Raw genomic sequence first — 108,485 nt, 5'->3', positions numbered from 1 at the left:
GGTCGCACCGAGCCCAGGCGAGCCAGGCTTAACCGAACCGGGCCATACCGAGCCAGGCTTAACCGAACCGGGCCATACCGAACCGGGCCGCACCGAGCCGAACCGGACCGTGCTAGGCCGAGCCCAGCCGAGCCGCACCGCCGTGCCGAGCCGTGCCCGCCCCAGCCGAGCCGCCGGGAGCCCCCCGGGCCTGGCAGCGCTGCCCGGCGCCGCCCGCACGGGCAGGGCTCTCCGCCTGACGCAGTGAGGAGCTGCAGCCCTTCTCTTCTCGGTTCCAGCGCTGGGATTTGCTCGGCTCCGGCTGCGTTTTCCCTGCCCGCCTCCAGCCCCCGGCCCGCCCGCCTGGAAGGGCGCGGGGGAACCGCCGCCGCCCATCACCGCGCCTCGGGGCGCCGAGCGCCCGCAGCCGCCGCCGGAGCAAATGAGGTGAGTCCGGAGCCCCCGACCCTCGGGGCTGAGCCCCCCGCCCGCTGCCAGCTCGCCCCCGGTGTCTGCCCGCCCCGGGTGCCCGGCCAGCCCCGCACAGCCCGCGGTGGCCGCTCCGGGTCGCCAAACTTTTCGCGGCTGCACCCTGGGTTGGGACTTTGGGGGCGGGGGGACAGGGGAGGGGGGAGACCCGGGGTCAGCTGGAGCCGCCGCTCCGGCTCCCCTCTTCCCCCACCTGCGAGGAGGGGTCGGGCCCGGAGCGGGTCCCCCACGGCGGGTTCGGGGGCGCGGAGCTGGGGGAAGCCCGCCCGGCCCGTGTCCGGCCCTTCTGACCCACGGGGGATCCCCACTTTGGCGTCTCCCCCACCTCCTGTGGGGTGCCCCCGAGCCGGAGCATTCCCGGGGGAGCCCCTGCCACTGGTGCCTGCGGGAAGCCCCCGGGCTCCGGGGGAAGAGCCGGTCCCGCGGGCAGCATCCTCCCCCCGGAGGCAGGGGGCTTCCACCCGCTCCCTCTCCGCGCCGCACCGATCGCTGAAGGGGGGCGGGGGCTTTCACCTAACACCCCAAATAACCCCGGCAGCCCCGGGCCTTGGAGTGGGGGCTGTGGTAGAGCCGCTTCCCGGCTCTGCTCCCCCCAGCTGCAAAAAAAAATCCCTTCTGCATTCCCACGCCGGCGGTTCGGACCTGCCTGCCCACATGCGCTCCTTCAGCGGCTATTTCTGTCCTGGCGAAAGCACATAGAGCTTTAATTAAAGACAATTAATGGAGGAGGGCGGTGTTGGCTGAGGGGGGACAAGGGTGTCCGTGCTCCGGTATGGGGGACACACACACACTGCATCCAGGGACCGGTCCCCGGGACGGCTCCCGCCCCGTATCCTCGCCCGGTGCGGCTGCGGGCCGAGCGGGAGGGTCGACGGCTGCCGCTTGGGGAGGCGGGGGCAGGTGCCTGTCTGAGACTTTGAGCCTCTTGCGCTTCTTTTGCAAAAAAAAAAAAAAAAAAAAAAAAAGTAAAAAAAAAAGGTGAGGGGGACGGGAAGGAGCGTGTTCCCGGTGGGTGTGTTGTGGTTTTGATTATAATGACAGACGTTGCTGTAAAGTTCTGTCTCGGTTCCCAAATTCAGCCTGAGCCCGCAGGACCGGGGCACTCGCCCGTCCGCGGAGCCGGTGTTAAACCGCGGCCTGAGTTGCCAAAGAATTTTCTTGATTGCGTTTTAATGGACCTCGGCCGGGGCTGGGGGCTTGCGGTGGGGCGTGAAGGGGGGGCGGGGGAGGCCCGTCCACTCCCCAGCGTGGGGCTGGGACTCTCCACTCCTTCCCTGGGGGGTCCCTGGGCAGGACCCCCCCAGCCTGGGTCCCTCCTGACAGTGCCCAGGGATGCCAGGGTGGTGGGCTCAGCCCCCGTCCCTCCCCACGGGGCAGGACTCATCCAAGCACCCCATACCCCCGGGGGGTGCCAATCCCGCTCGATGCGGGACGGGACCCGGCCGGCAGCAGCATCCCAGTGCTGGGGACATGTTGGTGTTCTGTGTCCCGCCCCTTCCCCGCACCCTCCTCTCCTCCCCCAGCTCTTCCTGGCCAAAAAAACCCCCCGCATCCCCGCACATTCCTCTCTTCCCCGGGCCGAGCAGCCGGGGGGAACCGCGATGCTGCCCACGTCCAGGTTGTGATTTGCAGCCTCGGGAAAGCCCAGCGGAGGGAGGGGAAGTGGGGAGGGGGTACCGGTATCAACAGGCTGCCCCCGGGGCTGAGGCAGCCGGGGATTCGCCTCCTCCCGTCAGCTCCGTGCGTTCCGGTGCCGGTTTGGCACGGTATTAAATATTTAGAAGTTTGCGGCGGTGAGGAAAGCGATCGTTAATCGAAATCGATGGCAACGTTGCAAAAGGGGGGTGGGACGGGCCGTGCAGACGGCACGGCTCGAACAGGGGGCGGGCGAGGCCCTCCGGGAAGTATTTTTAAGGGGTTTCACCCGAAATTCACGATTTGTCGCTCTGAAGGCTCCGGCAGCGTCTAAACCTTCAAATTTCCGACGGTGTCTTTAAGGGGGAAAAAGCGTTTTTTTTTTTTTTTCCGCCCTGCCTGGCTGCGAAGAAAAACCCTGTGCAGAGAGGAGGCAAACCCCTGAAGTTCGGCAGCTAAAATAACACCCCCCGCACATCCCGCCGTGCTGCCCAGCACCTCGCAGGGCTTACAGCCCTGCGGTTAACGCCCCCCGGTTTTGCCCCACCAAGGCAGTGGGGCGCTGTCAGTGGGGGCCGGGAGCGTGTCCCCCTCAAAAAAAAAAAATGTAGCGGGAGGGACCCCCGTCCTGGGGAAGGCTGGGACAGGGATGAACTTGGAGGGGCGAGCAGCCCCCGGGATGCGGGGTGGGAGCGGGAAAGAGGGGAACCAGAGCACGTGAAGGGGGGAATCGGGCGGGTGGAGGGCTGGCTCCCTGCGCCGGGCTCAGCCGCTCCTCTCCGGGCTTGAGTCAGCGCTTTTGCGAGCTGCGTGGACGGGGCAGCGCTCGCGGAGCGGGATGCGGTCCTGCCGCGGGTGCGGAGGCAGCGGGAGAGGGGGAGGAAGGGCGGGCAGGGGTGGGCTGGGGGCAGCGGAGGGGGCGAGCAGAGAGGGGGTCAGGGAGCGAGCGGCGGTGGGCAGCGGCGTGGCGTGGGATGGGGCAGCGCGGAAAGCCGTGGGGGCGACCCGATGCCGCGATGGTGGGCTCCCGAAACCGCCTGTATCCTCCACCCCCCTACTCCCAGGGCGGGTCAGTGACGTGCCCACGCCCGCCCCCCCCGTCTCCCCCTCGTGCTGTGGGGATGCTCCCACGGCCCGTGGCTGCCCACGCGTGTCCCCAACCCATCCGCCCCTCCAGGCTGGGGCAGCGCCGCTGTGTGACAGCAGAAAGTGGCTGGAAAGGGGCGAGGCGTCACACGCTCTGCCTCCGGGAGGCAGGGAAAGGCTGAGGGACCGATGGGAAGAGATGAATGAATGAATGAATCTCCATAAAGAGCCCCAAGCAGCAGGGAGAGGGAGAGAGGAGGAGGAGGAGGAGGAAGAGCCAGAGCCAGAGCCAGAGCCAGAGCCAGAGCCAGAGCCAGAGCCAGAGCCAGAGCCGGAGCAGGAGCAGGAGCAGGGCAGGACAGGCAGCAGCAGCAGCAGCCGTGACGCCGGCAGGTAAGGAGGTGCCGGTGGGCACCCGGCCCCGCAGGTTTGGGGGACACAGCCCGACGTGAGGGTGACAGGAGCCGCCGGGATACCCGCGTGGGTTTGGGGTTTTATTTGGGGGGATGTTTCCCTGCAAAATGTGAGATTTCCTAAACTTCCCAGGACTCCCCCCTCCCTCGGTACTGCCGCCCGGCTTCGGGGGGGCTCGGGGACTGCAGAGCCCCTTTCCCGGGACAGCCCGCTCTGGGCAGGGGGGCAGCGGCCCGGCCGGGCTCTGCTCGGCGCTGCGCACCCCGCGGTGGCAACGCGACTGCCTCGGCCTGGCCTCCGGATTTACCCTACCTGGGGGGCATCCAGCCTCTGCTCCGACCTCCTTTGTTTTGGGAGGGGTTCAGTGGGGGGCTCCTGTCCCCCCGATCTTCATCCCCCTTTCTCCACTACATCCCTGCTGCCATTACGTAAGGCAGAGGAGCGCGTAGCTAGCGCTGGCGCGGGCCAAAGCATCGGGATCTCACCCAGGGATGCCCAGAGCTGAGCCCAGCCCTGTCCAGCTGCTCCCCATCCTCTGCCTCACCTGCCCCGCTGCCTGGGCTGAGCCACCCTGCTGCCTTCCCCCGCCTCTGTGGGGATTGTGCTTGTGTGGATCAGGCGGGTGGGCAGCTGAGGCGGGACTGGGACACAAACACACACACCCGCTTCCCTGCCCTGCAGCCGGTGCTTTGGCTGTCACACAGAGCTGCCCCACACAACTGCTGCCTAAGTGCGTGCAGCCCTTGCCGTGCACACACACGCAGGCACGCACCATGCGATGGAGCAGCCTTGCTCTCGCAGATGGGTCCACTCCAAAGCGATGCGCGCTGGAAGTGTTTGCACACAAACACACTCTGGTAGGTAGCACACAGAGCCACGCTCTTGCACACACGTGGGCTCCTGCACGCTGTAGGCTAGCACACGCCGCGGGTGCCGGCCAGTGCCGGCACAGGGGTGCTGTGTGCTCTCCCTGCCTACATCCACAGGCAGAGAACTCGTGCCGGATGGGGCTGGCTACCACTTCACGCCGGCTCCCAGCCCAGGCGAGCGCTGGGAAAGCTGCAGGCCTGGCAAGGCAGCTCTGCGGCTGCCCGCGGCTTTCCCCTCCCCGACCGAGGTGCTGGGAGCAGGGATCAATAATGCCTTTCTGATTGGCTTCAATTCCCCATTCAAAGTAGTCACTGCATTAGGACTTGATTTTTCTCCCCTTTGACTCCCGGCCAGATTAGATTGTGAATTTGGCTGATTTCAAGCAACTGGGAGAGGGAAGAGTCATACAGCGAGTGAGAGAGAACTGAAATATCCTACAGGATCCCCTGGAGGGGAGAGAAATCAGGTCTAGATAAGAGCTTGTTCTCCCTGTCTGGCTAATGCTTTCCTGTTTGATGATCAGAAAACACCAGAGCTAACCTCTCACCAGGACGGCTTAACTCTGAAAGGTCAGGCTTTTGACTTGTTCAAGGCGCAAGGTTTATTATTATTATGAGCTATGGATTATTTATTTTGGTTTTCCCATCGTATGCTAAATATAGGATTGCAGAAGGACGTGGCCAGGGTTTTGGAGGTCTCTGAGCTGAGCTCTGGATGTAGCGCTGAGGTTGGAGAAGCTGTGACGGGGACAGGAGGCGCGGTCCCTGCCCTGGAGAGCCCGGTGCTCTCCCAACTGTTTATAGAGTCTCAACCCCATCCTTGGGCAATTTTTATCCCGATGCTTATTTTCCCTGTGCATGTGCTGGGGACAAGCGAGCGGGTTATGTCAGTGAAGCCCCATGTCCCAGAGGGACACAGAGCAGCAGCCAGGTGCATCCGAGCCACGCTTGTCCGAGTGGAGTTTCCTTGCCCACTGCTCCAGGGCTGGGATTTCACACCGAGAAAAGCTACGGCAGCACAACGACGCCCGCAGCATCCCAGCTGCTGGCACTGGGCTGTGAATCGGTGTTAACTCCAGGTGTAGAAAAAGCCTGGGATGATGTGGTTTCTCAGCAAAGGGCATTGGGGAGCCTGGTGGAGCAGAGGGATTTAAGAAGGAGCTGCTGCAGGGCAGTGAGGAGTTTGGGGGGGGGGGGGGGGAGGGGGAAGGGAAAGAGGAAAGAGGAAAGAGGAAAGAGGATGTGGGGTTGGGTGCTTGCTGTGGGTGGGTTGTGCCTTTTTCAGTGGTCTGTGATGGGGGGCAGCTGGTGTGGAGTCATCAGCAAGGCTTTGAGGTGGAGGGGGGAAGCTACTGCAGGGGTTGTAAGGGGGGATGAGGTGGGAGCACAGCCCTGAGCAGTGTTCTGCATGATCTGGTATGGTTGCTGGGTTTTTTTTTTTTGGTTTATGAACCCAGAGCCTGGGGGAGGGTTTGAGTGAGCCTGATGGCAGGACAGCAGTGGGGCTGAGCATCTGAGTGTGGGGAGGGGGAGGTGTGATGGTCAGCAGGAAATTGGGCCCAGAGGAGGCTGGTGGGGAGGAGAGGACCTGAGTGGGGCTCAGTGGGATGGCTGTGGAGCTGTGCATAGCCCCAAACTGTGGGTGAGGAAGGCAGCAGGGCTGTGGGGACCTTGGGGTCAAGGGGTTGGAGTGCAGACCCCGAGCCTTGGTCCCATGTCTGCTGCACCCCAGGAGGGTGGTAGCAGGGGCTTGGTGAGGAGGAAGAGCAAGAAATGATATGTGAGGTGTTGTTTGGCTGCTGGAGTGGTGAATATACGTACAGCCTCTATCACAAGGGTTGTCTGGGTCCCTGAGACATCCCTGTAATAGAAGCAGATAATAATAAATATCTAAGAAAGGAGCTGTGGGAGTTGGCTCCAGGTGAGGGGGACCTGGAGCCTGTGTGCACCACGAGGAGCTGGGGCAGGAGGGTCTGGAGGAGGTGGCACTGAGGGCGCTGGGTGTGTGTCAGCCTGCGGAAGGGAGCTGGAGGGGCAGAGGAGGAGGCTGGGGAGGTGGGGGTGGGGGTGGGGGTTGGTGTGGTTATGACAGCAGCCGGAAAGAAAGGCATTTTTAAAAAAACCTCGACAAACAACTCCCCCCCCGCCCCCATCAATCAGGCGACAATTAAAATCTGTCATTCAGCCTCTGTATCACTTGACATAGTCCTGCATGCAATGTAAGGGTCAAGGTATAATCTGAGATGACCTGGTGGCCAGGGAACCACTGATCACGAGGAAAGCCCTCTGCGAACAAAAGGGAGCAAAGCATCCTGCATCCCTGCCCCGGCAGCCTGAGCACACCTATCTCTCTGGGGACCAGTGTGGGAGAAGTGGGTGTCCCAGGGCGGGGTCCAGACCCATGACCCTGCATGGGGTACTGCCCCGCTTGGGGACCAAACCGTCTAGCGTTTTGTTCAAACCCGCACGTCGTACGCGCTCAGGGCTCTCGGGGAGAAGCCAGATAAACGCAACACCGCTGGCTTCTCCCCTTTGTGCTTAGGGGGATCTGGAGGGGAAAACTCCAAGGTCTGGGTTTTTTTTTTTTTCCCCCCGTTTTGGCATTTCTTCAGGAGCTGGACAAGGGCAGTCTCTAGCTCACTCGTATTTTTAAATCAGCAGGAATAAGTTTTTGGAAATGCGTGTGTTCTCCTGTATCAGCTGCTATCAGCTTTTAGCTTTATTACAGTAAGTGCAGAGTTTTTGTGGGCCAAACTCATTCATTGGATTTAATGGAGTTAAACTGCAGGCAGATTTGGCAACCTGTTTGTGTACATCTTTGTAAAATGGACAGGCAGAGATAATAAAATTTCATACTTTATATGGCATCTTTTAGGGAAAAGTCTATTCAATATGTTTTATAAACAGCATGCATATTTTGTTACAGTGTCTGCTTACCTGAGTACAAGACACTTCAATGCTGCTTTCCCCCCCCCCCCGCCTTTCCTAGAGCGCTGTACGTGTGTCTGAACCTGGATTTGCCTGTGTTATTTTCTCACGCTGCTTTCCTTACAAGTGTCTTTAACCGTTTTAAACTGTTTAACTGGATTTCTTTCTTGCCTTTTGGTATATTTGTGTCTCTTCCTAGAAGCGCAGGTGTGGTAGGAGCCGTAAGCCTTGCTGCAAGGGCTTGGGAGGAGGGAGGAATAATGTGTGTAAAGTGTCTTGCTAAATACCCAAAGCACTGCTAACCTGTCTCAGCTGCAAATGCAGCATCTTGGGATCTTTCACAGGTAGAAATATTTGCTGTGAAACCTTTGAGGGCCTGACTTTTTCCCCTTTTTTTCCTGGGATGCTGTTTTCCTCCGTTTCCGGGGTACGATGACACCAGTTTCTCAACCTATTCTGGGCCAGGCTTAGATCCTGCTTTCCTTTCCCAGTGTAACACTTGACACTTGAAGCTGTAGAAAAAATGTATTTCTAGAAGATGAATTTGGTTTTATTATTGAGATATTTGATGTTTTTCCGGGCTCTAAACAAATTAGACCCAGACCTGTGGCTGGCCGTAGGGAGGGGAAGTGGTTGATGAGCCGAGCTGATTGATTACACAGCTTTGACTTATCAAATGGTCATCGCTGCCCCATGGAGCACTGGAGTGCGTGGGATTGAGGGGAGAGGATATAGATATATGGGATAAATGCAAAACTATGGTTAGTGACAAGGACATAAATAAATCTGGAGATTCTGGTGACGTTAAACTGTGGGTAATGAGGTGTGCGATATATGTGATGTCAAAGGAATTCTATAATGTATTTATATCCCCGTTCTGGATTTGCTGGGGTTTCTAAATAATGTGTTAATTAAATTACGCATTCTTTAATTACTGTTTGTTCAAATTGGAGCAACATCATTAATTTACTGTGAAATTTAATTTACTTTTATTTTTATTTTGCTGGCGTGGTGGGTTTCACTTTTTGACTCTGTCTCCTCTCTGCTTTGTGAGACTCGTAACACCCAGCTACGATGCTCACACCATGAACTGCAGCTTCATTGGCAATAAGTTTTCCATGTGATGAATATTTTTATGCTCGCAGGCTGCACAGCACTGACCTGACCCCGTAATTGGGGGAAAAGGGAGAAAAAGAGCCCAGATGTGAAGTGGTTCATCTCAGATGCTGAGCAGCATCCTTACTGGGTAGAGTGGAGCAATTGGCCGCATGCTGGAGCAGGGTCAGGCCCTTGGGGCTCCCACAGGCAGGGGGATTTTTTGTGTGTGTACTTAATTTATGTGTTTTCCTCACTGGAAACTCATCGTAGTTGCAGGGACGGATGCTCCCTCTCCATCTGTGGTCTCTGGGATGGATGTGAGCACACAGGGCTGCTGGCACCCGCAGCTGCCTGGGGCTGAGGAGGCACAGGGTGCTGTGTGTTGTCCCATGGGGCTCGGGTCTGTCTGGTCCTGCAGGGAAGGGCTGAGGGATAACACCTTCAATGTTGTGCCCTTTTTCTCTCTGTCCTGAGGGAAGACGTGCTCTTGAGAGCTGCTTCTGGGTGTTTCCTCTCCAGTTCCTTTCCCGGCAAGGAAAGCTGGGTCAGGGGCTGCGGATGCTGGTGGCCAGGGCTCCGGTCCTCTGCAGAAGGCAGGTTTGGGCTTAGCACTTATTTGTAATAAATGTATTAGCTAGTTTAACTTTAAGATATAGGATGGTAACAGATCAGGGAGACTAACGCAAGCCGAGACTGCTCCCTCCAAGCCATGCCTTCTAGGAGCGGATGAGCACTTGTCCCAAGTTTGCAGCGAACAGCTTGGGCTTTCCTACCTCCTGCCCCGTTTCTTTTGAATTCTTGTTTCTGGCTTTGCTTCTTTTCCCCACCCTCTGCCCATGCTCTCCTCTTGCTTGGAGGTGAGCGATGCCGCCTCGAAAGCCCCATTCATCACCGCCCGCTAGCGAGGCACTAGCAGCCGCTCCCATTGATTGACTGCAGCGGTGAGTGAATTTAAAATCATTACGCTCCTGAGACAGCTTTTAAATATGACGAGACGAAAATCAAACCTGTAAGAAGCCTTGTGAAAAGAGTGTCTCCGGCCAGGGAATCCCATGTGGCCACAGGTGCTGTTTGGGTCTAGGGGAGACCCCACCACCCCCGACCTCGTGGGTGTCCCTGGGTGAGCCTGGACCCCTCCACTCTGGTGAGATGGGAGCAGGCAGGCAGCTGCCAGCAGAGGATTAAGGAGAAATATTTTGCTGTAGAAAAGGCTATTGTGTAAAGCCATCCATCTGCTATCTATCTGATGCTTTGCATGAATTAATGAGCTGATTGATTAGGAAAACCGTGCAACAGCCGGGTGAGGTAGATGATTCTTGTTCTCATGTTACAGGTGGGGGGAGCTTGAAGGCACAGAGGTTAGGAATATGGTTTCCAAGGGTTGGTTTGTTGTTTTTTTTCCTGTTGGTAAATGCTATGATTAAAACCCTTGTCTGTGTCTTGTTTTCCTGATTGACGATCGATCTGATTTTGGATGCTTTTTGGCTTTAAGAGCGGCTGTGGGAGCTTGATATGGCTGCAACTCAGCCCTGGAGAGTCTCGGCTTGGGAACTGCTTTTCCAGTGTGTTTGTGGCGAAACAGCACAGCCTGCTACGGCTCTTGGCTCTGGGGTTTGTAACTGACAGCCTCTTCTCTTTCCACTGGATAAGACAAACTCGCCATTTATTACATTGTTGGCTGTTTAACACGCCTTCCGCTCGCCGCGCAGCCTTTACCAGGCAAGGCTTTCCGTGAGCGTCCCCGTATTCCTCAGTAACTCTCCTGGCCACCTGCAGCTTGCAGAGAGTCTGGGTACCGACGGCTGGATGCACGGAGCATCTCTCTCCTCTCCGCTACGATGAACACAGCTTTTCAAGAACGGTGCATTGAGCGAATGTCACTCCACAACCCCAAAATCTGTCAAAGAAAACGACAGCGGCTGTAAGCATTAATCATCCGGGATCATCAAAATAAATTTGTTGCAGTAGAGCATTGTCAAGGGATAAATGTCTCTACCTCAGCTCCGTGCTGGTTCCATTAATGCTGGCGGTTCACCAAGGTATTCTAGCAGGAGATGGTAATTGCATGGCCCAAGTGCTCGTCTTGTGACATTATTAATTAACCTTTCCCTCTCCAGGCTGGGCAGCTGGTCAGTTTGCTCACAAGGAAAAAGCCTGGGACAGCTGAGGAGTTGGAATAGTTTTTTTTCATCACAGTGCTGAGAAATTTGTGCCTGGCCCAGCTTGAGTGAAAGCAGAGATGTGCATGGAGCAGCACTGAAGGGGCACTTCCCACCCACCCTTCTGAGCTCTCATAGCAAAAAGAGTAAAGTTGTTAAAGCAATTAAAAAAAAAAAAGCAATTATGTTAATTGAAAAAAAAATATATTGAATATCTGATTTGAGGTATAAAGATACCTGCTTCTGCTCTATCCCTGCCCTAGGATGGATCTCTGGGAAGAAACCCCGTGACCATCATGCTGGCTCTGCCCCTGCTTCAGGTGCAGCAGGTACGGATGCTGCGGGTAGATGTAGAGAGGGTGAGGGACAGGGCACCCATCAGGGCCAGCACAACGAAGGGTGTGACTGCTGGTGTCACCCAGCCCATTGACTCCTGGGGCTGGAGGGAGGCACTGCAGCACTGTCATTCCCAGCTGCCTTCTCCTGGGGAGATGCTGCTGAGCAGTGAATTGCAAGGTCTGGCGCGTGGCCCGAGGGGATGGAGAGCTGCTGGATGTGGTTTTCTGTTTAAAATCCAGGAGTTCAAACCTCTCTCTTGTATTTTATGGCACCATTGAACTTTTATGTTGTCTGGGCTTGAGTCGCTGTCCCTAAAGGCTGCAGGGCCCTGGTCTGTGCTAGGAAAAGGCTCTTTGTGGGACACTGAGGTGGGCGTTGGACTGAGCTGTGCATGTGCCCCGCTCAGCTGTGCGGGCAGGTAGGATGGAAACTGTGGGGGTCAAACGGGCTGGATGGGGATGGACACCCAGCTGGGCCCACCCTGCGTTGCTCGCTCAGCCTGGCTCCTATTCACCTTGTCTAGAGAAATGCGTGGGCACAGGAATAACGCAACGGCTTCTGGACAACATCTACCACAGAGGAGTAAAAGGAAAGCTTCAATAAATCAACAGATTTCAACAGCTGTCACAATTCACAAAGTTGCAGAAATCATGATGTAGAGTTTGGGTAACTGCTTAATCTTTAAAGAAAGGAGGAGAAATAAATCTGTGGGATGCAATTCTGTGGGATGTCCCTTCCAGCCCTAACCATTCTATGATTCTTAGAGCTCCCCAGGAAGCGCTTACCGAATGAACACCACCATGCCAGTGAAGCTGGTCGCGTTGTTTACTGCATGGGTCAGTTTGCTAAACTTGAGCTTCACTAATGGTTTTGCAGAAACATCCTCTTCTGTATTAAAATCCTTTCCTGTTGTGAAATCAGTTCTAGGTTCTCGAAGTGCCACACTGACTATAAGAAAAAGCCCCAAACTTTCTGCATGGCTTTTCCCCCTCTCTCAATGAAGAATTGCTAGTTCCTGTTCTGTTTTTTTTTTCTTTTTTTTCTTTTTTTTTTTTTTTTTTTTTCTAGTCACTATCTTACTAACAAAACAGCCATAAAGCAGAATCCTGTTGTATAGCCCTTAGGACAACACACCCTTTTTTGCACTGAAACTCATGACGGTGAACAGAGTAACACACTTTTAATTTTAATTGGGCTGGGTTGGGAAATAAGTGTTTCATTTACTGATCTCGCTTTTCTCCCCGTTTATTTTGAAATGCTGTTGTCTTTATTTTCAGCAGACAGAATCTGAAGTGTTGTTGCAAATCCTGACTTTCTTCTGCGGCTTAGATTATAAGCAGCTCCTCGGAGCCAGGGCTTGTGGGGTTCCTTGGATCTGCTGAGTTACAGGTGACCTGCTCTTCTGCAAACAGTGCCTAAAGAGCCGGCCATGGGGACCACATGGGAAACAGCCTTCAAAACTGGTCAGGATTTCTGTGACCATCTGAGAGTCCCTTAGAGCAGTAAGGGGAATCGCGCCTGGAGAGCTGGCAGCTGCGTTCAGTGGGTAAACCTGGAGGTGAAGTGACATGCCCAGGGTTACCCAGGGCCTTGGTGCTGGGACCAAGTCCTCTGACACCTGCTTCTGCTCTAACCGCAGGACTTATTTCCTTTCTTTGTCCTTAGTTCTGCAACGCAAGGAAAATTTTGCTTAATTTTAAATGTTCTCCTAAATCTTGGTGATGGCAGATTGACGTAAGCATGTGCTGGATCAGGGCCTGTTCTCTTATGCATATGGATGCGTACGCAGCTGTAAGCGTTTTCCATCTTTAGGTTTCTGCAATTCAAGGGAGAGAACGTTCTTCCCTGCCTGCGGATGTGTCCTCTCTCCTCTTGCACCATGGGCAGCAACGTTGGGTCCCCTGGCCTCCAGGGTGAGAACACGGGGATGAATTTGGGTAGAATAGCTGGTTGCTTTGATCATTCATTGTCCATTGAGTTTGCTAATGAAGCTGGTGCAGGTGTGCAGCCTCCTGGGACACTCAGGAGCTGGGCATGGCAGTGAGGTGAAAGCCCTGAGCGTTGTGGTAGGATCTCCCTTGGACCACATGAGCTGGGAAATTCCTTCCAGCCTGCTGCTCTTGGAGGTTTTGGGTTATGTCAGCAGGAAATTAAGTGTTGGTTATCTCTTGTCTTCCAGAGCTTGCCCTGGGTCTTGCTCTTACTGATGTCACCAGTAGCTAAAATGTTGCTGCTGTCTTGGGGGTGAGAGCAGCAGCTCCCAAAAAGGATGATGCGAGCAGGTTGGGGTGGGTGGCAAGGCAGGTGGTGCTCGTCCCAGCCAGGCAGCTGCAAGTGGGAAAGTCCAGGCTTTGCATCCCTCTTGATATGTGGTGTATCTTCAGCCACATCGTAGCCCAGATGAGAGAGCAAAAGGTGCTTCCTCATCGCTGTGCAGCATCTGAGCTTTCCTACGAGTCTCCATCCATATACCAGTGTGGATTGTGTTCCTGAAGATCTAAGATCATGCTGGATGACAGTAGTGGGGACACCCAGCCCTGCTCAGGCCCATGCTCATGGTGGGAGGTGGCAGTGCCCCTCTCTGGCCCTGGGCTGGCCAGAGGGTTTTGCATAAAGAGTTTTATTTAAGCAGAGGATTCATTTTCCCCTCTAGTTGGTGAAAATGACTGGTGTCTTAACAGGTTGGATCTGACTGTCTGGAGGTGAGGGCCTCATCCTGCCCCTCTGCGCTGTCTGCCTGCTGGGTGCCTGGTGACTGGAGGATGCTCAAAATAGCCCCACATCAGAGCTGTGCCTGTGCAGCCTTGTGGGGGAGTCACAAGGTCACTGGTGTAACTGGGAGGAGAATTTGTCCTTCTGGCTTTAAAAATAGCTGTATTTTCTTTAATGGCATTTTCCTTGGGGCGGCCCAGGAGCTCGCAGCAGCGTGCAGCCCAGGCGAGGCGCTGCCGAGCGGGAAGCGCTGCCAGGACGCCCCAGTTAATCCTGTTCCTGAAACATGTTTGTCTCTAAAAATGAACCAAACCAAGCAAAACTCTGTGGGTTTCTTCTCCCTCCCAAAATATTTCATTTTCCTGGCTTCCTATAGCCAGGTTGAAGATGTTTCCTCTGCAGAAAATGCTCTCTGATATCGCCAAATAGGGTTCTGTAATCTCCAGCAGCTGAAGTGTTTAGTTAGGGTCCAGGGGGGAGATTGTGGGTTATTTATTTATTTATTTATTTTTTTTTATCCCAACTCTGTCCATCCTTACCAAGGCACGGGGTTTCTAGTGATGAGCGATTTGGGGCTTATCGCTGGGAAATGCCGCGAATGCCAGACCCGTGCTTACGCGAGGAGAGAAATGCATGAATTTTTCCACATCAGTGGGAGCTGAAGATTTCTGCTAAAGGTGTCTCCAGCTGCAGGTAGTGAGATATGGCTCTGCCGGAGAGCTCTGAAGAGGCAGAAACCTGTGTAGAACATTTAAATGTGGATTTCATGCCTGGGAAAGCCATCTATGAGGGAAGATGTAAGTGCTGGCCTGCTCTTGGCCGTGCAACAGGTAGCTCAGGCTCTCCGATAGCGAGGTTGCTGAAGCACAGACATTGTGGCTGTCTTTAATCTGATTTTTGGAGATGCTCATTAGGGAGCCCTGGGCTGGATGCTGGCTGGGTCTTCTCAAGGGTGCAGCACAGCCAGGTACGCGTGGGGATGCTTCAGCCCCTGGGGCTGGCGCTGTCACCGTGAGTGCCTCTCCGTGCACTCGTTGCATGGGGTCCTGCCTGGTCAGCAGTTCTCTTCATTTCTATGTGCGAAAGCTCCGCTAAAGGCTGTCACAGCCTGGGTTACAGATGGACTTGGACACACTGACCGCAGCCAGGGCAGGAGCGGTTGGGACAGAGTTACCTTCCCAATTGCAGCCTCTGGCAGTGCGTGCTGAAGGAAAAGAAAAAGCGTGTAAGTTAATCAAGCCTCTGTCTGCTGTCCTTCAGGTCTGTCTGTTAGCTAATGAGGCAGATGGCTGAACCTCTCATTTAATAATGCTACCTAGCACTTTTGTAGAGTTATAGGTGGTAACTTGGTTAAAGCCAAGCTCTGTATTGACAAGGGGCTGAGAACAGCACCTCCTTCTGCTGGTGATTTGATTTTGGCGTGGAGGCTGTGCTGGGTGTTCTGGTAACAAGGGCGGGTCCGCGCTGCTGTGAGCTCTGTGGAGCAAACGCACCTCGGGAGAGAGCATCACCTCTACCAGGCTCAGCCCTTCAGGCCTTGGGCACTGAAAGCACAGGGCTGAGCATCACCTGTGCTCACCCGACCATGCACAACCATCATGGCCATGGTAAATGTCTGCTATGAGCCCCTGGAGCAGCAATGCCCTGTTCGTGGGGTCCCCAGCAGCCCTCTGTGCCCCCAGCTCTGCCTGCTGCTGTGCTCCCCATGCAGCGTTGTCGGTTAACTGACCGCTCTGCCCTCCACCTTGCCCCCCTCCTCGCACCCCATGGAGCTGCCATGTGGTTTTGGTGCCCGGCAGGTAGCTCCTGTCTATTTGTAAGACAATACTTCAGCGTTACTGAGTGAAAACACAGGCAGCATTGTACAGCCGGTAGCAACATTGATTGAAGTGATATTTAATCCAAGGAAAATACATGATACATAGTCTAGGATTCCTCGCTTATCCATCATATAATGCAGTTCGTGAGGATTAAATATCCCTCCTGTAAAGTTGTTTGAGATCAGTGTTGTTATTTGTTTTGCAAATGATCCTGACAGGGATGCTGAGTGCTATTGATTACCAATGGTTCTTTAAAAATTACTATTATACTGCAAATTATGAACCTTGGGGGTATCCAGTTACATGATAATGGAAAGGTATTGGTGTGTAATGACACATGTATCATAATAAATTTGCTCTTCCTATATAATGGAGATTGAAAGGGACATGATTTATGACCGACAGCATTAGCTGCCTGCTGTGGTATGTCCAAGGTAAGATGATGGAATTGCCTGGTTGTTCATCGTGGCAAGAAGTACTAATGATTAGGAAAGCAATTTAGAAAAAAAACTGAAGGGAAAAAGCCCTTATTCTGAGCAAAATCTCCTCTATCTTCCTGTTAAAATATGTAAACCACTCTTCTAATTCATAAATAGCTAAAATCCCTCCATCACTCTCCCGTGCTCTGCTCCAGAAGTATCTACAAAGCGCTGCACAGATGAAAACCAATGCTGCCAGTCCTAGAGGAGATCCTGGCTTTGCTGGGAAAGCCTTCACAGAGCTCCTGGCCATGGCTGTGATGAAAGTGCAAATGAGAGCCCGGAATCAGCTGGGAATCTCAATGCGTTGGTGCCCTTGAAGCCAACGGAGGACACTCGTGTTGAGTTGTGTGCTCTCATTCCTGACGATGAACACATGATAATGCCACCACTTGTCTTTCAGGCTTTCCTGGTGTTTCCCAGCTCCGTAGCTGAGGACTGAACACTTAGGTTTGAGAGGAGCCAAAGGGCTGCTTTGGGCTATGGTGGCTTGAGCGGCGTCGCAGGAACCTTCCCCCTCCTTGGGGACAGCGCTGGGTGCCTTGCCCTGGCTCCGAGCAGTGCAGAGATGCTCTTGATTGCTTTTTTTCGTCATGTGATGGCATGGAGGGCAGTAGGGAGGACTCGGTGCCAGGTCTGCAATGGGTAACGCCTTCAGGAAGGTGCATGGTGCGAAGGTTAAATCGGATGCTTTTTACCGTGGCCGTTCTGTGCTCTTGGCATCCTGCTGCAAATACCAAATGACGGCAATGCAAATAAGCCTTTTCTTCATCACGCTGCTGATCTACAGGGGAGTCCACGGACAGCCTGGGTCTGTGCTTCTATATTATCATGCTCAGCAGTAGCTGAGCATAGAGAAATACATGTCCTGGAGCCAGTGCCAGCAGAAGCACGTGTAAATCAAAAGGAAGGGAAAAAAAACAGTTTCCCTTCTTCCTCCGGCACCTTCTCAGCATCTTTTGTCATGAAGCCACGTACAGTACTGAGAGTCACCAGGCTGCCAATGTGGAGAAATACCCATGGTCTCCCTGAAGTGCCCATGGGCAGGAGACCTCCTTGGTAGACACTGATTTATTTTCACCCTCTGTTTATTTGTTTTACTATGCTGCAGTAGGGACACTTGCAGAGTAATTTATTTAAGGAGACTCAGCGCTTGATAACGTGACACTTTGGATCAGGGAAGGAGGAGGTGTGTGCTTGTTTAAGTGTTATTCTGCGAGCTGTATGACATCTAAAGATCTAGCTCCAGCCTCCTATGAATCCCATGATCAGTGGAAATGCTGCCTCTTAAATAGCAATAAAATAATTATTTATTCCACCATTTTCTCAGCCCAAATCCTCTGCAGGTCACCGTGTGCTCTACCCCATCTTGTGACCTGTTAATGACCGTGCTGCTCTTCAGGAGTCATTGGCTGTTTGTCACTAGGGAAGGGCCATGCACAGAGGGGACTTTGCAGGGTGGATGTGGATGAAGGGATGGCTGCTCTGGTCCCTGCCTCCCTGGGGAAGCAGAGTACTTGAGAGTACAGGTGACAGATTTCATCCTGTCACTATGTGGGCCCAACATAAGGTCCTGTGGTATTCAGAAAGGCAGGGGAGGATCTCAGATGGGGAGGTTTTAACCAGGGACACAGCCCTTTCCTTCATCCCCTATTTATTAATCATCTTTATGATGCCCAGCTGCACCTGGGTCAATGTACAGAACTGGACAAGACATCCCTTATCAGGACATGAAAGCGTGCTTGACCTCTGCAGAGATGTGCACAGATGTGAATATGCTGGGGAAGGAGGTTTTTCCCACCGTTTGCCTTTGTAGATGGCCTAACCTGATGTCTCTGATCCAAACCCTCCCTGGAGAGAGAGCTCTCTTCCAAGAACTCTTTGAATAGCAAACACTTCACAGCGACCCAGGGGAGGCTGGAGTGGGAGGTAAAGAGCCCTTGTCTCTCAGCTGCACTGGGTTGGGTGGACCTAAAAGTAGCAGGTATGAATGCTATTGGCACTGTCATTACCTTAATGCTTTGTGTCACAGCTGTACTGGGATACTGTCACATGTATGGATTCTGGGAGGTCTTTTGATCCAGCATCACATTGCATTTTATGGTAAAAATCGAAGTAAAATGGTTGTAATTGGAGCTGTGTCCTTCAGCCCAGTGACTGGCTGCGTAAGTCGGTCATCAAGTCAGCTGGCACAGCAGCAGAGCAATGCATAGTTCAGGAGGGGTCTCTGAGTGACACAGGGGACAGGGCCTGCAGAGCTGTCACTGAATTGTGCAAAGCAAGTTGGTTGGGCTGAAGGTGGGGAGTCCTCTCTGTCCCCCTGAATGCCCTAGGCAGAACCTGACTGTCCTTAGAGGGACCAGCATCACTGGGGTTGTGCCTCATGAAGGTGAGCCACAGATTGGGGCAGGATTTGCCTCACTTTGGAAGAATTTATCTGGAAAATGTGGGAACATGAGCGTTTCTAGGGTACCTGCCATGACCCCTCCCCACCGGAACCATTTCCAGTCCTTACAGAAGTGCCTGTGTGTGTGTAAAGCAACACCTTCCCACCCCGATAGCATCCCCCCCTTGCTGGGGGAGAGCGAGGTGGGCAAGGGGGGCCTCAGGGGCAATGTGGCTGTAGCTTAGAGATGCTTGTAAGAGGTTTGATCCTAGCTTAGGAAAACTTTCTCCCTCTCTTGTGTGCTAGCACTGACTTTCAGTTTGTTATTTTCCCTGCTATTGTAAGGAGCAGCCAAGTGCTACACAACTGCAGAGATCCTGACATTGGAAAGCTGCGGCCAGCACGCACCGTTTCTCTGGAAAAAGGGATCCATCCAAACGGTTCCTTTATGTCACACTCTAATTTTGCCACTGTTGGTTTATTTTTGTTTTTGGCTTCTTTTTTTTCACTGTATTCTTAAAACTTCCCTTTCAGGGCTTAACAGCTTAACCATTTCAAAATCATGCCAAGCGGAAATGAAGCATATGATTTTCTCACTAAACATTGTGCTGATCGCTCAAATGTATTCTGGATTTGTAGAAAAGCTGCAAAAAACTGGGCTGAAAGAGGGTGAGAATTAGCATTTGGATGAGGAGCCAGGTCTTCGCATGCTTAGGAAGGATCTGGGTAAGCAAACAAAGTGTTCCTTGCTGCCTTCTTGCTCTGCAGCATCTCGTATCGGCGTGGCTCTCGGCAGTACTGGTGGGCAGGCGGGCGGGTAGACGTGTGCTGAAGCGCAGGTCTCAGTCCTGAGGTTCATTCAGTCTTTAAAGACGGGTCTTGGTCTTGGTTGTTGGTCCCTAGGGTCTGAGTTATGCTCCAGGCTGTGCTGCTGGATTCCTCTCTGGGTTTCAGCAGCTCCCCCAGTCTCTTGGGCCTCTCTCTCTTTTTCATGGGAAAGGAGTTAGAGTACCAAAATTAGCCTGTTTCCCAAGGGCCTCTTTGTGACTCTCCTCTGTAGAATACCTCTTTCTCCCTGTTTGTCCAAGTGAAGTACAAAGGAGATGTGATTCACCACCAATGCTGATGTACCAGAGCCGGCAGGAAAATGTTATTGCGTGCGTGCAAAGGATGCTTTATGCTTGCGCAGGTGCCCTTCTGACATCCGGGGGTTGGTGGCTCCCCACTCTGCTCATCCTGCTGAAGGATTCAGGGCAGAAATGGCCCTGCTGCAGGTCCGCCCTCGGTGCTGATGGATCACCTCTGATGGGAGCATATGCTGCTTTTGGGAGCAGAAATGAGCGCTATCTGATCACAGGGACATCCCTGTCCTATGAGAACTCCGTTGTGAAGGGTCTGTCTTGACGTTTGTTTGGCTCATGCTCCTGCAAGACTGGACAGAGCTGAATTTTCTCAGGGAGGAAGAGGGCAAGGAGCATTTCTGGAAATTCCCTTGGTGATAAAATGGGTTGTCACCATCCAGTGACTGCTGTGATACAGGTCACTGTGCAAACCTGGGCTCTTGGGGTGATGATACGGCTGCAGAGTAGAACACCTGAAGACAACTTGGTGTTGCAGAGCTGGGAGGTTGGTGCAAGTCCTCCTTTCCAAAGGCAAGCATAACAGAAAGTTATTTTTCTGCCATCACTGGCTTTTTATGGTTGTTTGCATTAGAAGACCTTTGAGGTTCCTCAATAGCTGCAGAAAACACCCATGGCCCTGAGTGGCAGAGCTGGGCTCTGGATCGTGGCCGCCTCTGTTAAAGATGCTTTGAGCTGGAATTTGCTCTTTCATTGTAGCTCTCGGGCTTGCAGGGTGAAGTGAGGGACAGCCGATGATTGTCTTGCTTTAAAATTAATAATGCTCTTTATAACATTTAATCTTTCATTAATAATAAATATAATACAGGCTGTGTTGTATCTAGACCAAGAAATGCTCGAGTTCCCACAGTGCTGCAGCCTGGGCAGCTGGGAGCCCCACATCGATGTGAACAAGGGGTTCTCCAAATCAGACCCATTGTTGGCTCAGCAGAGGATGCAGGGAAGGGCTTGGTTTGATTTCCATAACTCCTGCCTGTGCAAATCCTGGCGCAGGGGACAGGCCGGATTCCATGCCTGATCCCTCCTGGGGACGGTACACGCAGAACAGCTTGGCTTGGCGCTTCAGCGGATGGTCTTCTGCCAGTGAGAGGGTCTGCTCAGACCTGGGAGGTGGGGAGCACGAAGGAAGTTGGGGGGCAAAATGTCTTTCCGTGATCTTCAAGGAACAGTAATGAAGTGCACTCTCTGGTGTTGGTAGTATTGTAGGAAATTTCCCCTTCGCTTTTCAATTAATAACCGTTGGGAGAAGAGACTTTGAGAGACTTTCCAAAACTGAAGAAACCGGTTGCAGTCATGTTGTTGGAAAGTGTCCAGCTCCACTTGAGTTGTTTTTTCCACTATTTGGGTAAATAAGACAATGAGAAGGGCGGCTGAGATGGTTGGCAGTGAAATGAATCCCCCGGGAGATGGGGGCAATGTTGTTTATTGGTGGGGAGCTGCCTGTGCGTGAGGGGTCAGCCTTGCCGTTATGTAGAGAGAAGGGAAACAAATGGTCTCTGTTTTAGCGCTGAATCCATCGCAAGGATCATTAGTGCCACAGCCATCATTATCTTTTGCTCAGATTAGTTTTTCCATTTTTTTTCTTTCTTTCTTTCTTTTTTATTTTATTTTATTTTATTTTTTTTAAGGCAAAAGTAATGGCTGGTTCCCGTTAGATCAGATATGGACAAAATAATAGCAGTATCACAAAGATTGAGGTCTGCGAGATTAAATTTGAAAGGGAGGAGAAATGATAGCTTTGGCCCTGCTTGCTGTTACACCAGTCGTGCGGATAAATGACTCTGTATGCAGATAAGCAGGGCAAAAAGAGAAGGGATGCTTGGGAAGAGATGGCAAGAAAAATAGGAACTAATCAGCAGATTCAACCACTGTAATAATGCAGTAAACATGGAAGATTGCGTTATATTAGCTCCTCTGCTTCTCATTGTATATATTAGCCACAAAGTCATCGATAGGCAGTTCGCTGTAAAGATGCAGCGCTGCAGATACCGGAGCTCCCCCCGCCCAGGGAAAGGCATTTGTGATGCTAAAGGGGAAAATTGTCTTTCAAACTGCGTGAGGAAGAAGTGGCTCAAGTCAAGCTCGAGAAATGCTCGCAGCGCTCCGAGTTAAAAATGCGGGCTTGGGAAAAGGCTGGCTGGTCTGATTGTCCCCAGTGCCCAGGCAGCAGCAGTGGTATGTGCTGAGGCATGGCTTCATTGCAGATTAAAAAAAAAAAATTTAAAAAAAAAATATATATATATATTTTTTTTGCTAGTGAACTCTATTTCCATTTAATTTAATTTCTCACGAAGAATGACAAGTAGCCACTGCAGCCTTTTCCCTTGAGTTCAAGTACAACCAGCATGTAACATTATTTGAAAATTAGCTTCATCCCTCTGGCTCCCAGTTAAAGTAGGAGCTGCTCAGTCCGGGATCCTTCCCAAAATATCCATTTAGGCCATGTAATGACTCTGACACTCTCATGCATAGTAGATAAAAGAAGATCTGCGATTTATTTTAAAACTTTGAACCCCAAACATGGGCAATCATAGGGGAAGAAAAAAAGAAAAGAAGTAATGATAATACAAAACTGGGAAAAAAAGTAGCCCTACACCTCACAGTAAAATGCTTTTTTTTTTTTTCTTTTTGCACTTTTTTATTAACAGCTCCAACAATGATCAGCGCATAAACCTACCTGCAACACAGGATGCTGGAAAATTACCGAGAGACAATAATGTCCTCCCCGCTGCTTGGTGAGAAAGGAAGGATGCACCTTCAGGTATGGGCTGGTGCATGGTTTCATCCTTGGTTTCCTGCTTGCGTTGCACTAAACCTGCTTGTGGCATTGACTAGAGGGGGGAAATAAGGCGTTTGCAAGAGGGAAACTTCGGAAGTGATTCTCTAAGCTTGTCTCAAGCTCAGATTAGTTGTCTGCCTGGGACCTACTCTGCAGCTCTATCTGCTCTCCTTGACCGGGCAGAGGAGATTAACAGTGGTGTTTTGTCCTGCATTTGCTGTTGGTCTTAATCTCCCACTATGGAAGTTAGTTGTCCACCTCCTCTCGCTGGTAACGGGGCTCGAGTGGCGCTGAGAGCGAAGCAGCTCCACTCTCCTTCCTCCAGTGGCATCGGAAAGCGGAGCAGATGCTCGGCAGTTACCCTCTCCCTGGGTCAAGTCGAACGCCATGTATGAAACCGCTGCTTCCCCAGTGCTGTAGTAACACTGGGGAGCAGCTTCTCAGGGATTGCCCGAAGGGCTGAGCAGGACGAAGCTGCGTTGGCTGCTGCTGAGCGGCCTTTTTGGTGGAGGAGCAGAGCTGGACACTCCTCCTGGGCTTTCTTAATCCAACTTTAATCCATGCACTCCAAATAGGAGTCTGGTTTAGGGCTGTACCGAAGACTTGAGTCTCCCAACAAGCTGCTCTCATGCCCCTAAGAGCCTGAAAAGGCAAAAAGCCAGTTTTACTTTGCTTGGAAGAGGATGGGGATTGCTCCCCCTGAGCAGGGGAGGATGGAGAGGAGCAGTGGTTCCCGGGACAGGGAAAGGGAGGGCTGGTGACTTTCTAAAATGGTTTTTCTCAGAGTTATCTGACACTTTGGGCTCAACCCTGACAAGCCACTGTCCCTGAGACACTGTCCCAGCATGGCAGCTGCATTATAGCCATCACATCCATCTCCCTAGGGAGAAAAAAGGGATTTCCAGCCACAGAGGCCGGTTTAAAAGAAGCCAGCCTTCTCCTGCATGTGAGGTGATGTGCTTTCCTAAATCTGTGGTCCTGGAGCAAGCAAAGACCTGAGAACTACTTATTCTTAGCAACTGGTCAGCACTGCTGTGCCGCAGGTTGAGGTTTCTCATTTCTGAGTTGGCTGGTTGCTTGTTTTGTCTCCTGAGCAAGTGATTTGAGGTAATAACATGAAGTAGCCTATCTGCCATCTTGGTGTTTGCAAATGCACGTTCAGTGGGACTCACTGCTTCCAGGAAAGCCCTTTCTTTTCACAGCGTCCGTCACTCCAGTTTGCATTTCCCCATCTCTGCATTTGCTCCCTGCAGCGTCCGTTTGGGACTGGCAGTGGACGCATTGCTCTTGCTGGGGCTGGCTTTCACCTGGGGCCTCTTAGGAGGTGGCTGTGTGTGAGCATCGGATCCCCACCGTGTCATGTGGGGTGCACAGGAAACCCGTGGTGGGACCTGGTCTCCCAACATCTGTGTTGGAGTGTGGCCGTGCTGGTGGGTAAATGGGGTGGAGTGAGATGTGCTGAGGGTTGGAAAGGAGCTGCAGATCTTCTTATTTAAGTCTTTGTTTCATGGATGTGTTGGCCAGCACCAAGGTTTCCTCCTCTGAGGGATGCACTGGGTATCTTAGAGAAGCAGCTTAGGTCAAGTTGTGCCTGCTGAGGGCTCTTGAAGTGGTGTTGGGCACACCATGTGCCAAGAGATGCTGCAAAGGTGGGGTGCGCTCCTGCAACTTGACATTCCCACCCCGTGTTTTTTGGGAGAGCTCTGGCATCCCACCGGGGCCGTGGCTGAGTTCCTTTTTCACCCCTTCCCATTCTGTACGTGAGCCCTCATGTTGTGGCATATCCATGCGTGTGTCCCTCGCTCTGGGGAACCCCACGCTAGCATTGGTAATCGTTGGGTGCTGCTGCACGTTCAATAGCTCGCTCCTGAGGGCTGAGCGTAATGCCTTTTAATGTTCCTTCTCCTGATTATCCTCTTAATTACTCTATGAAATGCCCAATAAAACAAATCACTATATTTTCCGGTTTATTCTCTGCCTTTCGCGGTTTGCTTAAGAGCGCAGGATCCATTAAGGAAACGCTTTTCATGAGGGAATACTTTCCAATAGATCATACTTACAAAATGGTTTTATGTTCCTATCCTGTGTTTCATCTTTGTTTTCTGTGCCAGTTTGCTAATTACCGGAGATGCTGGTGGTTGGGAAGCGCTGCCTCCTTTGCTGCCCATCCCCGCTGCCATGAAGTCACAGCGCCGAGTTTGTGACATCCCCATGGCAACGGCCTGTGATGTCACTAGCGGGGATTACAACTTTGTGAAGCATCCAGGCGCAGGCAGCCGGGCTGGAACTCTTGGGCTCTCACATGTCTTTAAATAGAGAGGAATTAAAATGCAGGGAAGTCTTTAAGAATGCTTTAGATTTCCCTTTTTTTTTTTTTTTTTTTTTGCTGGTGACCACGGGGCTGCCACCAGCAGTCCCATCCCCTGGTCCACAGCAAGACCAGCTCCCTCGTGCAAATCCCTGGTGTGGGATCCTGTGGCCAAGGGCTGCTGCCTTGGGCACCTCCTCAATGTCCCTGGGGGCTGTGGTGTCCCCCACTCCGTGCCGCTCGGCGATGCAGTGACCCCAAAGCAAACCTGGGGGCCATAGACTCCTGCAGCCCCTCTGCCCCCCATCCAAATTGGTGTGTCCGCTGGCTTTCGCTGGTGCTTTTTGTCTAATACTCACAGTATTAGCATAATAAGATGCTGTTCATGCACAGACGGCGAGGGAGGAAGATTCATGTGCGTACATCTCTAGCAATGGGAAAATCACGTAATAACAACTTTATTTTGTACTTGGGGAGGAAATCCAGCTCGCACGGCCGATACCACAAACTGTGCAAGGCCTTTAAACTGACAGCCCCAAAACTTACACGGGGAAGCCGCCTGACTGATATTTATGTACCTTATTTAGCCAGCAGAAGCAAATCAAGCAGGCGGAAGAATCAATCTCTTTATTTTAGTTTTTCTAAGGTAGGAATAAAAATGATATTTCAAAGGCCGACGTGTCTCAGCTGAGCGGTGGTGGGGAAAAGCAGGCACCGCAGAACATACTGTCCTGTCTCCCAGTTTCTCAGATCATAACTTCTAAGCTGGATTCAATAGAAATAAATGTTTGGTAGTTCCAGTGGTGGCCTTTGGAAATGAAGCTAATGGAACAAGACAAAAAAAATTGTTAGAACATTTTGACAAGCGCTTAAATATTTAATGCTGTGCGTGGCGCGGCCCAATTGCGGGGAGCTGGTAGTGTACCTGCAGGATGCCGTGCCCTTCGTTAGCGAGAGACAGACCCCTCCTGCGGACGGAGGGGAAATTAAGCGAATGCTATATGAGCTGTGTGTTAGGAAACAAGCCAAGGGCAGCTACAGCTTCTGCAGCCCCATGCCTTGGGGCAGGCGAAGGGCTCAGTGGTGTTTCCCATGCTGGGGACCGGTGGAGGAAGAGGAGGGCGGCCATATCTTGGAGCGAACCGGCGGAGGAGAATGTGTAACGTTACCCTGAGCCGAGATGGGGGAGATGAAGAGGCTGCAATGATTAAATAGGATCTGCTGAAATCCTTCCAAAGCAGGCTTAAGAATTAAGAGCCATCAATGTCACATTGAGGGTCACTCGCTGCAGGACACCTCCGGCCGGCGCCTGGCGTCCCCCCGTGCCTCTGTTCAGCCTCATCCGAGCGTGAGGGAACGCATCCTTTGCTTTGGAGCCCATCCGGCCCTTCTCCTCTGCCACAGAACGGCAGATCTCAGCAAGGAGAGCCGCCAAAAAGCAAGCTTGTTCAGAGGGGAAGGATTGGACTGTGCATGCCGAGATTTGCTTTGGATTTGTGTGCCGTTAGGAAGTTAACAACGGGGGAAGGTGGTGGGGAAATAATGCAGTGAAGGTACTGGCTGCGTTCACATCACCTTCACGTGCGATGAAGCCGCCCTGGGAGTGCTGGCTGTGCTCTGCCTCTCCCCGACGCTGGGTCCCTCATCCAGCTCACCGCGGGGTCTCGTTCAGAGGAGCCAAGGCCTTGAGTGAAGCTCCGGCAGCGTGGCTGTGTTCTGGCAGCCTGCACACCCCTGCAACACCCCGGTCTCAGAGAATACCCCCACCCTCAACATCGGCATGGGAATGTTGGTGGGACCAGTCAGAGCCACGACAGAGCCCACCGTGAGACCTGTGGTGCTCCCTGCCTAGGAGTGAGCTTCCACCACGGCTTACCCGCTCGGCTCACGCTGACCTGCGATGGAGCGGGACCCCGGTTCATCTGCCACCACGGAGCAGAAAGCCACTGGTGTCACATACACACGCGTATCTCCGTTAGCACTGTGAGGCAGGGCTGCCTCTCCCAGCCACATGCAGGCAGCGAGCGGAGCCCCAGAGGGACTGTCCTGAGTGACAAACCTCTGATCTGGGACTCCCACTGGAGGCAGTTTTTTTCTTTTTTTTTCTTTTTTTTTTTGCCCTCCACCTTTCTCCTTATTTTCCATAGCCGGGATGACTGGTCACAACAGGGAGATTTTCACACATCATTAGAGCCAAGTGTCCAACTCCACGCAGCCATCAACCCAAATCAGAGCGATTCAAAAGGCAGTGCTTCCTTTAATCATCTGGGGATGCTCAGATTTGTTAGAGGGAACCGAGTGCTCCCATACACACGGGGGAAGCAGGGGGATGGAGTGATGGCACATGATGCTGAGATGAGACCTATGGTGTTAAAAACCAACGGCTCCTCACTTGTGCATGAGCCCCAGGGCGGACCTCGAGGATGAGGTCCTTCACTTACTGTCTCTTCTCATCTTCCTCCATGGATGACTGGAGGTAGCCACGGGTCCGTGTCCGCATGAGCAGGGCCTACCACAGTCCCACATGCTACGTGCATCACTCGTGGATAGGGGAAGGACAAAGACATGAGAAATGTCACAGAATTACCGACACACCTGACTGTTGGGAGATGAACGTCCTTCCCAAACGCTCTGGTACGCGCAGAGGTGCTTCCACAGTGCCCATGTCTTGGAGCTGTCAATGCTTATGATAGGTCCAAGGGCAACTTTGAAAAATGTCAATGTTTTTATCAAAATTCCCTGTGAGAGGCTTCAAGTTTAATTAAAAGGAACTTGGGTTTTTTTTTTTGTTTGGTTGGTTTTTTGCCCAAAAATGGATGCTAGTTTTTTTTTTTTTTTTTTTAAGAAAGCAAATGTTTTTTTCCAAGGAAAAAAAAAAAAAAAGCCTGTCCCTGTGTTTTTGCTACTCTGCCATGTCATTTTGGCTAACTTGCTTTCTAAGACAATCCCGTGAGCCACTCCATGAGCCCGGTGGCCCGGTCTCGCATGTTCCTCTGAGGGAGTGGCTCTAGCGAGCCTGGCCGAGGCAGCGTGCATGCAGTGCGGGGTCAGGATCCACACGTGCAAAGACACCTACAACCCTGCACAGACAATCAGCCGGCACTGCGGGTAAAGCCAGCGGCTTGCAGACGCAGTTCTGCCTACAAATCCCTGAGATGAGCGGCAATGCAGGCAAGGGCTGGGAAAAGTTTTGCCATTAACCTCTGAAAACCAGGAGATTTGTACTCGTGAAGCAATCAGGTTGGCGTTCTGCCCTGACTGCCGCTAATTAAGGAGTGCTAGGACTGAAGGCAATGGCGTAAGAGGCAGCCATGACATCCTTCTGGACTTTGATTTGATCTCTGCCTTTCACGGTCTTCCCTTTCGTTCTTGCTCATGGGTTTCAAAAGCAAGTTTTTGATGGGAGGTGGCAAAATCTGAAGCAGAGGGTTTTTTTGGCAACAAATATTTGCTTTTTGGAGCTGCCCTCATCTGTTGGGTAAACATGAAATTGCCATCTTTGACTGGAGCTGATCCTCTGGAGCCATGTTATTCCACTGAGGAGAGGTATTTTCACTGATTTTCAATGTGGATTATTTCTGTGACTGACTGTAATAGTTTCTTTGGCGGTATTAGGGCTTATTATGTCAGGATTTATTTCGGCATGAAGTGATTCGACATGCTGTAGTCCTGTAACTTTCCCCTGCCTGCTGAAATCCAAGAGGCACGATGGAAACAACCTCTCTGCCGCTGGACCTCTCTCCCGAGGTCAGCTTTCCCCAAGTGCTTTGTAACTGCTAAAGAAGCAGGTTTAAGGGAACACGTTTCCTGCAAAAGACATGCAAAAACTCATCTAGGTGAAAAATATATATAGAAAAGCCTACTAGAAAGCAGAGGAGAGGACCATAAAGCAGAGATTGTACCTTCAGAGGAGCAGTGCAGGCACCGGGATCTCCCTGGCATTAGCAGAGAGGTTAGCAGCAGAAAATGCAAGTGAGGATTAAATGTGGATTATACTGCAGCGATGCTGAAACATTGTCGGTGTTGAGACATCTAACAAAGGGATTTATTTCCTTAGAAAAAGATGTTCTGGGTCCAAAGTAGTCCTAGACATCGCTCTTCAGGTGTTTCTCGTGGTGAGGCAATGAGTATTTTGGCTAAGGCGATGCAAAATGGCGGACCTGCTCCTCAAAGCCATATGTAAAATGGGATTGTCCTGGCTCTGGCTTGGATAGAGTTAATTTTCACCTGAGCTGGGAGAGGGACTGGAGCTGGTGGCACCTGTGGCTGGGGGACACAGCTGGGACAGGTTACCCAAATTAGCCAGAGGGCTGTTCCATCCCATGTGACCCCATGGTCAGTATATAAGTGAGGAGGGTGCTGAGGGCTGGGTTCCTGCTATGTGGGTGGAAGCCGGGCATCAGGACCCACCATGAGCTGTGGTACTGTAAATTATGTGCTTAAGTGTTTTCTGTTATTGTTTTCTCTTTTTTTTTTTGTTTGTTTTGTTTTCCATCTCTGTTTTCTTTTCCTGTGTTGTTCTCTTAAACTGGTTTTATCTCAACCCACGAGTTTTGCCTTCTTTTCTTTCCTAATTCTCCCTGCCCCACTGCAGGGGGGTGGTGAGGGGGCAGTGAGTATCTGTGTGGTATTTTAGCTGCTGAGTGGGGCTAAACCACAACCGGGATTTTGGTAACAACTCCTCCATCAAACTATCCTCCTGCTCCATCAGATATCAGAAGAAAAGGTTTACTTACAACCCTTCGGTGCTGGTCAGTGCCAAGCAGAAATGAATTGGTAAAACTGGCGTTAAGCTGGTTGCTGTTCTCCCGGCTTCATTAACATCATTAAAATAATCCAGGACCTTTGGTTTATGGTACTCCTGTCTTGTTGGGATTGAGAAAGGATTCAGTTCATTATTTTTGGCCTGTTCTTAGCCAAAATGAAGGCTTATATATAGGAGCTCCTCTGGGCTATGCAGTCAGCCAGTCTTGAGGCTTTCTTGGTTTTGCGATCTGAGCTGAGCATCTCCACAGGGCAAGCAGCAGCTCAGATCAAACCTTCACACATCGAGGTGGATGATAGGGATGGGTTGACCAACTCACATTGATTGAGATGGCAGAGGCATGGAAATTAGGACTTTATGTGCCCCCAAATCCCACCATGCTCAACACAGGGTGGTGGGCAGCTCTGACCTCCTCACCCTGAAGTCTAGATCACTCTCTGCTTTGGCAAAAGGAGGCATTTGCAGACTGCTCCAGTTCCCCTCACACACTGAGACCCTGCGGGGGTGTGTGCAGGAAGGGGATGAGCCCTCTGCTCCCTAACACTGTAAGCAAGGCAGTACATCTGCGGCAACAGGGCACCCCAGGTCCCCTGGCCAGAGCCCTGGGGCTGGGAGGAGCAGGGGGCTGTCCGTCCATCTGCCCATCCTTTCCCACTGCACGAGTTAGCCTCAGCTACTTTTGGCAGCGCGATTCCCCGCTCCAGCAAGCGCTGGGCTGCTCGGGAGGCGGCGGGGAGAGGAACACTCTGTTCGGCAGCTGCACATTCCATTAATTTAATGAGGATTTCTTTAAATTTTTTTTTACAAGGCAGATGGTAAAATAGCTATTTTCTGTTGTCTAATAAATACCATCAGCAAGGCAGAAAATGCACAATCTCGCCAAGTCTTTTCTGATTCCTCGCCCTCCCGTACTGATGCGTTTCCCAGTTCTCTGCTGGCAGCCAGTGGAGCTGAGTGGTGGGATGGGAGGGAGAGATGGGACACCAAAGGCAAGTCCGAAATTGCTGGTGGGACCTGCACAATAAAACGGCAGCTTCCCCTGATTGGGTAGAGCCTCTGTGTCCTGCTGGGAGAGCTGCGCTCTGGCAGCCTTCTCCAATCCAATTCTCACTTCATCTGATTGCAGTAATAACAACTCGCACAAATTTCCTGCCTCAACCTGAAGTCTTCCAGCTCTGCAATGCAAATAATATAATGTGTGATGAGGAGCCCGATGACGGGGATAATAATAATAATAATAGTGATGATGCCTTTATTCAATGAATGACTGAATCAAGCAAGCAAAAATAAATGGTATTCAGAGCTTGGAAATCAATAGGAAGAGAAATCAGGAGGAAATGCAGGGGGAGTTGCATCTCTGGGGAAGTGCCGTCCTTAGGAATGGCACAAAGGAGAGATGAGCAAAGCCCTTTTGGGCTGGGCACTCCTTGGCAGCCCGTGTCGCTCCTGGGCTCGCTCCTCTGCTGTCATTATACTGCATTTGCTGAGCTCACCGCTGCTCTGTGCATGATCCCAGCTTCTCCGTGATCTCTTTGGCCCCCTTGGTTTATGGCTCTCGTGGGCTCTCTGAATATGTCTAAGCAGTTGGCATGCTACAGACCTGACCTGAGGTTGGGTAATAACTTGTCTTTTGTCCCGTGCCCAGGAGGTTGGCCATAAAAAAGCTTCAGACATCAATTTTCCTCTCCATCAGGGTGGAATTGCAAAATGATGAGTTGGTCTTTACCCTCATTTATCTCTTCTTTCCTTTTCTCCTCCTCTTTTTATCTTTCTCCTTTCTCCTTACCCTGCTGCTCATTGCTCTCTTCTTCACCCCCACTTCCACGATCTCTTCCATCATTTATCAGCCTCCCTCCCCTCTGCACATCACTGCCTCTCCTCTCTCCCCTTCTTGCCCTCTTCTGCCTCATTTTCTCCATGCGTTTCTTTTCCATCTCAAAACTTCCACGCTTTTTCTTGCTGTGCATGGCATTTTGATATCCTCACCCGTAACGGCCTGCAAATACAATAATTATGCAAGAGACCCTTTAAAAACCCAAAGCCAGGTAGGCAGTGAAACTCACCTTTTAACTTGGCTTCCTCTTTATCAGGGATTCATTTCAGACAGGATTTCCGTGTGCACAGCTCTGCTGCTCTCTGTTAGGAAAAAAAAAAAAAAAGGATTAATTCCTGCAACAGGTGAATACGTTTCCCAGCTCTGATGAGCAGGATATATTCCCCACTTCCCGCAAGTACATGGGGGATTTAACCATCTAACACTGTGCTTCTCTTTGTCGAGTGTGTGTTTAAAGGGTTGTGTTACATCCCTGTGTCTGTGCAGAGACCCCATGGGGAATGCCCTCGTTCACCCGTGGAGTATTCCCGTGAAACCTTTGCATTATCCAAGGGATTTTTCCTTTCTCTGGAGAGATGCCATGTAGCAAGTTTGGAGTTTACTCTCTCAGGTGGTACTGGCATGGGTTGAGGATACTAGATGCTCTACCCCAGCATCACCAGTGCCAGTCCCTGCCCTGAGCATCTCGGATGATTGGACCAAACTGCTGAAGCCTCCTGTGCCTCCTGCCTGTTCCCTCCAAGCAGTGCTTGCTCAGGTGAGGGTTTGGCACAGTTTCTGCCTGGCAGTGCCCCTTCTCTGAGCTCTCAGAGTGGGATCTTCCAATATCCTAAAGAAAAAAGACAAGCTTCTCCTGCCCTTTCCTCTCCAGCCTCTTTTGATGGTGTCTGCAGCTTTGCATTGTATTTAAATCTATGCAAATCTGTTAGTGGATAAAATATGAAGAAGGCAACACTGGGAAATGGAATATGACTTGCAACTGTGCTGGGAAGATGCACTTGGTAAACTGGATTGGATTTTTCTTCCCTTTACTCCAATACCTCCAGTGGGACCTGCTGTAGGGCAGTAAGGAAACATCAGTGTCCTGAAGTCCTCCATCTCCACTGCAATATGGGCTTGGGGATGGGAGGGATGAAGAAACCAGTACGTGCTCCTGTATTGTAAATATTGCAGAAGGACTGACCTCCCTTGGGCCCTACCAGTGTCACCCAGTCTCCCTACTGGCCCCCAGAAGCGGGTGGAATGGGCAGTGTTGGACGTGGCATGTGGTTTCTCTGCAGTAGCGGTGGTGGTGTCTTGGAGGGAACATTGAATGTGGTGGCAGTAGGCAGTGAGCAGCCCTCCGAGCTGGTCCCAGACCAGCAGGCAGTGAGTTACTGACTGCCGGTTCCTGATTTGGGGTTGCCAACTAATCCCAGGAGGGAGAGAACAAGTTCCGTCATCTCTAGTGAGTTACTGACCAATGGGGCAGGAGATGGCACTGAGTGGGAAGATGTGACTTGCAAATCTTCCTGCCAGGCTGTTTTCTGGACAGCAGAAACCTGGAATAATTCCCCTTGCCAGGCCGCCAGCTTTAGGCGCAGGAGATGAGGCAGGAGATAATACGGCACGTCTAGTGCCAGGTATTCAAGAATTTCTAAGTACATTGCAAACAGGGAGCTACAGGGCAGCATTGCTCTTTCCATTTCGCACACAGGAAGGTCCTTGAAAAGTGGTGAAGTTTTCCTGCCAAATCACCCCAGGGACCATCATCTCCATTTTATATTTACAAAGCTTTGGGACAATGATTCCCTGTGCTCCACTGGCAAAATGGTAGAAATTATTAGTCTTTTCTAGGGGAAGAGAGCCTGATCTAACAGCTTTCACTCTGGACTAGGCAAACCTCAACAAAATGGCATTTTTAAACAGCAGAAGCTGGCCAGCTCCACAGGAGACAGGGTCTTTGGCAAACAAGATGGCCAGAGCATGAGGAGGGATTCTGCAGGTAGAAAGGAAAGGTATCAAAAGATTGCCTTGCTAGCTGAGTTGTCAGGTGTCCTTCATGCACTGCTGCGTACAGAAGTGGCTGCCATCTGGTCCACCTTCATTGTCGTACTGATCCATACAAAAACAGTTGTGAAGGGTCAAGGAGCACTGCAAGAAGGACAAGTGCCTGGCCAGAAACTGGCCCAAGGAAGTCCGACTTGCTTTATAATTTAATGTGGTGCCAGTATTCCCTTCACCAGCAGTGTCAGACCGGTGTTTCAGGGCATCCAAAGAGTCTGCATGCTGATGGCCAGCAGAATCCAAGTTTGAAGGGCAGCATCAAATAACTACAGCTGCTTGGTCAGAACTTGCAAAGATGGTAGAGCCAAACTCTTCTCAATAGCAGCAGGCAGCCTAACAGGGGGGCAATGGGCATGAAAGCAGCTTGGGAGGTTCAGGTTCAGGATATTTGGAAACAGATGTGGGCTAAGAGTGTGGTGCAGCACCAGGACAGGTGGCCGGAGCGGTTGTGAGGTCTCCAGGACTCAGCCACACTAAGCCTTGGCTGGTCTGATGTTGCAGATAATCTTGGAGATAAATCGGGAAGGAACTCACTCCTTCATCCAAAGGATTCACTCGCTTTTGTCCTCCACGACTTGCCACCCTAAAACCATTGTGTACTTGTGTGTTGAGAAAACAGCCAGGCTTGAAATGTCACCTTATTAGAGCTGATAAGTGAGGTTTATTAAAGAAAAGGAGATCTATCAATCTCCTTTCTCCTGAGGGGACTAGCTCTTCAGCAGGAACGGCTGGGGGATTTTAATGGAGTTAACTGAAATTTCCACCAAGGAGCTAAGATGTTGGCATTTAGCTGAAGAGCAGAAAAGATCTAGTTTTCTTTTGGGATAAAATCTGTCAAAACCCAAGAAAATGGCATTTTCTCAGAGTGAAAGGAGGGAGCTTCTGCCACCTTGGATTCCTGCCTGAATGAAGGCTGCGTGCCTGGGAGGGTACGTGTGGTCTGTTGGGGTTACAGCAGATGGACTAGTGCTTTCCTTTTGTGGAGGGTGGTCTGGATAATTTGGGAAGGAGATATTTGTGTTTGTGTGGTGGAGGAGCAACTTTCCTTGTACAGGCCATGTAATATCAGTTCCCAGATAGAGAGTACGTCTCATTCCAGAGATTTTCAGGGCTGATGGTGGTGACTGGTCTGTGGTGGCTGGTGTTCCCAGAGAAATTGCAATGGGTGCATCTCAATAAATACATCTGGAGAGCCACGCTAGATGCTCTGTCAGAAACGACATTGCTTTTAACTCCCCGTTGGGAGCGGGACACACGTGTTTTGGTTAGTTGGCTGCAGCCCATTTTGTAAGCAGGGAGACACCAGGCATCACTAGCACAGCAAACCCCAATTAGTTCTGCAAGCGGCACGTGCAGGATTGAACTTGCTCCCTAAGGCGATGGCACAGAAACCAGGCTTGAAAAGCGGTTGTTTCCTGGGGCAGGAAGCATGCAGCCTTGCGCCCGGTGCCGGCACTTGCAGAGCCCCACGGCTTCCCTGTGAGGAGCCGAGGCTCCAGCCCGCCCCAGGAGGGTGTTTCTTTTCTAATAGCCGGTTCAAGAGACCGGAGCTGGCAGCGCTGGGGTGTGATAACTCCATGGCAGTGCTGGAGATGCCAGCGAGCTCTGTAGATTAAAATCCCAGCTAGGTCCCAAACCAGCTGTTAAAACCGTCTCCAGAAAGCTCTATCCTTCTTCAGATGCAGGCCAAAAGTCCCCACCTTTACCAGCTTGACCCTAGGTGGATCGATAGTGGCTTGCTAGCACATCCCTGGTGGCCAAACAGCCATTTTCAAGCAGATTTTGCCGCTGATAGCGTTGTGCACTGTCCTTGCTTCCTGCCCAGTTGTCCAAGGTTGCTGTGGGCCTGCCCACGAGAGCTGCAGTCACTGCCAGGACTGGTGTACTGACGCGCTTTTAGCCATCCATCTTCTCTTGCCTGGGCATGAAACCCTTCCTCCAAATCAGCTTCTGTCCTCTTGGCTGCAATGGGAAACTGGTGGAGCAGAGGGGATGCTTAGTTACAAAAGAAATCCTTTACTGAGAGGAAGGTTCAGGTGCAGGTGAGATTTCAGCAAGTAACACTGAACTTCTGTGTTAAACAGCATCACCCAACGGGGGTTGTTTTGTTGCAGATGCTCCTTCTCCGCAGCAGTGGTACCCGCCTGAGCCCCAACCCCAGTCCTGGCCCAGCAGCTGCTCTGCCCTCCGGCTCCCCACTCCGGGGGCTTCGCATCATTAACTTTCTGATAAGTTGAGAGTTCAGCACCAAGCCTTAAGAAATCAGCGCCAAGCCTTCATACAAGGGTAAAAATAACCCTAATAATTTAGGCAATTAGTTAATTAGCCTCATTTACTTGAAAGCATAGAGTGGCATGGGAAGACTTTTCCACTGTTTTTGTTATGCTTTCCCATTCACTTTGTTTGCTTTTCCTGTGCCATTTTCTCTGGTCCCTGACATAGATACAGGGACCCAAGGAACTTCAAACTGGTGTACACAGGGAAGTGGATCCAAGCCAGGACAGGATGGTGCACAAGCCAGTGCAGTGCTGCAGGGAACTGGTACCCAGTTTAATGTGTCATCACATTGTATTGGGAAGCAGGTAGCTTCTTTCCATGCTGTCCCTTCCTCGTCCCACTTCTGACCCTTCATCACAGGTGAAGGCTGTGGCACTTTCAGGATGACTATCAGCTATTTGACAAATATCTAAGGGGCCATACTCTGCTCCTCGCTGTTTGTAGCATCCCTTGTTTGTTCCCAGCTAGAGCACAGTCGGTGTTAGTCCTCATCTAGTCCTTAGATTAGAACTGACAGGTGAAAGGAGACAAGATAAAACAGGCATTTACTGGGGGCAACCGGGATGCTAGAGTAGCACAAGCTCAAGGCAAGGGGACTAGGTTGGTCCTTAATTCACTGGCAGAGCAGCATCCCGCTGTCGGCCTGCACCCGCCAGCCCCATGGTGACCGCATGCCTTGGTCCTCGCTGCTCCCACCCAGCCCCTGTGGACCATGCGTGGTCTCCAGGCAGAGCTGCTCAAAACCTTTGTCTTTGCCCCTCGTGTGGCTGTGCAAGCTCATTTACTTTGGGAGTGCTGGCGGTCGGATCCCCTCTGTCCTCCTCCGACTCACGCGAGTCCCATTCATTATTGACCTGGGGAACTGAATGAATTCTGTCTTCCTGAATTATTTCTTGAAGATATTAGATCTTCTCAAATTGTTCATCTTCCCCAGAAGTGACAGCTCACAAGCACCTGGGAATAAATGGTGCTTTGGAACAATTTCATTGTTTCTATTCCAGGCAACAGAAATTCCTCAGATCTTGACATCAGTCCCCAAACCCTGGCGTGTTAGCATAACCTCCAGACAGCTATGAGTTTCTTGACCCAGAAAAAGGACGGGATTTATTATGAACCCTGGGAGACCGCTGTCCTTGTGGCTTGTGTACCCTAATGGTGTGCAGCACATTGTATGGAATTTTCTTGTTGAAACAGCTCTCTGTCAGCAAATGCCACTTCCATGAAATGGGCTTTTGTGTGTGAAATCAAATCAATGTTGATTAATTTTCATTTTGGAAAAGAGAAAAAAAAACCTGTTAAAAATGTCAAGATGCCTTCTTTTTTAATTTTTGCAAGAAGGGCTTCAATTCTTTATCTCTTAATGACCTTTTGTTTAAAGCATTTGTGTTTTATGAGAAGTATTCAGAAGGGATGAAGCAAAATGAAGTGTTAAATATCTTTTGAAGCAAAATTTGTCCATTTCCATGAACTCTGTTTAATTATTATTTAAAGGGAGGCAGGAATCACACTTATTTTCTCTCTATTTTTTTTTTTTTTTGCTTTTTTGTCCTAAACCGAGCATTTTTCCAAGGCTCCCAGCTCTGCCCTGGCTGATGCATGCCAGCCGCTCCTACGATGCTGTGTGCTGTGGGGACAGCTGTGACTCCTGCCTTGACCCTGCTCACGTCCTCAAATCTCCCTCGAGGTGATGGTGCTGGAGCTGAGTGTAGGGGTCAACCCTTTCAGCCATGCTCGGGGCTGACACTGCTCTCTGCGGGGCTGGAGCCGCCGCAGTGACCTGAAGACGTGTCTCCTCTTGGCTCGTGGAGCTGCTACACGTGTTTTTGTCAGCTCAGGCTCCCTCGCTGCATCAAACTGGGATGACGGCATCCCAGAACTCCAGCTCGAGCCAATATGCAGGCGCAGACACGGTCATGCTGTCAAAGCCTGGCCGCATCCTGCTCCCCTTTGGTCAGCAAAGCGCTTGGCCGTCCTGAGGAGCTCTGACTCCCTCTGCCTGGCAGCCCATCTCCTCCCTACCTTCACAGGGACATTATCTCATGCTGAGTGCAGCATTCCCCAACAAGTCTACCTAATCAAAAAAGCTTAAAAAAATTGCCCTAGTTGTTCATTACTTTCTTTAATGAGTGTGTCTCATTTAAGTGGCTAAATTGGACCAGCTTCTAGCATGAAGGATTTCTTTTTTTTTTCTTCTTCCTGCAGGCCAGGGGTGATGTATCAGCATGTGGGTAGGACGAAGCTTGCTTACCCAGCCTGGGAGGTCTCCTGCCTTCTTTAAGAGCTGCAGGGCATCGGGATTGCATGGTGGGGGGATGTTCTCACAGAGAGAAGGTGTTTGTTCTTGTGCAAAGTGAGTGTGAATCCTCGTGGAGGGTGCTGGAAGCAGGAGAAGGTGACACCAAAGCGCAGTCAGTTGGGGCAAAGCTTTCACTGCTCTGGTAGCTTATTTTTAGAGCTGGTCTGCATTGTTTCATACACATTAAGGGTTTCTGTTTGGTTGGGTTTGGTTTTTTTCCATCATGGGAAAAAGGTTTTTTGACCTACATAAAAAGGTTTGCATAAAGCTTTTGCATCCTTCAAAATCACTCATGCAACTTTTTTTTAAAAAAAAAAAAAAAAAAAAGAAAAAGAGAAAGAAAAAAGTTGTTTCAAGTTATTTGAAACTAATGGAAAAAAGTTGTCTCTGATTTTGTTAGTTTTCCTTCCTCCTTCTTTTTTTTAACTCTAAGTAAAAAGCAGGGTAGTGGGAGAGAAAGGAGTCATTAAAGAAAACTGAACATTTCTACTTTCTACTTGAAAGAACTAGACTTGAACTGGAAAATGTTCTTTCAACTTAAAGAAAAAAAAAATCAGGAAAAAGTTTTGGCTGAAGGATAAATATAAGCGTTTCCAGTGAAAATGTTCTGAGGGGAGAATGATTATCTTGGAGCGTTTTTCTTCTGCAGCCCTGTGGGATGCCCTTAGTTGTACACTTAAAAACGTGAGCTGCGCAGATGAAAGCCAGCAAACGTTTGGGTTCCTCCTTGGGCCTCTGACTTCCCTGCTGTTGCTTGAGGAAACACCCTCCGGATGGGGGATGCAGAGTTAGCACAGCTTCACTAATGGACCCACGTGGACAGTTTTAACCTCCGGAGCTGGAATTTCACCCATCGGCAGGGCACGAGCACTCGCTTACATGGTTAATGAAATCTCCTGTCTTAACTGAGGCTATGAGGGACAATTTCAAAGTCATCGAGGCTTTATTAAATCTACATCTCTTTCCATTGCACGGAGCAGAGCTCTCCATGCACGCGTTGCTTTTAGTTTTCCTGGCACCGCATCCCTCTCTGCCTCCCGACACGTATGCCTCTCGCTGGAATTTCTTCTCCCAGCCTCCAGCGCTCGAGCGGCATTCGTGTGTCTCCAACAAGTAGCCGCTGAGCCTGAGAAACACATTAGCTGCCTGACCTGGTTCCAGCCAGGTGTGAAAAGATGCAGTGGCTCTGGCTCTGCTCCACCTTTTCCGACCATGTGAGGAGAAGCAGAAGGCTTCTTCTCTCTCCACCAGTTCGCATCATTCAAGTCTACTTAAAAAAAAAAAAAAGCCAACCTAAAAAATGAAGATAGGAGTGACGAAAGGATAGACAGAGCCAGTCACGGGAAAAGCTGGGCAGATTAAAAGGCATTTACTGGGATTTCTGTACTAGAAATGAAAGCAAACCCCTTCAATTAGCTGCCTGCCTGAGGAGCTGAGCAGGAAGGGATATAAGCTGAGATGCTTTTGCAGGAGCAAGGGGAAATAGCCAGCTGTGAGATGGCTTGTGGGCTCCGAGTCAGGTGTTGGCGTCAGAAGGGCATTCGGTGTTTGGCTGGTGTGGATGCGGTTGTGCTAAGGGGGGACCTTTCCTTGGAGGGCTGCCAAAAGGCTCTGTCCCGCTTCTCTGCCTTTTCTTGCTTTCTTCTACAGCTCTCCTGCTTCTTAGGGGATGACCTGCTTTTGCAGTCTTAAATTTGTGCTCGGAGCACAGGAGCTCCACCTTGGCAAGGGCTGGTGCTTGTGTCTGGAGCAGTAAGCTCGCTCGCAAGCTTGGGTGGGGGTTGATGCGGCTGCTGGGCAGTGTGGTTACATCTCATGATCCTTGTCCTCCAGAACCAAGGGTCTTCTGCCCCCATACCTGCACATCCTGTGTATCAGCACAGCCAAACCCCTGGCCAGTGCTTTGGGTCACTTGTCACCATTTTGTGGAGGAAATGGGGCACCTGGGAAGGGAAGAAGCAGCTGTTCTGCCTCCCTGGGCTTTGAGCATCTGCTCCTTGCACACACACACGCACAGGCTCCCTTTACCTAACAAACAATTATTTAACAAAGTATGCAAATAGTATAATTACTGTTATTTGTTTAGCTGTTATAAGTGTTTAAAATGTAAATGTCAACTTTGGGAATTTTGCAGGGTACGTGTGTGTTGTTGTTGGCTTTCTTTCTCTTGCGTGTGTTCTCCCTGGATTGCAATTTGATGAATTTCTCCTTGTCCTAGAAAAAAAAGCTAATGTGATTTCTCTGCGATTACAGCAGAAGAAGCCGAAGTGGGGATTACTCACAGTAACTCCTCTTACTTAGCAGATCTGAGTGGGAGGCAGGATTCATTACACCAAGCAGAGAAACAACGAGGAAATGTCTTTCAGCTGAGTGCTTGTGTCTGCCGAGGCAGCATCTTGTCGGGATCAGGGCTTCCCTCCCTGGAAGGCAGAGGGTCAGGCAGGGCAGTAACAGTGATGTTCGGGCCTTGGTAGCAGGGTCATGGGGACTTGTTCCCCGTATGCCACAGCTCCTCCATACACGGGAGTAGCGGCAGGTCTGAACTCTGGTTTTCTAAGAGGTAATTTTTTTCTCTGCAGGAGGCTGGAGAAATAGAAATCACATAACAGCCACCCCGGTATGGATCTGCCCCACCAGCATGCTCAAAGCAGAGCCCTGGTGCTCATACAGTGATGTTTTCCAAGGCTGTATCCCACCTCTGCCCATCCTGGCTGCCATTCGATATAAATTGAGCTCTGAGAAGATGGTCAGCGGTAGATCACAGCCTGTAGTTCAGGCAATCAATCCAAGGCTTGTACCATCACCCATGTAGGATGTAGGGAGTCAGTCTGTACTCTAGATGCTGTGGCATGGCTTGTGCGGTCCAGCCTGAGCAGCTGGCCCGTGCTGGGAAGGCTGTTACAGACAGGGCAGAGCCTCTATAACTGAAACCCTTCTGCTGATGTTTCAGAGCATCCCATACCCACTGAGGAGAACCCAACCGTGCCTGGGCTTCAGCTTTCTCAGATGCACAGCTCCAAGATGAATCCAATTGGATTCATCAGCTGGCAGCAAGCCTGACACCGGCTTTCCGTTCAGTTGGCTCAAAAGCCAGCCCAGGAGTTGGCATGAAAACAGAAAGGCTGCATCACTCCTGCATCCCACCCTCCAACCCCTTTGTGGCCCCTGTCCGCGCAGCATGCCGGGATGTGGAGCTTGTGGTTTTCATGTGAATCCTAGAGTGGGAGAGGGATAAGAGGTTTTCATCTCCAGTGTGAACCAGGGGAACTGGAAAGAGTGAGGTGCTAAACACAACTAACAGCTCGATTCCTGGAGGAGCATGGAGAGCTTCACGGCCAGCTCAGCACTGAGAGGTGAGCCCCAAAGCGTGGTGCACAGCCAAGGGACTCGCTGCTTGTGGCAGGAGAGGGTTCAAGACTTCTCCATGTGCAGATGCTGCCACTGAACCAGGTGGGTCCATGCCCAGCATGGATCCAAGTCTACTGAGATCAGTGGTTGCAGCTGAGGACAGGTTGGGGCATAAGCCTACAGAGGGTGGTGGTGAAACACAAGCTGAGCCCTGTGGCATGGCTGTGGTACGGCAGGAAGATGCTGAACCAGGCTTTCCTGCTGCTTGAGGTTTCCGCTCTGCTCTCTGGCAGGGCATGAGTTGCTGTCTCAGGAGCACTTTGGTGTGCTGGATAAACGCGAGGAGCTGGTGTGTGGCTCAGACACGTTCACCTCCTGAGTAGGGCCGTCCCTGCTCTCTGGACCAGCTTGTTAGCGCCCTGCTGTCGGTGCAGGTACCTACAGCCGAGAGCGATGCCGCTGATCCCTGGACGCCTGCACCAGACAGTTGGGCCATGGGGTGGAACCAGCAAAGCCACTTGTTTCTTAATTGCAAAGACAGGAATCTGGTGACCTTTGGCAGTTTTCATAGCCCAGCAGGCTTGTGTAATTGAAGCTGGTGGTGATTTGTCATGACTCTAGGCTCTCCCTATTTCATTCCTGTTCGCTCCCTCAGTCTCTCTTATTCCCTCTTTCTCTTTCCTCCTTCGTGATCTCATTATCTCAGTGCATCTCTCTTTTACTCTCTTCAACCGTAGCACTTCCCAGCATGAGGAGGTGCCTCAGAATCTATTTGTCTTCGAGGGATTTAGATTTTGTGGTATTTTCTCCACTTTGTATCCATTATCAAGGAAAACCTTTTTCTTCCCGTGACAAGGAAACCTGCCTCCACCAGAAAATTTCAACCCATTCCAAGAGTAACCATAAATAATGTGCTGCTGTGGTCGATAGCCCCAACGCAGCCATGAGCTCCAAATCCCATCTCCCCATCCCCATCAGGTGAAGGTTGAAGAGACATTATAATTTTTATTTAAATTCCCTCATAGGTGGCAGGTTCAATGCTATTAACATATTTCAATTCAAGCCATTCTTATTTTAATTAGCCTTAAGTAATTAGTTCTAATTCATCGCCATTTTTTGCTCTGCATATTTTGGGTTATTTACTTCCCTTGCTAAGTAACAATTTGATGTAATTATGTGCTACTCATTCTTTCTATTTACATATGCTCGCTCACTCAGATTTCCTCGTTGAAATTTCAACAGACCCTTTGAATTCCCTCTTGAATTGTTTTCTGAGCTGTCAGCGGTGTGGAAATTGTGGAGTGGAAAGAGAATTGATCCTCTTCTCTGGACATCCCTGGTGCCAAAGGCAGTGACAGTGCATGTGAGCACCTGGGCTGGCAGTGGGCTGCTCTTGGCAGGGAAGGTCCGTTGCCAAGCTTTGTTCCTGGGAGTCTGGATTCCCACATGAAAGGAGTTTGGGGACGGTATCCAGCTCTCTGTCTTCCTCTTGGGCTGCTTTAGCCTGGATGCCAAAGGCATCCGTCGCTGTTGCTGGTTCTCTTTATTTTCTTTGTGCAGCCAAGGATGCTTTAACTTTCTAGAATGGAATTGAACTGGCTTTCTGGAAGTGCAATGCCTCTGTTCTCCAAAAACTCTGCACCCTTTAAAATGCTGTGGGTTTTTTAGAGATTTTGAGTGTTTTGAGCAAATTTGCTACATTTATATATGGCAGTTTCTTAGCTGGAATGTACTTTTATCTCAGCAGCCATTTTCCTAAATCCTCTCAAGGACCATATTCTTGTCTTCATCGTCTTTCCTCAAGGATTGCCCTTCTCTTAGCACCTTCTCTGTAGCTGAGATTCTCAGAGGATTGTGGTTCATCCATCTGGGGCTATTTGCTGATCAGCTGCTCTGAATCCATCTTTTTCACTCCCTGAAAACTTGATTCTGAGAGGCCTTAACATGACTTCCTGCAAAAATGTGTATTTCATGCTCACATGGAGCATGTGCATACCTGTGTGTATATGCCTAGCAACTTCTAAGTGCATTATCCAGCTACAGCTGAATTTGATAGAGGGTAGCCATCTCAAAAATAGCAAGTTCCCTCAAGGTTTGAGCAGACAGGCAGAGGTAGAAGAGAGATGCCCTACTTCTACTGAGGAAAAAGCTGCCATGTTGCGCTGAGCCTTAATTTGATGCTGGCGAATCCATCTGGGAGAGAGCACGCATCTCTGCACTCCACCCACAGGAAGGACTTCAATCAGCATCCGCATCTTCTCGGGCACCCAAGTCGATCAAGCAGGATTTCATAGTTCTGATGCTCCTGGAACTACTTGGTTTTTTTTCAAGCAGCTTTTTCACTAAAATCTTGTCAGCCCTTTGAATCCATGTACCATTAGCAAATGCTGCTTGCTTCATGAATATGCACGTTCACAATGTGTAGCATTGGCTTAACCGCTCCCATTGAAGATGATAATGAAACTCCTACCGACTTCAAAGAGAACAGAGTCAGGCAATGCTGACTGCTTTGGAAAATCCCACCTCTGGTTATTATTTTATTTTTAATACATCTACTCAGGAGCTGTGGGATGGGACTAAATACTCAAGAATGAGTAAAAAGGAAAAAAAAAAAGATCAAACAGCCGAAAAAGAAAATCCAGATTCTGAAGTAAATATTTATTGACCTGTCCTTGGATCTAAGGCTCACAGTTGCAGCAGTTCTCCTTTTGTGTGAGGAAGGGTCACAAACTGGTACCTTGAGGCATGAGAGAGTCTCCGCACACCTCACACTGACCTCCATCCATGATCTTCTCATGGAGGCTGTTGGCAGAAGTTTAGATCTGAATGACATAAACTGTGGGGCGTTCAAACTGTGTCAAGGCTACACATGCTCATGGGTTGGAGTGGAATTGATTCCTTAAATTCTGCCCCTACATATGAGTTTTCCATGTCTAGGAGGGCCCAGAGAGGGACTGGTCCCCTCTGCAGGCACCAGGACAAGGCCAAGACCCAAAGAATCCTGTGGGTTATCAAGTCTGCAAGCTAGCAGACTACAAGCCTCTTCAATCCCATCTTAGATGGTCCACTCCTCCACTCTCCTTTTGCTGTGTGTTCTCAGGTCTCTGTTTTCCCCATACTTGGTACCATAGCTTCCAAACTGCCATGAGAAGGTAGGTGATGGATCCCTACTGCCACCCAATTTAGCAGAGCACTATGCATCCAACTGACTTCAAGGAGGCACAAACATGCTTAAAATCGTAACACGAGTGATTTAAACTGGGCAGAACTCCCTTAATGTAAGCACATATTTACCTGTTTTGCTGAATCAGGGCATGTTCTCCTTACAGGGACTTTGTGTTTTAGTGTTGGCTATTTTGGTATCTTCTTCTCTTAAGATTATTTCCAGTGGAAGGAACACAGTATTTTTCATTCCAGCAGTATTTTTGGTAACAGTTACTATTTCCTGACAATATGCCTGTATTTTAGGACAAAACCAAATTGCAAGTTGGAAGCTCCTTTCCCTGCTGCAGTTTCTCCAGCGTTGCTCACGAGCCAGTAACATCAAGACCATAATCTGGAAGAGGCACAATAGACGCTATATTAAGTTTTATACAGACTTGCCATCAAATTACATGCAATAGATTGCCGTAAGATGATCAAGCAGCTATTTTCCCCTGTCCATTTGAAAAGCAATTGATTTTATCTTGATGGCTTATTTTTTAATTCAGACCTTGCAAGGGTTTTACCTGTAGTTTTTGTCTGATGTCAGCAGAATTCTCCTGTTCGTCTGTTTTAGTACAATATGATTTTGTTGGTGCATAGTTGCATGATAAGGGGTGTAAGCAAAAAGGACCCTTTCTCTGTAACTAATTTTAATTGTTTTTCTGATTTTTGTCTTTTATTATCTGTTCCTTGAAGGGAAGTCTATAAAAATCTTGACAGCGTTTAGGACTTGATGCTGTAAAACAGTCATGCCAAAATCAGTGACAAATATTTTTTTTCTTTTACTCTGCTGCCTGCTGCTATGCGCCTGAAGACTGTAAATTTACCATCAAACTTCTACAGAGTTAAAACTTGTCTTTTCAGCTCAGTAGATCATAGGCAAACCCCTTCTTCCTGGCTACACCATCTAACCTTTATTACCATACAAATTGTAAGTACTTCATGTAATCTTCTAGGCTGTTTTCCTAATAATCAAGTGCTTTAGGAGAAGTCAGGAGGATCACATTTGTGTGAAACTGTTTTATGTTGCATCTTTTGCCCATTCCATGAAATCAAAAGGGTTCATTTTCCCTTGCTCTGTACCTTGGACAAACTTTGTATCAGTACAATTAACTCCATTTGATGCAGGTCAGCACGGAATAAGGTGTTCTCTTATGGTGTTTCTTGATGGTCAATTCCTTAAACTTGGTCATGAAAAGACCTACAGAGGTTGAAAGTGTCTTCAGTTTGGATTCAACACAAATTATTCATAACTTCCATCCCATATATCTGTTGTTTTTTCTGGTCTGTACTTTTACTTGAAGCTTAACATTAGTTTGCTCTAAAAACAATTGTGAAGAAATATACTTGACTCAAAAGGTTTTATTATATAAGAAAGCCTGTAAAGTCATGATTGCAATTTTTCCTAAGTGCCAAAGAGATCTTGGATGGTTGCAGAATGAGTAAAAATCGGGAAGAAATAAGTTCATACAAATGCTGCATGATCTGCCTGGTTGGAACCTGCATGCTTTGTTCGAGATTGCAGTTTCGTTCTGAAACTTATATAAAAGCACCTTATGGGATGAAACTTCTAGGTGTATTAAACCCATCCCATGGTGTCTATTTTTGTACATGGACAAAAGATTACAGCCTTTGTTTTGAGCTTCCAAAGTCATCATCAAAAGCGATCATTACTTTTTTGAACACTTACTTTGTAGTCTGGTTTCTGTCCTACACTAGTTAATTCTTATAAATTGAAAGAAATTATTGCAGGCAGGATGGCATCAGAAATATGGAAATGTTGCACCTGGGTAGAAAGGGTTGGTTTTTGCAACATTTACATTGAAATGATATTTTTCTACCAGATGAACAGATGCAGTGGAAACAGACAGTCTTATCTGCAGCCTTTCTTTTGGGGAGATTAAATGAGTGAATCATGTATCAAAACATTATTTCATTTGATTAAATAGAAGATATTTATAGAATTTCTAAATGTAAACCCAACTGAGAGAAAAAAGGAAGGTTCACAAGGAGTGGCCACTCTACAGAGTCAGATGCTTTTTCTGTACTCAAAAGTATTTTTCAACTCCTATTTCTTCACCTAGGCTGGGTGAATGCAGTTCACTGTGCACTGGGCATGTTTAATAGACTGCAGTCCTGATGCTCATATTTTAGTTTGATTCTGTGAGCTTGAAGATATATTTGCTTGTAGATTTCCCTTTGTTTCACATTAGAATAAGAAAAACATAACTCATGTTTTTCAAGAGTCTGCCTTTTTCTTATATATTGGTAGAAGTTCTGTAATAGATACCTGGAAAGCCTGAAAATTTAGCAATGAGATGGGAGAAGAATTTGTATCTTGCAGGAAATTTTAAGGTTTTGACATTTGTTTGCATTCTGAATAGAATATTAAGTTAAGTTTAAATATATATTTCAGGTTAATTTCAATGTCATTTAGATAGGATAAGATTTTATTATGTGATAAAAATAGCAATGAAAAATTCTCCTGAGATCTTGAAAATGAAAAGTTTGATTTATCAAAACATTTCTAATTCTTTAAAATTGTTATTTTACTAGAACTTATTCACGTCAGGAAAAATTTCAGTTTTGCTGAAATCATAGAATTGTAGAATGGTTTAGATTAGAAGGAACCTAGTTCATACAGATCCAACTCCCCTATGAGGAGCAGGGACACCTTCTAGTAGACCAGTTTGCTCAAAGCCCCATTCAGCCTGGCCTTGAACACTTCCAGGGATGGGGCATCCATAACTTCTCTGGGCAACCTGTTTCTGCACCTCACCACCCTCATAGTGAAGAATTTCTTCCTCATATCTAACCTAAACCTACCTTCTTTCTATTTAAAGCCACTACCTCTTGTCCTATCACTGTATGCTCTTCTCAAAAGTCCCTCCCACATTTTCTTGTAGGCCCCCTTTACATACTGGAAGGCCGCTTTAAGGTGCCTCTGGATCCTTTTCTTCTCCAGACTGAGCAGCCACAGCTCTCTCAGCCTGTCCTCATAGGAAAGGTGCTCCAGCTCTCTGATCATCTTTGTGGCCTCCTCTGGACCTGTTAAACAGGTCCACGTCCTTCTGATGTTGGGGGCTCCAGAGCTGGATGCAGTATTGCAAGTGTGAGGTCTCACGAGAATGGAGCAGAGGAGGAGAATCACCTTCCTTGACCTGCTGGCTACACTTCTTGTCAGGTGGCCCAGGATATGATTGGCTTTCTGGGCTGCAAGCACATGTTGCTGGCTTCTGTTGAGCTTCTCATCAGCCAACAGCCACAAGTCCTTCTCCTCAGAGCTGCTCTCAATTCACTCTCCACCCAGCCTGTGTTTGTGCTAGAAATTGCCTCAACCCAGGTGCAGGACCTTGCACTTGGCCTGGCTGAAGATGAGATTCTCACGGACCCACCTCTCCAGCCTGTCAAGGTCCCTCTGGATGGCATCCCTTCTCTGCAGCATGTTGACCACACCACACAGCTTGGTGTCTTCACTGAACTGGTTGAGAGTGCACTCTATACCAGTGTCCATGTCACCAACAAAGATGTTACACAGGCCCGATCCCAATATGGACCCCTGAGGAATGCCACTCATCACTGGTCTCCATTTGGACATCAAGGCATTTACCACAACTCTTTGAGTGCGATCATCCAGCCAAATGCTTATCCACGGAGTGGTTCTTCCATCAAATCCATATCTCCCCTTTAGAGACAAGGATGTCACATGGGACAGTGTCAAATGCTTTGCACAAATCCAGATAGATGATGTCAGTTGCCCTTCCCTTTTTCACCAATGCTGTAATCCAGTTGTAGAAGGCCACCAAATTTGTCTGGTGTGATTTGCCCTTAGTGAAGCCGTGCAGCTTTCTGGCGGGAAAGTGAGCTAACATCTGACCAGAACTGCCTGATTGCAGAGCTACATTGTCACAGCCTTTGCCAGGAATTAAATGGTTTTTTTAGCCCTTTGGCCATTGGTATGATATTTTCTTGACTGAGCTACATCATCTTATTAAAATAATTGTGTGTTTGTTCTGAAAAAATTCCGAATTTTGTACATTATATATGAACTTACTTGTAAGAAAGCAAGCCAAACTCTTTTATCTTACTATCCCTTTCATGGTGGTTTCCTTTGGCCTTTTTTATTTGTCATTTTTGCCTTTTCCCTTCATTATGTATTGAGATTTCTGTCAGACTTTTTAGGATTCTGTCTTCCTTTTGGTTTACACTGTTCACCTTTGGAGAACTTTGGAAAACAAATCTTTGTATTTCTTTGTCAAGGGAGAGAGTTTTTCAATAACTATATTTTCTTTACATTGTTAGCAATTCCAAGAATTTTCCTGAAATAAGAGCTTTCACTGCTTCTTGTAAGATATCATCGTGAGTAATTCTGAGTCATTTAATTTTACATATTCTAAAATATCTCTTTCTAAGATGGTCATACTGACATTTGTGTTCTCTGTCAACATAGTATTTAATACTGAGTCTAACCTTGTGTATTCCCTGATTTCCAGTGAACAATCTGAACCAGAAATATACCATTATCTGAATGTTTTCAATCAAACATTTACACGCCAGTATGGAAGATGATTATTGACTTTTCAGTTAAATTATGTAGTCTTCTGCAGAGATCAATTTTCCCTATATATTCACCAGCTGTATTTAAGAACTAGCATTTGGCTAGCACTTTTCAGGGTTTAAAATAGAAAAATCTCTCATATGGTCTTTCCTTAAGAGTTCTCCAACACTTCACAGTCACATTAGCCTGGTTTTAAATACAGGAAAAGTGAGACACGGCTGTAGAAATTTGTCTCAGGTAACTCAATGGCTGAAGCAGGCAGATAAAGAGAAACCAAGCTGGAAAGAAGAAACCAAGCCATCAGTGCTGTATCCATGCTGTTGGACTGTCATACTGTTAAGTAAATCTGTTAAATCCACAGAAATCTAATTTTTATCACTAGGCTCCAAGAAGCGCGTGTGTTGTGCATGCGTGTGTGTTCTTAGATAGACAGATAGATGCAAACTTCACATATCCACGTTACTTTTGGCATCGCACCGTGAACTGAAGGTCTTGCTCAACCCTGTCTTAAACACGTTCCCGTGAGCATTGTGAACATCTCCTTGAATAAGCATAATCCATCCTGATTTTCCAGATGAGTCAGTAAAAAACACTGGGGTTTTTTTTTGGTTTTTTTTTTTTTTTTCTGACAGGTGTAAGCCAATTGGTACAGAGAACTGAAGTCTCCAAGGCATTTCCCTGGCCCCTAAGGAACCCCTTGGCTTCCAGCCATCAGCTTTTTGTCGTCAGCTGTGTTCTGCTTCTGGCAGTAATATGCCCCAGGAAAGAGCACAAATCTTTCTCCTTGTGAATTAAAACTCACAAATCTGCGTAGTTAAAAATCCACCATTTTTGTCTTTAGCCTTATTAATTTTATTCCTGTGTGTTTACTGGCTTTGGAGAAGGGTCCTGCCCTGCTCAGAAGCCGTTGCAAACATTTCTTTTAGAAAGCTATTTATGGATGGCAGTCTGGCCTTCTGCTGGTAACTTCTTCCATTTATTTCCCTATTTCTATTTGATTTTCTCATATTGATCTTTGAAGCTGCAATATCTGGTTTTCTTGTAGAGTTTTTGGACCTCCAGTGCTGGGTTTTGCACAGATAACCTGGCCCATGGTATATTGCAGGAATAGAAGCTGGAGAGGTTTGGGCATGGTGGGTCTAAGAGGTGTACAGATCTTGCTTTTCTGAGAGGCCTGAAATTGTCCCCCAGTGAAGTCATGGCAGTAATAATCTCACTGGCTTCTGGAAGACTCATAGCAAGAAACCCCCTAGAAGATAGCACGATTATTTTTGCAGTGTAAGTTATTAGCATTGACCCTGGACTATGGCAAAACTGAGACCTGGAGCCTTTTGTATGCAAAATAGCTCTCAAGTTTGTAATGAAACTCTTAAAATTGCAAGACACGGCTGTTCAAAGCTGGGAAAATGGGTACAAGAACACAGCGAATTTTTCATAACTAAATGTCTGATTTTTGGAAGTTTGAGATTGCTAATCTCGGAAAACACCAAGCTCGGTAAAAAGCTTGATCTTTTGGAAAGGCTATACTGACTTGAGTGACCAGTCCCTGCTTTCCTCCCGAGACTGCAAAATTTCAACTTTCAGGCCACACTTTGGAAGGGATTGGATGTGATCTGTACCTTTTGCATGACATAAATGAATTAGATGAGATGATCAGGCACCGCAGTGTCCTCAGGTCTTAGTTAAATATTGAGATCATCACAGTGTGTGCTTATGATGAGGAGAGAGGATTTCTCCTCATCCATCTCCTGCCTGCAGGGACAATGGCTTCTCTTGTGTCTGTTCACTGTAGGTGTTGGCCAATTGCTCCCAACCTACCATTGCTATGATGCTATATTGCCATAACTTGGGTTGCTCTCACCAGTCAAGCACCGCCTGTTTTAGCAATATAAAAGTTAAGTGTCTAGGCTAAGTTCATCATCTAGACTCCTCCATAGTCGATGGAGAAAGTTCAACACCTCCAGAATGTAATTCATCCCAACTAAAAATAGATGTCTAAGACAGGAAGAATGAATCACTCTCTGGGGGTTGGTGCACATCTCTCTGTTCACTGATGATAAAAGAAGTCTAGACAATTACCTTAACCTAGACATCCAGCTGTAAGACACCTTCAGCTGTGTGAGATCTAGCTATGCTTTCAGGTCCCTAAAGACAGATTTTGAAACTCCTGTTCAAATGCGAGGTAGCTTTCTGATTTCCCTGCAGCTTTCAAGCTGAAGTCACTTTTGACAATCAGACGACTTCTGTCTCAGTGAGACACATATGGCAGTTTTACCATAACTGAATAGCTTTTTAATGAAAGGGTTTTACCCCCAGTCCCATCTGGGGAATATCTGTGAGAAGCTGATGATGGTTTGAGGAATATTTCTTTCTATTACTTGCTGAATCATTGCCACCATTAAATATTGCTGCATAATTTCCTCACAGGGAGTCTGTTCCATGTAGATAATATTCAAAACGTGGCCCCCATTGATTGCTTTTGATTGAACACATGCCACACAGCATGTCATCCATGAGCAGGAGCACAACCCTTCAGCTGGTAGTTGCAAACACTCACATTTGCGAGTTTCTGTCTCATGGTCTGAAATTCATCTCTCATCCTCACTCTTGCCTTCCTATGAGCTTATTTGTTAACGTGTTTGGGGAAAGGCAGTGCATGACAGCAGAAGGAAAGGGAGAAGGCAGTAGAGTAACAAGACCGTAAGGAGTTGCAGTGCATCCATGGAGCCCTGGAGAAGGAAGCTGCAGCAGAGGCAGCTGAGAGAAGGTAAATCCTCTGACAATGGACAAGCAAAGAGCTACCCTATCCACCATTACAGTTCCTCACTGCCCACCTTGCCCCATGGAGATGACTGTTGCAGAAGCAAAACTGGCAGAGCAGCCCCAGGTTGAACATTGGCTGCTCCCCTTTCCAGGCCACGTCTTAGAGCAAAGCTACCTTCAGCTGGTATTTCCATGAAGAGAGAACGCAGTGAGTGGAGGTAAGTACGGCCCAACTCCAGCCCCAAGTGATTGTCCTTGCTCCCAGGGTGGTGACATCTGTTTCTGTTTGATGGTAGAGCAGATAGGTGAGGACAGTGATGTCTCCAATGGGACAACATGGTTCACCAGCAGAGGTGGGCATAAGTGTTGCTCCGCAGGCAGGGTGGACTGTTGGAGGGAGGACTTCAGGGTGCCAGTTTGTGTGTCTAAAGCTTCTATCTCAGGCAAGTTAGAGGGAGGAGAGACTACTCATCTTTGGTGGTTCTGCACAGAACATCTCGGTTCACCTTGAAATAAATGAGGACTTAATTCCTTTGATTTTTACTTTTAGATTATTTTTTCCCCTTGCCTTTTTTAAAAAAAAAATTAATTTAACATGAAAGAATAGTCTTCAAGGAAAATACTGAAATGTTTTGACCGTTGTAGTTAACAGAAAACATGCCTTTTTTCAAGATGCTTTTTGTCCCTCTTTATTGGGAGAGGGCAGTAAGTTTGGATGAATCCTGAAATCTTTCTGTTTGTTTTTTTTTCTCGCATATGGATGTGAATTTTCTAGTTGCCAGAAAAAATAATTTGCCCAGTGATGTTACAGGTGTCTCTGTGCCTCCCCTGCCAAGACATCTGCCCACTGCTGCCTGCAGGAGCCCTCGGTGGAGTCCGAGCCGAAGCGATGGATGTGTTTCTCTCTGGGAGCTCCCTGCTTCAGTCCTTGCTGTGTCAGCTCTGAACGCAGCCTGCCACGATTCAAGCAGATATTCAGGAAAAGGCTGAGGTATTCACCGAGCTCGAACTATTGTACAAGAAATACCCTGAAGCGAAAACGGAGCTATGAGACACCATCACACAGAGTCGCTTCCCCCACCCGGCAGGCACCATGCCGTACCAGACAAACTCCTCCAGATAGGATCCAGGCAGAGATGTTTGCTTAACACAGCAGCTCTTTGAAAAGGCAAATAAATGGACAGTGAAGCTACACAGACATGTCACTGTGCAGCAATTTCCGTTTAGCATTTACGTTTAGTGCCAGGAAACCCTGACTCATGAATATGAAATCAGAAGGAAAGGAAGAAAGCAGTTGTTCATTATTAGAGCTTCGAAGGGGGCATGTGGTGGGAATTAGCATTAGAAAACACGTAGGTTAAAAAGAGAGGGGCTGGCTCTGATGGTTCAGGAGGCTCGAAGACGCCCGCTCTGCAACCAGGGGATGTACTTCTGTGGGACGCTCTCTGCTTGCTTGCAGACTTTACCCTCGGAGTGCTGCTGCTGGAGAACTCTGAAGCTCAGGGTAGAGGCAGGGGAAAGCAGATCCTAAATTTTATTGGAAATCCTCCAAATTTACCCTGAGGCAATGGTAAGCAAAGGCAAGGAAGAAGAGACACTTAATAATTATCAGCAATAATAGAAATAACCAAGAGCAACCTCCAAGGGAAAGGAACAACCTCGGATAGAAATCCTGAGGTCCAGAAAAGAAAGTTCACATTTAATTGGGACTCAGTGGGGTCAAAATGAAGGAGCCCACAGCCTCGATCGTTCTGCAGGTGGGAAGCCCATCTCTGCCCCACACCTGCCCTCCAGAACTGAGAATAGCCTCAGTGAGCCTGCTGCAAGCCTCCCTTTAACACAAGCTGTCTTTCTTCCAGCTGTGAAGGTGGGACACCATCCTCCCTTCTGCACCTGCTTGCTCTTGCAGAAGGTGAGCTTGTTCTGCCTTGAACCCCTAGTGCCAGGCCCTGGGGAAGGGTGTGGGTCAGAAGAGTGGATGATATCGCAGCAAGTATTTTTGATGGTACTGGGGAGGCAGAAGTAAGTAGAGACATTGCTGCAGGGTGGTAAGAGTTTGATTTCCAAAGCAGCTCTTTGCGTATAACCCTGGGAGCAGCTCAAGGCAGCAAGGAAGCATGCAGTCCCTGCTATTGTCTTTGTCTGAAGCCACCCAGCTGTGCTGTATGAGTACCTCTCAGTTTCCTTGCATCTTGGTAATTCCAGCACCCTTAAAATATTATGAGAGCTGATCTATCAGTGTGGGGCACAGCAGCTTGCAGCAATAGCAGAACAGTCCGCAGATACTCCAGGCCTGGAGCATGTGAGGTGCTGTGATGGTGGCTGTAGGGTTGGCTGGGCAGGTGGTTGGATGATGGTTTGGGTGGGCAAGCAAGTGTGTGGGAGACCAGGCAGATCTGCCAGGGTCCTCCTCACCCAAATGTCCCCATACCACCTCTGCCCTCGGTGACACCACCTGATTGTGGCTGTTTTTGAAGACCCACGATTTGCCCCAAGGCCAGGTTATAGGAAGCTGCCTGGCAGGGCTCTTCTCCACCCCACGCTGACTATGACAGCATCAGAGAGTTGTTAGCAAGCAAGGCGCGCTTGAAGTGAATAATTAAAATACGTGCTGTGCTTTTAAAATAGTACAGAGCCAGCCTTGGAGCTGCGTGTGTGAGCGATGGCTGCTGTCTTTGGAGGAGGCCTGAGAAAAGAGGAGGGAGGAGGGCTAATATCCAGTGGGAAATTAAGGGCTCGATGCTTCTTCTGGCAGGAGGAGGGATGGTGCTGGCAGCTCCCATAGGGATGTGGCAGTCCCTACCACCGAGCGGGGACGGGAGGCTGACACAGCTCTCCTTGCTGATGAACGGGCATCTCTGGGTGCAAAACTCTCAAAGTCTGCTCCCTGCCAAAAGTTCGAGAGGCAGCTGAAGTCAGCACCCACCCTTCCAGCCACCCCAGGGTGCTCGCACTGGTTCAGCTCGCCAAACCCGCAAGCTGAGGATGTGGGGCAGGGGGATGGGGACAGCAGTGCAGCGGCAGGTCACACCATCAACGCAGGCAGCGTGGGGCACCTCGCCTGAGCACGCACAGGCAGAGCCTGGGGATGATGCGCTGTCTTTTCCAAAGAAACCATTTCCCCAAGATATCAATTAGACACCGAAATGAAAACAGTTTCTACGTGAAGAATTAACAAAGAGTTTCCCCGCAGTCTCTTGGCGGCCGGGCTCCCTCTGTTCCTGCGATACTGTCGCTACCCTCAGCTGCCTCTGAGTTTTTATCACAATAGCACTGAAGGGCCCCGTTCCCCACCGCTGAGGAGCTTCATGTGACGGGGGAAGATATCAAACACCACATCGATGTCAGTGCTGCTGGAGCGTGGAGCTGGGAAGCTGTAAATCATCTCTTCTTGTGAAAAAATGGGTTTCTAGGCAGGGGATAGAGGGGAAAAATGACATTCTCCATGAGTTAGTTTCAGATCGAATTAAACAATTGGTTGACCAGAGATATACTTTTTTACTATATATATATTTTGTTGTGGAGAGCATGGACAATTCCAATTTGGGGTCACTGCACAGCAATTTTTTTTTTCCTCCATTTTTTTCACTTCAGCCAATGATCCAAAAAATCAGTTATTTTCACAGCTTTTCCATAAATACCTCCAGGGCAAGTGAAAGCAGAGTTTCTAGTAGAGGCAGGAAAAAAAGGCCGTTTGGGGTCTGGGGTACGGCACGGCGAGGAGGGAGGAGAGGTGTGCGCCAGCAGCTTTGTGACAGGGAGCGAAAGACATCTCAACGTTTGGTCCTTTCCTCAGTCCTGCGTGGGGAGTGGGAGCTGCTGCCACCCTCACCTGGGGCCCTTCACTCATGAAATGTGAGGGCTCCTGAACTGGAGATCGACAAATTAGTCGTCTTCTCCCCCTATTGCAGAATGCTATCTATTTAAAGATTTCCTTTAATTTAGAGCCTTGTAGAGTTTGAAAAGCCCTTCAAGTTCACTTGGGCTGATGAATTGGTAATTGAGTGTACCTGGATGTTGGTGCCGTTTGTGCCTCTCTCTGCATTTGTATCAGTCCATGTTTGTTTTCCCGAGCTGTAAATCACTTGGAGCTTGGAGAGGCTTTTATCAAATCCTGCTAGGAGCCAGTTGCTTTCCCTTTCACAAACACATTGCTAATGCCACGTGGAACCCACTGGCTTTGCTGCTCATTTAAAAACAATGAGGATGTTATTAAATCGAAAAAAAAAAATCCTTAGCAACGAGGGGAAGGAGGAGGAACAGAATTGCTCCTGTCTCTCCAGCGCTTGCTTCTTCGGTCTAATATCTGTCCCATTGATCTCCTAATATGCTCTGCTTTGAAAGTCTGATTTATTGCCCCGTGCTCTCCTATCTCCCTGCGTGTCTCAGTCTGTTAGAGCACACATTGTTCTCAGCTTCATTAGCAGCCAGGCGGATCAGCCTTGGTCCAGCTTCACGCGAGCAACGTGCCACCTCCTGGGCTGCAAACTGGTGCCCCTTTCTCTGCGGGATATGACTCGGCCCCTGCCACCACTGGACATGGAGAGTTAAGCAAGCGGTGTAAGGGAGTCAGGCTCTTCGTCTTAAGGACTTCAGGTTCTCCAACATGTCCTTTGTGTCCATCTCTCCAGTGGCTTCTAAAGATACCTGGCCCTTTCCATCAGCTGCAGAGGGACCGCAGCTGGCTCTGTTCCCACGTTACCCGTATCCATGGCTGATATTTGGCCCAATGAACGTGCTCTAATGCTGACAGATTTGGCAAAAGGGAATTTCAAATGAGAGAGGTAACAGTCCTGATTTGCAATTCTTGGAGCTGCTCTGGTCTCTCACCCAATGGGAGAACTGGAACAGTGCCACATGGCAAGCATAACCCATCAGCACAGCCTATGTTTTGAATATAGATCGTTTTCAATGAACTGTTGCGGTGCTATTTGCTTAGGGGAAAAAAATGGCAAGTTATTTCCATGAACAAAGAAATGTGAGAACTTTGCAATCTGAGTGTGAACATTTCGTCAGTGTAAAATGAGGTTAAATTTGCCAAACAGGTTATTCATTACAAGTTGTTCCTTCAGCTCTAATTGCTTGGGTCTAACTGTTGGTAGAAGGACTGTGTGATGCCTTAGTAGTACATAGCTAAGGTCAGAAAAGTGTTGGTAGAAATGTTTTTGTGTTAAGTCAAGCTTTTCCTTAGGTGTAATGGTACTCTAGCTGCTTAGCATAGCAGGCGAAGTAAATGATGCTACCTGAATTCTTCTTGTCACTGTGCAGCCCAGACAGCTAGTGGAGAGTGAGTTGTGCTTTATTGACTCCCGCTTTCCCTACAGAAACAATAATTAAATTCACCTGCAGAATCTCCATCTTCTCATGAATGGCCGCATGCAACTTCACTGCATCTTAGCTAACTAGATTAGAGATTACTCATGCCAGGATCACTGATGAGAAAGCACAAGCTAAAAAGGATCTGGCTTGGCTTTCAGATCCCAGACGGTATTTGCAGGACTTAGGCTTAGGAAAAACATCACTTTTTTTTGTTTCTGACCTGACAAACTCTGTCTGGAAACCTGGCAGAACAAGCAACAGGGAGCCTCACTGTCTTTCAACAGCTTTTTCTGAAATGGAGCTGCACTTTAAAGTCTTGTCCGTTCAGCTTTTCACTTTGCAGAATATGTGTCCGTCTCTAAAATACCAGGTTATTTTTTCTTACCCCTGTAATATTCTCATCCAAAACTCACTCTTCTGGAAATCACCAATCCAACACTCGCCTACCTGCATTCGAATACCTGTCATGGTTCTTGTGCTATGGTCCTTCTCCTTCCAATTTAGAGATTATATTTCATAACTGACCTCCAACTACCTGTTGCCTGCCTGTGACACTTCTCACCCTTGTCTACCTGATTGATTAGTCTATTATGTTCTCCACTCTCCTGATGACTACAGATTGCCCAGTGTCTGTCACGGGCTTGCTTTTGTTCCATAATATTTATTCTTGGAGTTTTGCAATGCCCTCCGGCTGCCATTCTCTCTCCCTGCTCGCTGTCCTCCACCTGCCTGTCTTGTGAATGTCTGGTTTGGAAAAAGGAGAAATCTTTTGCAAAAAAAAACCATCCTACCTGCTGTGAATTCACACGTATGCTGGTTAAAAACCACGTTTAAGATGCTGTCATTTTCAATGGGGCTCTTTATTTTCTTTGCACCATTTGGAGGTAATAAAATGTCACCAGATCAGACTGCGATCGGTGACACGGCTGGGAAGGCAGCTTTCTCTAGAAAATTTCCTCACCTGCATAAGTCAATGAAACAGCGACAAAGCCGGGAGCAATGTTGTGTTTAAAGATGCGTGTAGGGAGGGGGGCTCTGCCTCCGCCGGGGGAGAGGTCTGGGACGTGTCCCAGATCCATCCATCTCCCTGCGCTTGTCAGAGGTTGTCCAGCTCTCTGATATTGTTCCAGGCTTGTCCCAGCTCTGTCCATCACTCTGGTGTTTAATTAACTGCCCTGCTCTCCTGGATCTTGCACTGGATTTGTGTTGTCTTTCTAAAATACCTCTTAGGTCATGTCTGAATATTACTAACAGGAGGAATAATAAAGTGGTTGTCACTAATGTTGCTATTGTTGTTATTATGTTGATGATAATAAAACAAGACATTGACTATCACAAAGATGAGTACTGTTACGATCAGTGTCACTTCTTCTCCCTGTACTGGTTGTCTCGCGTCACAGGTGAGCAGGAGCCTGACGGCAGTGGAAGCATAGAGCCCTGGCCAGCCAGGTGTCCAAAACTAAAAGAACAGCGAGGGGGTTGGAAGTGACCAATGAGCACAATAAAATCACGCTTAAGATTTAAAAACACATTTATGAGACCAATCCCCAGGTGTAAGGATGATTATTAAGTTTATTAAATCTGTTCGTGCTGGGTGGCTGGTGGTGGCAGTGGCTCCTCACTTCTCCAGGAGCTCTGCGTTGATGTCTGTCCTGTACCATCTGCCCTGTGCATGCCCAGAGCTATCCGTCTTCCCTGCATCTCTTTCAGTCCCTGTCTGGCATTTGTCCCGTTCTTCTTACTTCAGTCCCAAGTCCTCTTCCAGCATTTCTCACAGTCCCTCCTCTGCTGGCAGGTGGATTTCTTTTCCCTTTTAGTTACTGTATTGAGCAGCTGATCTCATTTGGACCTCTCCTTGGTCCTCTTGCCGTTCACATCTGGTCCCTGCATCTCTCTGTCTGATCCAAGACTTGAGTAGCTGTGCTGTCCCTGGGATGGCATCGTGTTAATTAAGCCGTCAATCAATCTTATATACCCCCTGATGAAACTCCCTCTTATGTTCTCTTTTTCTTCCTCGCAGTTCAAATACTGGGCTTGGTGACTGTTTTGCGGGATCCCGAATGCTGCGTCCAGTGTGCCTCCCAGCCCCTGCAGACAACAACTAGGAGACGTTCATGACTGTAGCCGGAACCAGCAGCGACACACAGGTGCAGAGGTAAGGGTTGACCTTTTCGGTTGTATCTCCAGAGTGAGAGAAGTAGTAGGTGTGAGACAGCTGGCCGTGGGAGAGAGCCAACGGGGATCGCGTGGATGGAGCACGTCTCTCTGGGGAGGGTTCACGCACCTGGAAATCCTCCCCAGGAGTGGAGCAGGAAAGGAAGCCTGTCAGCATTCATTTCCAAGAGGGAAGAGGCTGGTGCACACATGGACAACGATCTTGGGTTATGTTTCTCATATTGTTCTTCCTGGGGTGATTTCTGGTGGGCTTCTTCTTTGAGCCCTGGCTAAGCGTGGACCTTCCCTGAACCCTGAACGGCTGAGCTACGACTCCTGTGCTCCCGAAAGTGTGATAATGGTGGAAGTTATCATAGTTATAATTTTTATTTTTTAAGATTGAATTAACATCCTTCTCTTAAGATTTAATGAATATGGAAAAAAATATACTTTTTTCCACACATGAGAAGTGCAATATGTGCCTCCATCCCAACTTCCACAAAATTGTGTTTTACAAAGCAGAAAGAGAACAACAGGTTCATCTTGGTGCTGTAATTTAGTTTTCTAAGCCCAGAGTTTGCCATGTGTTTCCTGTTGAAACGACTAGCTGTTCTGGGCACTCAGAAATTTTCTCCCTTTCTCATCTCCACCTTGACATTGTGAAAAGAGTTTTCATCAATCCGTGGAAAGAAAGAGATAACTTTTGTATAAAAGTGCACAGTCGACAGGGTTGAGTTTTTTGGGTAGTGTATAATTTTTTTTTTTACACTGTTATTATTTAAAATACGCTTTTTAAGAGGACAAAAGGGAATAGTCTAATGGAAACAAATTTCTATAGCAAAATGTGCAGCTGGATAAAAAAAGATTATTTCTGTTATTACTTGGGTAGACAGGTGAATTTGGAATTTGAGTACAAAAGGTGTTAAAAAGTGTGCTTAAACTTCTCTTCAGTGTGCTGTTGAGATTGAAAAGAGTAATTTTCGGAGAAAAACTTTTCTCCAAGCCTCCATTTCCAGCATTGTCAAGTCTATAGCAGCAGGTTTTTCCCACAGCTATTATCATGTTTTCACCTTTTCTTCTTCCACATCATTTGTCCTTTTTTGAAGAAAATGTAGTGCTGGTGAAAGACACGCAGGTCCGCGGGCTGGAACTGGTCTGGAAGGGAGGAACGGTGGTACTGGAGGTGCACAGGCATCTCAGAAGGCCAAATGAGAGCGAGAGGACATAGTCCCTGATGGGAGGGACGGAAAGATGGACAGCCTGGCCTAGGGGTAGTCATTTTGCAAGCATCTACAAGTCTACAGCTCTTATGACCCCCTTTCCAAAGTGACTTTTAACCAATTAGGAACCTAAGCATCACTGAAGATAAGCAGAGCTTAGGTGCTCAGGTGCCTCCGGGCAGAGGCAGATATCTCAGCAATGCAGACAGATAGACAGTGTTGCCTATCCTGATGGATCCAGACCCACAGCCAGGCAATGAATTAGAAATATAAGTGCCAAAACAACAGGCTTGGGACACAAAGGATAAAACACAATTGTGTTATTTGAGCTGATAAGCTCTGCCTCTCAAAGAAGCTTCCATCAAAGGCTCCTGCAGGGTTTTCACAATTGTTATACCGTCCAGCACGGAGTTACCCAAGATGTAAAATGAGACTTGCAGAGAAAGCTTCATTCCTGCCACAGAGGAGCAGAGTAAGAGTTTGTTTTGAGAACTATTAGGCTGAATAATTTGGGATTGGTCACAGTGGACACTGTGAGATATTGCTCCCCGCAGAACACTGATTGCCATTAATATCTGAGCTCCCTGCCTCCTTCCTCCTTCTTGTCCTCAGCCTCTGCAAGGGCTGGGTCAAACGCTGTGCAACCAGCATGAACAATGTTTCCCCCTTCTTTGGTAATTATTGTCCCTTCTATTCATTTCTCAGAACCCTTTTCACAAGTGAGAAGTATTTTCAAGGGTTGCAAGCATTCATCTCAATGTACATTTTCATGGCTATTCTTCTTGGAAGAGCTGGAGAACTAATTTACTTTATTAGACCAAATGAAAAGAGCTTATGAAGGTAGCCTGTGCAGCATTGTGCAGGGGGTCAGAGAGCTAGAGAGAAGAGCCCTCTGAGGTCACCACTGAATTTCTTGCAGAAGTCGAAAAGTAGATGTTGCTGTTTAGTCTGGTGCTGTTCTTCTCTTTCAAACAGCCAATGCCGAGGTCTTCGGCATGGTTCCATCACTGGTCTAGCCACGAAGGCTTAAGAGCTGTCACATTTGTAGGGAAGCGTAACATCTTTGGATTGACAAGTCTGGAGGCAGTCATGCTCGCAGCAGTGGATTGGTCATTCGGGGAGCAGGTGCCCAGGTGACTCTGGTGAAGATCCACGTGACGGAGAGCCCCGGCCAACCCATCCTTGATGTGGGCAGGTAGCTGGCGACACCCAGCTGCGTAGACCCTTCTCAAAGAGGCTTCATGCAATGAGCAGATGACTCAAAACCGTCTCCTGGGCAATTCACTTCATTCATCAATTAAATTGTTTGCTGTGAACAGTTTGGCCCCATCCAGCTGCAGGATTTCAGCCTTGTAATTTAGCTGGCAGAGGACAACAGCGCGGTGTCCGTGAAATCTGCCTGCCAACTGCTTCCCCTGCTAAGCATTTTCTAGGCTAACGATCTCAAAAACCTTGCCAGCAGCCTCAGCTCTGTCCCTTTCAGGGCAAGCCACTCATTTAAACATGAGCACCTCTAAATGACTCCATCTGCTAAGTGACGTTAGTAAGGAAAAGATTATAGCAGGAGTTATTGCCGTGTCCTCGGGTTATAACCCCGTTATAAAATGGGCTGGAAGAACAAGGGGAGTGTGAAGAGCTGAGGCTCAAAACCACCTGGGTGACTGTCAGCTTGATTTATCTTCTTGTTCATTAGATAAATTAGAAAACTGGCAAAAGAAATCGTTGCCCTCCCTCAGCTGCTTGGTAACCTGCTGCGCGACACGAAATGCCGGCCGCAGGGAAACTCAGCTCCTTCTCACCTCCCCTGGCCACCCCAGTTCTGGGGCAGGAGGGCAGGCACATGGGATGGGATTTGTGGCTGCTGGTACCACACATCTCCTTGGCGGTCCTGTCATCCTAAACCATCTCATCACCCATCTGGCTGAGCATCGGCACCCACCAGAGTTGTGTTTTTCTGTTGACTTTTGAACAGCAGCCCTTTTCTAGGTGAAAACAGCGCTACCAGTATTGCTTTTGAACACTAGCCTTAAGCTCAAAATCATTTGTGGCCTCCATTTCACAAATCAAGCAAACTAAAGCAAAATAAGCTGGTTTGTGACAGTATCATCAGCCAGGACCTGCTGCCCTGCTGATCAACTTTTTGGTCTTTGGTATTCGGGTGACTTGTGATCAGTCTGCCTCCAGTAGCCGCCCCTCTTGCTTATGAACCGGGCTAATTTTTGTCTGTCAGAGGGATGGAACTTAATGGTCAGGCTTGCTTTAAATCCCCGGGTAAAATTAACTATCCAGGAGGTCAGACTACAGTTATGGCGCCTTCTAACCTAAAACCTGAATGAAATTTTCAGGCTACATAACCAAATGTTAAATTTGGATCACTTAAGTCATCTTCAGTATGTTTAGCTGCATCTGATGCACTTCCATAGTATGAAATGAGGCCACTGTTATACACAGAGTGTTTACATACAAGGAAAATCTTCCAACTAGGATGAGCTGTTAAGAGACTTCAACGCGTTTGTCAGCCGGTGAGGAGGAATCCCCGCTGCAGATGCTGAAACCGAGGGAGAAACAGGGCAGGGACCTTCTGGGGAAGGACATCTCGGGGGTCCCAGCATCGCCGTGCCTGTGCAAGGAGGTAGCATGACACCTGCCCTGTGGATGATGGTCAGAGCAGAATTTCTTTGCTCTCCATGCCCGTTCTTCTGCCAACGGGACTTCTGCACTGCCTGCACAGGGTCCTTGTCACCCAGTCTTGGACAAGCGTTGGGACGTGCATGTCCCCACGGCTCAGCCTCCCACCAGGTGTGCGCCCATGTGTGCAAATGCTGCCGGGCAGCGCGTGGCGGAGGAGATGGGGCTAATTCCTTCCTGAGACCCGCAAGGAATCGGCTTATGGCCCGAAGCTGCGATTACTTTTATCTTAGCCTGCATGATGGTAACCACATCCTGAAATTACCCGGCTTTTCTCAAAATCCAGGGGCTGGTTTGGACTCACCTGACCGACGTGAGCAAATTCCAGCCCCGCTTTCACCCCTAGTGGGTTTGAGGGGCTGTGAGCCAGCGCACATCCAAGGCTGAACCTGGGGGGAGAGGCTTGAACCCCTAAATGCATTTGGTGGGCAGTGTCTGGGAGTGACGCCTGATCCCACCTGCCAGACCCGATGGAGCCCAGGGCAGAGGGGCACCGTCAGCCCTGTTCCAGCCGCCACGCTGGAGCTGAGCGCTCAGGCCTGCTGGGATGCTGGCAGCTAACGTGCCTCTGAAACGGTGGGCAAGGGATAGGTGTTGTCGAGTAAAACATGGAGTGAAATGTTTGGTTGATAGGATTAAACTGTGAATCCCACCTGTTTGCGGCACCACACGGTCCCACCCGTCACCGCTCCTGTCTACCTCGCTTGGAAATTAAAGTGAGGAAATCAAAGTCCTTCTCCCCCCCACTCCTGCTGTGCCTCTCAGCCACTGACATTAACGCTGAAACGGCTGACATTAGCTTTGAATGGATTTTTAATAACCCCCTTGTGAGCCTGAATTACCCAGGCAGCATGAGGGCCGGTGTGTGTTTGGAGACCTGGTGATGAGCGGTGCGTGGGGGGCTGGATCAGCTCGCCGGGCTGTGGACACAGGACCGGACCCGCTCGAGGAGCTGTGGTGGTTCCTGCCAATGCAGCCCCTGGCACGGGACCCTGGCACTGCCTGGCTTCTGGAAAGCTGCTGCTCCAGCATCTGCGTCCTGCCACCAGCGGGTCTGTGAGGGGCTTGTGAGCTTCCCAGCACTGAGGATGCTGGTCCAGGTGGCCGTCTCCACGGGATGTTTTCCTCTCTGGGGCAGGATATGGGCTACTTGCGGGGTGGTGGGAACCTCCCAGTGCCGTGAGAGAGGCCCCAGCCCCTACCAGCACATGGCATAAAATAGCAGTCTTGGTTTAGCAGAGCCCTGCGGATGAAATGCTAAATAAGATCGTGCTTGGCCCAGCTGATACTCCGGACTAGTGTATGAAAATCTAGCAAGAAGATTAAAAGGTGTCTCAAGGCAGAAGAGGGTATTTGTTGCTTTATTTTCGTCTGAGATGCGCGTGGCGTGGGAGTCACAGGGCCAGTGACCTCCGCTGAGCACCTGCACGTGGGCAGTGCCATGTCCCCGCGGGGGCTGATCTTGGGGACAAGGCCCTGGCCAGAAAAGCTTCTTCTGAGATGTGGGCGGACATGTCCAGTTCTCCCTCCTGCGCCAGGGAAGGGCATCCTGGTTGGATTGCAGGCTCGGCATCTTCACCATGAGCCCTGCAGCTCTTCCACAAAGGGAAAACATCACATTTTCCTCCTCTTTTACAAGAGGGAAAGCTAAGAAAGAGTGTCAGGTGGTTCTCACTTCTTCTGGAAGATGAAGAGCCTGGATATATGCTCTAAAGTCACTTTTCCTCAATCAAAAGTCCCAAGATCTGAGTGAGCGATGCAGCTTCCTTGGCCAGTCACAAAATCTCAGCACGGTTTGGGAGAAGAGTGATGGTTTCTAACTGCTGTTGAAATCCACATGTGTTTCCAGTATGGAAACAGGAATATCCGTAGGGATATGAGAGAGTTGGGGCTGTTCAGCCCGGAGAAGAGAAGGCTCCAGGGAAACCATATAGCAGCCTTTCAGTAGCTAAAGGGGGGTTATAAGAGAGATGGGGAGAAACTCTTTAGCAGGGCCTGTTGTGATAGGACAAGGGATAATGGTTTGAAAATAGAAGTAGATTCAGACTGGACATAAGGAAAAATTTTTTTTACAATGAGGGTGGTAGAACACTGGCACAGGTTACCCAGAGAGGTGGTGGATGCCCCATCCCTGGAAACGTTCAAGGCCAGGTTGGCCGGGGCTCTAAGCAACTTGATCTGGTTGGAGATGTCCCTGCTCATTGTAGAGGGGTTGAACTGGATGGCCTTTAAAGGTCCCTTCCCACCCAAACTATTCGTGATTCTCTGAAATGGACACTGAATCACAGCTGGAGTGGGCCAGCAGCTTCTCCAAGCCAGGCTCAGCAGGAGCTGTGAAATCATCAGGCACTTTAAAGAACCGAGAACTGAAACCAACCCCTTAAAACAAGTCCACAATAATGATTGAATTGTATTTAAGAGGCTCATTCGTACTCAGTAAATGCAAATAGTTTACACAGAAAATATTTCCCATTAAGCTCATTTCTACATAAAATGCTAACAGATTGAAATTATGACTCTAATGATTATTTTTATTGCTGGTTTGCATTTAAATGGCATAAATTTCCCCCTACTGTTCTCTCTTTGGGTTAAATCAATAAAACCTATTAAGAAGGTTCTTCTTCCTCTAAGATTCCTCCCTCTCTTCTTTCTGTCTCATCTCCACTGGTGCCCTTTTTATCCACCCACCACCAGAGATTTTTCAGAGCTGCCTCCACGATATTGATGCCGAAGATTTGAAAATCCCCTTTGGCAGAGCAGAGTGATCTAGCGTTTGCCGAGATGGAGGACTACAGAGGAACTGAAGTGCTGTTTGCTTTACTCAGCTTGGGCCATATTGCTAGGAGATGTGGTTGGAGCCAGCTCTTCTCTCCTCCTAGCCTCTCCCCTCCTGTTTTAACGGAGAAGCTGTACCTATCTGTATACCTACACCTCCTCAGCTGTGGATGCTCTTGTGCTCCTTCAAACAGTGGCTGTCTCTTCACCAAGCAGGCGCTGGATTTCTGTTTGGAGAGGAGTTGTCCTGGTATATACACAGTGAAAGCCATTAAGATGCTGACCTTTAAATTGGGCTTCTTCCTGCTCGTGTAGGGAGGAGGTGGGTTGAGTGCCCAAATCTTATTCATTTTAATGACAAATCCCTCGCATGGAGGCTTTGAAATGCTCGGCTTTAATGCAATTTGCCTCCCTCTGCCGCAGCTTGGCTTTACTGTGCAGGGGATGGCTCTGCTTCCTCTGCAGAGTGACAGACCCTGTAGATTTGCTGCATAACTACTGTGCCCAGGTACCATCGTGTATGGATTTACGAGCTTAGGGCAGTGCTATCGCAGGGATCTCTGTGCTCCTTAATCAGTATCGCTGACCTTTCTTCCCTCTGTTACTCTCAGCATCACTTTTTTTTTTACTGGCTTAATTTGCATAGGTTTTGTGTTATCTATGTTTTTACTTTGTCCCTGTTATCCCATTACCCTGGATAATCAAAGCTGGCTGTAACAGAAACAGCAGAAACAATTTGCTTACCCTCCTGTTACAAGATAGTCCCTCTACTAAGTCTGAGAATACCTGTAGTTCTGTGGTGATGCTAATTAACTGTGTGTACATATAGACAGTAAAGCAAATGGCACCGGCATCCTTTGGGATAGTAGGAATTAAAGAAAGACAAGATATTATTCTCCTCTTTCTCTGTGCTTTGGTGTCCCTACCCTCAATGGAAGTTGTGTTGTTGCTTATAGAATAAGATGCTATACATGGTGGGGGAAGTCACTGACTCTGCAGAGAGGTGGAGTTGGAAGGAGCAGATTTCCCTGCTAGTAAACCCACTATGGAAGTAATGAACTACCCCATGTCTTGCTCCCTGTTCCTGTTCCCAGAGCAGGAGTAGGATGGGGCAATCTTTACCCCGTGCTGGTCCCCAGGCCTCAGAGCTTGGTAGTGCTGAGTAGAGTTGTACATAGACAGTGATTCCTTGGGGCTGCAGCTATCCCCCAGAGCTGGGCTCCAGCGTCATACAGCTGGAAAAGCTCCTGTCCAGCCTCAAGGACTGGTTGGAATAATGGTTGTAAATGTGAATGTCCGTTGCAATGGAGGGTACCTGCTGTTGCCTGTTGCATCCATTAGGATGCTCCTGTATCCTTCCTGCACGTTGGGCAGCTGACACAGCAGCAGTTTCAAAGCAGGCCAAAGTCCTGGGGAAAATAAGGAAGATGGTAATGAGAGAAGGATAATCATCCAGAGATGGGAGATGAGCGGCAGGATGGGTTGCTGGCACTGTCCTAGCCACCCCTCTTCATTTTGCCACTTCGTAGTGTCATGGGCTCACGGTCCCCACAGCCCATCTGTCAGGATACGTGGGGCAGCCTCCCACCATTTGCACGCAACATCCTCTAAAAGTCTCCTATGGGGTTTTCTTCTGAGTGTCAGCCAAACGATGAGTGACTTATGTAGCCAGGCGTGCGTGGAGGACTGCAAGAGCTCTCCATGCAGGAGAAATCCCACTCTCCACCCACCAGCTCCTTGCCGAGCTCCCCAGCTCCTCTGCCAGCAGCATGGACAGACACCCTCAACGCATCCCAAGAGAGCATCTGGGGCCAGCCCTGGAGCCATGAGCGCAGACATCCTGTGTCCCTGGGTCTGTACCCCACGCTCCTGCCGTCCCCCAGGATGAAAGCTCTGGAAGGATGGTTAGACAGCCCCAGCTCTCCCCGTTGCCTCCAAAATTGTGAGGAAGCTGCTATTTATCTGCACTCTGATAATCAGTGTACCTTTGATGCAATACTCATGTTTGGGATTTTACCACGTCTCTCATCCTCCAGGTCTGTCAAGGAGCTTTACGCAGCCATGACTCACAGAGGCGTCAGTGGAGAGAGTTTGCAGATACAGCCAGCAGCTGTCATGTGGAGGGTATAAATAATGTATATGCACGTATATATGCACGACCTACGAGTTCAGGACCTTCCTTTCCTGAATGGTATCAACTCCTTTAAAGGATCGCTGCATCATGCCATGGCTCTGGCCATGCCAGAGGGCTTAGATACACAGACATCCCCTGTATCTGTCCCAGGTATACGGGGAAGGACACTAAAACAACTGATGGGGATGAAGGCTCAGTGCTGCTGGTCCCTCCTGGCCTTCTTGGAGCAATGTAATAACTCCTTCCTTGTCACAGAAACCTTCACTGCTTATTGCTTGCCATCCTTTCTGTGTGTAGTTTCAAGAATACAGGTACTGAAGTGTCTTCCTCTGCTGCTTTATGGTCAGCAAGATGCTTTGAAACTGTGCCCATGGTATTCATCCTTTAAAGCAACCCAGGTGCAGGTTGTTGGTGCAGGGAGCTGCAAAAGGCTTTTAAGGTGCTTGTGTGCTAGCCAAAGAGATTTGCTGGTGTGGTCAGGGCCCAACTGGCTGCTCACAGAGGGGCCGAACAGAGCCATGCTGCACCTTGCGCTGCCAAAATGCAAGTGCATCATCCCAGCAGAGAGCTCAGTCCTGAAATACCTGAACCTCGACAGACATAGGGAGACTCAGATTTGAGTGCTGGCTGATGTCAGCCCCGAAATCAAGCCCTTTGTCTTATTGCCAGTTGTCAGAGACATTTTGGTTTTGATCAGGTGGCATAAGCTTCAATTTTAAGAGTGGGTTTAAAATGGAAAATATAACATGGGTTTGACTCGTAGGAAGGGATGCTCAGGATTGGAGATGGGACAGTGTGTCACTGCAGGCAGCTGGGAATTTCTTGTTGATTTTACATAGCTGAGGCGAAGGTAAACTTCCTATTAACTTCCCTGAGAGAGTCCATAATGATTTGACCCTCAAAATTAAAGATCTGGAGCTAAGCAGCTGGGCTACTGACTCCGTCGCAGCCTCCGCCGGTGGAGATCAAGCAGCGTGCTGAAACTGCCAGCAGCTTTCGGTAGCAATTGCGCTCCACGCTGTTCTGTCTCTTCGACTCCTGACATCATTTGTGGGGAAAAAAAAAAAAAAAAAAAGGCAAAGGTTGTATTCACAGGCTTTGTTTCTCTGCAGTTCAAAGAATACAGCAGCCTGGATTTTAATTGGCACTGAGTTCTCCGACCTGTACCCGGGGCAGTCCTGAAGAGTGACACCAGCCGGGCAGGTGGAGCGGCGGCCGAGGTGGGGAGGCCGTTTGAAGTGCCGGGTGCCTGCCACCCGTCCGCGGGTACTCAGAGGTCTCCTGGCCAGCGTAGCACTGATCCAGGGGCAGAGGAGCGTTGCTTCATTTCTGATCATTAATGCATTGGTCTCTTCTGTGTTTTCCTTCCACTGATCTTCTCTGTGCGCAGTCCGGGGGGAGCCACGTATTGAGTGGTTTGTGCTGGAGATCACAGTGCAGAGATAATGAAGCTGATTTCTTAGCCTTTGCAGCTCCTGACGGCACGGCTCAGCCTGCTTTCATGCCTCTGCCCAGCGCCGGGTCCAGAGCCCGTGGGAGGTGGTGGGAGGCAGATGCTCTGCAAGCTTCCGGCAGCGTGGGCTGCGTACCCCAATGGAGAGGAACAGGAATAGCTCAGGCTGTGGTCACTCTCCACTTAACCCCAGCACTTTGGCCAAATAGAAGTCATCAGTGCTGACATGCAAACCTGCTCCGGTCTGGGGAGAGCAGGAAGCTCCTGGGATGGAGGGGCTGCCAGCCAGGGCTGTGAGCTTCTCCAGCAGCCGAGGGGTGGGCTTTGCTGTGGGAGCCCTGGGAGGCCAGCTCCCAGCCAACGACAGCCCCCACCCTCTGACAAGGGTCACAGGGACCCTGTGGCACCATGCGGTGATGTGGAAACACAGGCTTATTTCAAGCGCAGGTGGGGTGGGGAGCAGAGGGACCCACTTCAATAAGCACAGCCATCTTCCACCCCAGCGGGGCCTAGGACTTTCAAATTCCTCTTGATTGAGACCTAGCAACAGTATTGTTCCTGGCTCCCTTCTTCTCTACCTGGGAGCAGGAAGGCTCTCTGGACAGCAGTTCCAGCTGACAATTTTGTTAATGCTTAGCACGGGGTCCCACCTGCTCCTCTCTGCAGGTTCAGCAATACTCCCACCTTTCTAGTTGTCTGCTTTCCTTGACCTCACCTCTCCTTCTTGTGCTGGCTCATGGCTTTGCAACCTGCAGGCTTCCTTGTCCCTCTGTCTTTCCTGTTCAGCTACAATGTGATCCCAGGAAAGCGCTTTCACACAGGCCCTCAGCTCTGTGCCTGTTGTGCTCCATGCAGATACCTGTTTTGCCCCAGGAGCCTTTTATCGTTGCCACCCGCCCACTCTCAGTAAGTCCCACGCAACACAAAGACCTCAGCAAAGCATTGTCAGCCTGCCTGTCCCAAGCCGTAGCTATCAGTCCCAAAAGCCCGGTGGGGGTGGATATAGTTATTGCCAGGAACCTTTATATTTACCATGACCTTTCTGACATTACAGTAAATGCATTGCAGAGCCCAAGAAGTGTAAAAATAAACTGCAAGGAAATCAAGACAGCTAATTAGCCAAAGGTTACCGCTGGGCTCTGTGACTGTCAGCCTGTTTGAAGTTCTCCTTCACACAGGCAGATATGTGTGCAATGCTGCTGCTCCTTTGAATAAATGTCTTGGTTTGCAGAGTGACTTCATAGCTGGATGTGACTAAACACGTGAGGCCTGTCACAGCAAGGCCGGGCAGGATGCTCATGTCCTTTAACCTTGCACTTCTCCAGCACTGAACAGCAGCATCTCATCTCCTGGAGTGGCTGATCAGGATTGTGCTACCGCCCAGCACCTCGTGAGCAGGGGGAGCTGGGAGGTGAGGAGAGGTCAGATAGCCTCTCTGCACAGTCAACCCTCCATCCTGGGGATGCTCCTTCCCCTCTGGTGTCCTTGTCCACTGTACTGTGGTCACAGCAGAGGAGATTGCTCTGGCTGGGCTGAGGGCTGCACTGGTTGTCCACGGTTTGGATGATGCCATTGGGGTGGTTCTACTGGGGATGAGGATCCCCAGCACATCATGGTCTCACCCCACGTGGCCACCATTCCTCAGTATCCAGTATTTTCCTGAGGATAAGCATCTCATGGAGTTGCAGGTACACCAGACATCACAAGAGGAAGAGAGCAGTTGTCCTAGCCGAGGTGAGGGCTGAGAGGGGCGTACGATTGCTATGCCAAGAGAGGCTGTGCAGGTCATGACAGAGACCTAGGTAGACTAGGGTACTGTGTCCAGAAGGGCGTTTTGTTCATTTTTGGGCAGGAGAGCTCTGGAGCAGCGAAGGACCCCATGGACTTTGAGCCGTGTCCCTTCAGCCTAGCCATCCCCTGGCCTTGAGCTGTGGGAGCTTTCTCTTCCCGTGCTCTGAGCTGCTCCGCACAAGGATCAGGGAGAGTTTGGGCACAGTGATGTTACAGGTAACACCTGCATCATCTGTGCTGCCCTCTCCCTTCTCCTCTTGGGTTTTCATCCTTCCCTTGTTCTGCTTCTTTTGAGCTCCGTTTCCTCTTGGGAAACATTCTTGCAGCTCCCTCTTCCCTCTCTGCAGGTTTCTGCTCTTTTCCCCTTTCCTCCTGCTGCTTCACTCCCTCCTGCTTACGGCTTGTGCCGAGTGTCATGTGTTTGCTCAGCATCGCTCCTCCCAGAATGTTAATTTGCTGCTCATTTCCTTACAGACTTTACACCGTGAGTTGGGGCTTTGTGTGCATGTGTGTGTGTGATTCAATTAAACAAAACACAATAAAATCAGGGAAAACAGAGAGAAACGCAGACAGACAGCAATTCCCCGCTCTCTGAGGGGTAAGCCTGTCTGCCTGTGAGCTCGGCCCCAGCATGGCTTTCTCATGTCGCCACGTGGGTTTGCTTGTAGCAACCCTCCGGATCTCATGCTTGGGGTTTCCATCCCTCCTCCGGGATGCTAGGATAGCAGCTGCTTCTGCTCCGCTGTCAGGAGTACCCTTTCCAAGCCAGCAACTTCCCTGCTCCCCGCGCTGCCCTACCCACATGCCTGGCAGCGGATTTCCCCCTCACTAGGACCAAGCTTTCTCCCAGATCACACATTTTCCTTGCAGTGCGACCTGAGGAACAGCAGCCGTGCTGTGGTGGGGTTCGTTTCCTTGGCTGGCTGCTGGGCTTCCCTCCCGCTGCCCCGTGCCCCTCTCTGCCATTCCCTTCCCTCTCTCCCTGCCTTCCTGCCTTTTCTTTTCCCTTTTCCCCTCTAATCCATTCATACCGTGAACATGTGCTTACTTAGCATCCTTTGCTCCCAGTCATCTCCCTGGCAGGTTTCTCACCTCTCCCCATGCGCGCGGGCGTGGGTGTTTCTCTCCTGGAGAGGCTGTTTCTGCTCGCTCATCCCCGGCTCGCTCTCTGGCTCTGCAAATTTATCCTGTGAATCCAGCCTCTTCCTCCCGGGAGAGGCGCCCGGCTGTAAATCTGATGGGTAAAGTGGGTCAGTGTGAGGGGAAGAAAGTGGTCCCAGTAAGGGCAGGGAGGGAGCAGGCACAAGAGGCCACCAATGCCAGACTGTGGGGTGGGTGGGAGAGGAGAAGGCGAGGGTGATGTTCTTAAAAAATGAAGATTGCAAGGGTTTTTAAAATGCACATGAAATGTGATTAGTGAAATCCTGGCACTCAATACCCTCCCCTTAGCAAAAAATACCAACAGGAGAAGTGTCCCCCTCCCCGACAGCAGCCCCCGCCACGCAGAGCCCTCCTGGGGATGTGAAATGTTGTGCGGTGTCATCTCCAATGACTTTAATGTCCCTCTGAAATCCTGAAAGGGACCTGGTGCTGCTGAAAGGGGAACATCCCGAGGAGGGCAGAACCCGATTAGTCCATTTAGCTTGTGCCTGTGCAATGGGGCAATTGCCTCTTGCCCAGATACTGCCCAGCCACCCTCAGGGTGGGCTCCAGAAATGCTGTAGAGAGATGTCTGTGCTTGGAGCCCCTGTCCTCTGTCCCTTCCATGGAACATCAGAGCTCTTTCACATTTGGAAGGCTCTTTCTAGTACCAAGGCGCTGTCCTTGTCTCCGGCTGATCTGATGCTCATTTAAACAGCGGGAAGTGGTGCTGCTCGCCATCCTCTGGGTCACGGCAATCGTGGTGGCTGTGAGATAACACCGTCCCTGACTCCTGTCTCTGGTGACTGCGTGCCTGGCAGAGGCAGGACAGATGTAACAGCATGGCCCACCTTAGTCTTGGCTTCTGGCTTTCACAGGCTGAGATTGTCCTGTCGCTTAGTCCCCGTGGACCTTTTTGTTTAGCAAAGTAAAAAGATGGGGCCAGCTTTCCTGGTGTGCAAGCCTAGCCCCCGGAGAAAAGATCTGCCTGTGGAGCAGAGAACCAAGGGACCATCAGCATTCCTCCTGAGCTTGACCAATGCCTGCACATAGGGACCCAGGGTCCCCATGCTTTTGTCCTTGTGGACCACATGTGTCCAGAGCACAGGAATGCATTTTAGCTGACAATGGTTTTGCAGAGTTTTCTGTGCATGCAGCCAATGCACCTGGAGCCGTTCCCAGATGTCTCTCCTCATTAATGCCCCCTTAGAAATTTTTTGAGGACCAGCCTCCATCTCCAGCATTAAAAACAGTCCCTTCCTCTTTGATTTATGGATATTAATCCATGCCAGCAGGCAAGAAGCATGAAATGTCTACATAATATATTCCTTACTAAATTTTTTTTGTTCCTTTCCTTTCTCCTCCACCTCCAAGGCTGCACCTTTCTTATCTCTCTGTAACATTTGAACCTGCATGCTGCACTCAGAAAGACAACTTCCAGCATGGAGAAATCATTATCACTTGGTAGGTCAACCTTACAAGTCCATGCTTGCTCCCCGGAGGCCACCTCAGACTCCGGCAGAGAGAAGACCCTCTTAGCCGCATCTCCAAGGGCATGGCTGCTCTCGTGCTGTGGCTGGTGTGGCCAGGGCTGTGGGATGCTGTCAGTCCCCCATCACTTCTTCTGATTGTAACACAGGACAGGCCAACTGCATGAGCCTGCTGGCAGCCGTGCCTGAAACGGTGCCCAGGCAGGGATCCAGAGAGTGTGAGTTTCTTCTGTAGTCATCCAGACGCTGGCTTTGGATCAGTAGTGGCTAATGCTCTCCAGCCCTCTGATTCAGGGACCAAAACCCAGATAAAATAGTGTTAGCTCCACCGGCTCCAGTCTCCCAGCTGCTCAAGCCATGCTCCTGGCTCTGGGTTGGCGGCCACCTTCGCAGCACGTTGCCGACTTCTGTGGTGCCGTGCTGTTCCCACAGTACGTGGCAGATTAGATTTAGCAGCCAGTACTTGGCTCCTAGTGATCTCACTGTACTTATGGCCTGGGAAGAGAGGAAAGTGAGATCTCAGGACCTTTTCATAGGGCTGCTTTCATTTTCCTTTCCCACGTCTGTGCTCTGTGAGAAGTCAGCCAGCTCTGCACCCGCTGGACAGCCCTCGGACGCCTTGTGGTGCCCAGGGTGATGTTCCTGTGGGGCATAAATCTCAGCCCTCCCTCTCTAAGTGCAACCTGCCTCAAGAGCAGCACCCTGCAGAGGTGATGGTTATCCCCATCCGTGCTCTGCTGCTATGCTCTCTCCCAGCCCTGGTGCCTGGTGGCAATGCTCTTCATCCCGCTGAGATGCACCCTGCTCCACATGGCAATTTCCACAGACCTACCTCCCTCCTCCAGTCACTTGTTCTGTAAAGAAGTGGAGGGCAGGCAGTTCGGGGGATCCCATCCCTCTGCTTCCAGGCCCCTCAGCACATTCCTTGTGCATCTCTGGACCTTGCTATTGGCAGCATGACAGCTCTGATGGGGCAGTGGAGTTATCCCAGCTGTCCCCCTTGATAACCCAAATCCAAGAATTCCCTGCAGCTCATATGCCTGCCTGCCAACCTGCTGTGGACCATACCTCTCAGCACAGTACCTTCACAGTGGCAGGTGCCCAGTGTGTGCTTGTAGGCTTTGTGCACACCAGGTCTTCTGTGGAAGTTGTGCTTTTCTCTATTGCTTGATAGGAATCGAAAGACAAGCTTACTTTGTCTTGTTGCAAGCTGTGCCCCTTGCAACGCAACCTGTCCCACCTGTCCTCACTTCCCAGGTCCACCCAGGCTAAGCCACTGGTTTTTCCAGACCTCCTATCACCGTGCCCTAAAAGAGCAGTTAGAGGCAAAGAGTGTAACTAAAAACCAACAGCATCTCTCTCTTTTTGCAGCCTGGCTTAGCCGAGCATCCTCCAAAGTACCTCCCTCCCTCTTGCCCACAGCCGAAGGGATTGTCCCCGTTTTGTACTGCCCACACGACTCTCCTCATCCGCATCCCCGCCGCGGCTCTGTGCTTCCCACGGCTTCCCAGGACAGAGATGAGGGGAAGCAGCAGGACGTTAGCAACTTCAGGAGCTCAAGAGCAGCTTGAAAAATATTTGTGTTCTTTTGGTAAGAATGAATCTGTCCCAGTGGTAATAAGGCTACTTTTGTTCAGCAGGCTCTTAGCAGTGATTATTGTTGTTTTTCAATTTAAAAACCAGATGGCCTATTTATAACGTATAGAATGTGGACTGAGATTTTTTTTTTTCTTTAACCAAGCTTTTAAAACGTGCTCTCAGTTCCACTACTGACAATCCAAGGAAGCAAAGGGGGAATCTGTCACCTGCAGACCCCACGAGTGAAATGATAAAGCAAAATATTGGTAACAGAACAAGGCTGTGGTGGTCCTTTGGGGAACCAGTGGAAGATGCCAGGTTGGACAGGTCTAGGGCTGTAGCTGGGAGGTGCTTTCAGTGGTGTTGGAAGGGCTGTGGACACAGGTGCAGAGTACTTGGAGTATCTACAGCCACGCTGCTGTCTATCTTTTTCTCTCTTGTCCAAAGCGGAGGTTGATCAGAGCTGACATCGGCACCATCCGCAGTGCTCTCAGCATGGAGACCAGGGGAAAAGCCAAACTCCAGTCTTTGGCCTGGCACTGTCTCTGAGTTGGCAAAGATGCCTGAAAAGCAGCTAATACCCGTGGGTGATGAGGTGATGGTGAGATGGACAGTGGTCCAAGGGGTGCAATAAGGGATCCAGCAGAGCACTGCTGTAGGTCCTGGCCTGGGCTGATGAGCTCTTGTGTACATAATATGACCATATCTACATGCTTTGAGCAGTGGCCAGCATGGCCCCTTCCAGTCTAACAGCGTGGATTACTCTGGCATGCCAGCCATGAGTGCTAGTCAGCTAGCAGTGCTTGCTTTCTTTTGCCAATGCAAGACATTTGGAGCATCCTGGCCAAGGATGCTTCAGCACAGAAATGTTGTAAGATGCAGGCACCAAACAGCTTGTTGTAGCAGCGTCAAAGGTGCTGCTTTGGATGCTGTTGACTGCTCCCATATAGAGCATGGGCTGAACAGGAGGGAAAATTCACACTTGCATGTGAATGACCCAGTCCCTGTTGACACAAGAAGCTGCCTGTGGCAGACTTTGCTGTGGACAAGTTTTATGCAGGCCAGGTTGCCTTGAGTTCATGGCCAAGCTGGAGGCCAGGGCTCTGCTGCCTCTGCCATGCTGCTTCTTACTGCAGCTTATCTGCCAGTGTTTCTGTCTCCGTTTCCCCACACAGCCCCTTTGACTCCCACAGTTTAGTTATTTTCTTAATTACATCTAGATTATGGCACTGGGAATAAGGGATTATTACTTATTCATAAGGTACTTAGATTTTAAAGTGTGTGCAGAGCAGGGCTTATCACACGCCTGCGTCTGCATCATTACCATGCCAAGGGCCAGGGTGAGCTCCTGTGGCTGCTGGGGCTTCACCCGAACCTTGGTCCTCTTCCCTTTCCCTGTTCTCCACACCCGGAGGAGCTCTCCCATCTCTCCCTTGCTGTCCCTTTTCCAGTTGAGGCTTGCCAGCCTTTTCCCCAGGAAACCATTTTCACTGCTGTCTCCCAAGCTGTTCCAGCCCCTCCATTACGCCTCTGCTTTGCCCCCTCCCCAGGTTTGTTTGCATCTTTCTTCAGGCGCTTTCCCCAGCTTCCCCACCGTGCCTGCAGCTGAAGCTCAGCTGTTTCTCCTGCCCCTTATCAGGAGGCAGCTCCGCAGGAGGTGCTTTTTTGCAAAGTTTTATAGGAAATTCCTTCCAGTACCTGGGTAATTGTTGCCTGAACTTCATCTCACCCTAAGGGGGAGGAGAAGGAGGCAGGGAAGGTGCTGTTGGCAGGCTGAAGCAGAGGCAGGAAAGTGGGGCGGGAAGGTGGGTGCTGCTGTAGGTCCATAATTCTCTCCCAAAGCCTTGTGCTTCTTCAGTGCGCCCAAGCAGAAGGGTCAGGAGCTGCTCCCTCCACCACGGAACAAGCAGCAGCTTCCCAAGCCACTTTCTCTGCCTTAAACAGTGGAGCACTCCAACCTCTGGGCAGCAATAATAAAAGCAATAAAAACCTCTGGCCTGGTTTGTGCACACCAGGGTGGACTCCTGTCTCCATCGTAGTCCAGTTCTTGCTGTCCCCAAGTACTGCAATTAACGCTCAGTGCTGCAGGGCTTCTCCTGGTCCACCCATGAACCCTGGAGGGGGGGGACAGGGCAGCACATCACATCCTGACCTGAAAAGAAAAAGGGAGCATTAAATCCCAGCGCTCATCTCCCCTCCATCCTGCCGGCTCCAGAGCTGTCCCCGGGGCCGCAGTGGGATCCCAGCAGTTTGCAGCAGGCAGCCCCACTCCCATCCTTGGAGACCTCTTAGCGTTTCCATCACCCTCATCTCATCTCCTCCTGTTGCTTCCACACCTTGCCTGACTCAGGTGGCAGTGTGAGGCTGTTTCTGCCTGAGCCAGCCTGACACCTCCGTCCTCTGCTGTCCCAGTGCCTCCCATGTGGTTCCTTATGACTATTTTAAGGCTAACGCAAAGTCCTAGCTTCATAGCCCTGAGGACTAAAGACCTTTTGTCAACAGAGCAGACACAAGACAAGTTGCTGCGAGATTCCTCAGAGCAAAAAATGATCTTGATAAATTGGAGAAATGGCCTGAAATCAATACACTGAAATTCAATAAAGTCGAGTGCAAAGTGCTTCACTTAGGAAGGCGATATCACAATCGTAGATATAAGATGGGGAAGACTGGTGAGCCTGCAGGAGAGTGGCTGAGGCTTGAGCTGCGGAGTAGCCCTCAAACTGAGCAGCAGACAATAATCTGATGCTTTAGGAAGGGAAAGAAAAGGCACATCTTGCTCAGAGATGTATTAATAGCTTCAGATCGAAGGCAGCGAGCTAAATTATTTGGCTCTATTTAGTGCTAGTGAGGCATCATCTGGAGACATATATCTCCAGGTTTGGGCATCATAACTTTAAGAGAGATTTCAGACAAATTGAGGGAGTTCAGACAGTTTGGAAAACATGCCCCAGGAAGATGGACTGAAGGAGCTGGGTTTGTGCTCCAGGACAGGGACTGCTGAAAGCGGGAGGATGTGTGACACTCATCCAGCGTGGAAAAGACAGTTATAAAAATGATGGTGATCAATTGGTCGGGGGTTGGACAAGCTGTAATAGGCTTAAATTGCAGCCAAGAGGCCTTGGGTTAGATGTTCAGGAAAAGCTTCCTAAGAGCAAGGCTGGCCGTGAGCCGGTGCAGGCTGTAAAGGGTGTGCGGGAGCCCTGTCCCTGCAGGGCCTCACCAACCAGCTGCATGGAGGTGCCCTCCACACCAGTCCCACTCTCTCTTCCACCACAGGGACGAGGTTTTGCCAGCACCCCAAGCAGGATTAGCCATGTGCTTAGGGTTACCAGGCTGAGGCAAGCAATTCTCTTCCTGCTGTCTCGTGTCCTCTTACCAGCCATACCAGGTCATGGCTAACCTCCCAGTGTCTGCAGGAGTAATGTTGCTGGTGTGCCAAATTCATCCCACCCACCCAGGGTTCTGCCGTCTGTATCCCTCACACGCCTGGGCAAGATGCTCCCGGTCACACTTCTGCTCCAGGTTTCTTCTCCTGTCAGACCACAATTTCATTTCTGTCCATTGTGGAGCCAGAAAGAGGCTATTTGGGGTCTAAGACTGGGGAAGAAGATGGAGACAAGCATGTCTGTGCAGTGAGGAAAACAGCAGGTTGAGTTGTTCCTGTGCCTCACAGTACTATCTGAGAAGGGTCTGCACCACCCATCCCTCTTGATGTGGCCGCAGTGACTCCATACCTGATCATGCTGAAACCTTTAGGATCTGGCTGTCATGACCAGGGGCACCTAGATATATCTACAAACACATTAGATTCATTCACTCCTCTGACTTACAATGCAGGCTGGAAAAGCCAAAGAAACTAGAGACTACAATGGTCAAGCCAGGCTGTATCCAAGGATGCTTTGCTGTTTGGACCGGCCACACATCCTGATGGCCTCAGCCCCACTGACTTGGTTGTTGGTAATTTGGTGCTTAGCTGCAGCCCTGCTCCAGATCAATCCCTCTCAGTTGCATTTTTTGATCATAATTAATGTTTGCTGTGCAATTACATTGATTTTTTAATGTACTCTGAGAAATGAGGGGAATTCATAGCCTGAACGTGAGGGAGGGGGTGTGGCATTGAAGCTCACTGAGCCGAAGGGGAGAGCAGCGGGGGCTGCACTGGGGATGTGCAAGGGGAGGATCTACTCAGATACCCCCGTGTTACACGGGAGCTTCACCGAGCTGCAGCAATAAAGGGCTGGGCATGGAAATCTTTGCACTGCTGCTCCTTTTTAACCTGGCCAAACCGCTCCACCAGCCCCTGGTTCCACTATTGAGCTCAGCAGGGAATGGGATTTTATTTATTTACCCAGTCACAGTGGGAAGAGGGATTTCAGGGCAGCCTGAGCTTCTCAGAACTGTGAGGGGTGGATAAAACCTCCTCCAACTCTGTGCAGGGAGGCTCCTGCACGTAAGAAACCTCAGCCTGGGCACAGCCAGGGCTGTTTCTCTCCCTGCTCCTGGCTCATCCATGCTAACCAGCAGCTTTGTCATGAGCATGTATAAATTTAAGAGGCACCTGTAAGCCTCCCAGGCTGCCTTGTGCCTTCTGAACATCCAAACTGCCTATAGCCAGCACCTGCACAGGAGATGCTGCAAGGAGGCAGCTTTGGGTAGGAGTTGCCTCAGCACTTGAGGCTGTCAAAACCATGAGGATTTGGCTGGTAACAGCAGCAAAAAGCTTAAGGATCCTCTAACTCATGGTAAAATCTACCTGGGGGGTGCTGGGGCTCCAGACCTTGTGATGAAGGAGAAGGATTCTGGGCTTTTGGCCATCTGGGGGTGTCTGTTGCCTTCTGCATTTGCCATGGCAAGGTTCACAGCTGGCAGGCTTGCAGTGCAGCGGCTCCCGGTGCTTCATGCGGCGGCACAGGCGGTGCACACCAGGGTGGACGTGTGGACATCTCCCAGCCCGCATCTGGGATGCTGCAAATGTTTGTTAGAGCGCAGATGCACGTGGTGAGTCCCCGCAGCTATCGCAGAGCTGTAAATGGCAGAAGGGCAGTTTGTGCTTGCGTTGCTGATGGCCCCCTCTGGCTCGGCAAATACCGGGGTAGTAGTCACTGCCGGTGGCACATGCTGCTGTACGGCGCCGGTGTAGAGCAGGGATGAGCCTTGCCCGTGCCCTTGTTAGGGAACAAGCAGCTCTTGGGCAGGAGCTGGGGGCAGCTACAAGGTGGGTGCCCAGCAAGGACCAGGGTGCAAACGCTGCCCACAGCGCTGATGGAAAGGCCACATCCCAACTGCACCTCCCCTGACCACACCACCAGAGCTGGGTTGGCAGCTCGGTTCCCTCACATGAGTGCCAGCCAGTGTTTCTTTGGAAGAAGCATCACAAACCTGCTAATCTCCAAGCTTTCTCCTTGTTAGAAGGGATATCTTCTATATCTTTTTTCACGGCATCTTGTTTTGCATCGCCTGTTAATTGCGTGCCCTCCAAGGATCATTCCTGCCTGAGCAGTTCAGATGAGGCCACATAGCACTGGCTCAGCATTGCCCAGATGAGAATGCTGTGACAATAGCTGCTGAAAAGCAGCCTTGTTGCACACAGGTGTTATTAAGCAGCCACAGATGTTATACATTTTTTTCAATTAAAAACCCATAAATTAAAAAAAATAATGAGGCAAGCGCTATGCTGAGCAGAGACAAAGGAGCAAGCCGTCAGCGGCATTGTGCTGGGCACGCTCGCAACTCTGGGCGGCAAAATGCTCAGCTGGTCAAACAATGCGGCGGCCAAACATCTGTGGGGACTTTGTGTTACAGCGCTGGTGCGAGGAACATTTAAGTTCTGCGTTGGCGAGGTGCCTTCGGTCCCACTGTGCCCCACTCTGCCTGGCTGGCGCTGGGGAGAGGTGGGACCAGTCCTGGAGCTGTGGCTGTTGGCGGCCACTCCTCACATTTGGGTGGATGTTGTAGGAATTGGAAATTAGCCCTTTAAGTAGGCTGTGAGCCCATTGGTATAACAAAAGTGTTGTCTTCAGGGTTTGAGAGCTGTGGTGCATGGAGGTGGCTCTCCCTTCTGTGTTGTGTGCCTGCCCTAAATGCAATTATTTGGCTCCTACCATGTCTGATATTATTATTGTTCTTGCTATCTTTGGTACTTTTATGGCCCCATCACCATAGTAACTGAGCATCTGAAAACCCTGTGAGGAGGGAATAATATTATTCCCATTGTAGAGTTGGGGGAAGTGAACAACTGCAAGGCACAGAGCTGGAGATGCAGGAGGACTTGGACAAGTCTGTCCATAGGTGGGGGTCATACTCCTGCTACTTCCAATTTTAAGCAGTTACCTTAACTTTTCCTGGGCAGTCCTGGGTTACGTTTCCATCCCACTTCTCTTCCTCCTGTCTGGAGTTAGCTAAATAACAATCTCCCGCCCAGAGCTGCCCCTCCCTGGGCTCTCTCTTGCTGCCCCCCTGCCCATGGACCACCAGCCAACAGGCACTGCCCAAGGCAGGGAAAGCGTTGGTTTGCTCTGCTGAAGACCTTTCATTTTGCAGGCTATTTGAATGCATCTCAGGCCAGCCCATGTAAAAGCATCTTTAAATATTGAATGAAAAACAGAGTAGCATCAGAGCAAGACATGTCAGATATTCTTCATCCCTGACCTATTCCAGACTAATTTCCACCCTGGGGGTTTATCCCTTTTTTTTTTTTTTCTTTCCTGAGAGACAGCTGATAGAGAGTCAGGAAGAGGGATTTGAAACAAAGTCTTCTGCAGCATAAGCAAATGATTCAACAGGTAAGGGTAAAGCCAATGTGGTGGCCAAAATCCTGACCTGGATCTCCACCTACCTGCCTCTGGCCAGGCTGTTCTCCCCTTCCCTGGACATCTCCTGGCGGGATGAGGCTGCTCCGTCCTCCGCTTCCCGTACCACCAGCTCCCAGCGTTGCCATCACGTTCCCCGACACGCTGGCTCCACGCTGCCTTCTCTGCCTCAGGTCATTCTGGAATAAAACAATCTTCAATTATTCCTCTCCCCTTTTTTCCCTTTTGTGCAATATATCATTTTTTAATTAAAAAAATGCCTCGTGGAAGTGTAACGGGCTATTAAATGTTTTGGTCCATAATTAACATCAAACCCCTGACTTAAAATCTTTATGGATTGAGTGAGCTCCATTAGCTTCTACATGAATAACGCTGCGCAACTCTTGAAGGCCCACAGGGTTCAAATCACCCCGTTTCCCCTGCAAAGGGGAAAAAAAATCCGGAAGGTCCTCACCGGGGACTCACTGCTCCTCTCCCTGCAGCCACCACATCGTGGCCACCCTGGGCTGAGCGAATTTCCCTTGCATCCAGCGCTTCCTCCCAGGAAGGACAGCAGAGCCCCGTGACAGCCGGGACTCCCATCACTTTGCCTGGGGAGAGGCAGGATGTGACCCTGGAGGAAAGTTATCTCCCCTCACAAATCGCTCCCTGGTAAATACAGCAGCAGCGGCGCGAGCAGCATGGCGAAGATAACACTGCGCGATCTCTCGGGGGGATTGGCGCGGTGGCAGCAAACCCCCATCGGCGATGACAGGCGCAGCTGACGGGGTGCTCTTGTAAGCAGGTGGGAGTGTGCATGAGTTATTGGGGAACTGCAGCACATTTTCCATCCCTTCCTGGCTCCCAAGGGAAGGATGGGAGCTGACAGGTTGCCCTGTGTATTTACACTGATGCTGGCAGGTTGGAGACAACCCTGTGCGTGGAGGAGAAGACAGCAAGGTCCTGTGCGTTTTCCCTGCAGCACAAACCCAACGCGCATCATGTTCCGGCTTGTGCTAGAGCTGGCCCCAAGTTACTGCCCAGGGCAAGCTGGTCCCTGCCTCCAGCCTGGGTGTAGAGTGCCCAAAATATAGGTTTGGGGCCACCCAGCTTCAACAGGTTATTGATCATCATTACTGACGCATGTCCCAGGCACGCTCACCTGCTTCTCTAAAGGACTTGGGGGTTGAGGAGCTTTGAATCCCCATGATTCAAATGATGATTCTCAGCATTTTCCTGTAATTAATTAATTGCACTCCATACCCCTGGATTGCCATCCGGTGTTGGCTGTCGGCAGCAGTGACACATCTGTTGGGGCTACTTGCAAATTTCAAGCATTCCCACGCACACTTTAAGATGGAAATAACATTGGAGCTGAAGTACTGGTCTTTGATACGGCTGGATTATGGATGACCGCCTCTTGTTTGAGCTGATGAATGCAGCTGCCACCTTGCCAATTTATGGTATTATTCCTTCTGAGCATCTCCACTGACATATTCATTATGGCCATTGGACACAAATTGACTCACTTCTGTATTCTTGGCTTTCTGAACGAAGCTGGAGTTAGGAGATACTGGTGTTCCCATCAGGTTTTTTTTTTTCTGTGTACTTAGCTATTAGCCTGCTCTTGCTAAGCGGCTCTGGACTGTCTTTCGGGCTTTGCTTGTACATGGAATGAACGGCCAAAATCCTTGGCCATATTTCATAGTCTGGCTGTCACTCTGGCTGTCACATATGCTGCTGATATCCTCATAACACCGAGGACATCAGAAGCAGACACTCTCCAAGATATGAGAAGATGCTTGACTTTCAGCACTCTTCTGTTTTCCCCTTGAGCCTAAAATGAATTTTTCCTTGAAGTAAAAGAAACTTCGTCCACGTGGGAGAGGATCCCACTGCCATCCTTAGTGCTACATTGGTGTGGCAGCTTGCCCCGCCCCCCCCCCTCCCCCCCCACGCCAATGACCCATCTTCTTCCAGCTCCAGGTCTTTGATGAGGAGGAGAGCCTGAGGATGAATGTCAGGCTGTGGAGGAGACACTCATCTCCCAAGCAAGAGCTGCCTGGGACAGCATCACCCCATAAACATGAACAAGCAAGACGTGCTCCCACTGTGCCCAGAAGCCAGACTGCACCACAGGCACAACTAAGGCAACTGCAACGTGAGAAAAGAAAGGCAGAAGCAGGCTTTGCACCATGGGCTATGTTAAAATTAGTCCAAGTCCTGGCGTGCCTCCATTGTGGTGTGGGAGTGAGCTGGAACCATCTTCCCCTGGGCAGGGCTTGCCTGTTCCAGAGCATCCTGGAGGGAGTCATAGTGATATTTTAATAAGCTAAGTATTAGTTGCATCCCCAGTCCTCCTTGAGACTGATGCTGGGCAGTGAGGCTGAAAATTAATCGCTTACAGGGTTTTATTTTTTTTTCTTTTTTTTTCTTTTTTTTTTTTTTTTGATTCTCATCTCAGCTGTACTAAGCTTTAAGTCAACAGAATATGGGATACACAGCAGGGAGTGTCCAGCTCCCTTCTGCTCTCCTCCACTTCACCAGCTCCAGCCCTGCAAGTCAGCAACAAGGGTTGCTGCACATAGCCAAGAGCCTGTGGAGAAAACAAAGCCCAGGGAGAGCCCAGTTTCTTTGTTTTCCACCCTGCCCAGGAGCGCTACACTCAAATAGATGCTGCTTCAATCAAGCTAGCTTCTGCTGAGTCAGCTCCATTTAAAACTTGGCCTTTCCAAAAGATCGCAGCTCTCAGAAACCTCGGCCAAGATTTTATGGGTAAATACAAAATGAATTAGGAGGCAGGTTTGAAAATAAAGGATTGCTCTTGGAATCCAGAGGTAATAATAATTTCTCCCGAGAACGCAGAATCTCTTAATCTTTAGCCCAAAGGTGCATGCTCAGCAGCATGGCGGAGGTGCTGCAGAGTGAAAGTGGATCGACATGCTCTTGGGCACCTCGGTGGATCCCCTGTGCTGGCCACTGGCACATTGGCTACTGCCCAGCGTGGGCACACCTGGGTAGGAAAGAGCCCCTTTTTGTTTTCTTTTTGCTTCTCTGGTGGCAAAAATCCTCCAAGCTGGTTGAAAAAACGTCGCAAGGCAAGTCTCAGAAACCAGTGACTGAACTCCACCTAATTGTTTGGAGGGGAGAGATTTCTTTCATTGATGTTTTCAGCAAGGGCATTATCAAACAGATTTCATTTGGATGGTGTCACTTCAGCTTGCCCATGCAGTGTGGCCGAGGTGCTCTGCTTTGTGTTGCAAGAGAGCGACTGAAAGAGATGTGTGCGAGGGGGAAAATCCACTTTGAAGTATTGCTTTACCGCAAGAAAAATAACCCAAAATGGGGACTTGTGCCCCTAATCTGCCACAAAATCAAATTTTGCTCTCTTTAAAGTTTTCACCGGTTGAAATGTCTGGGATTTGTCCACCTAGCTGTAGCGACTGCTGCAGGACAGCCTTGCTTCAGACGATCCAGGAGCACCAGACCTCACATTGAAGGCACTGCAGGGATATGGAGACAGTGCATTCCTGCCCCAGATGTCCCCTCTCGCTGTGGAAAGCCTGAGAGATGTTTGCCAGCCTGTCCCCAAGCAGTGTGTGTGTGTTTGTAGTGACAGAGCCCCTCCACCCCCCCGGTAACCCACTGCCATGCTCCATCAGCTGTTTCTGTCCTAATGTCTAACCTGATTTCTCTTGCTGTAATTTAAGCCGATCATTTCTTGTCCTGTCCACCATGGACATAAAGAACAGATTATTCTCTTCCTCTTGGCAGCATCCTTTTAAGCACTTGAAGACTGTTATCACATCTCTTCTTCCATCATCTCTTTTAGGCTAAATAACCCAGTTCTTTCAATCTTTCTTTGTAGGTCATGTCTTGTAGACCTCTGATCATTCTGTTTCTTCCCTGCCGCCTGCAGCAGTGCCACCTCCTTTTTTGATTCAAGCTGCCAATACCACAATCTACTCCAGCATCAACCTCACCAGCCCTGAATGGATAAGAAAGATGATTTTTATGAGTCTTGTATGCCATGTTGCAGCTCGTATATCCCAGGGCGCTGTCTGCCTCTTGATGCGACGCTGATACCTCGTGTTCAGCTCATGACCCACTATAATTCGTAGACCTTTTTCTGGGGAACGGCTGCTGACTTGGTGTTTCTCACAGGGTTTTGAGGCAAATAGCAAAAGGCAGGAATGGATGTTGTTTGTACTTGTCAGTCTCCTCCAGGTCCTGATTTTGATGTTTTAGTGTATTCAAAGTACACCTTGGGTCAGGCTTTTGACTCAGCTGTGTGATACCTGGGTTGGATGCCATTTGGTCCGTGCCGAACAGGCTTTATCAATGATCCTTTAAGTTGTTGGCTCCCATTGCTGCATAATTTCTAGTGTTTTATCTCTTTCACGCATGTCCTTTCACAGTCTAAGACATGCTTGTGTTTAACACTGGATAATCAGCATTTTACGCAAAAAAAAAAAAAAGAGATTTGTAATTTTTCTGCAGTCCATAGGGCACCGAAAAGCAGACCAGAATGGCCTGGCACCGTCCCCCAGGAGCTATGTTTAGAGTGAGCTGGGTGTTTTTCCATGACTTGATTTATTTTCCTTAGAAATTGGAGGTTTCTGCTCAGAAGGACTCACTGGTGGAAAGCTGAAGACTGGTCCCCATGGCTCAGAGCTAAAGGGACACAATGTGGGGACTCCAGACAGTCCCAGGGGAAGGACTTCCACCACCCAGACATGGAATCAGTCTCTTGCTCCCAATGAGCATTTAAATAATTTACACAATGTGGAAGAGACACAGCCTTAGAGATGGGGCAGGACCAATGCTGCTCCTCAGTGAGACAAGGGGAGAAGGAGGGGAAGGAAACCCCCCATGCTCCAGGTGAGGCTGGGCCAGCGCTGACCTGTCAGCAGATCCATCTGATTGCCTGTCCTCCTCTCCTAGGGCTATCCTGGCATCAGTTTTGTTCTCCTGCAGAAATCCCAGCCATGGGAAAGAAATGCAGGTCACTCCTGGGACAGGTTCTCCAGGCAAGAGAGTGCATGCAAAGGTACTTGGGTTATGATAGTAATTGATGTGGACATTGCTGGTAATGGTAGAGCCAGTGCTTTAAGAAAGTGCATGGAGGTTGCATGATGAACCACATCAATTTTTAAGATGTCAGCTGTTTCACGGGGCACCTGCAGAGATGGGAACGGCCGGACCTTGGTTTGTTAGGCAGCCCCTGCCCACAGCTGGCAAACTTCTCATGTGGTGGAAGAACCCCTTTTTGGCTAAGGACTACGGGGCATTTCCAATATTTGGGAAATTGCCCTGTTCCCACTGAAAACCAGGCGTCTTTTGTCTCCAGTTCCCACAGAGTCAGGACAGAGACTGTCGCAGAGTGGGTGTTTTTATAGACTGGCTGCTCTCTCCCTTCATGCTTCTAATTAACATTGTATATTTTGGAAATAAAAATGTCCCTTTTGATGATATCGGTCAGGAAAGTTCTCCAGCATTTCCAAGTACAGAGGGGGGAGAGGCAAGTGATAAAAGGCAGGCTGTAATGAGCTATCAGAGGCAGGCCCAAGGTCACTGAGGGCAGAAGGGCCGTCGTCATGCTGGCTTGCGATGCTCAGCTGGCTCCTCGCTCCCGCACGCTCCCATCTCATCACTGTAGATGAGCATTTGGGTCTGCACACCCTAAACAGACACTGGTGGAGAGGGACAGGCCCTGCCGTGTGGGCACCATGGTGTAAATGCACATGGTGGAGGAGAGCGATGCTTACCTCACTTTACGTCAAGAGCAAGGCCCTGCTCCCCACAGGGGTGAAAGCATCCAGATGCTCTGGAAGAGCTGGAAGCACTGCAGGAGTCATCTGCTGGGAGAGGCACGGGCTTTGCAGCAGGCGGAGATCTAGGGCACTGATGAGCAGAAATCTAGGGCATCAAAAAACAGAGATCTGGATAATCAAGGAGAAGAGATCTAGGGCATGGAGGAGCAGGGATGTAGGTAATCAAGGAGCAGGGATCTAGGGCATGGAGAAGCAGAAATCTAGGTAATCAAGGTGTAACGATCTAAGGCATCAAGTAGGGTTGCTCTAGGGCATCAAGCAGTGGAGATCTGGGGCACTGAGGAGTGAGACATGATCTACCTCACAGGAATGCTCCCAGAGCACTGGCAGCACTCCCAGGTTCACAGCCTGATGCGGAGTGTCATGCGGGAATGTGGAAATGGGACTGATGCCCGGCTCTGGGTGCAGCCCTGATCAACCTTTCATAGTCCAAGGGAGAAGGGGACAAACTGCCACAAGAAACTCCATGCAGCATAGCAAGCTCACAGGGTTGTTCAAGACAGCTGAGCCTCGACTGGCAACCACAGGCTCCTACAAGGGGGAACCACAGAGTTACTTCAGCCAGCGGGAAGGAGCCTGCCTCCACATCACCAGGAGCAGTAAACATGATCTGTCTGAAAAACAGAGTCACGTTAACAGTTATTGATCTATAACTTTTAACCAATTTCTTTTTTACAATGTTGGCTTGCATCCTAATTTTAGCTTTTTATGTTTGGCACTAGGCAAACTCCACTCCGTCAGCAAAAAAACAGCCCCCGTGGGCCAATCTGCGCCTTGCATTGAGCTGAATGATAGAGGACTGGAACAATATTTTTCAACAGATCAGTTCCTGTTCAGGGTAGTGGTGGCCTTTATGCAAATCAAGCTGTAAGAAGTTTAAAAGTCTGGAACCATTATATTTCTTTATTTCATTAACGTCAACATGAGTGGGCGAGTTAATACAACAGAGTGATCCCATTCCAGGGCTTACACAAAAGGGTCACCCCATCATTTAACAAGACTGGTGCTTTCCCCTAACAGGTGCTCCCAGCAGCCATACTGGGGCACTGATGCATTTTTTTACAGCATGCAGCTCAGCAAGGGGTGGGTGACAAACGTCTCTGAGCAGATTAGCACGCAGGAATCCTCTGCCCGAGCTGGCAGATGGCTGGGAGGGCCCTGCTCGTCACAGCATGCAGACGTCCAGGAGGATGGGGGGACAAGTAGGGGATCGATTAGAAGGGTCCTATTTCCCAGTGGTTCCTTGGGGATTTTGCTCCCTCTCAGAGCACCTGCACAAAATCTCTTATGTGGTGTCCTCACCCCTAATTCACCACACGGGCCAGGAGAAGTTGCTCAGGCAGAAATGCTCTGGTGTGCACAGAGGCATAGGCACGAAGGGTTCAGATTTACAGGGCAAGGCAGGAAGCACAAAGAGCATCATTACTCCCATTTCCTCCTGCTCTGGTGCTGGGCGCACGCATTTTCCCAGCACAAAAATACGAGGAGCTGAGGACTGATATAATACAGGCTTGATGTTATAGGGCTGAGATTTGTGCTCCAGCACATACCCCAGTGGTGGCCATCCCTCCTCCATGATATCAGCATTGTATCAGGACCATCACAAACGCATGCCTTCACAGTCACCTCTATCCTCCCACATATCCCCCACCCCACCTTGGCACAGATACATTCACTAAGAACAGCAATGCAGAAAGACACACATCCCTCTTTTTTTGAGTCTTAGCAGCCAGCCCCTCTCTACAAGTACAAGACTAATGCACGGCACTGTCATGCCAGCAAGGAAATTATGGGGTCCTGGGACTCAACTCTTGCATTAGTGTCTTAATGCAAGGAGTGGGTGATACCTGGTCATCCGCAAAAGCCAGCCCAACCTATGTGGTCCAGCAACCCTGCGAGAAACCGACTCTCTTTTCTATACCATCCACCCTCTCCCAGCCACTAACTCACACAAAAGAGACGCAGACATACGCACGCTCACACCTATGTCTGTATTTGCATAGATCTGGAAAATAAAGATCGCAGCGTGCCACGCTAATGGATCCCAGCACTGTAACAGCTTCATTATAAAGGGCCATGTCTCGCAGCATTACTGCTGAAGAGTCTACCTTTTCATGTTCAAACTTTTAATTGATTTTAAAATACACAATCAATCACAGTTAATCAAGGAATCATGAAGAAGCTATCGTACACAAATACACAACGACAGCCTGTAAACTACAATTAATGACCACTTAAACAAGGGTAGGAGTGAAAATAGGATTATTTATTAGTGTTTATGAACAGTAATGGATGAAGTAATGAAGCAGTAGCACAGAGGTGTGTTAGAAGCCAAAGTTTGGGATATTTAACACCAAGTGGCTGTAAGTGACTTTTCAGTGAATTTGTCAATGATGCAATTTAGCGCAATCTTTCCAAGGGAAGGAGATACCATTTCTCCCTCCTCCAACCACCACCATTGCCCCCCAGTTGCTGGTGCAGGTGATCCATCCCAAAGGAAGGTGGGGACCAAGCCGAGAGCAATTCCTGGGTTTGCACCACAAACCCATCCTGTCCTAGGGCCGAGCTGCAAACCTGTCAGGCCCAGCCTTGCTCTGTGGCAGGGGAACTTGTATCCCCCTGCCAAAAAAATTGCCTCCACGCTGCCTTTAGCCAAATGTCCATCCATAACTTGCTGGGGAGGCTGTCTCTGCTCCCGAGGGCTGTCTCACTGTACACCATACCATACACAGCTGCACAGCTCTGTCTTTAATATTAAAAAGAGTGATTAAAATGCAGCTGAGTGCCCTGTCGCAGCCTTGGAGAGCCAATTCCTCATATTTTAGGGTGGCACACAGCCTGTCAGGCCAGAAATGAGTGAGCAAAGCAAGGGCTGGGGGTTATTAAGCCTGTGCCCAAGCCAAGGACGGTGAGCCTGAGCAGGGCAAAGAAGGTAAATTCCATGGAGGTAGCTTGGAGGCCCCTAAGGTCTGTCCTTGACCACAGTTCCAGGTGGTCTGTCCAGGACTTAGTACAAAAGACTATTTTGCCTAAGCTGGCTTTATTCACACCCATGTAGCAAGCCTAGAGCCACACACTACTGAAGCACACACCAATATGATCTTACCTATGCTGCCTGCTACCCATTCTGCTCTTTGCTATACCAGATCAAGACCTTCCCATGCCTCATCGCAATGCCCCATAACCACACCTTCCCCGGGGTTTTTGTCTGGGGCTGAGGATTCTGCAGCCCTCCACTTCCAGTTCTGCCCACCAGCAGCCTCCCTCCCACCATGCTTGAGCTCGCTCGCACAAATCAACGCCTTCCTCTCCTTCACCGTCTCTTTTATTGCCTTGCAAGTTGGCCCCAGGATATTTTATCACACCATAGCACATAATACAAATGAAAAACAAAGGGAAAAAGTTTGAACCATTTTTTTAATACATTCATCCCTGAGCAGGGGAACAATGATCCATCTGATTAAATCTGCATGCTAGAGTTTTAATAAACCAGGTTGGCCTCTCACTTTCTCTCTCCTTTAGGCAGGGACAAGCTCATTAAAATGAACATGCTCTGCTCCCTCCCCATTGCAATCCTGCTTCACACCATCTCCGTGCTGCGGCTGTTTCGTAGGCATCGCTGGGAGTTGATGAATAGGGCTCTGCAATTTGGTTTTTTTTCTGGCAGCAGCACAGCAGCCAAGCCTTGGTGTGGCTTTTTGGCAAAGGGTGGGAGATGCCTTCAGCCTGCCAGCGCCTCATGGCTGCCGTGAACATGCATCTGAGAGGATGTAAGAAAAAGTCCGTTAAAATTGGAGAGAGCTAGGGGGGCAGGGACCTCACTCCAGCCCTGCCCCAGCACCTGATGTGTCATTACCTCCTCATGGGCTCTGTCTCTCATCTGTAAAATGAGTTTGATGGTCACTGCTTCCCCATTAGGATAATTAATGGCTATAAAGCGCTTTGCATCTTGTACTAAGAATAAACCCATCAGTAATGTCAAGGTGATGAGTGAGCATCTAAGACCGTCTCTCCCCTGGGACCAGGTCCCTGCATAGGCTTCCAAGTCTGCTGGCAGCTGCCCACCCTGCAGCCCCTGCTCTCCTTGGACTACCCCAGGAGGGTCCCCAGCCCACCCAGCCACCCTCACTGGGGAGGCATTTCCAGCGGCCCAGTATTTGCTGCAGCTCCTCTTCCTCCTTGGCAGCCTTTCAGATGCAACCTAAGTCTGTTACACTCTGGCAATAACAGTGGCTTAGGCCATATAATCCCTCCTTTACTTGACTTTGGGTTATTTTGAGCAGGAGATTAAAGGAGATTATCTGCATCACCTGAGATGCTGCACTTTCTATCTCTACCCCCTTCCCTTCATCCCTGAGCCTCACCCAGTCCCAGGCAAAGCTCCTCCCTCCTTCCTCTGTCACACTCTTGTCTTGGGGCAGCCACCTGGCTGCAGGGTACTGCCATGTGGTGGTCCATCATCAGCCTTGTTTCCCAGACCCAGTTTCTCACCTGTCCACTCATCTAGGAGGGTACTTTGGGTACTGGGAGCTTGTGGCAGGGTGTGCAGGGTTCAACAGCAGCCACTTCTCTCCATGGCCAAAGGATGGAGAGCTGGAGGCTGTTTGAAGCATTCTACTCTACTAAAAAAAAAAGTCACAATAACACAGGAAAAGCACTGAAAAATCTGTTTCATGTCCGAGAAGGAATCCCCATCACCTGGCAACACCCAGTCACAGGCATCACCCAGACAGGGCAGGGAGCTCCTTCCCATGTTCTGGAGACCACGTGCTGCTCTCCAGCTCACTTCAGCTTGGATTTAGCAAAGCGCTTAAGTGCTGGTTTGAATTCCTCCCAAAGCCTTGCTGAAATCAGCAGCTTTGTTGAATCAAGATCTAAACAGGCAGAGCTACTAGCAGTGACCAGGAAAGTTAATTCTCCTTCTTATCTAGGGGAGAGATGCTCAAACATCCCAGGGGTGGGGAGCAGCTACTGAGAAGCAATAGTTCCCCTGGAAAGCAAACACCCACACATGGCATCCCACCAGCACGTGTGACCTGTGCACACGTTCACAGCAAGCTCACACCTTGATGGGCTGTTTTTCCTCATTCCAGACTATACCAGGCTAGAATCCATCTGCCACCCTGGAAATTAATAGCAATCATTAAACAAAAAGAGCTAGCAAAAAGAAGCCTGAGGTGAAAAGCAGCTATTCCTGTCAGAAAAAAAATTAAAACTATTTAGACATACAGAAAGTCATTTATTACTGTGAAGTCCTCCCTCCACCTGGGGTTTAAATCTCATTACAGTTTGTCCAAAACAGATGTTACCCTTTTAGCAGTAGATTATTAATGATAAACTCATTTCTCCAGAGAGGGTGGGTGTTCTGAGTTCACTTGCTTTTTCAGCTTGGGTAACCTCCACATGAAATGTTTATGAAGAGGATGGGCAATCCATATCTTGGCATAGCTCCATGCTTCTATTGTCTTGGACACCAGAGTTTCTTTCCACTTTTCGTATCTTTTGGAGGTCTCTGGACAAGCAGGGAAATAGTGGCCCAGATAGTGGCCACAGACCCTGCTGAGGAGCAGATATGATGTTGAGAAAGGGCTTTCGTTTGCTGCAAGGCCACACTAACACACCAATAGCTCCTACTGCTGCTTTTCCACCAGCAGTTTGGCATTAACCATGTGTCAAGACAAAACCAGTTTCTCTTAGATGGCACGTGGCATGTGACCCATTTTTTCCAAGCTTCTCTGCCTCTACCCGCACGTTTTTGGGTAGAAGGCCATTTGGTTGGGTTTTAGGCTTGCTGGCACCATGGAGGAGATCCAACAGTTCTTCATACCTGTGGCTGAGCATCTGTGGGCAAAGATGGGCTTTGCTTATTCCCACAAGTCCATGGGCATACTCCAGTGGGAAATCAGCTAGCCCTGAGAGAAACACTGACTGGCACCTAGTTTAACCAGCCAAGCCCACAGCAGAACCGTATATTTGTTCTATTTAGATTTAACATAATAAAGATACCAGCTCAGGAATCTAGAAGCCATATTAACCATGCTGTAAACACAATCAAATGAGACACTAATATCAGCTCCACACAAATACGGTCATCTGGCTGTCCAGCCATCTCCCTGACCATTTCAGGTAGGAGGAAGCACAACCCCAGCACTCCCCAGAGACCCTACTATAAATAGATATTCCCACGATGCCTCTTGGAACACGCCTGGGAAGCCAGCAAATACCAGCTGTTTGGGAGCTTTTGATGGTGGAGCCAGTACCAGCATCTCTGGGCTTTCTCAGAAAACACTTTTTGCTATCAGTACAACTTTTTCCACACCTGAGGGAAGCAGCAAGAACTCTGTTGCTGGCCATGTATGTTTGTGAGTACTCATTGCCAGAGGGGAGTAATTCCCTTACAGCACAGCATGTCTCAGGCCTTCAGGTTTTATGGCTCATAACCAAACCCTTCATGGAGCCCTGAGGAACCCAAGGGGAGCCCCAAATAAGCAATGTACTCACCTCCCTACAGGTGCAGATTATCCTTGGAATGAGTCCATTGCATATCCATTGGTGTTGTGTCAAAGGCATGGCAGAATAACTGCAGGGGCTGCACTGGTGGGAGGAAAAGGCTGAAAGTTCATGGCTGAAATTACACTGTTAAACAGCAGCTGAGGTCAATAAACACACACAACCATCTTACAGGCTCTGCCCTCTGCCACATGGTACAGTCACTGCTACCTCATATCCATCCACAACCTCATGTGCTAATCTGCACCAGCCCTTCATCTTCTTGCACCCATCCCAGACCCAGCTGGAACACAGACCTGCAACATCCAGGCCCACCAAGCCACCACCGCTACCAGGCTGAGACCACTGTGCTACATCCCTCATCTCCTCCTAGCACCACAGGGACCTGGCGGGAGCAGTGGAGCTGAACACCCTCCCTTCATAGGAGCCAACAAACTGAGGTGCTTGTGGCATGGATACTGCTTTGTAGCATGAGTGTTTGACCCATAAGGAGTGTCCTACAACATTTCAGCAGGAAAAGTGAGTGCATATTTCTGTTGCTGAAACAACAGAGCCACAGGCTGTTAAAGTGCTTTTCTGGAGAAACACAGCATCTGTTTGGGTTAAGGAGTAAGGACACAGGCAGGGTTGGAAATGTTGCCGAGGACCTGTCTTGACCTAGGGAGAAGAGGGTTCCTCCTCCAAGAGCTGACCAACCTGAGCTCCTCCAGCAGAGCCAAGTGCAGGAGCAGGGCGGTGCCAGGTAAGCTGTGCATGGAAGGTGGTCATGCTTGGTTTCCTCTGCAATGCTGTTGTCCTGAATAAACATTAGATTGGCTTTGGAGAGCTGCCTGGATGATCATTAACCTTCTCCTGGCCCGTGACTGGAAGCCAGTCTGCAGCACTGAGCTGAAATTAGGCCTGTAGGGCACTGGGGCTTGACAGATATTGCTATATCTGGGCAGAAATCCCCCTCAGAAAGTGGACAGCCAGAGGGTTCAGCCTTAAGCTGGGCTCCTCAGCTCCAGAGAAGAAGAGTTAGACCATTAAAAGCACAAAATTTAGGTTGGAAGAGACATCTGAATGTCTTCTCCGACCAGGGAGCCAAGACCAACTTCAAAGGTGAAGTCAGTAAGAAGTTAGCAGAGCTGTTTGCCTACAGCACAGCCATCACAATTCCTGTGTGCAGGACACTTGCTGATGAAAAGGTAAATTCCTGTTTGCCTACCTGGAGATCACAGCAGACCATTTCCACGTGCTGTATGTTTTCTTGTCTGTCTGCCAACTCTTAGCAGTGCAGTCCACCTAGAAACTGCAGCTGAGGTAGGCACCGGCCAGACACCCACACTTTCTGGCCTGAGACTCCTTCACAGAGGAAGAGTCCTTTTGAAAATGTGACCATTAAAAAAATCAGAGCAAACAAAACACGCCTCAAAGTAATTTCTATCAAAGCTAACCAATTCATGGATCCACCACCAGATTTCATCTTATATAAAAGTGGATTTTCCTGTCTGGGATGCAAAGAGTTATGCAGGCCTCCTGCAAAAACAAATGAATGAATTAAAGCAGTAAACCCCTCTTCTAAACAGCAGCAAAGATCTGAGCAAGGATGACAATGCAGCAGAGGCAAGGCATGGTTCAGATCGTCAGTGCTGAGGAACACCAGTGGTTTGCTTCCCAGCACAAGGCTGGCTCCCTCCATTGTACTAGTGCTGGAAAAACATGCTTTAATCTTCATCACTATTTATGGGGGGAAAACAGGAGTCCTGCTTCCACACCAGGCCTTTGCTTTCCCCCAGCCTAAGGCCAGCATAACCACCCCATAATGGAGCTGTGATTCAGACTGATTATTTTAAGAACACCATCAAGTAAATACTAGAGAGGCTTTCTCCCATGGAAACACACTTTTATTACTACTCTCATATCTGATCAGAGCAATTAGTTCTCTACATCCCCTAAAAATCTTTTTCCTCTTCACCTTCTCACTTTGCCCCTCTAATTGCACTCATTGGCTCTTTCGAGGGCTCCACTGCACTGACATGGACTGGAGCTGACATTTCTTATCTGCCTGCGCTGGTTTTTCAAAAGGCTGGTTTCATGCACAGGTAACCCAGCTGGGCTTAAGAGGCTGGTCACCAGGAAGATCATTTGTGCATTTACTTAAATGCAGTGGAGAATTTTGCTCAGTGGCCCACAACAGCATGCGACAGGGTTGTCATCTCCATAGTCCCTGGGAGCTAAGCAGCATGAGATGGATGTAAACGACTTCAGACTGCAGCTGAGTGAAAAGCAGAATACTGGGATTTTGAGAAATCCCAAGAGCTAACCTGTCTTGAAAATACTGTCATTTTAACCCAGAATTTAACTTATCATATAACAAAAAGGTTCTTAACAATGTTTGTGCAAACAGGCTTTGGCCATTCCCAGATTGCAACCTCAGCCTGGCTGGTGGAAGCACGATGGCTTTGAACTGCAGCTCCCCTCAGACACTACTGCACCCACAAGTTTACATCTAAATTGGCCTGATTCTCAACTTCCAAAAAAGACCATAGCTTTTCAGTCAAAGGTTTAATTTAGCAGAAAGTGCATTTTACACCAGGAAACAATTGCACTGGAGAATTCCCCCTGCAACCAGCTGCAGAGTAAGCTGTCTCCTGTGGAAATCTGTGTCAGGCAGCAGCGAGGGCTGGCTGTCCAAAGGAAAAGCAAGGCAGGAGCCAGGGGTGACCCCAGCACAGGGGGTCTCCTCCCCACCCAAAGTGGCATCTCAGCACATAAACACAGCCAGCAAGGTGCTGGCAGCAGGGTCCTTTGACCGCCCCAGGCAAGACAAGAGATGAACCCGGGAGTCCAGTCAGGAGCAAAAGGAGATGGGGCCAGTGGCTGCACGGGACACAAGCGACAGCAGATGTCTGTGGGGTCCACCCAGGAGATAAGCACCTACCACACAGGCCTGCGGTCTATCCTGGAGGCAGGACTGGAGACAGGCACACCAACAGCAGAGCTCAGAAAAGGGTAGAAGCCCATGGCTGAGTTTATATGGAGCTCCTGGGCCCATGGGCAGAGGGTGTGGGTGGAGGCCCCAGGTGAGGCTGGTCAGGGTTATTAGTGTCTTCAGGGCCTCCACAGCCAGATGCATCTCAGGCTCCTCAAACTGACGTTCATTCGGCCACTGCTCTGCGGAAATTATCCCATGCCTCCTGCAAAGAGACTGCAAAATGATCCAGCAGCCAGAGTCTCTATTGACTTGTGTTCCCCTTGATGGGAACAACCCAAGGAGAGAAACATTGGCCCTAGCACCAGATAGACCCCACAAGTGTTGATAGACCGGTAATAGTAATGCCCAAGTGTGTAATTTCTGTTTGTTTCTCCCAATCTACCCCCAAAAAAGTGATCTCTTCCCCATCTCTCCCACCTGGCTACTTGTCATCTAGTCTGTGACCTCCCAAAGTCTTTACCTCTCTGCTTCATTCCTTCTTCATCTCTCTTCAAACCTCAGTGGAAACTGTATCTCTTTTCCCTTGCCTATTTTTCTTACATAATAAATAATAGCGGGAGAGAGGGTAGAATTGACTAGAGAACTCTATTATCTAACACTGCACTTGGGAATGAGGTTGCGATGCACAAAATGCTGCCTAAACCCTGTGTGTGGAGGCAGTATTAATGCCAGGACCTCTGGATATAAACTGAACTTGAATTTTACAGGCCTGGGCATCTTTATTATTCAGCATGGTTGCGATTCTGACCAACATCACCCGGCAGGAGGCATGTAGCAAACACCAGGAATAAGAATGAGCAGAAAAACCTGCCTGCAAGCCTCCTTTCCCCACTTGACATATACGGGATGGATGTCAAACCATTTAGGAGAGGCTTCATCACTAATAAATATTTTCTCTGCCATCTTGAAGCTGCCTCCTCGGATTATTTTATGCATAATGAGGAGCTAAGGTTCATTTTAAAATTTGGTGGCTGCTAGCCGAATTTTCCCTCCCCACCTTTTTGGGTGACTAAACGTTTATTTTTTGTAATGTACCGCTCCCATTTTGCTATGGCTTTTTTTTTCTAGTGGGGCTTCTTCATGTCTTGATAAGGTGGCCCGAGTGGCTGTGATAGAGGGTCCAAGAGCAGCTGAAGCACGGCCAGCTGGAGATGGAGCAGCTAGGGAGAGCGACGTGGCGCTGATGCAGAGCTGCCAAGGAGAGGAGCGCTGGTGTCTGCGTGTGTGTATACGCACGCAGACACGCGCACGCGTGTTAACCTGGCTCCTTGCCTTCACTCAGTAAATCTAATCCACAGTTTGAAATAACTCATTCAGTAGAGTAACAAAATTAGGAATTGAGTGCCAGGACAGCGTATTATTATATGTGCTGCCCAGCCTGCTCTGCCTCTACCTACCCAGCCCCCACGGCTGCTTTGTTTTCTTCCTTGCAGCTGCTGCTCTGGTTTAATTTACTGAGATGCCATTAGTCGGGAGATGGAAGCAAAAACTTACAGCCGGCCTGCACTAGTTTTTTGGAGCCCCAGCTTTGCCTCTTCCTTTCCATCCCCCACGCTGGGGGTTTTCAGCCAGGACGGGATTGCTGCTGCCCATTTGGTGCAGGCTGAGCCTCCTGGATATCACAAAATGACAGCGGTCCCGCTTTGTCGCTGGGTTGTTTATGGGGACGGGGGCTGGAGAAGCAGGGACAGGTAGGAGGGGAGGGCATCGTGGGTCAGGGCTGAGGATCAGCAGGGCGAAGCGTGGATCCAGGCCCCAGCAGGGATACTGGAGATCAGAGGCAACGTGTAGGAGCAGCCAGGAGCCAGGGAGTTGTCGTTGCCCCTTTTGCTAGCCTCTGTAAGCCACATTAGCCCAACGTCTTAGCTAGACAAATCATGCTGCCTCGTGAAAGCAGAAGGAAAGGGAAATACAGCAGTATTCACAATGCACAGGTAACTCTGGGCAGCACTGGTATTTCCTGCAAGGTACTGGGTGGGTACCATGGCCTCCCCATGGACATGGACCATTGCCATCATCCGCATGGTGCCAGTGTTCAGATGATCTCTAGTTTAGATTAAATTAATCATTTTCAAATCATTGCTACTGCTATTCCACATCACCTTCATTCCTCTCTTTTGCTTCTTTCTCGATCAGTGGAGAACCCCAAATCCCCGCTTTCCTGGTTGTTTTTGACATTAGAGGTGTAGGTGGTTCGTTCGCAGGTTCTCCGAGGCAGCTCTGTGGAGGGTCAGAGGACCAGGAGAAGTGGTGTGCAGTTGGCTTACCAGGAGAATAACACCAGGACAGCTGGGCCAAGATAAATCAGCCGGGCAGGAGGGTTAAATCACCAGGTCTTCTTACAGATTTGTGTCCAGTCTGTGGGGAAGAGGCAGGGGATCTCTCCCCTGCTCTCCAGAGCCACGTCCCGGCTGCAGGAGGTCAGGGGCAGCAAAGGCTCCTCAGCCAGCTGGCTGCTCTATTTCTAACCCTCAAGAATCCAGCCTGGGATTTCAAAAGCAGAAATGAACAGAAAAGGAAGACTAGAGGAAAAGTGAAAGGTAGAAAAGGGAAGGAGAAACCTCCTGGATGTCTGTTATCTGCTGTTACAGGGAGATGAGTCGGGAACCACTGCGAGTGCCCCTGCTCCCGCCCTGCCTTGCGGGATGCTCAGCGCTCGGCTGATGTGGCAGCGCGCACATGCAGGCGCACACCCACGCACACCCGCGTCGGCGTGATGCTGGGAAGGCGGCTCTCAGAAGCCAACAAGATGAACAATTATGCCTTCCGTGCAAAGCAACAAGACCCACTTCTCCACTCCCCAGTCATGTCCCAGCAATCTAATAAAAAGGGAGATTAGCCCCTTTTTCCTCTCTTACATCTCCTTAATGCTGTCATTTTATTCACACTTTGCAAAGCAAATAAACCAGCAAATTGCTTGCTTTAATGAGCTGAAATTAAACTTGGGCCACTGACAAAATGCCTTTTCTCCTTTTTGTTGTTGGGAAGGACTCATCTGATGATAGGCAACGTACAGGAAAGAAGAGAAAACACACAGCAGGAGCCTTATTGAATGTGTTTAAGTCATTTACCACTGCTCTTCTTCACCCCGACACCTCCAATTAGGTGAAGGAGGCACATGGGTGATGGGAAGGCGCAGGAGATCAGCCCAGCAAGGTCCGTGGAGGATCTGTCTCTGCTCTTTGCTCATGGGATGGTCCCGCTCTGTTAGCTAAAGCCCTCTGACACAGGCTGCAGCCCACAGCATCCCCAGGGAGGAGTGACAAGAAACCTTCCTCTGCAAGAAAAAAGGCTAGTTTGGCTCTGTGGAGAAATCCCCAACACAAGCTTGCCCAGAGAGGATGCTTAGGTCAAAATGGGAGTTAAAGGAGACAGAATAAGTGTTGCTAAAGAGAATATGTCAGGATGCATCACTCCCTGCCGCCAGTGCTGTGTCAGTTTGGCAGGGCTTTCCCTGCCTGCGGGATGCCCCCATAATGCACAGGCCCGTGGAAGACAGGGAGATGCTCGCACCCAGGGCAGCGTCGCAGGGCAGCAGGCAAGGAAAGCACCCTCTGCACCATGCTGAAGGGACAACTGGTGGCTCTGCACTCCAGGACGGCCCTTCTCCCATGCTTTAGGGGCAATGTGCACCCCTCCCAGGAGGCAGCCTGAGGAGCTGGAGACCGGGCTGGTGCCAGCAGCAAAGGGGAGTGGGCACATCTAGAGCCCAGCTTGCAGCTGGAGGGAGGAAAAGTCTCACCTCCAGCACAAGGCATCTGCTGGGATTTTTCATCCCAACAAGGGGAGCTTGGAGCGCTTTCCTGCAGTCTCCCACAGCCCCATGAAGCGCTGTCATTATCTCATGGTACCGGAGAGTAGACTGGAGTGCGGAGAGGTTAATTGAGTTGCCCAGTGCTGGGAGGGATGTAGCAGCAGATGTCTTTCAGCCTGCCACTGCAGCCCGTGCCTCCCTGACAGCTGGGGAGGTGGTAAGGGGAGGCACTCACTTGTGATGCCCCAGGGAGCACAGTCCCTCTTGCCTTCCTTCGCTAGCTGCAAGGGCTCTGCTATGCCAAAACGGGCTGCCAAGTCTTGGCAAAGCAGCCCAGGGAAGAGACGGCACATTCTTGCAAGTGTGCTCCTGCCAGCGCAGCAGGTACTGTTCCCCAAAATGGGATTACCCACAATATCAGTGTCACTGCAGTGATACAAGGGCTTAAGCTGAGACAGCGATGTGAAAGCATGCTGGAGTCCAGGTTTCTACCCCCAAGGAAGGTGGAGACCTGAGGTTCAGCTGCCTTGCCCTCAGCATCCCTTCCGCCTGAGCTTCATTTTTAGTAAACTTCTGAAAACCTGGTGTTGTTGAGCTTTCTGCCAAACGTAGCTGGGCTAGGACAGCATCAGGCACTGGGGAGGCAGAGAGAGACCTGCAAGTACCCAGGCAGGGCCCCACAGAAGCGTCACCTTAGGGCCAGTACGTCTCACCCCCACACAACTGCACAACCGCCGCGCACAGTACAGTCTCCAAGCAGGGTGTACCACGTGCCCTGCCCTCATCGTGGGCACTGGGTGTCTGGCTGTTGGGTTCCACTGCAGCATCATCTCCCCTAGCAGCTGGTGGGGCATCTGCTGGAGGGCAAGGTGGCTGAAAAGTCTCATGTGCAGGGAGCTGATGCGAGAGCAGATCTTGTTATTCACGTAATGGAAACCCAACTGTGCCACGAGGGAAGAGACTCATTGTTCACGATCCAGAAAGAACAAATAAACTGTTTTACTGTTTATTACTACTGGCCTGTTCACTGAGGTGTGAACTGTGAATGGTTAACAGGGATCTCTGCAGTGAAACATGGTCTGATTCTTCGCCTGGTATCACAAGTGGAAAAGAACATGGCTTCTTCATGGATGCCCAAGAAACCTCCAGTTCCTACCAGCTGTGTTTTGAAGGAGACCCTGCTTCCTATGGTCTGCCCTGGGACAAGGGAGACAACCAGAGCTCCCATTCCCAACAAATGTCCCAAGAAGGATATTTCTAGATAGGCTACAATGTTTTATCCTCATTTGAGAGCTACTCCATCTCTGCCACAACACCTCATTGCGTCTGTCCTACCAGCCCAGAGAGCTGTTTGGCAGTAGAGATGTCCACGGATGGTATTTTCATGTCTTGTGGAAAAGCATGACCTAGGAGATGCTGATGCAGTTCCCTCCTCTCCACTTTTACGTTCCTATTTCCCTAAGAAATTACAAAAGGAAATAGAAGTGCTGTCCATGGATATTTGTTTAGTCAAAAATGCATTAAAAAAAAAAAAAGTGGAAAATGTGAGCCAGGAATGAGAGCTTTTCTGTGAGAAGTGAGGCTCCTGGCAGCTCCATAGGTTTGTGTCTAGTGAATACTCTTCCTGGTCTTCAAACAGTTTTTTCTGGCTGGAGGAGGAAGGTCTTGTCCCATCTTCCGCAAATACTCTTGTTATGCTACTGAACAGTTGAGGTTCCTGCTCACCTCTGCATCACTTCACCTGGGAGGGAGAGAGGTTTTGGAGACAGGCAGTGAGCCCCAGCCACAGACAAGGACATTGGACAGTGGACAATCATGCTAGTGTGTTTTGTAGTCAAATAGCGCCCTGAAACTATTGCTTGTGTTCCTAGAAACAGGACAGACATTTGATTGTGGGCTTTATCCTAGACGCCATGCAGCAATGCAGTCAGAGAGACATGGTGACCTCAATCAGCATCCCCCTCTGTGGGCACCGCTGCTGCGCACACCAGCACGTGAGACAGTTAGGATTCCCCTCAGCAAAACTCTGCAGCATCAAATCTACATCAGAGCACGTTGTCTAGACTTCATCGGCTCTCAGCAGAGAGGAACAGACACTTCTGGGGCATCACTCCTCTCCTCCTAAGGTAGACACCTAAATAGGTCAGGCGAATGGTCCCCTGGATGTGCGTTGGTCTCTTCCCTGCCTATAATGTGACACTGGCTGACGTTCTCAAAGGATGATGACCTCCATGGTCAGTGACCACCCTCCTTCATGCTGCCAAACACTGCTGGCAGCAGTGCCCAAATAAAGCAAAGGCTCCTTGAAAGGTGGTAGCCCAAGTTAGAAGGCAAGTGCTTAACATTACGAGGGTATTTATTTGGATGCATCCTCAACACCACTAGATGCTAATTGTCCATCCTTTGTGTTTAGTTTGTGCTTGTGTTTTGTTTTGTGCAGGTGAGCCGAGTGGCTGAGCAGGGACAGCCAGACCCACGGAGGCACGTAGAAATGGGGACCAGTGTTGTGATGGGCAGCAAAAAGGAAATGAGGAGATGTACTATAAAAAGTGAGAGGAAGGCTTGTCTCTAAGCCTGAGGGACTCCTCGACACGGGCACCTAACTTCATGACTCCCTCCCTAAGATGCCAGAGACCTGGTGATGTGGGACCAATCTCAGCCACCCAGGCCTTGGTAGTGGCCCCTGGCCGGTGGCTGCCGAGTACCGTGGGCACTGAGGTCCACTTTCTCCACAGACGCTTCCCCCCCATCTCCAAGCCATGAGGAGAAGGGAGAGGCGAGTGAAGCTACTGAAGAAGCACTAGCCCACGTCTTCCCGGCCCCAGTCCCACTCCCCGCTTCCGGCAGACCAGGACCCCCTTCTCCACGCCGCCCTTCCAGATGGCAGGTCGCCGGTGGGCCGTGACGTCAGCCCTCTGCGTGTGCGTGGCAGCCGTCTCTCTCCTGCACACTGGCGGGGTGCGGGCAGACTGCTGGCTCATCGAGGGGGACAAGGGCTTCGTCTGGTTGGCCATCTGCAGCCAAAACCAGCCCCCCTACGAGTCCATCCCCCAGCAAATCAACAGCACCATCGTGGACTTGCGGCTGAACGACAACAAGATCAAGAGTGTGCAGTATGCCTCACTCAGCCGCTTCGGCAACCTGACATACCTCAACCTGACGAAGAACGAGATCTCCTACATCGAGGACGGTGCCTTTTCAGGACAGTTCAACCTCCAGGTGCTGCAGCTGGGTTACAACCGACTGAGGAACCTCACCGAGGGCATCCTCCGGGGCCTGGGGAAGCTGGAGTACCTCTATCTCCAGGCCAACCTCATTGAGTCTGTCACCCCCAATGCCTTCTGGGAGTGCCCCAACATAGTGAACATTGACCTGTCCATGAACAGGATCCAGAGACTTGACAGCAACACTTTCCGGGGCCTAAATAAGCTCTCTGTCTGTGAACTCTACAGTAACCCCTTCTACTGCTCCTGTGAGCTCCTCGGCTTCCTGCAATGGCTGGAGGCTTTCACCAACATGACACGCACGTATGACCGGATGCAGTGCGACTCCCCACCCGACTACACGGGCTACTACTTGTTAGGCCAAGGCCGGACTGGCTACCGCAATGCTCTGAGCATGCTCTCTTCCCTTTGTACCGGTGGCTCCTACACTGTGATCCCTCGTTTTATCCCTCCCAGGTACCAGGTGACCACGGTGCCCTCTGAAAGCCCCTGCTCCGAGGAGGAGTGCTCCTCCGGTGATGGCACGACCCCGCAGTTCTCCCTCTTCACGCCCATTGGTGAGACGGAGGTGCGCCCCAACATCCAGGTGAAGTACCTCAACCACAACTCGGCCATCCTCACCGTGCAGATCCCCTACCCCTTCAGCAAGATGTACATCCTCTCCCAGTTTGAAAACGGCTTCTCCTCCATGATCACCAAGCTCAGGAAGAAGGAGGAGAACATCACCGTGAGCAACCTAGTAGCACAAAGAGATTACACCTACTGTGTAGTCTCTGTCCACCAATACTCCAAGTACAACCACACCTGCGTCACCATCACACCCACCAGACCCAATCGCAAGGAGCCGGTGCCCACCCCTTCCACTGCCACTCATTATATCATGACAATCCTGGGCTGTCTCTTTGGCATGGTGATTGTCCTGGGTGTTGTGTATTACTGTCTCCGAAAGAGGCGCCAGCAGGAGGAGAAGCACAAAAAGGCTGCCGGCAGCATGAAGAAGACAATCATTGAGCTGAAGTACGGGCCAGAAATGGAGACCACCAGCATCACCCAGCTGTCCCAGGGACAGATGCTGGGCGGGGAGACGGTGACCCGCATCCCCTACCTGCCTTCTGCTGGCGAGGTTGAGCAGTACAAACTGATTGACAGCAGCGAGACCCCCAAGGCCACCAAGGGCAACTACATGGAGGTCAGGACGGGTGAGCAGCCCGAGAGGCGAGACTGTGAGCTGTCGCTGCCACCAGACACCCAGAGCTCTGTGGCTGAGATCTCCACCATTGCCAAGGAGGTGGACAAAGTGAACCAGATCATCAACAACTGCATCGATGCCTTGAAATCTGAGTCCACCTCCTTCCAAGGGGTGAAATCGGGGGCAGTCTCCACGGTGGAGCCTCAGCTGGTGCTCTTATCAGAGCAGATCCCCAGCAAGCACGGATTCCTCTCCCCCATCTACAAGGAAAGCTACAACCACCCTCTCCAGCGGCACCACAGCATGGAGGCAGCCCCTAAACGTTCCAGCACCTCTTCCAGTGGCTCCATACGGAGCCCCAGGTCCTACCGCTCCGAGGGATCGGGCCACAAATCAGAAGCCAAATACATCGAGAAGACGTCCCCAACCACCGACACCATTCTCACTGTGACACCGGCCGCGGCCATTCTGCGGGCGGAGGCGGAGAAGATCCGTCAGTACAGCGAACACCGGCACTCGTACCCCGGCTCTCACCAGGGGGAGCAGCATGACAGCATGGTGGGGCGAAAGCCCTCCATCCTGGAGCCTCTGACCCGTCCTCGCCCCAGAGACCTGGCCTATTCCCAGCTCTCGCCTCAATATCACAACCTGAGCTACACCTCCAGCCCAGAGTACACCTGCAAACCATCGCACAGCATCTGGGAGCGCTTCAAACTCAACCGCAAGCGGCACAAAGACGAGGAGGAATATATGGCAGCCGGCCATGCCCTACGCAAAAAGGTCCAGTTTGCCAAAGACGAGGATCTTCACGACATCTTAGACTACTGGAAGGGCGTCTCTGCCCAGCAAAAGTCCTGAGTCCTCACACAACTCGTGACTTAACACACTAACTGGACCAAAAGAAATCTGCAGCAGCTATTTTTATTCAGACTGTCTTTGAAACAAAATAAAATTTAAAAAAAAAGAATCAATAAAAATAAAAGAGAGAACAAATTATAAAAAAAAAATCTATAAATATTCTATATAATATATACAGTGAGATATTAAAATATCCTCACATTGGTGAGACACACACCAAATTTGAACAAAAACTTTAAAAACCAACAAACTATGGAGTGAAAAAAAAAAGTTTTGTTTCATTTTGATTTTTTTTAAAAAAAATAAGAAAAAAGAAAAAATTGAATATAAAAAGAAAGTGAAAGAGCGGGCAGAGAGCTGAGGTCTGGCATTTCCCAATAGTGCATTGCATGAGTCCCTATTCCGTGATTTTGTGGATTCTTTGTGAACAGTTTGTGTTCCTTCTTCCTTCCCTTCCAAAATCAACAGCAACAAAAACAGCAACAAAAACCAAAAAGAGACCAGAAGGAGATCCATCCTTTGGGCTGTTTTTGCAAACGGAGTCTTCCAGTTTAGACTTTTACCCGGCTGAAGGCCCGTTCACATTTTCACTCACTGAGAGGTTTTACCACGCATTGCATTGTAAACCGAAGTCGTTAATTGTACAGAGAAAATTTCTATATTTGCAATGTTTGCTGTATAATGAGAAAGAGAGAGGAGAAAAAAAACCCCAATACTACATCTACTAAAATATATATATATATATCTCTATATTCACCTGTTTGTACCAGGTTTTAATCATGGATTTTAGAGAAAGAGATGGAGTTTGGTTTGAAGGACTTTTTTGGTGGTTGGTTGGTGGGTGGTTGGTTGGTTAAGGGTATATTTTGGGACAAGGGGGGGTGTTTGGAATTCTGAGTGTTTGGTTTTCATTTCTCTCAACAAGTGTCTGTGACCAAGTTCTCATCATTTTCAAGTACACGGAGAAAGAAGGCAAGTACCCAGAAAAGCAAGATTCCCCCACTTTCTTCCAGGTGGCAGACCATCACCTCCAGGAACAGGGAAGGGGAAGAGAAGTGAAGGGCTCTTGGTTGAGCAGGTGCCACCAAGCAATGAGATTTCTCCTGCAAATGAAAAGGTATCGGTCTCTCCCCCTGAACAGACATATCTGCAGAGCGGTGGCCCTTCAGGCCAGATGATGAGGGGTGGATTATCGCCTTACCTTGCGCCACTCCCCACAGGAGAACATAACTGAGGGGTTCTTTTGCTGAGGGAGAAGACACTAAGCCTTTACAGCTTGCTCATATTGAGAGCTAGCTACTACAGTAGGCAGAGGCCCTGGCCCAGAGATCCTGCCCCTCAGTCCTGGGATGCCCAGAGATCCTGCCCCTCACTCTTGGGATGCAGCTCCCTCGTGGATAACCCCAAATGCAGTTGTAGCCTTGGGCAGCAAGTGCAGCACCTCCTGCCTGCAGCCCTGGTGCTGCCCACGGGCTGGCTTGGCTCCCATTTCATGAGTGGGTTTGGAGATGACACGCGGGGGAGCCCCTGAACAGCCCTTGGGACTCCGAGACTGGAAGGGAAGGGGGTGGCCCTGTGTTCATGTCTGGTGTCCACCAAGCAGCCACATGCCCCTCAACTATTGCTCTCCAGTGCCTGTCCCAGACTCAAAAGCTTTTCCCCTCATCTCTAAAATGATGGAGTGAGGAGGAGGAGGGAGGTGTTCAGGCCGTGAAGGCAATCCCAGGCTATGCTGGTGATAGAAGGACACAATTTTGCCCCAGTTAGCTCCAGCTCAGTCACAAGTTCCCATGTCTCACCCCATGACAGATGTGAAGCGGGGGCCACATGAGCGTCAGGGAGCTCTGCTCCCCTGCTGAGTGTGTGGGAGCCCAGCGAGCCAATGCAGGGAGGAGATGA

General features: G+C 49.7%; 1 protein-coding gene across 3 annotated transcripts; it reads left to right on the top strand.

Moving 5' to 3' along the window:
- Positions 1-296: 296 nt before the first annotated feature.
- Positions 297-107,401, top strand: ELFN1 (extracellular leucine rich repeat and fibronectin type III domain containing 1). Of its 3 annotated transcripts, XM_086759764.1 has the most exons (5): positions 10,919-10,986; positions 11,520-11,662; positions 22,181-22,293; positions 59,050-59,184; positions 103,756-107,401. In XM_086759764.1, exon 5 carries the CDS (start codon positions 104,196-104,198, stop codon positions 106,584-106,586), a length of 2,391 nt encoding a protein of 796 aa, XP_086615890.1. In that variant the 5' UTR covers positions 10,919-10,986; positions 11,520-11,662; positions 22,181-22,293; positions 59,050-59,184; positions 103,756-104,195; the 3' UTR covers positions 106,587-107,401. The 3 variants fall into 3 exon arrangements, with proteins under 3 accessions (XP_086615891.1, XP_086615892.1, XP_086615890.1); XM_086759765.1 differs by lacking the exons at positions 10,919-10,986; positions 11,520-11,662 and adding an exon at positions 297-426; XM_086759766.1 differs by lacking the exons at positions 10,919-10,986; positions 11,520-11,662 and adding an exon at positions 3,543-3,582.
- Positions 107,402-108,485: the final 1,084 nt, after the last annotated feature.

Source organism: Chlamydotis macqueenii, chromosome 15, assembly GCF_036417535.1.
Source record: "Chlamydotis macqueenii isolate bChlMac1 chromosome 15, bChlMac1.mat, whole genome shotgun sequence".
NCBI lineage: Eukaryota > Metazoa > Chordata > Aves > Otidiformes > Otididae > Chlamydotis > Chlamydotis macqueenii.
Note: the sequence above shows the minus strand (reverse complement) of the source record. Positions and strands in the feature narration are given on the sequence as shown.

What these genes read in the sequence shown, in the direction of transcription:
- ELFN1 (XM_086759765.1), top strand. Translation starts at nt 104,196, where the DNA reads ATGGCAGGTCGCCGGTGGGCCGTGACGTCAGCCCTCTGCGTGTGCGTG.